The 144,179-nt window shown below is 41.0% G+C and overlaps 1 protein-coding gene across 1 annotated transcript; it reads right to left on the reverse strand.

Annotated features, from left to right (window-relative positions):
- Positions 1-4,856: 4,856 nt before the first annotated feature.
- PRICKLE1 (prickle planar cell polarity protein 1) lies at positions 4,857-63,236 on the reverse strand. The gene is made up of 8 exons (XM_063446926.1): positions 63,090-63,236; positions 12,675-12,851; positions 11,251-11,364; positions 10,171-10,308; positions 9,371-9,574; positions 8,352-8,538; positions 7,332-8,195; positions 4,857-6,727 (listed from the first exon to the last, which is right to left on the reverse strand). Exons 2-8 carry the CDS (start codon positions 12,792-12,794, stop codon positions 5,874-5,876), a joined length of 2,481 nt encoding a protein of 826 aa, XP_063302996.1. The 5' UTR covers positions 12,795-12,851; positions 63,090-63,236; the 3' UTR covers positions 4,857-5,873.
- Positions 63,237-144,179: the final 80,943 nt, after the last annotated feature.

Here is a 144,179-nt window from a genome sequence, read left to right on the forward strand (position 1 = left end):
TTGATATATCAGAGAGTATAACAGAGCTCCACAGCAATAATACTCTAAAGGTCTTTACAATAAATGTGTTTAGCAATCAGTCGGTGTAAATATGATACATTGTTCTTGTTAATTACATTTTGTTGCATAAATTAGTAAGTCACCTACAATTTCTAAGAAAAGCCCGCCCCAGAAATTAAAGTGTCCCTCTTTGTCCAGTTGAAATGTTGGGAGGTATGCAACAGGTCATCTCCATATATCTCACCTGATACACAGCATTCTATATTACTATACATCTGAAACGCATGCTCTCAGGAACAGACATTAAGGACAAAATAATATAATAGACAATCCGCTAGGATACTGTAAGCTGGTTGGGGAACTTGAACAAAAACTAAAATTGCCAAATCCAGGGGGCTGAAGATGTTACTTTAAATTCATGATTTATCTGTATTATCAAAGATATTATAATACAGTCCTCAGGGAAAACCAACAGTATGCAATATCATTATATCCCAGTACTCTAGCATTACTGACCAAACAGACTGCTGGTGGGCCTTGAGGACTTGTCGGGAACCACTGCTCTAGAACAAAAATGTCCATTTTGGTATCCTTGTTTCTAGGTTGTTCGATATGCATGTTTTTGTTTTAAACAGAACAAAACTTATAAACACTGCTCAAAAAAATAAAGGGAACACAAAAATAACATCCTAGATCTGAATGAATTAAATATTCTTCTGAAATACTTTGTTCTTTCCATAGTTGAATGTGCTGACAACAAAATCACACAAAAATTAAAAAATGGAAATCAAATTTTTCAACCCACGGAGGTCTGGATTTGGAGTCACACTCAAAATTAAAGTGGAAAAACACACTACAGGCTGATCCAACTTTGATGTAATGTCCTTAAAACAAGTCAAAATGAGGTTCAGTAGTGTGTGTGTGTGTGGCCTCCACGTGCCTGTATGACCTTCCTACAACGCCTGTGCATGCTCCTGATGAGGTGGTGGATGGTCTCCTGAGGGATCTCCTCCCAGAACTGGACTAAAGCATCTGCCAACTCCTGGACAGTCTGTGGTGCAATGTGACGTTGGTGGATGGAGCGAGACATGATGTCCCAGATGTGCTCAATTGGATTCAGGTCTGGGGAACGGACGGGCCAGTCCACAGCATCAATGCCTTCGTCTTGCAGGAACTGCTGACACACTCCAGCCACATGAGGTCTAGCATTGTCTTGCATGAGGAACCCAGGGGCAACCGCACCAGCATATGGTCTCACAAGGGGTCTGAGGATCTCATCTCAGTACCTAATGGCAGTCAGCCTATCTCTGGCGAGCACATGGAGGGCTGTGCGGCCCCCGAAAGAAATGCCACCCCACACCATTACTGACCCACTGCCAAACCGGTCATGCTGGAGGATGTTGCAGGCAGCAGAACATTCTCCATGGCGTCTCCAGACTCTGTCACGTCTGTCACATGTGCTCAGTGTGAACCTGCTTTTATCTGTGAAGAGCACAGGGCACCAGTGGCGAATTTGCCAATCTTCGTGTTCTCTGGCAAATGCTGGGTTGTTGGGCTGTAAGCACAACCCCCACCTGTGGATGTGGGACCCTCATGGAGTCTGTTTCTGACCGTTTGAGCAGACACATGCACATTTGTGGCCTGCTGGAGGTCATTTTGCATGGCTCTGGCAGTGCTCTCTTGTTCCTCCTTGCACAAAGATGGAAGTAGCGGTCCTGCTGCTGGGTTGTTGCCCTCCTACGGCCTCCTCCACATTTCCTGATGTACTGGCCTGTCTCCTGGTAGCACCTCCATGCTCTGGACACTACGCTGACAGACACAGCAAACCTTCTTGCCACAGCTCGCATTAATGTGCCATCCTGGATGAGCTGTACTACCTGAGCCACTTGTGTGGGTTGTAGACTCCGTCTCATGTTACCACTAGAGTGAAAGCACCGCCAGCATTCAAAAGTGACCAAAACATCAGCCAGGAAGCATAGGAACTGAGAAGTGGTCTGTGGTCACCACCTGCAGAACCACTCCTTTATTGGGGGTGTCTTGCTAATTGCCTATAATTTCCACCTGTTGTCTATCCCATTTGCACAACAGCAATGTGAAATTGATGGTGACTCAGTGTTGCTTTTTAAGTGGACAGTTTGATTTCACAGAAGTGTGATTGACTTGGAGTTACATTGTGTTGTTTAAGTGTTCCCTTTTTTTTTTTTTTTTTGAGCAGTGTATTTGGTGTCAAGGTTACATTATCAAAAACAATCTTGTAAGGCAAATTTGTGAATAAAAAAAAATGTAAATGGTTCCAAACACATATTGTTCCCTTAAAGCCTGTCTCTCTGTGTTTACACGTGCCCAAGTTGGGGGGAATTTTTTCGGGAGTTGATTTATTTATAAAACATTACGTTATCAAACACCTTTACAGTTGTAAAAGATGAATATATCTGTAATTAGATATAACAAGGATAAAGAAATGTACAGACTGAAGGCATCAAGAACTCCTCATTCAGTCTTGTTTTACTTGACCTCTTGACCTACTGAGACAACCTCTTCGGATCTATAGAATGGAGCTCTCTTCTCCCCCCCCCCTCCCCCTCCGTCAGGTTTCTTTCTTTTATGACGTGGTAAGTAGTTTAGAGTTAAATAGACACCCTTCCTCCTTTACGGTTATAGGAGGGGATGATTCCAAACGAACTGCATAATCAATACTTGTGAACTTAAAGTGCTTTAAATATCATGACACACATAGTAGGAAACAAAAAGTGGGTGACTTGATTTAATATGTGCCAATGTATCCTGCAGCTCTGATCAATGTGTAAAATAGATTGCACACATTCCTTATTCTCTAGGACACAGTCAACATTAATGCAATTCCTTTGGAATTATACCAACGAAAGCCATAGTGTCCCTTGAGCCATCTGGTTTAGTTTGTATCATTACAGTGTTTATTATGGGGCATGCAGATTTTAACAAATCTCTGCAGTTTATATGAACCGAGTACAGGGAGATAATGACCGTATTTATCATTAACATGATTTGCTACATTATATTTTTCCTTTATTGCATTTAAACATAAGAGGTTACAAATGTTATTTTCTTAAATACAATCTTAGGAAAGTGGTGTTGAACTTGGAAGAGATTCAGTGTTTTAATCAAAAAGGCAAGGATTAGAAAAGATTGTGCAATCTAACTGGCTTTATTCACCCACACTGATCACCTTTAAAAGAAGCTTCACTGAATTAATGACCTGTCAAACAAAGTTTCGGTAAATGTTTTGAACTTCAATCTGGCTCCATAGTTACATTTAAATCATGGCTACTAAACAAAGAATTGGGGTTAATTTGCCATCTCACAATTCTCCACTCCCTTTACATTGTAGGGTCACAAAATATGGTCTTTCCTTAGCCTGTTTTGTACATCTGCACAATTATAGAATCTCCAACATGAAGGTTAGGTGTTCTTATTCAGCACCAAAGCAAGGCCAGATCTTCGATTGGGTCATAAATGCAATGTATGTAATCCAGAACAGCTCTTGAGGTTGGACATAGGTGCCAAGCCTGTGTATGTCCTAATTTTGTCCTAATTATGTGTCAATTGAAAATTTGACATTTATTTTAAGATTTTTCTACTCTTTGATATACAACTACAGTACCTTCACTCGCTTAGCAAAGTTTGTGAATTCTCATCACTTTATTATTGGAAACTGAACACCTAGATTGTAATTTGGACTCCCTCTACAAAGATCATAAAAATGTTTTAGCACAGAGGAAACAGGGACCCGATTATTGAACACAGATATTTAATAAACCCCAGATAACCCTTTCAAAAACATCTAACTAGTTTACACAATACAAACTTTTCTTTATGATGATGTCATTCCAACTATTCTACTCTGAGCCCCTAAAATGGTTATAAGCATATTAAACAAACAAACCACTTACACAGTTTTTGGTCAGCCAGCATTAGAACACCTCTATAGGAAGAGGTTTTAGCAGTAGAAAGAGGGACGTGCTCATGCCATTGTACAGAACACTGCTGAGACCTCACTTGGAGTATTGTACGCAGTACTGGAGACCGTATCTCCAGAAGGATGTTGATACTTTGTAGAGAGTTTAGAGAAGGGCTACTAAACTGGTTCATGGATTGCAGGATAAAACTTACCAGGAAAGGTTAAAGGATCTTAACATGTATAGCTTGGAGGAAAGATGAGATGGGAGGGGGGAGGGGGGGGGGGGGGGTAGAAACATTTAAATACATAAAGGGAATCAACACAGTAAAGGAGGAGACTATATTTAAAAGAAGAAAAAACTACCACAAGAGGACATAGTCTTAAATAAGAGGGGCAAAGGTTTAAAACTAACATCAGGAAGTATTACTTTACTGAGAGGGTAGTGGATGCATGGAATAGCTTTCCAGCTGAAGTGGTAGAGGTTAACACAGTAAAGGAGTTTAAGCATGCGTGGGATATGCATAAGGCTATCCTAACTATAAGATAAGTCCTGACTCAAAATTTTACTACAAAGTAATTCAAAATAGTTCAGATTAGGGATGTGTGCAAGAACAATTTAAACCAACCCCGCAAAATAAACCCCAAAGGACATTGGCTGTTAAAACTTCCCATCATATGTCTGATGTTGTTTAGGATAGTTTTGTTATTTTACATTTGCCAGAGTAGGTGCAAGTTATCACCTTAACTTGTGGATCCATGTAGGACTAATAGGAAAATGTTAATAACCTATATGTTATGTTTTTGTCATGCTTTATACCTGGATAGCGATGAAGTGAACGAAATAAACTGCGCTATAGACAATATAAGAATGCAATAAAAAAATGACAACAAAAAAGATAAATCAAACCAGTAAGGCAAATTGTTTATATTTTAATCCACAGAAAGTGAGTCAATCTTTCAAAAATACCAAACAAACTTAGCAATTATTGCAAACAAAGGTTTAAGAGAAGCAAACTATTGTGGTGGTTGTTCCAGTAAACTTTGAAAAAATGTTTTTTGTTTTTTTTTGTTCAACAGCAAAGGGAACTTGGACAACAAAATTCTTCTGCATCATTAAAAGTCCCGTCACGATTTGACTTATTACAAGTCCTCCAAGAACGTTAAAAAATATCAACAGTAATGCTTCTCTCAAAGTCCATATTAATGATATCTTGAGGGATATAAAAAATATCAGTTTCTGGATTTAACATATACAATATATACATTATTTGAACAGTTAAATTAGGGCTAAATTTGTTTAAAATGCTACATTATAAATAATTTGCAGCTAAATATTCTACACTTAGCAAAGGCTTAAAATATTTTCAGAACTTAATATCCTTCAACAATACTGGCTAAACAAAAAAGTACAAAATGAAACTAGTTCACTTTAAAATGTCCATGTGCATATCTTTTTAACTGCAATATAAAAGAACACAAAAAAAATATTAATTGCATCCTTGGTAACTAGAATGCCAGTACGGAAAACGAAGATAAAGTGTAAAATATGAAATCACGAAAAGTACGGAGTTTTCAAAGAATATGTATCCTTGAATCATCAGAGTGCCGTGGACTGAAATGTCCAAAGACATGAGAGCATCTCACTTATATAAATGGAAAAAGGGAAGTCTTTGTACATCAGAGTGTGAAGCGTAATCCTAGGTTTTATTATAAACAGCATTATTGGATAAAATGCAAAATAACGTCAAACCTGAAATGGTTCATCCAGGTCTGCTACTAAACCTGATCCGGGGGAAATAAGAATTGTAAACACCAGCCATCCTCTTTATATTACACATTAGCAAAGAAAAAAAAAAGTAGCAACCATAATAAGTCTCTAGTTTAAAAATGTGTGTATTTTTCTTCACAGGAATGAAATTAGGGAACCAACAACTCTCTAAGAAATAATACAATTTTTGCCTTTGTGTCCCTTTTTCTTTTTGGATTTAGTGGTCCTTTGGCCAAAATGAGAGCTGGGTAGTGCAGTTGATGGACTAGACAAGTCTGTGTAATATTGAAACCTTTGTTGTAATGGCTGAGGGATAGGTTGTCCAAGAAAATAGCCCTCTTCTTCTGAATCTGAAGAGGAGGATGAACAGGTTGAACACCAGGAATCATCGTCCTCCCCATATAGCCCCAGGAATTTATCCATAAATTGGCCTTGCAGTCCATATCCAGAAGCAGCATTTGTGTACTGTCCACGAAGTTCAGCATTCTGAAGGTATGACGGCAACTCATGAGGTGCTTTATTTTGAAACATTCGCTCATAATCCTCAGAAGTGTAAAATCTCAATTTCTCTTTTCCAGATGGTTTATCTGCAGCAAGATGAAGTGCGTTTTCAGATCGGGATTTACGACTTTTTCTGCGACGATGATGGTGAGGTCTTTGACTGCGTTCCTCAAAATTATAAACCCTACGCCTACTTCTCTCACTCATTGGCGGCTGCCGCAATTCAATGTTGCTATAGTCACCATTGTCAATTACATCATCAGAAAACTTGACTTGAGGTCTTGTTTGAGACTTTGACCTTCTCAGCGCAGATATTTGCACTGGTTTTTCTTCTGGAAGTGGCTTTTCCTGGCAAATCTCAGAACTTAAACTTTTCAAAGACTCTGTGCTTCTATTGAGCATGGACGAATTAAGAGTTCCCATATTGCTCATTTTTTCACAATCCCTTCCATCAATATCTGGAAAATTTTGAAAGGAAAACTGGGAGGGTCTTGCAGTACCTTCTCCATCTACTGATGCTCCTAAGAAAAAATAAAAATACCACTTAATTATTAAAGATACATGTACACACTGAATTATTGTATGGATACATTTGACAAGCATATAACCATAAGGAACGGGTCAAAAGACCACACAAACACACTTTTACAATGAACATTTTCCAAACAAAAGTGTAAGCTCAACACTTAAAGTACATCTATGAACATTAGCCATTTTAAATTGCACTAGATATCATATACTTTTGATTCATATCCTGGTTGGACACACCTGCCTTCATCAGATGAAACATTCAGAGCATAAACCTTCAGGAAGGCTAAGGGCCATAGAAAGCTATTTGAAGACTTAAAAAAAAAAAAAAAAAAGAGGCCCAGCTGCAAATCTAGCTATTCTAGTGTTGATGGCCAATGGCCACATATATGCTCTTTGATAAAACAAACCATTTCACTGCCCTACCAACAATTATTCAACATCTGTTATAGAAATAAGAAAAGAACAAAGAATTTGGGAAAATAAAATACAAAATGTGATCATCAAACCTTGATATTTAGCCTACATCAAACTAAATAATAGTCAAGATGATAAAAAGCAATAAATAGGAACAAGGGATACAAATCAAGACTCTACCTGTTATATTTGACAATGCCAATGAATCCATGGAATCACAAATGTTTGTATTTTGTGGTTTCAGAACATCAGATAAACACTCCAATGAGCCTTTATACCATGGCGTTGTGTCATGTTTGTAACCAGAGGCTCCATGTTCGATATCCAGTTCTTGTATTTTTCTGCTGCTTGCTGGCCCTGGGTGGCTGCCGTAAGCAGAATCTCCCAAACCATCCTGTGATTGGGTCCAGTACATATCCGCCTGATATTTTTTACTTGCCAAACTTTGACTGTGACCATTTCTTTTTAAATCATTATTGCTTTGGATATTTTCTGACATCCAGTGCTCACTAGATCGACTGTCATCGGCCGGCTGCTGAAAGAGTCCTTTTTCTCCAAACTTTAAAAGCAACTGAGTCATGTAGTCATCATGCTCAGCCCATTCTTCGTGATCCTCTGGAGTATCTTGTTCATCGCGTCCTTTCCAATAATCATTATCAAATCCGGCTCCTTGCCTTGATAAATTCAAATCATCCATCTTGCGTGACAAAGTATCATCGGCATTACCAGATAGTCCAGGAAACTTGTAATTTAATGCTGGAGACAGCAAAAGTGATTGTCTGCACTGATCTGTAGATCGGCTGCTTTTCCCCATACGTATACTTCTTCTAGATTCTCTTGACCTTGCAGACTGGAACGCAGAGTCTGAAGAATCAGAAGCGTGAACATCTTCTCCAAGGCTGCAGGTTTTTGAACAATAAATTCGACCCTTTTTGGGAAGAAACGGACACCCCAGAAGAGAAACTTTACACTGGGCACATGAGAAGCAGGTCTCTGTAGCATGCCAATGCTGTCCATCATAGGTCATTTGTGCATGGTCAACACCTATTAAAATAAAATAAAAAAGGTTTTGTTACAATGACAATAGTGGACAAATTATTGCTAGGAAAACAATGAAAAAAAGGTTCACATTTCTATTCAACAGTTATTTTTATGCAATCACTTAAAAACAAAACAAACCAAAAAAAAAGCATATAATACCTATATGTTCTCCACAGGATTCACAATACTCTGCGTAGTGAGATTCAAAGCAGCCACAGCAAAAAGGGCGACCATCTTTCATGATGTATCTCTGTCCCCCGAGTACGGTTTCACACTCATAGCAGCAAAAATGCTTCATGTGCCAATGCCGTCCTTCAGCCTCCGTGCATTCATCAGCAAATATAATCTGCAAAAATATATATTTTTCACCATTATAAATGCCGCTAGTTAGAATAAATAGAAAAACAAATAAAATAGAAGAAATTAATTTTAATTAGTTCTTAATAGGATGCCTACCATCATTATCTCTGATACTTCCCTTCAACTGGAAAAGGCCACTTTAAAGTAATTTTTTTATCGTTTCACATTTACCCCGGGTGTACAGCCTACAGCCCCTCTATCCCTAATGTGGTAGTTCCCCTCCGCAATTAATATTACCCAATTTTTCCAATAAAGTACCAGGGGGCACCTAGCACCATATCCCCGTAACCTGTTCAGTGGGTTGTAGTAATTATGTGTTTGAAGTCCACTTTTAAAAAGGAAAGAAAGGGATCCCCCACCCACAGACTTTCCCAAATAAAACAACTCAACTGCCATACAAAAACGTTCAGCGTTCATTGCATAACACTGTAGCAACATAGCAAAAACATCATGTTTTGACTTTTTAAGTTGTGATACATTGTGTATACTGGGATTGTACTCAAACTGCCACATGGGAATTCCGGACCTAAATAGCAAACTTCCGAGAGTGAATGCTAGGAAGTCTTGTCATGGAGAGTTTCTCTATTGTAATTATTTCTATCCTTTTCAAACTACTACACTACATGCACGCCTTACTGTAATCCTTTCAACAAGAGCCAAGACTTAACAAAACCTTTGTTCTTTTTATCCCCCAGGGTAAAGGTCAATGATGTTGACTTTGGTTACTTTTACATCAGGATTTGCAAGATTTGAAAGTGATCATAAGAGTTCAGGGCAAATCAAAAAGGATAAGAGGACGGTGGTGTGCAAGTGTGTACCTCATCGCAGGCGGAACATCTTGGCTTAAGTAGTTCTGCATGGTGTCTACCGCAATGTATTTTTCCATCTTGATAGAAGTAGATCAGATCAACAAGCAGCTCGTTGCAAGTTGAACATGCAAAACATGACGGATGCCAACAGACCCCTGGTCCAGCTCGTGACACAAAAATTGCAATCTCACCTCCATTAATTTTCCCTCCGCACTAGAAGAATTAAAGAAAAATAGAAAAAAAAAAAAATCAATTAGAACAAGTCTAGCATTATTCCATGTTGATGGATTGTTGGCACATTCGTTACCATTCAAATTAAAAGAAAAAATACTACTTGTGACATAAAACCAACCATGGAATTTAAACACCCCTTTAAAAACCCAAAATGGAGCAAAGTCTAATAATCTCCTGCCGTAAACTGATTCTAAACCAAGAAAAATATTGCTGATGTATGTTAAGTAGATACTTAGGGAACCACTTAGCCTGGGATTCATTATTAGAATGTGTTTTTAATAAAACGTTAGCCATCTGGGTACAATTTGACACTTTTCCAATGCAGAAAACTCTTTATGCTCACGTCTGTACGAGCATGAGCTCAAGCTCAGAATTCGCAAGTGTATACAGAATAACACGGAAATCAAAAGGATCAGCTGCCCTTGGGAACCAGACAGTGAATTTTAATAGATAGTTCAAATTAATATATTACACACATACAGTACATTGACAATTTACAACCGTTCAGTTGAATATTTGAAATGTATTCAGAATCCTCAAATGCCAAGTGACAATAAAACAGAATAATAAGTTACCTGTTCGCACACCGCATGCATCACAGCCCTTGACAATAATTTAATATTGCCTCTTCCAAGGGCCTCCTTTTTGCGCTGGGTACTAAACATTTGCAATTCCTTCTTCTCCTCCTCACTTAATGACTGGCAATATCGCACCTACATAAATAGGACATTAAAAGCAACGGTAAGCATTTCTAGGCTTGTGGCTTATTTTGACACTTGACTGGCAAATTCAACAGAAGGGCAAATACACTATGGCTACTTAATGGCCCTGCAAATAATGAGTTATTTGGCATTACAATTTGTACAATGAGATTGTAATAAGTAAACATTATAAAAGTATGTTTGCTGTCTGAAAACATTCACAGTACAATGTATCTTGGAATTCAAACAGCCCTGGAAGGTGGAATCGAAAAGCAAACACTATAAAAAGCTCAGTCTGTGTAGAAATTCTTAAAATAAACTTGACTAGTCACTGAAACATATGGGGAGGGGGAAACTGCAATGTGGCAACCTAGCCGGGTTATTTACTATAGTGGGAATTCAAAGTGAATTTTACATTTAGGCCCAAATAGCAAAATTGGAAGAAGTCAGCTACTTTTTTTTTTTGGGGGGGGGGGGGATATTGTGGCCTCAAATCTGAAACGCACTTAATTCCTGACAATTCTCCCTTTAAATAAATGTAAAAGCAGTAAATTATATTAAAAAAAAAAAAAAAAAAAAATTATATATATATATATATATATATATATATCTCAACTGGCTTTTTACTCCAGTGATTGTTCAATTGCCAACTACAGCAGCAGTCGGAACAAAACAGGGATATCCGAATTTAATAAAAATAGGGGTAATAGAGGGGACCTCCCACTGGTTTAAATACCTACAGTAAGAGGGGACAACTCCTTTCAGGAAGTACTTTTAGATGCAATACAAAAAAAATTAAGAAGTAAAAAAAAAAACAAGCCAACAACAACCCACAAACGAAAAGCTATGCTGTAACAAAGCAGCAAATTTCTGAGCAGGATATTCAGCCAGACCTGTGTATTGCACACTCTTCTTAAGTGGTTGAATCAGTGGATTAAGAAATCTTAATATTACCTCATTATCGTGTGGAGGAAGCTGATACAGAAGCTGTTTGATCCTATACTTTTCTCCCACGCTGTTAACGTACGGGACCTTTTCCTCCGGCAGACAAGCAAAGTATAACTGGACCTGCGTTTTGGAATAGAGAAACAGAAGATATTTTGAATTATTTTATCCTACGTAAGCAACTGGTGGGAGATATTGACCTAAGAGATAGGAGGTTGGGACACTAAAAAAACACAAATGCTCTATTATATCTGTGTCAGCTTTGAGCGTCTACTCTAACGAGCTCCAGATGACCTAACTCCGCACAACTAGATAGATAGTTTGCTTGCACCCAGCTGTTGGATTGCTCCTATGGAATGTAGCTTGCAGTGACCATTAGGTGGTATCATAAATTATACACTTTTAATGCTGCCATTATGTCCACCTCCTCGAGGACCAGTCAACAACTCAGTGGACATTACAACATATCTATCTACAATTAGGAGAAATATTTGCATATTAACCTAGCTAGAAAACCAGCCCCTATAAACAGGTTTAATTGGTTTCTTGCATTTTACACAACAGTGAGACAAAAGCTTGTCTGTATCTCCTCCAGGCCGGATCTCTCATATCATCAGTTTTCATTGTTTCCATGTGAGTTTTTTTTTTCTCCTCCAAGGGACCCGCAGTCTGCTACATGGGAAGGGTAAATCTCAACATGTTTTAACCAGATGCAGCTTTTTTTTCCTTTGAAGAGGTATGGCTTATCTGCAGACCTCATAGCAATCACTATGCCAGACACACCTTTTAGTTTTTAAATCAGGAACACCCAAAAAGCAGTCTTTTTAAATCTCCAAAAAAAAAAAAAATCTGCATGTGTTATCATTAGAAGACCTTTCAATTATTGTTGCATGTTGCAATTCGGTAGGGAAACCTATCCAATCTAGTCATTTCACTTATCTTTAGGATCCAAAACTCTCTCCCTCTACTCTATCCCAGAGTCCCTCTTTTCGAGGACATCACAATTCACGTTACCACCTTCGCCGTGTTTGTTTGCACCTCTAATCAGAATGTGTCATGTGTCTGTGCAAATATAAACTCAATAACACAGACAGTAACGAGTCTCAAAACCTAGTAAATATTTGGAATATTTATTGCGGTCTTTAAATAATAATGAAAAAAGGAATATAAGTAGCTTTCTTTAGGTTACAAAGTACATAACATGTTCTTTAGATTGTAAGCTCCTTTGGGTAGGACCCTCTTAACATACTGTCCCCATATGTTTTGTTAGAGTTAAATGTTTGTCTACTTTAGATATTGTACAGCTCGGTGCTATATAAAAAATGGAAAAACCATTTGCACTCCCTAAAACCAGTTGAATTATTTGATAGCAGGTTAATTACACTTTGTATATAACGGAGATGATCAGCAAGACAATGGCCAATTCACCATACCTGTTCAGGTCGAAGGCCAGGAGGAACCCAAGTGTATTCTTCCATTGCACATCCAGAGTCGTCATCCGATGTGGAACTTCTTTGACACCCATACGTGAGCTTACTGACTTTTTGCTCCATTTCCACGGGCAAATATCAAGTTTTTATTTAACGTTTTGTTCCAGCTCATCAACTTTTCTGTGGGGATAAAAAAAAATAAAAAATGAATAATGTTCAAATGGAGTCTAAAGTTGTGGTGAACCATATCCCCACAAAATGTACAATACATATATTGCTGGCATTTGGGACAAGCCTTGAAATGAATAGAATTTATTGTGTTCAGCCATAAATGCTCGCTACTCTGTCACCTCTGTACACTGGAGGTCCATGGTCTGCAAAGTTCATTTAAAACATCAATGATTCATTTTGGTTTGTGAGTGGGAAACAGATCAAATCTTCCACCCTTTGATGTCTTGTAATAAGAGACGAGTGTAAATTCTTGGGAAACAGAAAAACTATATAAAATGTAACGGTCACAATTGTCAGTAGAAGTCCTGTGGGTTGTATGTGTGAAAGACAAGAGTCCTCTTAGATATTCAGAGAGGGAATGTTTTTACAAAACTCTCTGTATAAAACATTTGGCTGAACATCATATGGACCAACGTCTCTTTGGACTAAAATTCCCAGAAACATCAGTAGCTGGAATCTGTTCCAGGGAGATGGGACACGTTGCACTGGTAAAAAAAAAAAAAAACTAAAAAAAAAAACACAACTCCTAGAACTTAGTTCAACTATAAACTAAAAAAAAAAAAAAAAAAAAAACTAAAAAAAAAAATTATATATATATATATATATATATATATATATATATATATATATATATATATATATATATATATATATATATATATATATATATATATGAAAAAAAAATCCAGATGTAAAAGCATTTGGGCCATTTAAAAATTTTTTTTTTTTTTTATAAACGGTGTAAATCTGAATTCTGGGGGATCCTACGGTAAAGACATCACCTTGGCAAAAGGCAGTAAAGCCAGACTGTGAACCATTCTTAGGTTTGGAAGTAGTCACAAAGAGCGTCTTATACATGTGAAACATGACGGCTTAACCAGACTGTTACATTAGCATCTGCATACAGTACAGACACTGTGATGCATATATAATGGTGGAGTTGTCTCCATAGCTGCTCACTAGCAGGTCAAGACACACATTGCTCAATGGATACATTTCTGTAGGCTGTACCATACAATCCTAAACTGAAAGTATTTGAGATATATTTATATATATATATATATAAATATAAATATAAATATAAATATAAATATAAACTTTCTAAAATCTAGAAGTCCAAGAAAAAGAAAAAAAGATTTAAAAAGTAAAAAAAATAAAATATATATATATATATATATATATATATATATATATATATATATATATATTATTATGAATGTAATACCTTTTAAATCAAACACAGGTAAATAAAAATGAGCCAGTTTATATCTCAGGCATTGTATTAACACACTCATGCCAGTGTATGGGGCTAATCATGAACCTACATTGCTTGGATATTATGATTTGTGTAGACCATGTTCCTGACAGACTGCATGTTACTCCTTCTCAGACATTCTCCACCTCCAAGGGGCAACAGAACTCGTGAAAACCGAGGGCAGTCCTCGGAACTTCCTAAAGCTATGCTTTGTAATTAACCAACGCGGCAGTAAAAAACGTGCACCGGAAAGGATTTGTTGTTACTAGTGCAGTGCTGAGCTCTAAATGTGTGGGGCCTTCATTTTACAGGAGCTAAAAAAAGGTGTTGGGTTTACACGAACCACCACCAATCTAGTAACAGAAGGTCGTAAGTGTGAATGTGGGGTATTGAAAAGTCTTAAAATAGTCCTTTTTACAACAATCTCTTTTTTTAAGCTTCATTTTTACATGAGTTGTTTTAATCAATTAAAAAACAAAAAACAAAAAAAAAAAACAACTGGGCCTCAATGTTAAAAACGACACACTGGGCCTATTAAAGACCATCGTGTGTATTAAACGCAGTTCCATTATAATTCTTTGCACTTCTTACTTACAGGTAGAAAAATATTGACTAAACAAACCTGCTGAAAAAATAACAAAAAGTGTGTATCAGGAATGAAGTCTGCTGGAAGCCAGGCCACTGAATGCTTTTACAGTTGCACAAATTCTTCAAAGGAAGTGGTAAACAGCCAGCCATGTCAGTAGCAGTCAGCATGCAGAAACCAACTGAGCAGCTGTAAAAACTGAACGGGTGGAAAGCCACTTAAAGGGGGGTATAGCTTCCAGCTGAATAGAAAATACAACTACTTACCCACCCAGGACTGGAGAATTTAAATGGAGTTTTCCCAATTAAAGAAATGTATTAGGCTGCTACTTTTGTATCAACTATTCTGATCAAGGAATTACAGAGTATTGGTAGAACAATGTTTTACTGGTTTAGAAAACACCAAAAGATTGGGGTGGGCGGAGGGGGGAGGAAGGCCAGGGTGGTTGTAAATCAGTAAATATAAAGCTACTTTCCTGGCATTCTGTTAATGATTTATTAACCAATACCCTGAGTTAGATCATTACGACACAATTAGTTAACAGGACACAAAGTGGAAGTTTTAAGCCTGAGCTCATCACAAAGTAAACCTGTTCTATGGAATTTCTGAGCATCCGAACCACGTGGAGTACACACAGGATAAAAACAAAAAAATAAAAAAATAAAAACTTCAGTGAAAAGTGAACGGAATACACACTGATGTAGGAACCACATAATAATAATAATAATAATAATAATCCCAGTCCCACATATGATTTTAAAGGCTACACCTCCACCCCCCCCTCCCGGTTCCTATACCCATGGTAACACAATTTAGCTAGAGATCACAAGTATGTATTAAATACACACTGTCAAAATGTGTATAGTAAAGGTTTGGATGGGCCCAAAATATTGCTCATAATGCTTTACTAGAATTACAAAATTATAGCAAAGGCCGAATAATAAAGTTTTTTCTATGAAAAACAAAACAAAAATCCCACAAAAACAGATTATAGATGCATTATAGTAATCCAGTGTAAAGTAGAAAGTCTGTTGGAATTAATGGCCTCTAGCAATGGGAGGTTAAAACGTTAACTTTATTATTATTATTTTTTTTTTTTTTTTTTTTTTTAGCCTCAATAGCAATGAAATCTAAAGTGGATAAGGCAAGCATCCAAAATAAAAACAGAAGCGATAGCACAACTTACACTCAGCCAAAATTCACTGTTTGGATTGGCCTTCTGTGCAATATATCAAATCGAGACAAGTATCAGGCCAATAATCTAGAGCGCTTGGATCTAATGGAGCCACCATTTCTGCTTTAAACCCCATGTCTTGCATTTCAGCTCTAAAACGAAGGGCTGTAGCAAATGATCCTTAACTTTTCACACAGTCACCTGTTAAATTGGGAACAACACTCCTTTTGTCATTTTTTACAAGACCCAATTGAAACCAGTTTCCAGAAAAAACACCTCCCCACAAACCGTTTTAAATACACACAATTGTGACTGAGAATTCCATTCTTAACCACAAAGTTACACAAAACTACCTTAATTAGCCAATTATACAACACATACATAAAACAACAATATGTAACAAAGACAATAAATGCAAACCCACTCTTGGCTAGAATTTACATTTAATATAGACTTTTGAAAACTAAGAAAGTAAATTAATAAACGTGTCTATTAATAATTTTTAAGTCCTTATGGTAAGAAAAGCAGCAGTCACAATTAAAAGACTTAAAACACACACACAAACCCAAACGCTAAAACACTGAAAATGAAAAATGGCAGTCATTCAAAACTGAAATGTAATCCTACCTAGACCACCTGCATATCAGACAGGCCCTGTGTCTAAACCATCTGACAACAAAGGTACACATGCAAAGTACCAATGCTGGGTTTGTTTCATATAAAGGGATCACAAGTGAGGCCATCTTGTGTGTCACACAGAACAGAGGCACAGTTCAGGGGCTGTTATACCTGGCTCTCTCAGTCTGTAGCCCTGCAGTTCATCCATCTACATCCAATTAACCTCACTTACAGAAAGCCTGAAGATTAAGTGACTGCAGTGAACTGCGGGTAATTCTAATTATAGTAAGCCATTTACAAAAAGGAAATCAAAAATAAATACAATAATAGACTATGTTCTCTGCAAAATTGTATCATTCATTTTTTTTTTTTTAAATAGCAAACATTCTAAATAAATAAAAACAAAATCCAAACTATGTATATAAAATAAAAAAAAAATACATTTTAGAAAGTATGTTTGCATGGATAAGGATAAAAACAAAAAACAAATAAATCATGCAGAAAGGTCACCCAGAATAAAAAGTATAATACCTAAATGAGCACTTACCTGACTGGCTTTGATAGAATCTTAAAATGGTAATTTAGAATCCTTGGCAAAGTATCTCTACAAAGCAGCTGCAAACATCTCTGGGATTCAACTTAGTCCACAGACTTTCCTTTCTGTTTCCCAAATGAGCAGTTCAGACCATATCCCCTACCTGTACTTCTAAGAGTCCACCCCTCTACTTATTCACAATGTCACAGGCCCAGCCCATCCATTCATGATCTTGCATACAAAAATTCCAACAACAGTGAACTGGGATGGACTTCAACCAGCTCCCTCCACTTCCTACAGACTAGATCCCATACAGATGGAACTTGCCCACTCCCATGTGCATCAAAAGGAAACCTCCATTCATTGGTCTTCTAAACACAACAGGAGGCTACATAAATAGCCCATGCATGTGGACAAGACATTCCTTGACAATCAGGAAACAATTCCCAGTACTGTACAAAACCTGCTCCAAATCACATCTGATAGTAATTGCTAGACAGAGATACAGCACACACACTGCAAAATCAATTCACAAGATAATTCACTTTTGTGTCTATGAGACTTAAAACTCCAGATTAAATTTACAGATATCGTTCAAGTTAATTCCCTAAAAACCAGCATTGTTTTAAGTACAATGAATTAATCGGCTAAAGTTAATCATATCCAATCATCATTTAAGGTCATCAAGCAATTATTTAAAAGCTGTGACAGTGAGATCCAATGGAATTAGATTTTATAGATTACACAAATTGGGCACAAGTCCGTTTTTGGAATCCATGGCACCGGTACCTCTGTCTGCAACCAGTTTTTTTTTATATTTTATTGTTTGGGATACATGTCACAGAGTAGGACATGAAGAAGGACTGGAACAGAGCCATTATCTTGGGTGTCAAACAGCACCCCCTAGCTGCTGTTATAGGATCTAGCAAGGCAGTATGTGAGATCTGGTCCAACAACTACTGTAAAGGCTGTCATTTGAGGCTTCTGGACCCAAAAGTATTTTATTTATCCATTTTGAACAGGAAAGGGGGATTCATTTATGCACATGTGTCTGAACACTCCATACAATAAGCCACATTGTTATCAGGGCTACAGTTTAGTGTATGTAAACAAATGGCTGTTTGTACTTCCTAAAGGCAAACTATTAAATGACCCACTAAAACCGAAACCATTCATATTACAACTCAACAAATCGGCACATGAATTTTTTTTTTTTTTTTAACTAGGCTAAAACAGCCATCTTTGAGAATAAAAAAAAAAAAAATACAAAAAAAAAAAGTTTAAAATAGAAGGGTACGACTGGGCAGACACTCTTGTCATTTAAAAGTTAAGGCTTGGTTTCTTTGAAATTTCCTATCCTCCAGGCATTAAATTTGCAAATGGTTACAAGCAGTTGTCCTCAACACAGTTTTTGAAGTCGCACACTGGCTTCTTCATACCACTGGGATGCAGAGCCCAGACGACGGGGCAGACGTGTCCAAGATGTGCGAATGTATTCCTTGGGCAACGCTTTAATTTTACATATACATGCGTTACAAAATTAAACACACACACCCTCACTTACTTATACATGTATTTACACTACACACACGCAGATCTAACATTTACGAACAGCTGCTGCACCTGCAAGAAAACACGACCAAGATTCTTGACATTTTACCATCCGCAATTAGCAATGCACATCATGTATTACATGATAAAGTAGTCACTTTCCCCTGCAGCAAGGTATTTATTGAAACACATTAACCCAGTCACCTCTTTACTTTAGCTCTCAACTCTCCCCCCACCCCCCTTCCCCACCCCCGTTTACAGATTTAATTAAATTTTCTGCTTGATGAATATTTCTCCCTATAAAAAGGGAACATGATCAGCTTTTGATTCATTTTACCATCGAAGTACGAGATCAAGGACATCAGTAGAGAACGTTATTCAATAAATGCGTTTCCATGGAAATGCCACAGCATAAGCAAAATTATTATTTTTTTATATGTTTCATTACAAATGTGTTTTTAGTGTTAAATTTCCATTTTATATGCAAGATAATATTCCCTTATGATAGGTATTGGGAACCAAAAATACAAGTAATTGTAGCAGCCTGGAGCAGGGGTATCCTATACACAGCGTTCTAACTACTATAATTTTCTGATGGCTATAATTACAGCATGCTGGCTGCTGGTAGATTATTGGCTTTAGTTTGGAAGCATCCCAAGAGTCACAGGTTGCTACTAAAACAACATCCTAAGCTTGGATGCACCTTCGGGCCAATACACACTAAATCACATAGTATTATAAACACCCAATAGATTGTATACTAATTTTATCAGCTTTAGAATTATGATGATCAGTTCATCACCTCCACAGGGATACAAAGCAAAGCTGTGTCCTTGTGTACAAATCGCAACCCAATGCGCATGCACAAATCAATGCTTTCCTATGGGGATTTGCAAGATGCTGGGGATGCAAAGCATGAAAAGGTCCAGCATCGTGCCACAGAGTTAAACTCTGTGAAACTGCAGAAAGAACCTCTGGTGGCCGTCTGTGAGACAGCCACAAGAGAGTATTTACCCTGAAAGATAAGCATTGCGTTTTCTCTAAAACTAATATTTTCATTGCAGGGTTAAGGGGACAGAGGCACTGAACCATGACCACTTCAACAAGATGTCCCTTTAAACAAGAAGAATTTAGGTAACCTATTATAAAGAGAATGAAAAGTAAACCATTTATATTCTACTATATATATATATATATAATTTTATTTTTTTATTTTTTTTTATTCTGTGAGGAAATCTTTTTTTTTAAAAAAAAGGTAAAATAAAATAGCTGACTGGTTTTGTACAGGATTCTTTAAAATCTTCCCAGAAATACAGTCCTTATGGGACTTGGGAAATGTGCATCGCTCGGATCTGTGAAATCACTTAAAGGTGAGGCACACTTCTTTGCCAAAAACACAATTACATTGCCATGTACGGCTGAAAATCACCTAAATCACTGTATGCGAGAAAAAAAAAAAAATACATTTCTCTTCCTTTCTAGCATCCAGAATTAAGATTCATTTGAGAAGTTATAGTACTCTGGTAATGGTTTATAATGCCAGAAAATCATAGCTTTCTCAATTGCCAATACCTAGCACCCACAGATGATAAAACTGTAAATGCTTAAACATTGCAAAACGGCAAAGAGAATATGCATCTTGATAAATCCCAGTCCAACGGGGAGTCTGTAAAAATAGCAGAAATTGGCCATTGGTTGCCGTGACGACAGCTCCACATATAGAACTTTGCCCCAGAATTACTCTTTACACAACACCCACACATAATTTAAGATTATAAATCTTTAAACCAACAGAAGATCACATTCTGCACATTGTGGAGACATGTGGACAATAAGTGACACTATTCAAATAATTTTAGTCAATCCTAAGTATGTCATTATGTTGTAAAATGCGTGATTTAGTGTACGGTTGGAGGACAGACCAACAGCTCTGACTCAGACACAGTATAGATAGGATGCTGGAGTCGTAGCTTTTTAATCATTACCTACGCATTAAAAAAAAATAAACAATTACTAGTAGACTTTATGTCCGATATTTAAACTGTGACAGAGTCCCTTTGTAAGAAAATTGCTCCTTTACGTTACTATGGTCATGGTCTGTAGACGAAATTAGTACATATCGATTTATTGACATACACAATTACATTTTCTGTCAAATGATAAAATAAGAGGTTAAAATAATGGTGGGAATTGGAGAAACAGATGAGGGATTTGGGGAATGATTATTGGATGTAAAGTAAATATGCTCAGAGCATTCTGTCTAAACAAATAAAAAGAGGTCAACAATGCTTCACACCTGGAGCTGATCTACATCATTCCGAATCACTAGGCTAACCTGAACGAGTATTCCCATTTGGCTCATAGGTAATAAACCTGTTGGAACGTTTTCAATGACAGACAACCTCAGACATATGGTCTTTTCCGTAACCAAGTTCCAAACAAATTGTGAAAACTGGTAATGAGTGTTCAGATGTGATCAATTTAAAATTTTTTTTTAAAAAAATACAAGTATATAAACAGGATTTATATTGGGCCTTATTTTATATAAATTATTATTTCATATAGAGAGATATTTTCTATTATATCTCTATTTTGTCCTACTTTCTCTTTCTTTCTCTATTTTGCTTTTGGGGTTATGCCCCGTAGTATCCGACAACCACTACGACTCTGGTGGAGCGGTCTGTTCCACTCCTAACCATTGCTGCATCTCTTTCATCTATTATTTCATATAGATAATTTCTCAAATATAGAATGTTTTAAACAGCTTTTTAGGACAAAGTATGTTAATTTCTAAACAACATTGTTTGCAGTTAAATCTTGAAATCGCATGATGTATTAAAGAACAATGGAGACTTTATTTTATTTTTATTTAAATAAACATGATTAGTGAAATATGGGGAATGATTTTAAACGTGTATTTGCGCAGTGTGCAACAAAGTTAAAGGTTTCAATTCACACCTCTTTATCCTACAGCTGGGTGCATCTATCTTCACTCCCTGTCAATCATTGTTATAAACTCAGTCCTTTACACCTGGCAGTCAGTGCAGGGAAAGCAGACAGATAACAGGAGGAATGAATAGGTTTCTAGAAGCTCCTCTTCATTTGCAAAATTTGCCCTGACTTGCAATTGTAAATTATTTTTTTCTTCTTAAATTTTTATCAAAATAAACCCCAAAAACAAAATATTCCGGCAGTAATTTTATGTTTTAACATAATACGTGCTTAGTTTCTGATATGCTCCTTTGCCCCTCAGTTTATGATGGTTGCCACGCTATAGGTATGTGTGTAATCCACCCAGTCACCTTTATTCAACGAGTGTCCCGTTATAAAGATCTATCCATCCCGTGTGCCCTACGCAACCCAGGAATTTACTACCAAGGAAGCCACTACCTCATCCCACAAGTCAAGCAGTTTTCAGGTGTCCTAGAAATCAATAACGAAATTAAAAATTGGAGTGTGCACATTTTTTATGCGCTTACAATACAGGGCATAACTTCCTGTCTATGGATAACTTGTTACACGGTCGTAATTTTTCGTTTTAGATCTAGGTTTATAATGTGACACGGTGGGCACATTGTACGCAGGTTCATAAGTTGACCTGTAAATGCAAATGGGATAGGAGTTTGTGGTAGATACAAGGCAAGTTTGTGCTTTTATACTAAATAATTGCAAAGCGAAAAAGCACAACGATTCAGGGCAAAATATCAGACCATTTTATAGACAAAAAGGGTGAGGAGTGATTAGAGTGACAATTTAAAATCTGGCGCAAGTCATGTGATCTACATATCTCGGAATGTTAAGACAGACATTCTATAATAGATTCCACAGCTAAATATCCTCTTCTCCAAATGTGAGACAATAATCACCTGTGCTCACTTGTGATAAAGGCTTTTGTGGGGTTTTGAAGGAAGAGAACAAGAAATGACAAACCAAAAACAAATAGGCCTGAATGCTTTTGGAAGGAACTACATAGCTCCAGGCATTTTCCAGCCAGGTGTTAAAATGCCAAGGGCCACACAAACATCTGATACGATGAAAACCATAAAAAGTGCTAGTATGCCACATACTGCAATTACCTCGAAGGTCTCTCATTTGACTGGGGTGAACTCGTCTATATTAGTCAACTCTTGATGTGGACAGACAAAGGCTTAACCACAACCTAGTCACTGTCCGTGTATTGTAATTCAAAAAACTTTGAACCTCCATAACTCCAAAAATAATGGTGTTCTGAAAGATTTATAGACACAACTAGTAGTAGAGCTGACTAATAGAAGCATTACTTGAAATTATACCGTATTTAAACTTAACCACTTAATGCTAGGGCAGGCATTAGTCTGTCCACAAATCACATTATTTAAAGGAGGGTTTGGGGAATAAAGTCAAGGAGACAGCTCCTGATGTGTCCTTCCATTCTGGGGAAAAGCTCAAGAACACAATTTCTGCAAACGAGCGGGGAATGGTTAACGTTACGGACACTGAATATGTAAATTTTGCTAAAAACTCAAGTCTTTTCTGGGTCAGAAGATCAAACCAATATTTATTTCTGTATACTTTCTTATTCCTATCTGTTCAAACAAACAAATAAATACTACTCCATGATGCATGTTGCCATTTTGTTTGGTCCTTTTTTTTTTTATAAACTAACATTTTAACGATTTAAAATTAACTTATTTTAGGTAGGTTTTTCAAAAATGAAATTCAGAAGTTCTAGCTCGGTTAGAGATTTTTCGTTCACTTTATAAAGAGTTTCTCCACACTCAAGCATGTTGAACGGATGTCAGATGTCTGCAATGTGCAGACACCATAACAACTTAACATCAATGAAGTTATAATAGCTGAAGTGACTAGGCGCCACCTTACCTTCATGGGTTAAAACAGTTTTATTAACTCTTTCACCCCAAAGTTGACCCTGCCCCACCCCAAGAACCCATCCACACTATCTCTTTTCTCCTCCTCCGACTGCGGCAGTTCACCCCCATTAGAACTTTATTGAGATTAAGTTATTACGGGGTGGGAATGTTCATATAATGATGATGTTCACAATGTTCCATTACAGAATGAGGCCAATATATTAAAATCTTAAGCATGGTATATCTTTTTTTTTTTTTAGGTTCTTGATATTATTACCAGGCCTAACAGTTTCTGTGTTATGGAGAAGAACGCAAGTTGGCTTTGACACAAGTCAAGTCTTATGTCCCTCTTTTGATCTTTATTCTTCAACAATAAAAGAGCAATAGTCCACAAGTATCAACCTACACTATCTCCAGTTCGAAACCAAAAAGTCTGGTCAGAGATCCTACAGAAACCACGGATTTTATCCGTATCTCCTCAATGGATGTTAAGGGAAGGCAATTTAATCTTTATACATGTAGCAATATGCTACAAGCCCAAATTTTAAAAGATGTATGCAGTAATGCAGTGAAGGTACTGCCTTTTTTATTACAATTTCAATAAATAGCCCATTGGTTTTTTGTTGACATAATAATAGAGGATTTTCTTAATACGGAATGGGTCACTAAATAAATACAGCAATAGGGCTCATCTTCTTTTCAAATACCTTACATACTTTGTTAAACAATCCTTGTATATGGACCTAGAGGCAGAATTCAACAACTCATTTAAAAGATGGAATTGTGACGATTAATATTCATAGGTTGTAAAGTTATACCAATCAGCGAGGAGTATATTTTAGGCAGCAGGCATGTGTGCCCTACCCCATGGGCAATATACCACACATGGAATCCCTGACTGTCGGGTAACATCACAGAGAGGATTTACTAAACAAAATGTCAGCATTTATGGCATAGTGCAGATCTATACTCTGTTGGGAGTTTGTTTGTTTGTTTTACTTAACAGTTTAGGATTGAAGTAGCAGATTGTTCTAACATGTTAATGCACGCACAGCCTCTAATGAATAGACAGACCAGGTCCCAAAATCAGTAAATGTGCTTAGATACAATAGAGTGGTATCTGGATGCATAATGCAATCACCACAAACCGAATCAGCTCTCACTGATTGGCCTTCTGATGGGAAGTCTCTATTACAAAGCCCAGCCTGGATAAGGGATTGTTTGCAAGTTGACTGATAAACCATCTTGTAGAGAAAGATGCTCTCAGTTTACATATTCTGGACAGCCATTGTGTTTATATTATCTTATCAAAGTGATTACAAGGTCTATTGGTATAAGTGTTCGTATCTGCAAAGAAAATCTACAATATACAGAAATAAACTAAATTAAACCTTGTCTTTCATTCCACGTCAGGGACATGTCATGGCTTGTATCCCTCATATAAAGCTTATGCCACTTAATCTCATCGAAGTGGACTGGGTGCAGTGTCCCTGTTCCCTTAGATTTGCAATGTAAACATTGCAGTTGGACAACCTCTAGATTTACACTGCATTTAACTCCATGAAACGAGGCTGGACGTCCTCACGCTTTGAATGAGGATGTCAGCATCTTCAAAATTCAAATAGTAAGGCATTCATTTCTTTCCTATGGGGAAGGCCTAATACGCGCTTATAAGTGAAGAAGATTTTTCGCTAATTACCCAATGGCCATAATTATAACTAACAAATTGGATAATTGCAGCAGTCTTGAATGCTCTATTACCAGATAAGTCCGGACAAACCAAGTTCATCCTTAGGATATTCTGGTCTTCCATCAATGAAAGATTGATAACCTGTCTTGTGAAGGTGCAGCATCTCATTATTTGTGCACAGGTGGTCCAGTAGGTCACCTGTACCCTCAATAATCACAAATGTTGGTGTAAGATTCAGCACCAATTCATTACAGGATTAAGGAGATTAACTGACACACTGCACTGCTTGCGTTTAGAAAGTAGCAAATAGCAAATAGCAAAATCTGACACTGGTCTACTAGGCCCCCCACCACTACGCGCCATTCTAGAACGACAGAATCTGCTGTCACTTTTCATAAAACAGACCAATGTTGCCACAGAGAAGTCACATCCCTAAAAACAAAACACTATACACACACACACACACACACATACATATATTTCAAAATGTCCAATTTCCATTTGTAAGTGAAGATTTAGCAGTGGAAAGTAGAAATTCACCCCTAGTGAAAATAACGTAATATTTGGCAAGTAGCATATGACAAAAATTTTAAGCCACAGAGAATTAGAGACAAATACAGATTCTCTCTTCTCCCCCCCACCCCTCTCCATTTCCTTGAGTAAGTAAACTGAATAGTCTTGATAAGACATGAGTGGTGGGAGAAAATAAAAGGAGTTAATGTACATGGACTTCCTTCCTCAGCATTATCACACCTGCACAATAGATGCATGTAGTTGAGGTATTGTACAGGGACAGCAGTAAGATGTGAAGTCATTCAGTAAAATGGGAAATTGCTACTCCGGAATCTTTATCCAATCTGTGGGAGTGATTTCCATTGGAAACAGGTGGATGTGATACTTCGGGGATGTGGTTATCAGCTCATTTTGAAAGTTCCTTACATTTCTATACAAAGGTGTTACTGTCAACTAGCATAACAATAGCTCAGTCATCAAGCACAGACAGCACAGGTTACTGCTTTCTTCCACTCAAGCCCACCCTACACAAGAAAACAAAACACACAAAAAAAACCCACAAACTTTGTCTCAACATGTTCACTGGTCTGATCGTTGTAGGGTAGATACAGAGACGATTCTTACTAATGGATGTAGAGATGGGGGAAAAAAATAGTGTTTTTTTTTTTTAATATTCCTGAATTTTAATTTTAACGTTTAAAACCAAGTTTTAAAGGACTGTACACTTATCCCAATGGTAATATCCCTTATAGGGAGGAAAAATGGCACTAAATAAAGTAAACACCTCAACGCTCACAATTTCATGCAGGAAGGAACTGCAAATCTCCAATTTCAGCCAAGAATTCTATAAGCAACCATATCAGTCGCTTACTCCCACCAAAACTGTATCAGAAACACCGGTCTCTCTCTGTTAAAGATTATGTAAAGCAATGTGCAGAATATTTGGGTGATATTGTATGTGTGAAAATCCAATACAATTAGCAGAACCCATATAATGCCTGTTTTTTAAATTTTATTTTAGTATTAACTGCGCACACTAAACAATGTACACATTTCGTGAAAGTGTCAGAATATCGTTACTGTTCACTGATCCATTTCTCAGAGTGATTTCACTCCTTTACATTGTCCTCGTAATGCAGCTGGTCACACAAACCTCAGTTACACTTTGTCTAAAGCATTTCAGTCTGAGCGGTTAAAGTCCCATTTGTTGTCTGGCCAAATTAACTAGGTGGCAATTTGCCATGTGAGTAAATAAAATTGATTTAGAGCAGACTTTACAAAGGTATGCTTCTTTGCAGGGGTAATTAAAGGGGGGAAAAAAAACCCTCCCTATTTTAGGCCGAAGAATGTTATCTCTGTATAGAACATATAGCGAATTCTGCTGGTCTCGGGGTAACCGCTATTCAAAAGAGGGTGAAGGCATTCTTGTCATTTGTATCTTTAACCAGAGCAGACAACAAACAAAGCCTCTGTATTTGAAAGGTGTTACTAACATCCAGTGTTTGCATGAACTTCAGTTTAAAACCACAGCTACACTAAACGAAACTAGGGGGAAAAAAAAAAAAAAAGACACTCATTTTTAATTAAAGGGACACTGTAGGCACCCTGACCACTTCAGCCCATTAAAGTGGTCTGGGTGCCAACTCCCATCACCCTTAACCCTGCAAGTGTAATAACTGCAGTTTAATGAACTGCAATAATTACATTGCAGGGTTTAGTCCTCCTCTAGCGGCTGTCTTCCAGACAGCCATTAGGGGGACTTCTGGCTTCTTATACTACTTTTAGTTGTCTAAACGATGCTAGCGTCACCGGAATCCCTATTAAGAAAGCATTGCTTCCCTATGGGGAGGTCTGATGCGTGCATGTGCATTAGGTCTCCCCTGCCAGCTGATGTCAGCAGGGGTGGAGCCTGACCTAGTGCCAAGGGACATCGGCGCTGGATTCAGGTAAGTAACTGAAGAGGTTTAACCCCTTCAGCAACGTGGGGCGGGGGGGCGCACAAAAGGATTCTAACAATGCCAGACTAGAAAATTAACTAAATAGACTGGTACATATTTATATGGGCATTTTAAGAGATCTGACAGCAGAAAAGTTAAAAGCCTACCCATACGATAGTCAAGGTATTTTATCAGATTTTGAAGTCAACAGCAATTCTGCATTTTTTGCAAAAGTGAGTCATTGATCCTGGTGTTGTAGTGCTGGTTTAAGGTCATAAAGACTATCATGCTTATTATGATTTAATATAGCAACAACTTATTCCGCAGCACTTTACAGGGTTATAAAAAGGGGGACACTTAACAATAAATTAGACAATAAAATATTACAGGAATAATAGATTGATGAGGACCCTGTTCAAACAAGCTTACCATCTATAAATATTTGCTGTGCTTGAGGATGCCAGATAGGAATACATTCAAAAAGTTAAGGTCTTAAAGGGACACTATAGTCACCTGAACAACTTCAGCTTAATGAAGCAGTTTTGGTGTATAGAACATGACCCTGCAGCCTCACTGCTCAATCCTCTGCCATTTAGGAGTTAAATCCCTTTGTTTATGAACCCTAGTCACACCTCCCTGCATGTGACCTGCACAGCCTTCCCTAAACACTTCCTGTAAAGAGAGCCCTATTTAGGCTTTCTGTATTGCAAGTTCTGTTTAATTAAGATTTTCTTATCCCCTGCTATGTTAATAGCTTGCTAGACCCTGCAAGAGCCTCCTGTATGTGATTAAAGTTCAATTTAGAGATTGAGATACAATTATTTAAGGTAAATTACATCTGATTGAAAGTGAAACCAGTTTTTTTTTTCATGCAGGCTCTGTCAATCATAGCCAGGGGAGGTGTGGCTAGGGCTGCAAAAACAGAAACAGTGATCTAACTCCTAAATGACAGTGAATTGAGCAGTGAAATTGCAGGGGAATGATTTATACACTAAAACTGCTTTATTTAGCTAAAGTAATTTAGGTGACTATAGTGTTCCTTTAAGGGAGAAGTGCCTGTCTAAATCGAAGTCGTCTTAACATTACGTTAAGATATATTAGTTTTAATAATTCGTGTGTCCTTAACCCCTTAAGGACACATGACGTGTGTGACATGTCATTATTCCCTTTTATTCCAGAAGTTTGGTCCTTAAGGGGTTAATGTGCCAAACAGGCCATTAAAATGGAAACCCAAATACTCGTTCTACGCACAAAGGTAGGCGAGAATTGATGACGGAACTAACCAGGTCTCCAGTGGATGTAGATACAGCAGAATCTGGCGAAGGTTTATTTAAATGAAAAGGGAGCACATAGGGTTTTATATAAAGTTATTGGCTACTGTAGCTGACATCCTATAGTGTTGTTGACAACCATTTAGTGTTAATATTCCAGTAATGCTAAGGGATTCTTGTACTCAACACAAAATTGGATAGAAAACCATTAGTATTACTGTAACAGTTTGATTAATATTCTCCTAACCCTTTGTTCTTGAATGTCGACACGTGTTTTGACAATAATTACGCCCATGTTTTGTTAGCCAACTACACATTGCAAATATGCTTTATTCACTAAACTGGGAATTTTTTAAGACTTCACCGGGGATTTCTGGTTTTAGGCCAAAACAGTCTAATTAGATAAGTTTGAGACCTTATTTTTTTGACCTGGTCGATTTCAGACTAATCCCAGTTTAATTAATAGCTCTGCGTGTCTCCTACCCTTGGCTATATTTATTTTATCTAACATGTAGGGAGGAGATTACCACCATAAAAACATTGCTGTAATTTGGACAATTGCAAGGAAACCTTAATCGAGTATGGCACATGCCATACAAGTATTTGTACAGCTGGGGGCTTCTCTCCATGACATATTCAAGTTAGGGGATGGGCTTATAGCTGCAGGGATCTATGCTAATTATTGCAATTAAAATCCACAGACGAAAGGCAGACAGGGGAGAGTCTTGCTAATGTTCCTGATTGTAAGTTGAACTAGCTTGAAGTAAAGCCATTGTAAACTAGGAGTAAGTTTATCCCTACAACTCATTTGTCTACTTTACATATTACCATGCTTTTAGGTTGTTTTTGTGAATAGATTATATAGGACTGGAACCTAGATGCGGTTTTGGAATATTGTAATGTTGACAGGATTTCGAAAGGAAAGTCTGACATCACTGACAATTTACTTGAGCAATCGAGTCAAACTGGGTCTCTTTCCTTAATTAGGCTACTATTTAAAAAAAATGCTATTAAATAGGCATATAGTAAAGTCCAAAGCTACGTATCTTTTTATACATTCTTACCAAAAGCTACATGCCTCTCCCTCAATCTATGAGGAAAGAAACAGATTTTAGAACAGTTATTGTAACTTCACTAGAGCGCTATAAACAAGCCCCATGCAATCCGGTTTAGAGCACATGGAAACATTTTTGTAAAATTGCACCCAAATAAACATCTGCTGTAAAATGTAACAATTCTAGCTCTTCAAAAGGGCAGATACTTTGCCTCTACTTTTATTTGTAATTAAATGTTCCACAGGAAATATTTACAGCAACTTTAATTATCCAATAAAATAGGGCGGTCCCTGCGGTATGTTACATGTACAGAGCACTTTCAAAGTAAAATTGTAACAGGGTGTTCATTTAGGAAGCAATTCCATATAGGGGTGAATAAGGTCACCCCTAGATCATTTAAAAAAAAACGCTTACCAATTTGGCCAGTTATCCAACAGTAATTCTGTGGACGTCATATGCCATATAATATTGCTGTGGACAAGGTATAAATTGGTGTTTGCACTTTACAGCAATATTTCTATAGAATTCTATTATATTTAAATAAAATACAATTTCTGATTTTAATCCTTTTCACAGTATGCACAAAATATGCATTTAACAAATTTTGTTTATTAGAAACAAAAAAACTAAAACAAACCAAATAATATGACTAAAGTATAAAAAACTGAGGCTAAAGAAGCGGCTAATACAATTCCCAACACGCTACACACCTTCTGCTTATGGGCAGGGGAGAGCTAGTACACAATGGGCAAAAAGTTAAAAAAAATATATGGGTGGTATTCTGTCCCTTTAAAAACCAAACATTTTGTATGGGTTGTGGTTACATATTTTGTTTAGAAATACTTTTATGGTTAATTATGAATTACCTTATACAGATTTATACTAGGATCATTAGCAAATGAAAATATATTATATATATATATATATATATATATATATATATATATATATATATAAAAATACCAGCACTCCAAGGATTTTCAATACGAAATCTTCTTTATTCAGAGAGAAAACATCAACGTTTCAGCTTCCCTAAGGGAGTTTTCATCAGGACACGTGTCCTGATGAAAGCTCCTTAGGGAAGCTGAAACGTTGATGTTTTCTCTCTGAAGAAAGAAGATTTCGTATTGAAAATCCTTGGAGTGCCGGTATTTTTTTCAGTTTATATCATTGAGCAACCAGAGCACCGGGTTTTTTTTAAATTTTTGGTTGGAGGGCAGGGAATATTATATATATATTTTATTTTTTTATTTTTTAAAGAAGCAATGTTTCTCTTAGCTCATGCTAACAATACCTATTATACAATCATTTTAACCCCATTTTCCATAAAATTAATAAGTATTTGATTCTACCACAGTTTTGTTAGATCAATAACATTTGTTTTTCCTGCACCTTTAAAAAGTCCCCTAGTTTTAGGACACAGCGCCCTCTACTGATTAGCTCACATAATGCAGCTATTGCTCAGTCTATCAGGCTATTGCTAATTCATCCAAGCTGTGAACACAGCTTTGCAAATTGAAATTCATACATCATCTAGTGTATCCTGTAAAACGGATAGAACATACAGCGAACTCAATACATTCCATGTTCAACTTGATTAAACAAATCTTAAACCATGAAATGCAGACTCTACACAGTCCATAAATCAAATAGTGATGTATCTATACATGTATTCGTTTTTAAGATTATGGCCATGGCCAAGGGGAGGGGGATCTTCTAGAATTGATAATAGACCCATTAATCTTTTTTATTAACTTAGACTGGCTCTAGAGCTCTTGGAGTCTATGGTGCCATTGGTTTTCAGTCACCACTAAAAATGTAACTCACTGAACAACACATCGTCATGACCTATTCAATAAGAGGCTTGTTGAGCGTCAGAGGATTTTTTCCCTGCTCGGCAGCCACAAATAAAAATGAAATCTCCTGAGCATAACCAACTCATTATTTCGCAACAAAGCAAGCTGTAGTTTTGCATTAACTGCTCTTTTGCATGTTCTAGAGACCAAGTCTACAAACATGCCCCCCTATGTTAAGGAGTAGGAACACCCCAAATTAAGTTAGTACAGATTTTCTATTTTAAACTCACAAATCTCCATGTAGTTTTAAATTATAGAAGATTAAAAATGAATAAATAAAAATATTACATTTTAAAAAACATTACAGTTTGATAGAAGAGGCAAAATAAATCATCATAATATCCTCTTCATTTTAGGCAATATGCAAGCACTTCAAAATGTGCTTTTTTTTTTTGTACAAAAAAAAGTTTCAATACTTTTTGCATTTATATTCCCTCCTGGTCGATATTATGTATCCATCCTGGAGTGTTGCTTTAATTTAACAGATTCTGATACTGGATATAAAACGGCAAGTTATGGCAAAGATGGCTTAGCCCCACTTCAAATAGAATAATATTTCATGATAATGTGTTAGCCAAATTGCCATCAGATGCAGAGATTAAAACATTCTTGGATCTATACATTATTTGATCTTCTTTGCCATCACATTTTACCATCAGCGTAGCAGTGAAGTCTGCTAGCGTGGCATTTCAAATGTGCGTGCAGCAAGCCTACCTTCAACCACTTTTCAGACATTCAAGAACTCCTAGAATGTTAAGAAATCCAGAATTCAGATCACTTTTGACTTCAGCTAAGATGGACACACGCATTCTTTCCGTTTCATAAATCCACTTCCAAAACTATGGAAATGAACATTTTAAAGTTATGGCTCATATTGAATATTACTGTAAACAGATTAATTTTTGAGATCCTGAAAAACTTTTATCAAACCAACTTTTAGAAGAAGGCCGGCAAACTTGGCCGCTGACCTTATCCAATAAAATCCAGCTCAAGCTTCAAAATATTCTCACCTTCTGCACTGCATTGTAATTTTGTGGTAGATTTTATTTTTTTCTGATGTGTGATTGACAAATTTTGCATTTAAATCTCTCTTAAAAGTTTGCAATGACATCCAAATTGGCATGGAACAAGGAGACTTAACTGGCGCTATTTTCCTTGATTTTGCCAAGGCCTTTGACACAGTAGACCATGGCATTCTTTTGCAAAAATGTAAAAACTCAGGCATTGGTGATCGTCCGCTAACCTGGTTTCGATCACATGTTTCAGACCGATTGCAATAGGTGACCATTTCTAATAGCGCTTCCCTCCCTCTTCCAATCACGTGTGGTGTTCCCCAAGGCTCCATACTCGGCCCCCTGCTATTCACATTTATAAATGATCTGCCTAACGTCTGCAAATCCTCAACTGTACACATGTATGCAGACAACACTAATCTACGCTAGTAAACCCAATCTACCGCAGCTTAAGACTGTGCCCCAAAACCGATTCACAGAGGTATAAAAGTGGATAGTGGATAACAAGCTCTTCCTAAAGACTGACAAAACTGTTACAATGATCTTTGGAACTGTACCTAAATTACGTAAATGACAAAATCAACAACTTTGTATCAGAACAAATTCAAATAGCACACTGACAGCAGTCTGCTCTTTTAAATATTTAGGTATGTTGCTAGACCTCAATCTATCCTTTGGCCTTCACATTGAAAAACAAACTCTTCAAAACTTTACCGAAAACTAGGTGCCCTGTACAGAAACAAATCCTGCCCAAGCCATACAGTAAGGAAACAGATAGTGCAACAAATGCCAATGCAGGTCATTGATTATGGGGCTGTAGTGTACGCACCCGCACAGCTAACCCACCTTAATAAACTTAATACGTTATACAATTTATTCTACCGCTTTGTACTATAATGTAATTACTTTACCCACCACTGTGACATGCTAAAAGAGCTAGACTGGCTGTCGCTGGAATCCCGACGCACGCTTCATCTTTCCAGCCTTGTGCATAAGAGCATTTCAGGACAGCTCCCACCCTACCTGAGTAGAATGCTCTCCCCGGCTGTTCCCACCTCCTATAACCTCCGATCCAGTACTAGCACGATATTTAGCATACCGCAATACTATAATAAAGAGGCTCGATCCTCCTTTTCCTACAGAGCACCGCAATTATGAAATAACCTCAGGGACACAGTCAAACCTTCATTCAATCTAAAATCTTTTAAGAGATATATAAGAGATATACTATAATATAATATCAATATACCTCAGCACAGAATGCATCTGTCATGGTTGAATATATTTATTACCCGATATCTATCTAGATCTATCTATAATTTTTGTAATATTGTAACAATGCAATGTTGTGGACCCAGGACATACTTGAAAATGAGAGAAATCTCAATGTATCCATACTGGTAAAATATTTTATAAATAAATAAATATTGGCAAACAATATTTTTGTGGTGTTTTCCCTTCTGTTCGTGCTCTTGTGTTTATATTTTGTTCATTAATCTTGAAGTTTGCCGATAAGCCTCTAGAGGGAGCTGGTGGTTTTAGAGATGGGCCTCAAAAATCTCTGAAACTGGGGCAAAAATCAGATTTGTACACATTCCCATGCAAATCCACACAAAACAGGATCCTACAGAGAAATCCACTTGACAACAGGAACCACATTTGATCTTGCGCATGTTCGATGCAATGTTACAAGCGTCAGTTGTACATTGTAAGAGAAGATGAGCTTTTGGGAAATGGAAAGCGGATTATAGATCCAATCTTTTGGCCTACCGGCCGCTACCATATTGGAGGAGACAAACCAAGTGGACATACCACAAAAGAAGGCGGCCCCAGAGTGAGTGGTCCCACATAATTTGGTCAAGTGACACTCTCCCAACCCTTGCATGTATATAAGCACCCTGAACAGTCCCAAAATGCTGTTGATGCCTTCGTTAATTTTTCTTTACCTTCATTTTTTTTTTTTTTTAATTTTTCCAGTTCGTTTACCTTCTGCTAACATGGCTATGAGTGTTTAGTTTTAGGCCTAGGGGTACGCGACCTACTAACATATATAACCCATAGATAAGCAGCCTGGTCAGCTGACCGCCTGCAGTGTAGGACAAGTCATAAACTGACTAGTGACCTTAAACCTATAGTGCCTCTATCAATAATATTTCATTTTCACACTCCTTTTTTTATGATTTTGTTTGTGGAACCATGCCTAGCCTTAAAGTATTCCTCAATAGTTTATTCATTACATATATTGACACAGATGTCTACTATGTGTGTAACTAATAAAATATAAATAAAAAAATAAAAAATAAAAAAAATCCATCTTTTACCAAAAATTTGGCATTTTTAAAGACAAAGGTTTTAATTCCAATGCAACATATGGTTTTTTTCCAAAACCACCAACTTAAAAGTAACTTTTTAAAATACGTCTCAACTGCCATATAACCAACACGTTTCTTGTTTAGTTTTGTAGAACCCTATACCCAGCACATTTCTGCCTGTGTTCTAGAATGTCCTTCCCAGGCTTTGATTTGTTCTGCCACTTCCTTGTCTTAATTTTTGTCTGGACTGGCCATCAGTTCCCTGGTTCTGGATACGGCAATGTGGCATTCAGGCCCATGGTTACCTACTCCAACTGCCAGGTCTGGCAAGGTCTTCTGCTGAAAACTCAACCCGCAGTGGTGAAGGTCTATCATGACGGACACACGTGATCACTTGGTAATTCGTGCTCGAAGACTTGTTTAATAGCAAGATGGCAGGGTCAAGAAACAAAATAGCCAAGAGCTTCCCCAGAAATTTTTTTAAAATAATCCACTCCTGTTCAACAACTATTTTTATGTTACTTCGCTTACAAAAACCAGGTCAAATCTATGAAATATAGTGATAACACAACCTGAATCTGGGGCAGATTTGTAACTTCCATCTTAGATGTGTCCAGTTCAACCAAATGTCTATGGAAAATGGATACATCCGAAGACATACGAGGATAAAACAAAATCTATGATAAGTATTTATGCAAATACTGTATCATCTCAAAAAGATCGGTCTATAAAAACTATTTGAAAGTAGCATGGAGTATGCGTAAAAATAAAAATGTTTTAAACACTACATCCAAAATGAACATTTTAAAATTATGGTTCGTATGAAAAATAATTGGAAACAGATGTTTCAATAAAATGTTTTCATGAGCTCAAAAAATGTAGACTTTCAGATATATAGGCAGTGGCACACATGCATACAATAAAATTGTTTTTAAAAAATAAATAAAAATGGAACAAACAAAATAACCCCCACCCCAAACTTTAGTTTGTTACAGGTTGCTTTAAAAAAAAAAATTTTGTATTTTTTTTTTAAGTTAAATAACAATGTAAAACAAAATATATATCATAACAAAAATACAAAATTACATGAAATGAGTAAATGACAAGTTTTCTATATTCTGCCTCACTCTAACCAAAAGAAACAAAGAAAAAAAAATGCTTAGAATGTTTACACATGTTCAGGAATTGTACACTCAGCTCTTGCACAGAGAAGGATGAATGGCCCTGCGCCCTTAGTTCAGCATCTGGTTAATTGCAATCATTTACTTTCTTTCAAAATAGAAAACATCTGCTTAATGATAAAGCCCCAGTATAATTATAAGTTTTTTGGGGGGGGGAGGAGAGAATGCAACACAGTAACCATAAAGAACTTGGGGGAAGGAAGTCAGATAAAACTAAAACCATATAAAAAAAATAAAATAAAAACTAAATATATATTTTATATAAACAAGTATACGCTTTGATAAATACACAGTTAGCAATAGTTACAGAGGCCTGATGAAGCTCTTAAGAGTAATCAATATCTTAATTTAACTACTCAAGGAAACATGACATAATTATTCCGTCATGATTCCCTTTTACTGCAGAAGCGGTTTTCTTAAGGGGGATAAGCTCGATCAGCAACAATTAAGCACCAAACTTAATGATGGTGGTAGCACTGTGCTTTCTTTTCACTCAACAATACTTGGCAAGACATTTTTGCCTTTTGAGAAAAGGAGTATTTGGAACAAGCTTCCTCTTTGAACTGGCCATATCAGCATGCTTTCAGCGATAGCAATAATCAAGGCTGTAAGCAAATGTCAGAGGTCACAGATAAATAGACAGCTTTTGTTTAACTCCAGGACTGTTGTTGGCGGTTGGTGAGGAAGTGTATATGAGCATATCTCCTCTGTCTGGCACTGTAAATATTGACTTCTTCAGAATGGATAGGAGCTCATAACTTTCAGCTATGTACGTACAGATTGCATACTTTGTACTGGCCATTTTTTTTTTTTTCCCCCATTTTTTAAATTGGGTCATAACAAAAACATTAATAGACTGTTGGTGGATTCACGTGAAACCTTGTATGAAACGTTCCTTTCACTCCGGATGATGGAACATAGGGCTGTATATTTTTCGTACACCGTATCAAAAATAAGTTCTTTACGTGTACATAAGAGTAATTCGCTTTTTTGGGGAGGTGGGGTTTAAGTTGTCCTTGTTGACTTTAAAATGACTTCAAAGGGCACTCCTTTGTGGAAGTTTGTCTGAGCCGAGATAGGAATCCAGTTAATGCCAGCTGATCTCCATGAAGGGCTCTGGCTGTGACTTGTCAGAAGGCAGGTTTGACAGTGAAATTTAACTAAACCCTTTACTACACGTGACAGTTCCACTCAAATTATAAAAAGGGCTGCAGGCATTTATTTGTTTTGCACAAAAGAAGTCATTTCTGGCGTTCTGTAGATCTGTACATTTCCTAGTCTAATCCCAGCGGTGCCAATAAATAACAGACATCGGGATCTTTCAGTAGCTTTGCTCACAAGATGCATAGAGGGTCCACCTAGCCGTTCCTCAAACATTACAAAAAGAAACGGATGCATACCAAGAACACAAATTGCAAAAAAAAAGTGAACAAATAGAGGAAACCCATAAACGTGAAACTTAAATTATTGGAAATAAAACAGAATATAAAAAAAAAAATCAGTTACACAAAGATGTATCTAGATTCAATATCCATTGTTAAATACTGGATTCCAATTGGCTGAGAATGCTTTCTTTGGATCCCCGGGTTGGGAAGTAAACTGTACAGCAATACTGGGATGGCTTATTCAGTGTAAAAAAAAATAATTAAAAACAAATTGTGGAGGCACCACAAATTGGGATCGAAACGGCCAGAATGTAAACCATGGACATTAATTCCCCTCCCCCACTCCCATTTTACATTAGCAAAATGTACAAATTCCCAGTCAATTTAAAACATCTACCAGTTTTGTAAGCAAATCCCAGATACATTAGACATACACTGTACTGTGCTGGAAAAATGTGACTTTTTTTTTTTAAGTTTCTAGTTTATTTTGACAATTTCCCCACCTGGACTTTATAAGCAATGCACAGAACACAAAAAAAAAAAAAATGGTCTCTAAAGGTTAGAGGTTACACCAAGCACCATAACCACAAGTATGCTGGCGTTGTTATCTGGTTATGGGGAATATTGGTCTCCTTGCAGGTCTGGTCAGAGCTACATAAGCCTGGTTGAGTGCATCAGTTGACCGCTCTCCAGCAACAAATGACTTAAGATCCAGGCTGGCTAATGATGCACCATTGACTCTGCCGGAGGTGGGGTTACACTCCCGACAGCAAAGGGGTTAAACTCTGTGCATCGCTTCAGAGCAATGGATGCAGACACCATAACAACTTCAAATCACTGAAGTGGTCATGGTGTTTGGATTAACCTTTTAATATTGCTGCATGTACATTTCCCGTTCTTATTCTACTGGTTAATATTTCATGGTTTTTATTTATGACCCAAGCCCACTGTAATAACATGGTCAAGACGAACGAAGAAAAAAAAATATATATATATATATATATATTTTAATTCTACAGATTGTTGCGTCGTTCAAAGTAGCAGCTGTTTTGGCAAGTAGAACTTCACATTTTTACATAACATGAAATTGTTGTGTGTGTGTGCGCGTGGGTGGTGGTGAAAAACCAGGACCCTCTCAAACACACAAAATCTACTTTAAGATCAAAGTGAATCTTGTCTCGCTGAACCATTTTGTCCAATTGAACTTCCAGCTTTTCCCTTTAACTTATCAGGAAATCAACACATTCCCAGATGATTCCTTTCACAAAGCATTCTACTGGCAAATAGTTTATAAAACCACACAAATTACTTTATCTCCTTTGTTTTAAAAAGACAGTTTTGTATGTAATCTATAACTCTGCAAAAAGCATTTAATATACAGGACTGTATTAGACCACCCATGATAATTATACGGAAAATGTTTAATTTGGAATTAAACATTTGAGCGGAAAATCTATATAAAAAGTTAGAATATAAATATTAAATGCATTTAAAAGTAATAGGAATCTCCTGTTTCTTCCAAGAAGCGAATATTTTATTATGGCATGTTTGAACATGGAGTGGTTTTCCAAAAACGCTCCTTAAAGAGTCATAACCCTAGTCATTTGTTCATTCGCCATATTTTTTTGTGAAATAGGATACAATAAATTTGTGCAATTGTATCATGAAGTATGATGACGTATGATGAAGATCTGTGCAGACATCATTTCTGATAAGTAATAAGGTTAAACAAACAGTCATGCACTCTTCCCCCTCCCCCCGTCCCTTTTTAAATGGAAAATCCACACACCTTAATTACAGCAGCATTTGTAGTGGTTGTGGTGCTGGGAAGCTGGCCCTGAAAACTTACCTTTTTAAATCAATAGGTTGTTTTTTTTTGTTAGATCTCTGGCACCCAAGTCCTACACTTCTTCTCACGTATTTAAATCACCTGCTCACACTGTGCTCAGTTGTTTCAATTTGCAGGACCTGTGAGGAGTATGCACATACATACCTTTCAACAGTCCAAAATTAAGAGTCCTGTCCCCGAAGTTGGGGAGACCAGAGACCAAGACCCCATAAAGCTTATGGGCAGAACACTTTAACAGCACTCTCCACATGTACTGTACTCAGGGGCACACACCCACGACAGGTTGACATGCTCCTTTGGGCATCAGCCAAGTCATTAGCATGCCCCCTATTGTCATGCCCCCCCCTCCCCACCCCCCCCCCCCGCCCCCCCCCAATGTCCTGGATGCATTCCTCCCATAGTTGGGATTGTATGCACATATATGCTCGGATGACAGTAGAAGAAGCTGTAATGGTTCTGGAGTTTGGGTGTCCCTTTACATTTTTGTAATCAGTCAGGTATTGAGCAATTTAAAGGTTGAACATGCAGTGGAAGCTGCCTGATTCCAATTAACATTCACTATATTCACATAAAGATCAGAATCTAATGACATACTTGTCCAGAATCTGGCAGCATCATACAGCCCAACGTGCACCGCTGGGCTGTCTTAAATCATCTTAACAAAATGATCTCATATGACATTGTGGAGCTATGAAACTATTTTGGCAACAACAACAAGATAGCAGTGCCCCAGCATGGAGAGACGCACAATCCTATAAGGGAAAGAGTCCAATTTGTCAGATAACTTGTGGAGAAGCAAGAAGATGCTCTTCACCACCTAAATTACTTTAACTAAAACAGACACAGTTCTCTTGACATGTGCTGCATTCCAGCCAACAGTGAAGGAGATGTGTAGTGGTGGGAAATCAATGGAATTTGAAATGATGAGAAAGAAAAACAAGTATATTGCCCACCAGAAACCCCCCCCCCCCCCCAAAAAAAAAAAACACTTAAAACAAACAAGAATGGTCTTAATAATAAGCAAAACATGCTTAAAATGAACATGTGCAAAGTGCACACACAAACAAAACATTAAAGGGACAATATGGACACTTTAGTGGTTATGGTACTACTTTTAATGCCCCCAGACCACTTCATCTCAATGATAGGTGGAGAAGCTATGGCGAGACCAGCATAGTAAGGGAAGAAAGGCAAGTAATATTCAGCTTTTAAACCCTTGTGGGTGGGGGAAGTGATAATACCTTGGTTGGAGAACACTATAGCGTTAGGAATCCGTGTTCCTTTAACCCCTTAAGGACACATGACATGTCATGATTCCCTTTTATTACAGAAGTTTGGTCCTTAAGGGGTTAAGTGAACTTTAGAAAATAATTCTCTCTGGATCCTGGAAACAAAATGTTATATATTAAAAAAAAAAAAAAAAAAAAAAAAAAGCACTAAAATGGAAATGGTTGGAGTTCATAATATTTTTTGTTAATCGGCAAGAGGTGAAGTATATACCAGTGCAGCATGGCATTGTAAAATTTGTTTTAATCATGTTTTGGCAACGAAGTCCCTTGTCAAACAAGAGTATACAAAGCTCGCCAAGTCTTCCTCCTGGAAACCTGCCTGTTTCCATCTTCCCTTGGGGTCTGGATCATCTCATGTGGAGGTAGATTAAAAGGATAATGGTATCAGAGAATTTAACACAAAATGGTGCCCAGACACAGATCTGCTACAGCTCCAGGGGGAAAGGGAAGGGGTAAAACCGCGAGACAGATGCTCTGCTTCCATAATATAAAAGTGATTCCCACTTCTGATCTCAGCTCCGAGATAACCCTTTAAATGACAGTGAGGCATGAGACACCGGAATCATGAGTAGTATATGTTGCTCACCGAAATCATGAGTAGTATGTTGCTCACCGGATCAGATGATGCACAGTGTCAGTAGCATATGCCCTGGCTTGTATGTTTAATGCCAAAGTTGCAATTTAATTGTTAGCCCACTTTGTTCCTTGTGCAACATCCACCCTATGCCAAGAACAGGCTTGCAGGACAATTATGCAATTTTTGGAGGAAAGACCCAGACGTTTTTAGCACTGCTAAGCCAATATCGGCACTGAGGCTTTCCATTATCAAAACACACACAGTGTGGGCATGTACACAGGACAGCTGGCGGGCAAAATATATCTCCAAGGTCATTGCCCCATAAATTGTTCATCAGAAATAATTCTCATGGTCTCCTATAATTTAAAATGATTATCTTGTAGGGGTTTAAACAAACGGTCATTAAATACTGCCTCAATTGGTTATATACTTGTTCAAATAGAGAAAAAGTCTACTTGTTGTCCGCTTCCCCTTAAAATGGGGCAAACCGGACGGTTATGTGTCTAGAGAGTGTGAAGTCCATTATTTTGTTTCACTGCTCAATCATTTCAAAGAGCTCAGAGCCCCACTCTGCTTTGTCTTAGTGGGTTAATTTAACAAACTACTGTTGGGTAGTATAGCTTTCAGCAACCAATCAAATTCCTTAGGTAGGCATCGTTTTTTTAACAAAGAAGGGGGGGAAATGGCAGATTTAATCTACGATGGCGTTCGTAAAGGGCAATGCACAAACATGCAATATTTGATGGATTTGTTAAAGTGACAACATGACACATTACGTCGAGTCTAGGCTCGCCTCAAAGTGTCTCAGTACGTAGATGGAATATAGACCATTACTAGACTGCGCTTTCACTATTTTATTAGTAGTTTTAAGGATTTATTACGCAAGTTTTGGTAACCAGTATTTCCATGCCACAAGTTAACTGCGAGAACAGCAAAGAGGGAAGTGAAATGGCAAACGCTGGAAAGCGTTTTATGGGGGATAATGAGAGAAGTGGCCAAAGTGAGGGCATAACACCCAAAAACTGGGCACGTCAGCCCCAAGAAAACATTATCTCAAGGATAATAAGCAGTGCCACCGCCCATCCACCAGTGCTGCTCATGTACAGAGCACTGTACAATCACGCTCTCAAGGGCAGTAATGCTCTTCACATTAAACAGTTGTATTTATAGATGGACAGGCACGGGATTCCGAAAATCAGGACTATCCCATCAGAACTAGGACTGGTGGAAGGTATACACATGATGCAATCCATTTAGAATGATTATCTTCAGTAGGTCACCAAACTGGATGCAGATGCATGCATGTTACTTATTTTGAGGGTTGATTGAGAACCAAAATTGCAAATAAGCAACTAAAAAAAAACCCCACATAAATATGTCAGCCTGTCTGCCTTCCATGCGGTTTGTAATATTGGAAATACTAATAGAAGTGCTTAATGCAGTAATACCCCCAGACAGATAACAATGTGATAAGCAGACCAGATTATGTAAGGGAAGTGAGTTCAGAGTTATTCTTTATCAAAACAACATGCTTTGAATGCCTATCAGTAACAGGAGACTGCTCTGTTAAGGAGACAGACTAGTTTGCTGAACTGTGAAGTTGGAGGCCTAGACACAATCTTATAGAAATCCGACTTCTGCTCACTCAGGGGAATGAGGGGGGAGCAGGGAGAGAAGATTTTGTTGCACATAACAGTGTATCTTTCCATGCAGTGGTTTATCACAAACCCAAAAAAATACATAAATAAATACATTAAAAAAAAAAATGATTATAGATTGGTTTCTGCAGTGCTGGGACGCATTTCAAAAAAATTACACTTAAAGAATAACTTGATTACTATTGTCTATCTGGCAAATGCTATGTTGTAAGACACACAGCCATAATCTTACCATTACATGCAAACAATAGTTTTCAGCTGGTCTGCAAATAGCTTTTTGGCATTGCACTGCAAACATGCATTATTTGACAATTAAAGGCTAAGCGTTAAAAAGAAAAGACGGATAAAAAAAAATAAAAAAATGTTGCAGATTATCTTGGCAACGAACTCTGTTTAATTCATCCAAATAGCTAACTTTCCATATTATCTCCTGCGTTTTATCTTTCGTTTAAATTTTTTTTTTTTTTTTAAGGTAATCCAATTAACGGGAACTGCTGTGTCTAGTTTTGGATGACTGCTCGGTATGGAAGGAATATAATTCATACAGACATTTAAATACCGCTGGCTTCCAGCAGGAGACAGTTTTCCACTCCATAACCAGATAGAAGAATATTGAAATACAGTACGGGTTTGGGCTTTTTATTTGTGTCTAGGCTATACAAAAAAAAAGAAAAAAATTAAAAAAAAAAAATTGGGACTTATTTCTCATAAGGACAACCACTAGAGGCTCTTCTGCAGTAAAACTGGGTCACGTGCTCTTGAAGTGCCCATAGGAAAGCATGGATTTGATGGATAGTACTAGCAGTGCATGCTCATTAGGTGCCCAATGCTTTTCTATGAGAAGCATTGGATTGTGCCATCATGGAGGAGGCCATGCTATACCTTCTCCATGACGTTGCAAGAGGCGGAGATGGAGCCTCCGTTAAAATCTTAATTTTATAATTTGTTGTTTGCACACGAGTGGGAGATGGGAGTTTCTTCTCTAGAGAACAGGATTGTATTCCGAACACTTTAGTACTCCCCTATATAACCAGGGTTACAATTTTAGTTCAGTCTGGATAAAATGCAACTATGTAGGGAACGCCTAGATTGTGATCGCTGGTGGTAGGAGACGCTGGTGGTAGGAGACGCTTTGAGCCCATAGCTCCGTCTGTTTGAGATATGGTTTTAACTTAATAAAAATAAAGATTAAGCACGTTTAACATGAAACACGGCATTGGATTATTGCTGTAGATTACAGCTTTTTACTTTGAATCGAATAAGCAAAAAAAGACAAATGCGGAGGTGGGGGGGGGGGGGAGTAGTATGTTTGAGCAATATTACACCAAATTCACAGATTCAGTCCCAATCAAAGCACTGAATATTAGCTAAGTGGCAATCAATTGGAATACCCAGTGGGGCAATTATTTGTGAAAAAACAAATATCTTGCAACATTCGCTCATTTATAGATGCCAGTAAGTCAGCAAAAAAAAATAAAATATATATATATATATATATATTTTTTAAAAGACGTACCAACATAACTTTTCTCTCTCACTTTCAGGTTTGTGTGTGTAGGATATGCATTTTATGGTGGAGCTTAAACCATTGCTCTGCTTGATACTTTTAATGAGGCACTGCAATCCCACCCCCTATTTACTGCCCAAGTTAAAAAAAAAAAAAAAAAAAAAGGCAAACTAAAATCCATAGAGGCCCCATTCTGAGCACACATCATTATAGTTTCATCATCCGTGACGGTTAGGGAAATGGCTTTTAGTTCGGAGAAGTCACACATAGAATAAGAGTTAACAACATGTTTAAGGGCATTAAATGAAGAAAGCTGTAATTTATTATCCTCCGTTGAACTATGTAATTAAAATGTGCCCCCCAAAGCCTACCTCATGCGGACTACTTTACAGACTGACCTCACCCTAATCTTAGATGGATAGATAAACAGAGGAGGAAAAGGCACACTAGCTTGCTGGATATTCCTCTTAATGTTCAAGCTCAGGATTAATTACTTTTCACTGGAAATCAATAGCCCTGGAATGTTAAGTATAAAAGTATTGATAAAACAATCATGCCCAAGCAATTTAACACAAAAGGCTCTAAAGAATATGATCATTTTAAGTTTTTAATTAACATAATTGTAATGGGTTGGGTGTGAGGGAGAGTGCGGAGTTGTGTAAAGTTAAGGTAGAATGTTTAGAACGCTTTCACATGGCTCAAAACTAAGAAACAGAGTTTCCGAGCAGATAAAATCCCATTCATGCCATCTGGTTATAACAATTTTGTCCCTAAAAGTCCCTAAAAGAACAGGCTGTACTTTGTTGTGTGCTCAGGACAATACAACTCATCTATTGTATTAGTCTCTACCACCTACGTTGGAATGGTATTCTATGCAACTACAAGTCTCTGTGACATTAAAATAAATATATATAACACCATTACTGTCCATTTTTGTCAACCTAATTTTTAGCTACCGCCAGAAGAAAACAGCAACAAAAATAAATAGATTTATAAAAACATGTCTGTCTACATGTTGTGTTATCTAAAAATGCTAATGTAAAATAAATACATTTTAAAAATATGTTGTTCCCCATGGGAATAGGGCCCTATGTTCCACCCGTATTAGTTTGTCAAATTGTGTATTGTCTCGTAGTTATATTGTACGGTGTATTTTCACTTCTACCATTGTACCCATAGATGGCGCTGTGGAATGTGACCGCGCTTTATAAAATATAAGAAGATTAATAAAATGTCTATGCTGTAAGTACTTTGGACATTCATGCAAACCACTTTGTTTTTGGGCAGTCATAGAACATGTTAGTTAATGTACTATGTGAACTGTTCTTGAAAGGTTTGATGGCCAACCTTCTCAAAACAAGGGATCACAGTCTGTGACTTGTAGTCTTTGGCTTCCCCAAACTCCGGCCCTCCAGATGTTGCTGAACTACAACTCCCATGATTCTATGAATGAAATAGGCTGAGAATCATGGGAGTTGTAGTTCAGCAAAATCTGGAGGGCCGGAGTTTGGGGAAGCCTGCCTTGGGGGAAATAAAAAATAAAAAAAAAAATGATTGCTGAATACCCTAATTTTCTGCCATTGGTGTCTGATGCTTCATCCAAACTTCACTACTTCCTCTTATTCTCCAAAGAACTCACTCCTGGTCCGTTCCCCACTACTACATTCAACCTCATTGTCAACTTGATCTCATTGAGAACTTTCCTTAATATCGATACTATTTAACAATTGCAAAATATTACACTGAAATCTTCCTGTACAGTAGACAAAATGGTCGTTGCCATCAACATCATACTCTTAATTAAAGCATCATTTTTAGGTTTACAAGAACAGCTGTGAACATTTTCTTTCAAAATTAGAGAGAAGTTAACACAATTATATATATGAAAAAAAAATATATATATATATATATATATATATATATATGTTAAGGTGGAGCCTGTAGATGTGGGAGGGGTTAACCGGCCTATTTATACTCAGACCTACCCCTAATCAGGGCCGAGATCGACCCAGATTCCACTGCGTCCAAGTTCTGCTCAACCATCACTCCCATCAGTAACAGCCAAATCAAGGAAATAAATAAATAAATAATGAATAGTATTCAACCACAAACATATACTCTAGTAGGAAGGAAGAAAGGAAGGCAGGGAGGGAGCAGGAATGGTATTTAAAGGGACACAAAAAACAAACAAAAAAAAAACAACAATTCCCATACTTGTATTTTAGGCAAACCCTAACAAAGGATATCAAATCATTTCGTACCGCATCAATACATAGGTAAGTAAAAGAAGAATCTTGTCAATGAAAGATCAATATCCCACTCGCATATTCACTCTAATCTTTAATCTCCACAACGACGCATAATCCGCAAACTGCAACTCGTACCCACCGGACAAGTTACGCGCAGGTAATACATTCCCACACGGCACTCTTACGTACGTCAAATAAATAAATAATAATAAAAAAAATAAAAATTTATTACATAGATTTTAACTGTCCCTCTTAATAGGTCTCTAAGCCATCTCAGGCAACCACGTGATATAACAGTCTGGAAACATTAATACCATCCAGTAATTCAAGGCTTGTGCACAACTCGCTAAACCACAAGTAAGTATCCGGTTTCTTTTTCCCCATCTATCCCCCTCCCCCCCCCCCCCATTAAGTTAGCACCCTGTCAGACACGCACCTGACAGACCAACAGCTTAAAAAAGGCCACACAAAGGCCCATTCAATCACGTTCCCTAATCACGTCCATATTCAGTGGTTAAATCCATCACTCACCACCGAGGCACGACACCTCAACTTCGTTTCATATATTTCACCCCAGGCCGCACGTCGTCATGCTCATCCGACCTCATAAACTAAGTTCGCTTCGCCCAACGACACGACGGGCAAACTCACCATAGACACGTACGCACGCCCCAATCACTCCTTCACGTCAAGGAAAATCACTCCCCCCCCAAAAAGTTTTACAACTTTTCTAATAATATTCATCCCCCAAGCAAATCAATGTCCCCCAACAAATGTACTTATTCACGTTATAGTATGTCACACGCTTCTGACATAGCCGAGGATATCTCCCGCCCAACTAGACCAAGTACCCCAGTGTATAATGTAGAGACGGCTAGTCCAGCGTCCCTACGCTCCTGGACCATACCCAAGATCGCAGCAGAACTCAGGAGACGAGGCATACCATACCCGGCCACGGCCCGCAAAGCGGAACTATACCGCCTCCTGAACGCTAACCCTGACACCCCGCAGGCTATCGACGGAAGCACACCTGGACTTGACTGGAGACTGGAGAAACTTGAAAATCAAGTGGCCATTATCACCCCAGCTGCTATCCCATCCGCGCTAACACAGACTTTGCCTACCCGGGTAACAGCTCAAACCCCAACCCAGCACCTACACACATCATCACGCCTGCCCACTTAGTGCCCCAGGCTATTAAAACAGACATCTTAGAAGGTAAAGATGTCAACCTGGTATCACTCCTCATAGCATCCCAAGACCTGGTAGGCGTATTGCTATGGGGAGGTATCGGTTGTACTCAAAGCTAGGGACCCCAGGCTTAACAAAAAACTGGTCATCCCTGATTTTGTGATAGCATTTGGCTTATACAGGGACGTCATCTGTTCAGTCTTCCCTCAACGCAGAGAGGAGCTGGATCTTTACCTCCACAAATTGGTGGACCTAGGCAACAAGTACGGAGGCTATTCACTCTATGATTATCATAGGTCATTCTCGGCGAAGGCAGCACTGATTCAGTTTAACATACGCTCAGACTGGAGCCAACTGGACACGGAACTGTTCTGCCGCCACTTCGCCGGCCTCAAGCCTCTGTCTTGTGCCATTTGCACTTCAACTGCACACCAATTTGTGCCCCGCCAAACAGAGCCAACCCTCCACCAGCCACGCAGAACCCACCCGCAAGTCAGACAGGATGATCAAGGACAAATTAGGCAGACCCATTGTCTTCCTCGGCAAAGCACAGATATGCAATAACTTCAATGCGGGAGGCTGTAGCTTCAGCGCTTGTCATTTATTGCATGTCTGTTCCCTATGCTTTAGGGCACACACAAAGACCATGTGCCCTAATAGGCTTTTCCCTAGACAATGACTCACGGAAATTAATGTTAGCAACCTCACCTATTATCTCTCCAACCACCCCTCCTCTCACTTGGTCGAGTTCCTCACCACAGGGTTCACGGTAGGTTTCCACACGGGGTTAGTGGCAACCCCAGGGGGCACCCTAGTATGCAGGAACCTGCAATCAGCTACACTAGACACTGTCACCACCGACGCTCTGCTCACAGCAGAAATCAACAACGGGTTCATGATAGGCCCATTTACACAACCACCATACGCTAGTTTCAGAACTAACCCAATTGGCATTGCAACTGGGAAATTTAACAATAAAAAACGTTTGATCATTGACCTATCAGCGCCTCATTCATCTGTGGTTCCTAGCATTAACTCGTTAATACCATCCAGTGAATTTTCACTACAGTATGCCACAGTGGACAACGCTATGGGGGTGATCTTGAAAGCAGGTAGAGGCGCCTGGCTAGGAAAAACCGATATCACTAACGCTTTCAAGTTGCTACCCATACATCCGTCCCTGTGGCATTTACACAGAGTCAAATGGAAGGGCCAGTACTACTTCGCCACGCGTCTGACGTTTGGGGCCAAAAGCATTTATATTCAGACCTACCCCTAATCAGGGCCGAGATCGACCCAGACTCCCCACCCACCAACACCCCTTAGCAAATACTATTTAGGTGGGCCCTCATTATTTCAGGCCTACCCGGTCGTCGGTTCAGGCACACCACAACCGACTAGCAATCATCAACTACTGCTCCAGATACGGCTTAATATCCCTGACTACAAATGTGTATGTGATGAGTTGATAACTTAAAGGGACACTATAGTCACCTGAACAACTTCAGCTTAATGAGGTTGTTCAGGTGAGAACTATAGCTCCCTGCAGCCTCTCATGTAAACACTATTTTCTGAGAAAATATAGTGTTTACATTGAACGGTAGGAACACCTCCAGTTGCAGTCACTCAGAGTGAACCAGAGGGACTTCACTGTGCACATCATCCTGTGATTCAGTATCTCCTCCTTCTGCATGCAGGCACTGAACTTTCCTCATAGAGATTCATTGATTCAATACATCTCTATGAGGAGATGCTGATTGGCCAGAGCTGTGTTTGAATCATGCTGGCTCTGCGCCTGATTGCCTCTTTGTCAGTCTCAGCCAATCCTAAGGGGAAGCACTGTGATTGGATCAGGCTACCACATGTCAGCACACTGCTTGTTTTTCTGAGTCTAACAGCATGCAGATTTACAGCTTCAGGCTTGAATACAGTAAGATTTTTACTATATTTATGGATGCATGAGGGACCCGGGGGGGGGGGGGGGGGGGGACAGATGGTGGTGTTAACACTATAGGGTCAGGAATACAATTTTTTTGCTGAATGCGGGCGGCCCTGGATTTAGGGCGGCCTGGGAGAGCAATTGCCTCCCTGTCCACCGTCGCCAAGTGAGGGATAGGCTGATCAAAACTGGATTGACACAAAACCAATGTCAGGGCAAACTGTCATATTTACTGCAGCAAACGTTAGATTTAAATCAGACTTCTAGTTTTATTCAGCAAAGCTGGTAGATGAGCACCATCAGGAATCAAACATTCAATCTGTGTATGCTTAATGTCCTAGCCTCATGTAGCTTTCACTGTGTCAAATCATGCAATTCTATTATTATGCATGAAAAAATTCTTGATAAGCGGTATAGAAAGCTACGCTATGGAGAAATATATGACTTCTCAGCACACACACTGACATCAAATATAACCAGCTACATTTTTTAGGCTTATTTGACCTAACAAGGCTGCCATTCATAGCAATACAATCTTTGAAAGGCGATAAACATGTACAGCCTGGAGTTAATTCATGTTCAATTACATTAATGCCACTGCTATTTATATGCTATTTAGATTATGCATTGAAAAGCTTTGAGCTGCCAGAGACAAACTAGGAACGGTCAAGGAGGAAAAAAAAAAAAAAAAGCCAATAAGCTATGTTAATGGGCTTGTTCAAACTTTACATAGTTACTGTTTATACTCGATCTGTGAAATTATGCATTCTGAAATAGCACAGAAAACAAGAAGACGCTAACAGTTGTATTGTGTTAAGGAAAACAAAGTCTCATTTTTGACTGTTTTCTTTATGTTCTTTGAGCTATGAAGCCTGCATTCCTTCAGGGACGGTAATTTTAGGCCATTATAGAATGACTAAAGGCTGTGCAGCTGTTACAGTGAATCACACAATCCGTGTAATCAAAATATGTCTGGCTATCTAATGACGAAACCACATTCATACAACGTAGTAAGCCGTGGCCCTTGAAATTTACCCTTGTAGAATGCTTTAAACAGACACAGTGTATCTCAAGAAGGTCAAGGGTCAACTCGGTTTGGCAACCCTGTAGTTAACTAGTTTTGCTCAGCGAATAAAAATAAAAACGCACCCTCCCGTCAATTGCATTTCAAGACAAATTGCTTCTTTACAGTAGAGCCACTGCACACTGGACTCTCAAAGAAAAAAAAAACACTAATATCTTGAGTTTCCCAACAAGATTTAAGCATAAAAAAAATAAAAAAATATCTATTACTCTTGATGATTCGAGGAAGCAGAAAAACTGAGAATATGTTTGTTCTGTATGACTTTTGTTCGTTACGGTGAAGAAAGTACCACATTCAATATCGGACTGAAAAATATCATCCCCGGCTTAATGAGAGCCTTTTATTTATTTATTTTCTGAGGCGGTTTTGAGAGATCTGTGAATTTTAAACAAAGGGAAAGAAAAGAAAATGGGGGTAAAGGGAAGAAATGAACTAAATCACAAGTAGGATGGCCAAACTATTCTTTGGAATATGGTGGGATTTTATAAATGATGTATAGGCTATGGTCAAACAGGTTATGGACTAACAAAAAAGACCCCTGGGGCCACATTGGGAGTTTAACATCCATCCTATACTTCAGACATAGATTAATCTAGTTTAGGAAATGTTGGCAATAGCGATAAATGTTTAACTACTCAAATCAAACTTTACAGCATAATTAACAATGGCACACTCTAAACTGTTCTAAAAAGTAAACTATGGACAAAGAAAGGCATAAAAAAATTTTTTTTTTTTTTTTTTTTTTAAAAACACACACACACACACACACACACACACCACACAAACAATACAAAACAAAACACCCAACACGAGTATAAAAACAAACTACAACAAATGATTCTGGAATCTACTAATTAAGTCAGAATTAATAGACTATAAAGCAAGAAACAAACCAGAGAATCGAATTTCAGTAAATAACTTTGTACAAATGAAAATATTGTGAAAGACAGACACAGGGACACTATTTCTGACGAGCATGATAATCCTTTACTAACACTTCAAGTAAATAAAAGTAGTGACTGGCCATTTGCTCTCCCCATTGGGAGGGGGGATAATAGTATATTTAGCCATTCCTCACACCATTTGCTAGTATTTGAACTGGAAGGAGTGTTATCCTTTCTGTTTCCCTAAGAACATAACTGCCATTAGCCTCAAGTTACATCAAATCCTTGCATTGGATAGAGTCTAGACTAATGCTTTAACCTCACTCTTTAGGTCAAGATTTCAACATATGATAAGGTACACTGTAGTGACAGATTATTTAAAAAAAGGATTTCTTGAGAGAGGATTTGGATCAGACAATGTGCGAAATACACAAAAATGTGTATTTTCAGAAGGTTTATAAAAAGGGTACACAAAAAAATAAATGTGTACATACTGCATTCATTATGCAACTTAATAAACATTCTAACCAATTTGTGACAAAAAAAAAAATGTGTCATGGGATCAACAATGACTTGAGGTGGTTGAATTTAAAATGGGCACCACCGGAATTTGAGAACAAGAGAACTATATATTTTGTGTGCATTTTGTGTTCTGGAGTGGTAGTTTTGCTGTATGCCCCCTCCGTGACGTCTAAACACTATTGACCCTGCTACAGGCATGACAGAATAATTGCTTTTAAGTAGATCAAGAACACACATATTTCTAGAATACACAGTAATACCACCTGGGAATCCCTGAACAGTATAAAACATATCTATTTTTCATTATATGATTAATCCTGCCATCTTGGTTAACCCGGTCACAGACCATTTGTAGCATTGTTAATAGGGCCCTACTATGACCAATTAAGACAAAATAACACACAATAGAACAGTAAAACCGCTAGCACCCAGACCACTTTAGCTCATTGAAGTGGTCTGGGTGCATAGTCCCCAGTCCCTTAATCCTGCAAATCTAGTTATTGCAGTTTTTAATAAACGGCAACAATTACCTTTGAGGGTTACTCCATCTCTAGTGGCTGTCTCCCAGACAACCACTAGAGGGACTTCTGGATCAGAAGGTGACTTTTGTCACCTGACGCTGGATGTCCTCACGCTCTGCATGAGGCCATCCAGTGTCACCCAAAACATCGTAGAAATGCCTTATACAATGCGAGTGTGTCCATTGCCGTGCATGCACATTAGGTCTTCCCTACCAGATGACGTTGGTGGGGGAGGAGTCTGAACCAGGCTTTTTTAAAACCCCTTCTGCACCATGGGTAGAGAGGGGAGCAACAGAGGGGGGCATTATAGGGAGCTATAGTTCCAGGAAAACAACTTTGTTTCCCTTTAAACATCGGACCTTGCTTGTTATCTTTGTAAGAATAAAAGCAGATACGTAGGCTCTACCTAAAATGATTTCATAATTGGGATTTTGACAGGACAGACAAGCACTACAAAAAGAAAAGATGGAATATGAAACAAAGACAACATCAGAAGAGGTATACAGACTTTATTAAAAATAAAATTACAATCTGCCTGACTGCGAACACTTGGAACTGCTTTTTCTGGCGTGGAACTGTCTGTTGCTGCCAATAATCTGTGTAACTGGAAACATTTCAAACAGAATCGTTGCTGATGTCAAATGAACTTAATTGCAATCCACAGGATCTAAAATTCAGATAAGAGACAACTAAAAAGGAAAACCCATCAGTAAAAACAAACAAATAAAAAGAATCTGCTGCTAAAAATAAAATAAAAAATAGTATGTTTCTAGGAAGTGTTTTTCCACATCTTCCATATTTTTATCAACATGTTATATATACACAGATATAAATAATCAAATGTATAAATAATGAGAGAGTACACTCACTGGGCTTGTTAAGATATGCCCAAGCATTTTTATATTATTTTTAGTCCAACAAACTGGACTTTCATGAGGATAAAATTTGATTCAAATATCCCCAGCAAACAAAAACAAGGTGAAACATTGGTTCTTCATATGGTATGAAACTGGCACTAAAACCCCATCACCATAGAAACCACCACCGTGTACAATGAGGCGCAGGTGGAACACATTCAGGTAATGTATTGAGTAATAAACAGATTCATATAGCAACCACCCATACTAAGCTGTGAACAATGAAACATACAGGTGAGTTCTAAAAACATTTAGAAAAAGTGCCAGTGATACATTGTAAACATAACAAAATGTTACAAAGGCTGGTTACTACCACAGATGATAAAGAGTTTGAAAATCTACACATGTTCACTTAATTAAATACCATCAGAGGGAACACATCTCATATAGGGGTAAGCCACCTAAACAATACGATCCTTTACCAGAGTGAGCTTATTGCACCCATAATAATCAAACAAAACAAAGATATGAACAACACAATAAATAATTCATCCTTTGGGTAAGAAACAATGGGGGGGAATTTCTCTCATTAAGGCCTTTCCGAAACACAGTGTCCAACGTAAAGATCCAACCAGTATGCTTTCTTCTTAAGCAATTTGATGTCCCTGTCTCCGCCCGTACATGGAATCTGGACATGGTCAATCCCTGTAATCCCAACTAATGGCCCATGGCTCTACGAAAGGTCTCCTTAATGTCTTTATATGCATTCCGAATGGATGACTTGTGGTTCGCAAAACGTTCCCCAAGACTATTTTTAGTTTTTCCAACTTATGCCAATCCACAAGAGCATAAAATGCTGTAGGTGACAAATTCAGTCACGCATTTAATCCGATGATTAATTTTGTAACCTTAGCCCGAATGGGGGCAACGAAATGACCTACCTGGAATCACATGGCTGCATGTAGTGTAGCCCAAATTATTATAAATCTTTATTTTCAGGCATTGGTAGAACTAGTCAGTGTGTACTATGTCCCTGAGGTGAGTACCCCTCTTATAACTGACCAATGGGGGACTGAAGAGGATTTCAGGCAACTGATCATCCGCTTCAAAAATCTGCCAATTTATTTTGACTGCCCTGGCTATGAGGTGGGATTTAGAGTTGAAAATTTGGGGAAATAAAATTCAGTCCATTTGTTTAGTAGCTGTCACAAGTTGTTGCGCCTTATATTCTCTAGCTCTGCCTAATGCCCATTCCAGAATATCACCCTTTCGCCCCCCAAAAAAACATTTTTAACATTAACTTCAACTTGATCTGATGTTCACATAACCAGTGTCGAAATTGTTCTGCATCACTCACAGAAATTGAGAGACGGGAAGAGACTGGTTAAGTCTCCAAGGATGGCTACTGGTGGTAGAGAGGACAATTGATGCTTGACGCCAAAACGTTGTATATCTGTTGTGTTCCGGTTTCTAATAAATCTAGTTTGAAGTTTCCATCCGGTTAAACCTGTGGATTTTCTACTTTTAATTGTCTATTTGAAGACTGTGGTGCTAGAGTTTGCCATTTCTATTCCCTTGAGAGCCACACCAGACTACTATTGTGTCTATATACACATACACAAATCCTGGACACGTGTTGAACGTCAAAACCTCAAGGCAGTAGTTCGAATACTTTTAATATAAAGTGCACTTTCACTTTCTTTTGGCCGTGCGCATGAGGAAATACTTCCCAGCATGCAACTGTTCTCCCCCCTTGGAATGTTCTATGTGCTGCTGTGTTGTAGATAGCAGCAATGCCCACAGCATTATAACTTACACAGCAGACAGAAGTTTATTTTATTTATTTTTTATTCTTTTATGGGATACATTTGCTGTGATTTCCCCCCACACCCACAAGATTTAATAATCTTGTTGTTTCACTGGCAGTAGATGAATCCAAACTTGATAGCCAACTGTATTGTAAGAAAATGAAGAAAAACCTGGCAGTCAGGTTTCTCATTGGATTAAATTGCGGTAAAAAAACATGCATATTATTAACTATTACAACCCTGCCCTGCACATCTCCTTTCCCCCCAAAAAATGCATCTACATTTCACCATGGCCCAGAAGAGTTCATGTAACCCAGAATTCTAGGATCTGAAGTTTCTAGTTTAGAAGCCACACACATCTAGTGGCCTTGAAATTTAACAGGAGCTATTGATCCAGTGCTAAAAAGGAACCTTGTTAAATTGACGGAAGTCATCTTAGGGAAAGGCCAACACTTTGAAACGACAACTGAAAAAACAATCACATCTGATCTGAAAACTGTTGAGTGATCATGGTGTGTGTGAAAGAGAGACGGTGTGGATTTTAAAGGAGAGATTTAAATGTGTTTTGAGTTTTGCAAAAATGTGTCATTTAAAATTAAAGATCTGCAATTCTTCAATCAATCACCTATTTTAACCAACTGTGAGTTGCCAACATTTTACGTTCTGGATCCAATTTTAATGCGGTGCCTGCCAACGTTTCAAATAGCCAAAAGAATGTTTTCATTTTTATGGTGTGGCTAGAGTTGTGTCCATGGGAATCTTCTCTTCATAGTCATTTTAAGGGAACTTTCTAACCTACTGATAATCATGTATGCTACCAAAATGTCATTTATGCCATATATCGCAAATAAACATATATGTTATCTTTACTGTAATTTAAAGACTCATTACTGTTCGTTTTGTTGCTGTGAAAGCCCTGTAACACACAGACACCCCTACACACCAAAGATTTGAAACCCCTAACAAAGAAGGACATTATGAGAGTGAGGGGGAAAAAGGAATCTGAGCCCAAAAGAGGGACTACCTCTCTTAAAGAGGGACTACCTCTCTTAAAGAGGGACTACCTCTCTTAAAGAGGGACTACCTCTCTTAAAGAGGGACTACCTCTCTTAAAGAGGGACTACCTCTCTTAAAGAGGGACACTTGGAAGGAATGGATCTGAGATTACAAAAATTATGTCTGCGTAAAAACCTAACTCAAATGGTATAAAATATCCGGTATACTGCAAGTACCTACATGAACACACTTTATAATTTTATTTAAAAAAATAAAAAAATAAATCTAATTTCAAAAATCCAATCCAAACTAAAGATTTCAACTGGGTGTTTTTAAGCATTAATTATGCAATCAGGTTAAGTTAAGGAGGAACGGTCTTTATGATTAAAGCATGCTAAAACACAGAACTTGTTTCAATGGGCCTTGAAAGGAGAGAGGACTATGCAATTATTTAACAATAATTACAGATCTCTTCAAAATGATAACAGCATTGGGAAAAGAAAAAAAAAAAAAAAACAGGATTAGTCAGGTAATTTACAGTGTGTGAGCCACAGCAAAGCTTGATATTTCGAGTCCCCCATTTCAGTAACACAGTCATTTTACTTTGAAGTGTGACAAAGAAATGTATACTGTCCTGTGACACTTTCTGCACAGTATAAGATTATGTAAAAATTACAGGGAAGAGGGGGAAAAAAAAACACACCCAAAATACAAAAATTTATACCGCACTCAACATGAAGAAAATATAAAGATTTATTAGCAGAACATTCCCATATACCTCCTGAATACAACTCCAATTTCTATATCACGAGAGTGAAGATATATAATCTTAAAGTGACATGTGCTTAATATCTGCTTAAAGTGCTAATATTGATAAAAAATACGGTCCTATATGTACAAATCAGTGTACAGCACTAACAAGATAGTAAGTGATTATTCATATGGAAATCTCCTCCAGTATACAGTAATTCCTGCAGGGAAATAATCTTATTTGTAGTTCACTTGTTGCTTCGTGTATAGTAAAAAAACCAAAAAAAAAAAAAACCCTCACAGATTTAGAGTTTTGAAGGATATCAATATTTAACTCGGGAAATATACAAACATACATATATAATGCATTAGACTATACACCGCATGCATATGTAGTATCCAGAAAGAGCAGAGTTGTGTGCATGCACAGATTAGCAGCTAGCTGCACGTAGCTCTGCGGGGTTTATGGTAGAAGAGTCTCTTCCTGATGTGTTCTATCTGTGCATGGAGGACACTTTAGAGGGACTACACTTTAAAACAACTTCATCTCAATGATTTTTTGAAGGCTAGAAGTCTTACCTTAAAGGGACACATTAAAGCACCCAGGCCACGTCATCTCATTAAAAAGTGTTCGGGTTGACGTGTCCTTGCCCCTTTTAGAGAACCTGCAATATTTACTTCGCAGGGTTTAGATTGTGTCTAGTGGCTGTCTGGAAGACCGCCATTAGAGGCACTTCCTGCAGTATTACGGCGTTTAACTCTGTGAGACGACGCTGGATGTCCTCACGCTTTGCATGGGAACCTCTAGCGTTTTAAAAAAAATAATCATAAAGTGTTGAATGAATGCTTTCCATCGTTAAGGCCTAACGTGTGAGTGGCACTCACGCATTCGGTTTCCAGATCACCATGACGTCGTCAGAGGAGGAGTCCGATCCAGCACCGAAGGACATCAGTGCTGAAATCAGATTAGTGAAAAAAGTATTTCTCCCCCCCCCCCCCCCCCCCCGTGCTTCCTAAACTGCATTGAAGAAACCAGATTTCGCCAGGCAAAGGGAAATCTGGGGCAGGTAAAAAAGCCTCAGGGACCTCTAAGCACTATAACAACTTAATTTTGATTATGTTGTCATGGTGCCCATGCAATTCCTTTAAATAAATAGGAACCATTCATCACCATAATCTGAAATACTACAACGTTCCAGACTTGCCATATTGCTTTTTCTTATAAAATACAAAACGATCAGGGATCCAGCTTGTACCACTATGGAAACATGAAATACAACATAGTGTAATAAAGTTACAACTTGGAACACTCGCTTCACTATGTTGTATTTCAAGTTTCCATTTTAGTGGTACAAGCTGGATCCCTGATCGTTTTGTATATAGTTACCATATTAGGAGGTAACTTAAGAGAAACAAGTACCCAAAAGCTAAGTCAATATTTTATTTTGTTTTCCACGGGTGTTGAGGTGGAAGTTGTTTACTATATTGCTTTTTCTAGCAGACTGTAGATGAGTAATCACGTTTTGCAATATACGTTCTTGAAACGTCTTCTATAAAACATGTTTTCGTGATGTCAATCTGAGCTTGGCTTACACATCACTTGAAACATATATAATACATTATACACTTTTTATATTTATATGTGAAATAACTACGCCCTGTCTGGGAAATACTCATTCTCTTTATTTGGATTCTGACTACGAAGGCAGATGTTTTACATAGCACACATATTCAAATGGGTCCCAAAAAATATTTACCACAAAAGGGCTGATAAAGATCTTTCAGCTAATACAGGTCAATACATTGACATTTTCAATAGAGTTTTCTTATTTTTTACATATGCCAAGAAGGCCTGGGGTCATGAACTAACGAGATTCAATGATGCCCCCCTTTCAGCCCTTATATGGCTTCAACCATTAAACTCGTCTGTTGAGAAATGACAAGACAGTCGGGCCAAAATAGCCGAACTGCAACATTAGCTGTTAGTTTATCCTACAAACTACAACTCCTGGTTAAATCTGAGATCATTCCCAGTGTAATGAATAACCCAAATAATAGGGTTTAAAAAAAAAAAAAAATGTAAAAAAATTAGACTCACTGCTTTCTTTCCAACATACATTTGCCTCTAATTTTAATAGTTAAACCATTAATTTTGAGTGGAGGGGGTGGGGAGAGAAAAGATAAAGACCCCCTCCTCAGCAGATTTTTTTTATTTTTTATTATTAAGTGGTCATTTATAACTGGTCCTATTATAAAGCAGACAAACGGCAACTCCTTACACTCAGATGATAAAACATGATAAACTGTTTTGTCTCTGCCTTTTGTGGCTGCGCTGATTGAATCTGTCACTTCAGCTATATTAATTGCTTTTCTTGTTAAACGAAAACCTTGAATTGCCACTATATTCACTCACAATCACAGACACTGAAAAAGAAAGCGAAAAAAAAAAATGAAATAATTCAGTGTGCCCAAGATTGTTACTCTCTTAGCCAGAGAGAGAATGTTAATATCTATAGAACACCATGTGACATTATCAAAATATTTTCTAGAGAGGCCATTCCATTCTAGATAAACATTCACTTCTGTCTCTCCATGTATACACTATTCCTCAGGCAAAGAAAATGTGAATGGCTAGCCGCCATATTTTACATCAGATTTTTTTTTTTATCCTCCTTGATCCCAGAAAAGACCCCCAGCTGAAACCCCCTGTGTCTCAAGTTGATTGTAGAGAGTGTCTCTTTTTGCAATCAGCTACATCCTCTCTCTTCAGACCCCCAGTGGAGGAAGAATTACAGATTACGCTCCTCAAGGCCAAGGCTCTATTATAAGCAGAGATCACACTGGCAATAGACTAAATAGACGAATTTAGAGAGACAGATTGATAGATAGCCACTGTTTAATATCTCCACCCAACTATATATTCCATTCTCATTCGAAATTGGAACCTTCCAAAAACACGTCACAAAAGCAAAAACATTTAGCTGAATCAGGAATTTCATTTGGCATAAATATCTCATAACAGAAAGAGACGCAAGCATTTTTGTTTGTAGAATATATATATATATATATATATATATATATTTTTTTTTTAAATTACACTTTTGGTAGATGCCAGAGCATTATCGACACCACGGCAAACATAAATAGGGGATCGGAAAGTCATTGGAAAAAGACCAGTTGTCATCCAAGTGACAGGGAACAGCTGTCACATCTGGAGTCTGAAACTCACACCCTCTTATAATCTCGGCCTGTTAAAAAGACAGATGGGCAGGCTTTCTGTGGGGCTGCATGTGTGCATTAAAAATATATGAAGTAATGTGCACAGACATAAAAAATTAAACAAATATACATCTCTGAAAACTCAAACCTTTTGTCTAAACAAGAGGGAAAAACAAGAGGGGTGGGAGAGATTTGGGTTAAACATGGTCCCATTTAAGAAGTATTCATTAACATAGCATTGGAATGTGATTAATTAATTTCAAAATATTTCCAGAATTCTGAATAGTCACTCACTGCTGTCACAAACCAACAATTTGTGTGTTTGTCTAGGGGGGAAAAATGTAACCATTTCAGGGTCATGCTATCTAGTACATTGCATTTGGAATAAAAGGTAAATAAGCAAAATTCACATTCTGTTTATAACAGCACAGCCCCACACATTGCTAATTGCATGCAAGTTCCACAACACAAGAGTAACACAAAAGATACTCCCCGAATCATTGAACATCCACAGTATACAGACAAGAAGAGGATATTTCTCTGCAATCCATAATATGTATACACACACACACACACACACACCTCTATCAGTACTGTAACAGATGCAGGCAACAAACATCAAATCTATAAGGCATTCACTGCATATATTAAAGTAACTGGATATAGGAGGGGGAAAAAAGCAGAGGGGACCACAGTTTACAGACATTTTGTGTTGCTCACTAGCAGCTAAGTGAAAATAATAAAAATAGATCAAACAAATAACCAATGCAGAAGAAAACCTTATTCCAGTCACAACGCTTTGTTTATCCAACACCTTCAAATTTATGTTTTATTGGGAGTTTTGGATGACATTACAAAAAAAATAAAATAAAAACATGCAATAAAAAAAAAAAACCATAAAGTTACTAGTTATGTCCTTATTTGACAAAAACTGAATTTTATTGGTCTGTCTTCCACACACGGAGATGCATCAACTGGCATATTTAGTGCTAAGGGTTTGGCAAACTGAAACTCTGCTGGATGCCAACCCTCAAATGCAAGAGCCTTGATCCACAGAACAATCCCCCTTTGGTTGCTTAAATAGGCATGTGAGCAATTTAAAACCCCCAGAAATAACATTGCATTGCCAGCTTAAACAGAATCATAGACACAGGCTGTGCAGCCTTTCTAGCTATGCTGAAAGTAATGGGGTTGTGCAGATCTGAATCATGCCATTCTCTTTACACAGATACAAGTGCTACAATCTTGTATTTCTAAAACCTTGAAATCTGCTTTATGACCCCTTTATAGAATTATATTTCCAAGCAAAATAAATGTTTCCAGATCATCCCTTCTGACAGAGTTTGATACATGGCATTACATGTGAAAGCAATACTGAGAGTCTTCAGACACACAGACAATATACACACATACACATACACATACACATACACACACACACACAAGCACCCAGCCCTGAACAGCTTGTAAAGCAATCAGGAAGACAGGGGGCGCTGTGCTCTTTAACCTCTACTTCCATTTAAGTAATATACGATTTAACCAACAGACTTTATCCTCCCCCAAACTCCCAGGGGAAATGCAATTTATTTTCGACTTTTGTTTTCAATAAGCTCAACAAGTCCATTATAGTTAACACGCCTGGCGCCAGATGAAGCTGTGAACTCAGGGGAGTAGAGTTTAAGTATTTGGCCATGCCAAAACAGAAATCAGCTGGTTAATAAAACAACAACAACAAAAAAAACCTTCTAAAGCCAGCTTTACATGCCTCAAGTAACCTTTGTGATGACATGCCACAACAAGAAGAAGTATACAATCTATTTTAAACATACAAATACATACATATGAACACTTTAAAATATTAAATAAAATAAATATTGAAGCAACACTTTTTAAATCGCAATGCAGCCACACGGTCGGCAGAGGGAGGTAGAGAGCAAGGTACAGGAGGACTCTTTGGAGTGAAGGGTTAATTAAGCAACTGGTGCCCAAACTAAAAGCAGACTGTGAGCCTCTTTCACACTTAGCCTCCTGGTCCCGTTAAACTAATTAAGTCTCCCAAGTATTTCTAGGGTGACAGAGAGACCTGGGTGGCAGACATTCCTCTCTGCTACCCCCCCCCCCCCTCCCCCTAAACAGAAATCCAGAAAAGGGGAGCCAGGCTGCATGACTGATCCTGCAAACATACATGTAACAAAAAAGGTTAACCAGAGAGAAATCCAGAAAAGGGGAGCCAGGCTGCATGACTGATCCTGCAAACATACATGTAACATACATCCCCAACCAGAGAGAAATCCAGATAAAGGGAGCACGGCTGCATGACTGTTCATACAAACATACATGTAACATACATGAACATAGTGCTAGTCAGCATCAAGTCTCAACACAGCACAATCTAAAGAACTTGGGGCAGATAAGGAGGTAAGAAAACAGTTCAAGCTGAATAATGGAATATGGTGCATAAATAAAAAAGCAGAAAAGGGACAGAATGCAGAATATTAAACTCACCGTTGCAGCTGTGTGTGTCAGTGAGAATGTGAGCAGTTATTCCTGTGTCGGTTGGTTGCTGAGAGAAGCTGGGAAGTCAAGCCTGGCTGGGCAGGCAGCGCATTGCACTCAGGGAAGCCGGCTGCTGCAGCCTCTAGGTGAGACTTAGTGACTGTTCTATTCCTAATGCGCTGCTGGCTTCCCAGCCTGCTTACATGACAAGTCTTTCCCCGACTGCTGATTGGATAGGGCATGGGATAGGCAGCCAATCGGCAGCGGGCAAGCTCTCAACGTTCCATTGCTTGCAGCTTTCTGGATACATTCTATCCAGGTCTGCTGGTCTGTGCAGGGGGGAGTCCAGTCAGTACATTCACCCACTAACAGCAGGCTGGATTCAGGGGGTGTTTCAGTCAGTACATTCCCCCACTGACAGCAGGCTGGATTCAGTGGGTGTTTCAGTCAGTACATTCACCCACTGACAGCAGGCTGGATTCAGGGGGTGTTTCAGTCAGTACATTCCCCCACTGACAGCAGACTGGATTCAGGGGGTGTTTCAGTCAGTACATTCCCCCACTGATAGCAGACTGGATTCAGGGGGTGTTTCAGTCAGTACATTCCCCCACTGATAGCAGACTGGATTCAGGGGGTGTTTCAGTCAGTACATCCCCCCACTGACAGCAGACTGGATTCAGGGGGTGTTTCAGTCAGTACATTCCCCCACTGACAGCAGACTGGATTCAGGGGGTGTTTCAGTCAGTACATTCCCCCACTGATAGCAGACTGGATTCAGGGGGTGTTTCAGTCAGTACATTCCCCCACTGACAGCAGACTGGATTCAGGGGGTGTTTCAGTCAGTACATTCCCCCACTGATAGCGGACTGTATTCAGGGGGTGTTTCATTCAGTACATTCCCCCACTGACAGCAGGCTGGATTCAGGGGGTGTTTCAGTCAGTACATTCCCCCACTGACAGCAGACTGGATTCAGGGGGTGTTTCAGTCAGTACATTCCCCCACTGATAGCAGACTGGATTCAGGGGGGAGTTCAGTCAGTACATTCCCCCACTGACAGCAGGCTGGATTCAGGGGGTGTTTCAGTCAGTACATTCCCCCCACTGATAGCAGACTGGATTCAGTGGGTGTTTCAGTCAGTACATTCCCCCACTTACAGCAGTCTGGATTCAGGGGGTGTTTCAGTCAGTACAATTCCCCACTGACAGCAGGCTGGATTCAGGGGGTGTTTCAGTCAGTACATTCCCCCACTGATAGCGGACTGGATTCAGGGGGGAGTTCAGTCAGTACATTCCCCCACTGACAGCAGACCGGATTCAGGGGGTGTTTCAGTCAGTACATTCCCCCACTGACAGCAGACTGGATTCAGGGGGGAGTTCAGTCAGTACATTCCCCCACTGACAGCAGGCTGGATTCAGGGGGTGTTTCAGTCAGTACATTCCCCCACTGATAGCAGACTGGATTCAGTGGGTGTTTCAGTCAGTACATTCCCCCACTTACAGCAGTCTGGATTCAGGGGGTGTTTCAGTCAGTACATTCCCCCACTGATAGCGGACTGGATTCAGGGGGGAGTTCAGTCAGTACATTCCCCCACTGACAGCAGGCTGGATTCAGGGGGTGTTTCAGTCAGTACATTCCCCCACTGACAGCAGGCTGGATTCAGGGGGTGTTTCAGTCAGTACATTCCCCCACTGATAGCAGACTGGATTCAGTGGGTGTTTCAGTCAGTACATTCCCCCACTTACAGCAGTCTGGATTCAGGGGGTGTTTTAGTCAGTACATTCCCCCACTGATAGCGGACTGGATTCAGGGGGGAGTTCAGTCAGTACATTCCCCCACTGACAGCAGGCTGGATTCAGGGGGTGTTTCAGTCAGTACATTCCCCCACTGACAGCAGACTGGATTCAGGGGGTGTTTCACTCAGTACATTCCCCCACTGATAGCGGACTGGATTCAGGGGGGAGTTCAGTCAGTACAATCCCCCACTGACAGCAGACTGGATTCAGGGGGTGTTTCAGTCAGTACATTCCTCCACTGACAGCAGACTGGATTCAGGGGGTGTTTCAGTCAGTACATTCCCCCACTGATAGCGGACTGGATTCAGGGGGTGTTTCAGTCAGTACATTCACCCACTGATAGCAGACTGGATTCAGGGGGTGTTTCAGTCAGTACATTCCCCCACTGACAGCAGACTGGATTCAGTGGGTGTTTCAGTCAGTACATTCCCCCACTGACAGCAGACTGGATTCAGGGGGTGTTTCAGTCAGTACATTCCCCCACTGACAGCAGGCTGGATTCAGGGGGTGTTTCAGTCAGTACATTCCCCCACTGATAGCAGACTGGATTCAGGGGGTGTTTCAGTCAGTACATTCCCCCACTGACAGCAGACTGGATTCAGTGGGTGTTTCAGTCAGTACATTCCCCCACTGACAGCAGGCTGGATTCAGGGGGTGTTTCAGTCAGTACATTCCCCCACTGATAGCAGACTGGATTCAGGGGGTGTTTCAGTCAGTACATTCCCCCACTGACAGCAGACTGGATTCAGTGGGTGTTTCAGTCAGTACATTCCCCCACTGACAGCAGGCTGGATTCAGGGGGTGTTTCAGTCAGTACATTCCCCCACTGACAGCAGACTGGATTCAGGGGGTGTTTCAGTCAGTACATTCCCCCACTGATAGCGGACTGGATTCAGGGGGGAGTTCAGTCAGTACTGACAGCAGGCTGGATTCAGGGGGTGTTTCAGTCAGTACATTCCCCCACTGATAGCAGACTGGATTCAGGGGGTGTTTGATTCAGTACATTTCCCCACTGATAGCTGGCTGGATTCAGTGGGTGTTTTAGTCAGTACATTCCCCCACTGACAGCAGGCTGAATTCAGGGGGTGTTTCAGTCAGTACATCCCCCCACTGATAGCAGACTGGATTCAGGGGGTGTTTCAGTCAGTACATTCCCCCCCCCCCCCCACTGATAGCAGACTGGATTCAGGGGGTGTTTCAGTCAGTACATTCCCCCCCACTGATAGCAGACTGGATTCAGGGGGTGTTTCAGTCAGTACATCCCCCCACTGATAGCAGACTGGATTCTGGGGGTTATTCAGTCAGTACATTCCCCCCCCCACTGATAGCAGACTGGATTCAGGGGGTGTTTCAGTCAGTACATTCCCCCCCACTGACAGCAGGCTGGATTCAGGGGGTGTTTCAATCAGTACATTCCCCCACTGATAGCGGATTGGATTCAGTGGGTGTTTCAGTCAGTACATTCACCCACTGATAGCAGACTGGATTCAGGGTTTTTTTCAGCCAGTACATTCCCCCACTGATAGCAGACTGGATTCAGTGGGTGTTCCAGTCAGTACATTCCCCCACTGATAGCAGACTGGATCCAGGGGGTGTTTCAGTCAGTACATTCCCCCACTGATAGCAGACTGGATCCAGGGGGTGTTTCAGTCAGTACATTCCCCCACTGACAGCAGACTGGATCCAGGGGGTGTTTCAGTCAGTACATTCCCCCACTGATAGCAGACTGGATTTAGTGGGTGTTTCAATCAGTACATTCCCCCACTGACAGTAGACTCGATCCAGGGGGTGTTTCAGGCAGTAGATTCACCCACTGGTGGCAGGCCGGATTGCTGTTTCATGCAGTCAGGATACTAAAGGAGGGGGTTATCTATATCTAAAGTGCAATGAGGCAAAACACAGGATCTAAATGACTCGTAGTTGCAGACCCTTTTATTTTTTGTAAGTATAGGGGGATAGATTGACATTTTCCTAATTTCCTCAGGATCAAACACACCAATAAAACCGTTTCCTTTGGAAAATTGTTGGGATGGAGCAATGCTGCAGGGCAATCTTTGACTAGCACATATATCTGCCTGAAGATTTGTGGTGTTATAAAAGGAAAATAAATAAATATATAATCAATAGGGACATGGCCGATTACACACATAAGGGGACACATTCCTACCTATGCAACCTGTTTATTTTAATAGATAAAATAAATGGTAACAATAAACATTGCATTGTGAGAGTTCTAGAGCCACCATAGCTGGTGGACCTACCTTTTGGGCTCCCCTGAGTTACATTTGGTTTTATCAGAAATGGCTGTTAATGGCATTTGTAACTGGTATCAGTGACAGGCAATGGGGCAAGTACATTAAAAATGTTTGCCTCTGGCAAGCATAACCAATACCCTTCAATACTGGCAGATTAAAACTCTGGGCAGGAGTTCGGTTAATCGTGAATACCGCCACAGAGACCCAATCCAAGAAGGCAGGACAGGACCCCAAAACCATGATGTTTGTTTATTTAACTGATCACATCATCCACAAAACAGTAATATTTACATTTGACGAATTCAATATTTAAAGGGGGATGGTCACTACTCAGGATTTATAATATTTTGTTTATTTGTCCCCATATGTTTAGCAAATATGTTTTTGTGAGAAAACACAATTTTGTGAAAAATAAATAATACAATTAATAATAGTAAATAATACAATTATTATAAATGTTGCTCTTTTCTGTCATTTTAGCATAAGCGGAGGAAGATTAGAAACTAAAACAACAATCATAGATAGTGGGAAACGAAAACCTAATGGAAGAAGATATACCAAAACAATGTTTCTGTTCTCCTCAAAGGTGGAACTACCACAGGTGTGGCCATACCAGGGCCTGCAAGCTGCAGGAGGCGATTCAGTCAGAGACACCTGATGGGCATCTCTAGTCGGATACCGCTGCATTTTAAATTGCCAGCCCTGGGATGAATTGAGTACGGGTCACTTCCTCCCAGGTAACAGCGAGAGCCGCGCAGACTAGGAGGAGACAGAGAGAACAGGGGAGTGGAATGGAAGCCTCTACTAGCTCCAGACTCTCAGCATCCAGATGCACAGAACCACCCTCCTGCACCCAAAAAGTATAGAAACTGGAAGGTGGCTACAGATATGTAAATTATAACTTCGATATGTGTGTCAGTATGCATGTGTAGCTGTGTGTCAGTGTGTATCTGTATGTGCATATATGTTTGTGTATACCTGTTTGTGTCAGCATGAATGTGTATTTGTTTGTGTGGCTGTGTATGTGTGTGTATCTGTGTTTGTGTGGCGGTGTGGTTGTATCTGTGTGTGTATATATATATATATATATATATCTCAGTTCATTCAAATGCCAACATTACACAAAAACACACGTCTGCATTCTAAATGCCAGAACAGCATGCTAATACACCAGTGGAATAAAACGGTAAAACACACACACAAGCACACCTACATTCAAACACCGACACTACATTCAAAACTGCATACAAACACAAACTGCATTCAGACACCAACAGTACAAACAAATACACACCTACATTCACACACACTTACTCCATACAAAAACATGCTTACATTTAAATACACACACAGACACTGCTCCCAATTACAGCCCTACAAGGATGGGCTAAAGCTAAATCCCCAGCTGGGAAAGCATAGTGCGAGCTGTATGACACTTGAGGATCTACCTTTTGGCTTGCCCTGCGTTACAGGGGTGCCCTAAAACCACCTTGTACCGCAACCCTCTCTGTGTAAGTTCTACCACTGGTTCTTCCCATTTGCATTGCGTGCCCTGGCTGTGCCTGGGCTGAACTGTGATGTTTATCACTAAAGTAAGTAATTGGTTGGAATTCAAAGTTAATGCAAACATAATTTGAAAATTTAGGCCAAAATAGATAATTTAGAAAAATTATCCCATCAATTCAGTCAGTTTGGCTATTTTGGCCTTACATTCTAAATTCCAACTTTTGCAACATGCACAGACAGTCTACACTTCTACCCTCTTCATTAACACACAACCCATCTATCTATCCACATCTGCATCCACACACAGACGTACCGTGTATTTATACCCATACATTCATACACCACAGAAATATACTTGCTTTGGGAAAGGGTCATTATTTATTTCATTTAGCGGTTACTCCAACCACCATGACCACTACAGCATTTAAAAGGGGTCATGGTGGAACAAGTCTATATGTGCAGCTTTTAGTAGCCACAAGGGTGTGACTGAAAGCTAAAATTTTAGCCGCAGCATTTTAAAGGGCCACTATAGTGCCAGGAAAACAAACTTGTTTTCCTGGCACTATAGTGTCATGAGGGTGCCCCCACCCTCAGGGTCCCATTCCTGCCGGGCTGAAGGGGGTTAAACACTCACCTTTCTCCAGCGCCGGCGCTGGGGAATCTCCTCCTTCTTCTGCCGTCATCGACTGAATGCGCATGCGCGGCAAGAGACGTGTGCGCATTTAGCCAGTCCATAGGAAAGCATTCACAATGCTTTCCTATGGACGCTGGCGTCTTCTCACTGTGAAAATCACAGTGAGAAGCGCGGAAGCGCCTCTAGCGGCTGTCAGTGAGACAGCCACTAGAGGCTGGATTAACCCATATGTAAACACAGCAGTTTCTCTGAAACTGCTATGTTTACAGCAGGCAGGGTTAATCCTAGATGGACCTGGCACCCAGACCACTTCATTGAGCTAATTGAATGTCCTAATGCTATTAGAGGGTTAAGGTTTCAAATGACTGCATTTCTTGGACAGGTTTGTTAAAGGACCACTCTAGGCACCCAGACCACTTCAGCTTAATGAAGTGGTCTGGGTGCCAGGTCCAGCTAGGGTTAACCCATTTTTTTTATAAACATAGCAGTTTCAGAGAAACTGCTATGTTTATAAATTGGTTAAGCCTTCCCCCTAATCCTCTAGTGGCTGTCTCATTGACTGCCGCTAGAGCAGGGGAGGGCTGGCAGCCTCAGGCCTGGGGGGCAAATCCAGTCAAGTGGCCCATTGCACCCCTGAATTAGCTCACCATCCATGGCCACCTTTTCCTGGTTTTATAACGGATATTGATATTATGCTAATTAGTAGCTCTTTGCCATACCCACTCCTTTGCGGCTCCGACTTTCAATGTTGTTAGAGCGCAGGCTGAGAATCTCTGAGCCTGTGCCCTGACTCACTAACTGAGCACCGGAACCACAAGGGATATGATCTGACTGCACCTACTGCTGGTGCGCACCAATGGACCACCAGGGAATCGTTTAAATTAAATATGCTGGTGTCCAAAACTTGTGAGCTGTGTTGGCCGCCGGGCGCCTCTGTTGTTATTGCGCCCTACATGACCCCACAGCTTGCATACCTCAAAGGCTGGCCCTGCTGACAGACACACTGGCCCTCACTCTCAATAACATACACACACAAACCCTGAAAAACACTCACTGACAGGCAGACACATACACACACACACTGACAGGCAGACACACACACACATTCACTGACAGACACTTACTTGACAGACACACTTGCTGACACACACACACACACACACTGACAGACACCAGTGCCATCTTAACAACATTATGGGTCCCCGGGCAAAGCAGTGCACTGGGGCCCTGCCTACACAACTTACAGGAATAAAAATGTAAATTATAGATACAACGAAGATTATATTTAGAAGTACCTCCAACAAATGCAATGCATACATTCAATACATACACACAGACTGCCGAATGCAGTCACACACCGACTGCTGAATGCATACACACGACTGGCTGCAGGCTATCTCCTGTCCTACTGCGCGCAGAATGCTGTGTGGAGCATTGCAATGGTAATGCGCTGTAACGCTCCACACAGCCTGCTTGCGGGAGGAACGATCTGCCTTACAGGTCGGCCTCTCCTGCAGCCCTGGGTCCTAGGCAGCTTCCTCTCTCCCCGATTGAATTGAGATCTCCCTCATCGGCACAAGGCCAGAAAACAAGGCCACCTCTCCGTTGGCTGGCAGGGGAGATCAAAGGATCTCCCCTGTCGGCCAGGCATGCTGGGCAGCGCGGTAGGGCCCCATGCGGAAAGACGTCCCTGACAGACATACACAAACACTTCCAGACACACACACACTTCCAGACACACACACACTTCCACACACACACACTTCCAGACACACACACACTTCCACACACACACACACACACACACTTCCAGACACACACACTTCCACACACACACACACACACACACTTCCAGACACACACACACACACTTCCAGACACACACACACACACTTCCAGACACACACACACTTCCAGACACACACACACACACTTCCAGACACACACACACACATTTCCAGACACACACACACTTCCAGAGACACACACACTTCCAGACACACACACACACATACTTACACTTCCTGACACACACACTTCCAGACACACACACACACACTTCCAGACACACACACACGCACACACACTTCCAGACACACACACACACTTCCAGACACACGCACACACTTCCAGACACACGCACACTTCCAGACACACACACACACACACACTTACACTTCCTGACACACACACTTCCAGACACACACACACACTTACACACACACACACACTTCCAGACACACACACACGCACACACACGACCACTTCCAGACACACACACACTTCCAGACACACACACACATGCACACACACACACTTCCAGACACACACACACACTCAGACACACACACACACTCAGACACACACACACACACTCTTACACTTCCTGACACACACACACACACTTACAGACACACACACACTTCCAGACACACACACACTTCCTGACACACACACTTCCAGACACACACACACACACACTTACACTTCCTGACACACACACTTCCAGACACACACACACACACACACTTACACACACACACACACACACACACTTACACACACACACACACACTTCCAGACACACACACACACACACGCACACACACTTCCAGACACACACACACACACTTCCAGACACACACACACACACTTCCAGACACACACACACACACACGCACACTTCCAGACACACACACACACACTTACACTTCCTGACACACACACTTCCAGACACACACACACACACACACTTACACACACACACACACGCACACACACGCACACTTCCAGACACACACACACTTCCAGACACACGCACACACGCGCACACTTCCAGACACACACACACTTCCAGACACACACACACACACACACTTACACTTCCTGACACACACACACACACTTACAGACACACACACACACACTTACAGACACACACACACACACACTTACAGACACACACACACACACAAATTTATTTTATTTCTTGTTGCTCCTACCTTTAGGAGTGCTCTGGGTCCTTTCCCCGGGGTCCAGTGACTTCCTCCGTGATATTCCTGCTCCTCTCTGCTCCCTCGCGCAGTTTAGTGATGCGGGGCCGGAATGACGTCATATTCCGGCTCCCGACATCAACAGAGAGGGCGCGCGAGGGAGCAGGAAGATCATCAGCAGAGCTCCCTCGCTGCTGCATGCCTCCTTCCTCACCCGGCCGGTATATTGCTGCAGAGTAGGCACCTGCCATCTGGGACAAGCAGGTGCCTACTCTGCCTTGCTACTGGGGCACCGTAAGTGGCCAGCTGGCCACCTGCTGGGCTCCTTGTGACAGGCTATCAGCCTGCTCCGCGCGGCACCCCCTCCTCCTGGCGCCCTGCAGTGGCCATTTTTCTAATTACTTAGGGCGGCCTGGGGGGCAATTGCCTCCCTGCCCCCCGGCCCAGCCCGCCCCTGCGCTAGAGGCGCTTGCGTGATTCTCACTGTGAAAATCATAATTGTAAATGCTTTCCTATGCGACCGGCTGAATGCGCGCGCAGCTCTTGCCGCGCATGCGCATTCAGCCGATGGGGCGGAGAGGAGGCGGAGAGGAGGAGGAGAGCTCCCCGCCCAGCGCTGGAAAAAGGTAAGTTTTACCCCTTTTCCCCTTTCCAGAGCCGGGCGGGAGTGGGACCCTGAGGGTGGGGGCAACCTCAGGGCACTCTAGTGCCAAGAAAACGAGTATGTTTTCCTGGCACTAGAGTGGTCCTTTAAAGGTCTTGGTTCATCACAGCTGTTCAAATGGAGCTCCTTATTATCTGAATAGTATTTCAAAGTCATGCTTAAGTGTAAAGAGGACAATCATTGGCTATGGGGAGGAGCCATGTTAACACCTCAGCTTACACTGATCTTTTATTGGCTCAGCTGAGTATGCGCTCAGAATCAGGAAGATATTTTGTGGGAAGAGGAGGCATGGCTAAGGGGGCTGGCTGCAGAAAAATGCAAAACATTGTTTAAAATTATTATTATTATTTTCAAAACTGATGAGAATTAAAGATGGAAGAAATCACATGAATATAAGGCCAAAATCTGTTAAATGCACTTAAGTTGTGTTAGTGCCCAGCATGCATCTTGAGTGTCTTTTAAGAGGGGCACCCCTTTCACACTGTAGATAACATCTGAACCTGTCAGCCACCAATTAAACTAGCCAGTCCAGACCAAACTGTCAAAAAGCAAATACATCCAGACCCAGAGCAATGCTTTCAATAAATAGTACATTTGTTATAAGGCTGCATTATCCCTTGAGGTTCCATTATTTGGAACACTGTCTTCTGTGGTAAAATGACTGTATTAAAAATTAGATTACAGAGCAGATAGGATACATAATTCACTGTATTTCATGATTGTATTTAGACGTTTATTTTGTTTATATTTATCTTATCGAATTCTTTCATTTTCCAATATAATTGTAATTTTTATATAATATAATCATTTACTAATTTTCCAACATAAATTATACGTTTTCCAATATATAAATACAGAATGTTTTAGAATTAAAACACAGATACTAACATTTTGACAAGCAGATTCTTGTTGCCTTTGCTCCGAGCACTTGGTATTTCACAGTTTACCAAAACTCTACGATGCTTGCTAATAATTAATAATGGATGGATTGAGCTCCATTCAGACACGATTCTCGGGTAGCCACAGATATGAAGCATTTGAATGGCAAACAAAAGCTTTTGTTCTGTCGGTGTTAAGGAGAATCTCACACCCAACCTCCAATTAATATGTCTAACATCGACAAACGATGCAGCAAACGGAGAAATGAAAATAAATGTAATTTTTAGTTTAAGTGAACAAACCCTTCAGAGTTCATATAAATAGTGAATTATGATAAGATTCACAAGTTGGGCCAAAAAAAAAATCGAAACTTGAAACTTTGACTCCGCTATGCATTAAGACATTTAATAATTATGTTAAATGTTCTCGCTGAGGTACTGAAATGCACGTTGCAAGCTCGATACTTATAACTTATAACCTAACACTGGAAAAGTAAAAGGGAGCTATGGTCCATGTGTACATATTTAAAGTTTGACTCCAAGCACCGTGATCACTAAAAGTGATTTGAAGTAGTCACGGTGTCTGGAGGCTGGACATGCAGCGTTTTGATTTAAAACGCTGCACATAAAGAGATTAACCCCTTCACTGCCGGATATGTAACTTCAACAGCATCCTTCGGCAGCATCATTAGCTAGCCCAGAAAAAAGTTCCAAGTTCCAATTCTGTGCAAAACTGGCATGGTTGCGCCAGAGAAACAATTGTGGCACACCCCGCCCTGCCCACCACACGTGTGCTGCCATGTCCTCCCTGTAGTATCTTCTCCTTGACATCCCTTGCTCTCCAAAAAAGATGGTCAGCTAATGAGGAGCTGGCTGCGAGAGAACTTGGACTCGCATGGGGAAAGAGATAAGTTTAACCCCTTAAGGACACATGACGTGTGTGACACGTCATGATTCCCTTTTATTCCAGAAGTTTGGTCCTTAAGGGGTTAAGCTTTTTTTAAAAACATTTTTTTTTTTTGGGGGTGTTTGGGGGGGAGCAGCACAGAACAGAATGGGTTACTACAAACAAAACCAGTGTTTTATGAAATGTCTCTGGGATCCCAATCACTTTACTAACCTTTCACCTTGACACATGGGTTGGGGGATGGGGAGGTAGCTTTTTTTCTAGTTGCTAGTTGGGATTCTCTTCCCCTTTACTAATTATTTACTAATTACTTTATTACACAGGATGAATAAAAAGCCAACAACGTTTGTTTTTCTGGTATTTTCAATGTGTGCAACAATATCTCTTACCTGATCCTTCAAGAACAAAAATGTTGATCAGTTGAGTCTAACAAAATGCAACTTTAAGTGGAATACATTACAAACGGCAATTTATTTACGCACTCTCTTTCTGTTGTTATAATTCTCTAGTTTATTGCTGGTTTGTTTTATTTTCTCAAAATGAAAACAATTCCTAGATTCTGCCAGTAAAATGTCTAACCACAGACTTTGTGAAGTTTCCAGTCCTCGAGATAACATACGACTTTTACTACTCAATATCAGAAAACTGGTATTTATGTTCTCATAAATCAGACTTCATTTTATTAAATCTCTGCATTCTAACATACTTGTTGTATTGGTTAACTACACACTGCGACTGTGAAAAGCAGACACCTGTTTATTTATGTTAGCGGGGTTAATCCCATGGTAAGTAACAACAGAATGAATGGGCAAACCTGTTTTTTTAATGGGTAAGGGATGTCTAAAGTTCCTCCATACAACAAAAACTTCTGTTCAATTAGCTGAATGCCTGATCAAACTCAAGCAAAAATATACACTGTGGGTTAATATGTTAGGATGGTAAAAGCAAATGCAGTCAATAAATTAACTAGCATCTGTCCCGACAGATTATTTTACCATATTTAGATTGCAAACAATGGGCATGTCTCCTAAAACATTCTGTGTCCAGGCCCAGATTTACATGTAGGCACAGAATTCAAAGGTGCCCATGTTCCCGGCTCCTCCCCCACCCAAATAAATAAACTGCAGATTAAGTAAATTAATTTTATTAACTAGACTCTACAGACATAAAAAAAATATTAAAACACATATAGATATTTGAAAAAAATTATATGTTTGTATGTATATATGTACATATTTCTGCTTGAAATGTGCTCTGTTTGAATCTGTGATTATAGTTAGTGTATGCAATGTGTAAATGCATGCAGGGGTAAAGATAATGACATTAGGGTAAAGGGATGTTTGAGGTTAGGGAAAGGTAATATCAGTTAGGTTTCATGTGTGTGTTTAGAGTATTAACAGCTTGAGAGGGTTTATTGTGTTTTGGGTTTACATTTTGTATTTGTGTGCATGGATTGTTTAAGGGGACACTATAGTCACCAGAACCACTGCAAATTAATGTAGTTGTTCTGGTGTCTATAGCCTGTCCCTGCAGGCTTTTCAATGTAAACACTGCCTTTTCAGAGAAAAGCCAGTGTTTACATTGCTGCCTAGTAACACCTCTAGTGGCAGTCACTCAGACGGCCACTAGAGGTGCTTCCTAGTCCTGTGCTGCACAACGCTCTGCATGGAGACACTGAACGTTTCCCATAGCGATACATTGATTCAAGAGATGTTGATTGGTGCCACCCGGCACCCGCACAATAGCCTCCCAATCCTTTCCTATGGAAAAGTGTGCTATAACATCGCAGGACGTCCTCACGCTATGTGAGGACCTCCAGCATCGCCGAAATCCCCATAGGAAAGCATTAAAAGAATTTTTCAATGCTTTCCTATGGGGAGGTCTAATGCGCATTAGGTCTCTCCCGCCGCCGGCCCCGAATAATGCGCAGTAGGTCTCCCCTGCCGGCTGACATCGGCGGGGGAGGAGTGTAGGCGGAGCCTGACCCAGCGCAGAGGGGCATCGGCACTGGATACAGGTAAGTCACTGAAGGGGTTTTAACCCCTTCAGCAACTTGGGATGGGGGGGGGTGGGAGGGAGAGGGGACCTGCAGTGCCAGGAAAACGGTTTGTTTTCCTGGCACTGGAGAGACCCTGGGTGTCTGCTTGACAGCTGGGACCTAACCATGGCAATTTATAAAAGTGCTGATATTTATTGAAACCTGCAGTTTTGTAAAGTAGACAAAGGGGACGTGCTTATAGCCACAAATGCATGATAAAGTGTTTGTTTAATGTCATAATATACATCTCATAAAACAGACACACTTTGGGGATTTGTGAAGTTTCAAGGAAAACAATCACTATTTTGTTGATGTGGTCAAATCTGTTTGAAGGGGCCCTCCTGGCCCCCACATGTTTATTGCAATATGTAAGTCAGATCCCAGCTGGTTGGGTACGTTAATCTCGATTTTTTTTATTGATAAAATACTAATCCGTAGTACTAGATGGTTTCGAGCAATAAGCCTAACGTTTCCTATTGTTCATGCAGAGTACATTTAAAAGTACAGGTATGTAATGATAGCCAGACAGAGTTAATGATTATTATAATAAAATGTAAACTATGATACTAATATGTAAATGATCGTTTGCTGAACTGGCTTCATTGCAACATATCAAAGAGAATTAAAAATGTACCTTTGCCAGGAGATTTTTCCATCCCACTCAAGTAACATGTGGTGTCCCCAAGGCTCCTAGTTATTTTATTATTTATAAATCAACAACCCATGGTTTGAAATATTTCATCTGTGCACCTGTATGTGCAGACAGCATATCAGAGCGTAATGCTGTGTGCTCGGGAGAATTGTCAGATAATTAAACCATGCCATAAAAGCATTCTTAAAGGGGTACTGTCATTTGTGTGACCATACCATTATTGCAATGATCCCCTCATGGAACAAAATAAACACAGAAGTCAAAACAATAAATAAAATAGTAAAAAGCAAATACCCGGAGTATAATAAGTACGTTAAAATCTATTACAAAATTAGAAACTCGTTTATTAAATCAAAAACGGGAAATAGCTTTAAAACACTTTTGTAATTTACATTATTAAGCAATTTGTCTGGTTACATGGAAGAACTAGGGGGAAGGAGATATAGTTATCTAAACCTCTACTTCCTCAGTGCCACCATTTTTAGCTTCACCTCCACGTTCAGTGCGAAATGGGACTCTGTAAAAGAATGAGAACGGCTGTGGCGACACAGACATCTACAGTGCAGCGCGTGAGAACTTAAAGGAATACTAGAGGCACTTTAACTTAATTAAGTCGTTTTGGTGCCCCATGCAGTCTCACTGCTTAATTCCCTGCCATTTAGGTGTTAAATCACTTTTGTTTCTGTCCATGCAGCCCTAGCCACACTTCCCCTGGCAGTGACTCCAACAGCATGAATTATTTTCAGTCTGGTATTTACATACTTGAGAAGTTTTAATCTTGTGTTCTGTAATTTGAACTTTAATCACACACAGGATGATCATGCAGGCTGTAGCAGAGACATTAAGAGAGTAGGAGATACGAAATTCTAAATTAAACAGACGTTGCAATAATGGAAATTTAAAGATTAGATTTCTCTTTACGTGGGCTGTGCAAGTCAAATGCAGAGGAGGTAGGACTAGGACTGCATAAAAAAGTGATATAACTCCTGAATGACATAGAATTGAGCAACACAACTGCAGGGGCATAATCTATACACCAAACCCACTTCATTAAGCTAAAGTTGTTTTGGTGCCTACATTGTCCCTTTAACTTATATCCAGCAGCTGTTGTGAGTTCTGATTACTGGGAAGTAGCAATATAAGCTACATTTGGCTACATTTGGCTACATTTTGCCAAAACTCATATATAGTTGAGATAAAGTAATCCCTACCTTGTCTCATATATATCTTGTGATTGCATTTGAATTTTTTGTTTAAACTCCAGTCCAGCCCATATGGGTTTTCTGTAAAATTTACCTCGATGAAATACTACATGACAGTTCTGCTTTAAATATTAACAAAATGGTTTCAATTATAAATGGAACAAACTACACATTACTTAAAAGGAGAGGAAAATAAAAAGGCTTACGTAATTTAATGACAGTACGAACACAAATGTTTATGATAATATGACATGTTTAACTGTCACATGTCAGATTTTTTTGTAAACACTGATTGCTATAAGTTGTGTATTATGTTTTTCTAAAACTTTGAGTGTTTTTTCATTTTTTAATTTACATGTTATGTTTGGTTGTCAAAGTATATAATGTAATTTAATCTACCCCCCTCAGTGTCATGTACATAAGGCTTTTCCTTGTTAGTACACACAGAGTATCATAGACAGTGGCGTACATACCAGGGTCGCAGGGGTCGCGGCTGCGACCGGGCCCGGCCCACCAGGGGGCCCGGCCGCCCCTGCGACCCGGTATGTACGCTCTGGGCCAGCCTCTTCTCCTGGGGGGCCCAGGAGCCGGCCACCTCCGGGCCCCCCGAGGCTGGCCCTGCTTACACCCGGTCAGGCTGGCTGGTGCGCGAGGGAGCACTGTCCCCTGGGTGCTCCCTCTTCAGCTCCCTCGCGCACCGCACTGATACCGGAGCCGGAAGATGATGTCATCTTCCGGCGCCGGTATCAGTACGCGGCGCGCGAGGGAGCTGAAGATGAAGCACTCAGGGGACAGTGCTCCCTCGCGCACCAGCCAGCCTGCCTGCCCGCCGGGTGACTGGCCCCCCAGGAGCCCAGCAGCACCACTGGACCCCAGGGAATCCCCTCAGCACTCCAAAAGGTAGGGAGGCTGGGGGGATTAAATAAAAAAAAAAACATGTGTAAGTGTCTGTGAGTGAGTGTGTGTGTGTGTGTGAGTGTTAGTGTGTGTGTGAGTGTTAGTGTGTGTGTGAGTGTTAGTGTGTGTGTGAGTGTGTGTGTGAGTGTTAGTGTGTGTGTGAGTGTTAGTGTGTGTGTGTGTGTGTGTGTGTGAGTGTTAGTGTGTGTGTGAGTGTTAGTGTTAGTGTGTGTGTGACTGTGAGTGTGAGTGTTAGTGTGTGTGTGAGTGTTAGTGTGTGTGTGAGTGTTAGTGTGTGAGTGTTAGTGTGTGTGAGTGTTAGTGTGTGAGTGTTAGTGTGTGTGAGTGTTAGTGAGTGTGAGTGTTAGTGAGTGTTAGTGAGTGTTAGTGAGTGTGTGTGTGAGTGTTAGTGTGTGTGTGAGTGTGTGTGTGAGTGTGTTAGTGTGTGTGTTACTGTGAGTGCTTGTGTTAGTGTGTGTGTCTGCTAGTGAGTGTCAGTGAGTGTGTTACTGTGTGTGTCTGTTACTGAGTGTGTTTGTGTGTGTGTGTTAGTGAGTCTGTTTGATGTCTGTTAGTGAGTGCGTGTTTGTCAGTGAGAGTGTATGTTTTGTAAGTGAGTGTGTATGTATGTCTGCCGCTGAGTGTGTCTTTGTCAGTAAATGTGTGTGTCTGTTAGCTAGTGTGTATGCATTTGTTCGTGAGAGTGTGTGTGTGTGTGTGTCTTCAGCACTTACCTTTCTCCAGCGCCAGACTCCCATGGCGCTGGGGATCCCTCCGCCTCTCAGCTCCGAATGCGCATGCACGGCAAGAGCCGCGCACGCATTCAAACCGCCCATAGGAAAGCATTACTCAATGCTTTCCTATGGACGTTCAGTGTCTTAAAATGGCGGAAGCGCCTCTAGCGGCTGTCAGTGAGACAGCCACTAGAGGCTGGATTAACCCTCAGTGAAACATAACAGTTTCTCTGAAACTGCTATGCTTTCAGCTGCAGGGTTAAAACTAGAGGGACCTGACACCCAGACCACTTCATTGAGCTGATGTGTTCTGGGTGTCTGTAGTGGTCCTTTAAGTGTGTGTGCATCTGCATGCAGTGGCGTACATACCGCGGTCGCAGTCCTGCAACCCCTGCGACCAGGTGCCCGCCGCCATGTGTTGCTGCCCCAGCCCGCGCAGAGTAAGCGCGAGGGGGGGCCCGCGGATCAATTTTCGCACCGGGGCCCCATGGGTCATGTGTACGCCACTGATCATAGAGTGATGATATTGTCTAGAAGAAGTGCTGTGGAGGTAAGTGCATTTCATACTTACCTCATCTCCACTATCCATCCCAGTAAGAACTTTAGTAGCATTACTAGATTGAGGATATATGGTACTGTGACTGCCAGAGAGTGATCATTCTGATTTAATATCCTAAACTGATACATAAAGAATTTACTGAAATATTTATTTGTAACTGAATACCTATAAAATATATAGGATCCAATAGTATAAAATCTTAGGGGCAAATATAAAATGTAAAATATGTAAGGAACCACTCACATTTTCTTGAGTTATAAACCTAGCTCAAGTGAGATCCACAGGTAGGTCCGTATAGGCGACCCTCCCCTTTTTTGTGCTGCGTCTTCTCTTTTGTCCTATATAGAGACTCAGACAGAGAAATATATGGTGCAATATTGTAGTATATATGTGACGAAAGGGATAAGTGGGTGAAATGGTACTCACAAGGATGGAGCCGTCATATTAGGCTCAGGTACAGCGCAATGTGTAGTTAAGGAGTACACTCCTATATAAGCAGGAACTGGATGCCAGAGGTGCATAGAAAGGATTGAAGAGGGGCAATTTCAATCTTAAATTAAGAAAAGAAGAAATGCAATGGATTTTTAAACTCAATACGGTCTTAAAGGGACACTCCAGGCACCCAGACCATTTCAGCTAATTGCTGACTCCTGCGACCATGTGCCTGCCCCGCGGTATAATTGCCGGGGCCGCACCTGAAAGGGCCCATCGGTTGGCCCATGCTGTTAGGGCCACCTGATGGAAATGAATATCATCATCAGAGCGTGCCCGGCAACAGCGCGACCGGTCATATGTCAGACGCTGGGAGGAAGTGACTGTCACTCCTCCCAGCAACTACCGAGAGCCGCGCGGGAGGAAGGAGAGGGAGTCAGAGTGGGAACTCTGACTTCCATCAGCCTGAGTCACTGGACCCCAGGGAAGTTACCCACCTGCACCCAAAAGGTAGGTAATAGGAGGGTGACTAAAATAATTTGTGAGTGTCTGTGTGTGTGTGTGTGTGTCTATGTATTTGGGTCTGTATGTATGTGTGTGTCTATGTATTTGGGTCTGTATGTATGTGTGTGTCTACGTATGTGTCTGTGTGTATGTGTCTGTGTGTGTGTGTCTATGTATGTGTGTCTGTATGTATGTGTGTGTCTGTATGTATGTGTGTGTGTCTGTATGTATGTGTCTCTGTATGTATGTATTTGTGTCTGCGTGTATTTCTGTGTGTGTTTGTATGGGGTGGAGGAGGGGTGGGTGCATGGATCAGTTTTGCACCGGGCCCCATGGATTTTGTGCACGCCACTGCGGCAGAAGTAATATGCAAACAAGGCTTGGAAGACAAACAGGGAAGTATAACGGATGATGTCACACGCGGAAGTGAGAACAGCGCTTTCAGAAGGAGCTTTGAAACGCAGGCGCCCCCGAAAGCAGTGAGGGTCAGCGTGTTTACATACCGGTACAACATTATCCATCATATATGATGGTATATAAAGCAGGACTTTTATCCACAGGACACTATCTACAGACTGCCCAGCTGAGGAAGCTGAGGAGGAACTTGGAGAAACGCATCCTGGGGACAGTTAAGAATTGTGGACTTTGCCATTGATCTGTTTTTATGTATTTATCTCTTTAGTTATATGAAGTTAAAAGTTTTTATTTTCTTTTGGGAAAGACCCCGTAATAAATAGTTATTTTTCTATACACCTCTGGCATCCAGTTCCTGCTTATATTGGAGTGTAGTCCTTAACTACACATTGCGCTGTACCTGAGCCTAATATGACGGCTCCATCCTTGTGAGTACCATTTCACCCACTTATCCCTTTTGTCGCATATATACTACAATATTGCACCATATATTTCTCTGTCTGAGTCTATATATAGGACGAAAGAGAAGACACAGCACAAAGAAGAGGAAGGTCGCCTATACGGACCTACCTGCAGGTCTCTCAGGAGCTAGGTTTATATCTTCATCTCTGTTCATTTATAGAGCTACCCCATACTGGAGATTTGCAAATTTGTTTTGTGTATTTGGAGAGACTACACTTGGTGTTTTAGCAGCTTTATTCTAAGAATTTTGTATTAGCACCTGCACTGTTACAAATATACTAAAATTAGCGCCTATATTCCTTTTCCTGAAATATTTATTTATTTAGCACTAAGATAGTTAAACCTAATTCTTGTTCTTCTGTTTTTTAAAATAAAGGAAGATACATTATTACAGATAATGATTCCTGTAGGCACAATGTGTAATGTTTTTACTCTTTTAATGAGGCAGGTTATAATAATTATTATTATTTATACAGCACCAATAATGAATGAACAAGTTGCCAAAGGCTGTTATGTTACTGGTTGATGAGGATAAAGAAGAGGGAAAGCACCTCTTGTACCCCCCTCCTCATCTCCAAAAAAGGTCCCCATTACTTTACAGCATTCTTGTCAAAATGGAACAGTTTATTACACCATTAACTACTCTAAAGAGCTTGCACTCTGTTTTATTAGATGGGATTCGTAACAAAAGTTCACGTGGGGTCACCTTGGAATTCAAGATGACTCTGGCACTGTAGAATTTCTTAACCCCTTAAGGACACATGACATGTGTGACATGTCATGATTCCCTTTTATTCCAGAAGTTTGGTCCTTAAGGGGTTAAACAAGATACCAAAAGGATCGCTTGTGAACACTAGCATCACTTTCCCTGGAACAATGGATATCCAACATATGGAAATCTGGGCAGACCTTTAAACTGGATGCTTTATTCGCTGGCTGAGTCGTGTAGATATGAGTAGTTTGCTGTTTTTCTTGCAATCACATTGATTAATCTGAACAAGAGGAATGCTGTCTAGGATTTCGGAGTTCAGCGATGCAGAGCATTAGCTCCTAAATTGCATATTTTTAATTTCTCTGCTTATTGTCGAGAGGAATTGCTATTACACGTGTAAAGTCAGAGGAAGGGAAAAGAAAAATCACATTTCCAATTTCCTTAGATCAAACGGTGTTTGGAACCAATTATAACAAATATACTCAATTTAGGAGAAAGCAAGTTAATTGACACTTTTTCCATTTACGTGAAGAGATAGCAAAGCCTATACCTGACTAATGGACATGAAAGTTCACAGGAGAGTCAGTGGGAGTGTCAGAATACAAGGTGTATGCAAGTTTATTAATGTACAAAAAAGGCCGCACTATGTAGGGTAACTCTGTCCAATGGGCAGTATGGGGGTTTTCAACAGGAGTCGGTGATCATGGAGTGAAGGAATGGGGGGGAACCTGAGATCTGCTGAGGAATAGAAATAGGGGACTTAACCCCTTAATTATCAATGACATTCTTTGTTGCCATTATGCCATAGCAATCTCACCTTTGCAGACCCTATGCCAATATCTATAGGTGCGCATGTGTAAGGTGTATAACAAAACTTTAAGGCAATAGAACTCCCACTAATGTGTCTTTACACTGTAATAAATGTGTGCAGCAATCAGTCTTTGTATAAAAAACAGGGATCTGTACTTGGACCCATTCTCTTTAATATTTGTATTAGTGATATTGCAGAAGGTCTTGATGGTAAGATATGTCTTTTTGCTGACGATTCTACGATTTGCAACAGGGTTGATGTTTCAGGAGGGATAAGCCAAATGGAAAATGATTTTGGTAAACTAGAAAAAATTAACACTATAGAGTCAGGAACAACCTTGGTGACACAATCAGAATTGCCATTTTTTAAGCCAATCCAATGCTTTCCCATGGGCAAATCGGCAAGGGGGCAAAGGCAGTGTTTGCATAAAAATGCCTGGAGGCAATGAATATACTCACCAGAACAACTACATTCAGCTGTAGTTGTTCTGGTGACTATAGTGTCCTTTTAATGTGGATAAGTGCAAGATAATGCATCTTGGTCGTAAAAACCCAAGGGCAGAGTATAGACTATTTGATACACTACTAACCTCAACATCTGAGGAAAGGGATTTAGGGGTGATTATTTCTGATGACTTAAAGGTAGGCAGACAATGTAATAGAGCAGCAGGAAATGCTAGCAGAATGCTTGGTTGTATATGGAGAGGTATTAGCAGTAGAAAGAGAGAAGTGCTCGTGCCATTGTACAGAACACTGGTGAGACATCACTTGGAGTATTATACGCAGTACTGGAGACCGTATCTCCAAAAGGATACTAATACTTTGGAAGGTGTTCAGAGAAGGGCTACTAAACTGGTTCAGGGATTGCAGGATAAAACTTACAAGGAAAGATTAAAGGATCTTAACATGTATAGCTTGGAGGAAAGATAGGGGGGATATGATATCATATAAAGGGAATATGATATAAAGGGATTCAACACAGTAAAGGAGGAGACTATATTTAAAAGAAGAAATACTGCCACAACAAGAGGACATAGTCTTATATTAAAGGGGCAAAGGTTTAAAAATTATTTCAGGAAGTATTACTTTACTGAGAGGGTAGTGGACGCATGGAATAGCCTTCCAGCTGAAGTGGTAGAGGTTAACACAGCGATAGAGTTGAAGCATGCGTGGGATAGGCATAAGGCTATCCTAGACTTAAGATAAGGTCAGGGACTAATGAAAGTATTTCAAAAATTGGGCAGACTAGGTGGGCCGAATCTGTCACGGGAGTCGTACGCCAACACGCAGGAAAGAGGAAACCACAAAAGGTGGATCCGAAAGACGTATTACCGAGCCTTAGAATGGCCGTACTTAACGTAACTATACAACAAAAAACAGGGTCAAGAATAAATCAAGGACAGGAATAACAGGAATACTCAGAGTCGATACAAAGCCGGGTCAGGATACCAGAAATCACAAGTCAAATACGAAGCCGGGTCAGGATACCCGAAATCACGAGTCAAATATGAAGCCGGGGTCAGGATATCAGAAATCACGAGTCAAATACGAAGCCGGGGTCAAACACAGAAAATCACAAGGTAATCACTAGGAGCACTAAACAAGGTTCTAAAAGAAACCATGATAGGGCAATGAATGGGTGCTAAAACAAGCCTTAAATAGGCTTACCTATGTTCTGATAGGTCCACGTCATCACTGTGACTTAAAATAGATTAGGATCGTAATGATAATGTGGTCACTTTAAGCGTGGGCGTGACATCATGTCCACATCTATACATAGACGTCCTGCCATGCGGCCGCGTAGTTCAGTCAGGACGCGCAGCAGGATGAGGTCTGCCAGGATCGAGGGTGGTGAGTGTCCCTCAGTGTACCGTGTGGTCGTGTGGAGCGGCTTGGTGAAGGTAAGTAATGCCACAGAATGGTTCTTACCTGCCGTCACATTCTATGTTTCTATGTTTTCTCTCCTTATTTCTTTACCTAATTTCACCGGAGGATGTTTCCTACCTTCCCTTCATCTGTCTGTCTGTATCTTTCTCGACTTTTTGCTATTTGATCCTGGTGCCCTACATATTTTTCCCCCTGACTGTCTGTCTCTCTTTAATTTTGGCTTCAGTGAACAAAGGACTTTATTTTGCGCTATGAAACAGGTATAATGATATTGTCTGCTTCCCAAACATACATCACAATGCCTTGATGCTAAATCTAATAGCACAAAATAAAATATACAGACAGGGTATCTTCCATACATCAAAATCACAGCATTGAGAGGTTTTAATTACAGTCATCCCATAACAAATATCAAACACTAGACTAGACAAAACAAACCACAAAGACAATTTGTCCCCAAGTTATTAACCTCAATAGAATAATAGCAACAGGAACCTGCCCTGCTAGTTACAGTTCACGGGAGAAAGAAGGTAACATAGCTTACCACCTCACAGCTCGAATCACGAAGATCTTGTGAACAGATTTTGTGAGTCAGCCACACCAAGAAATATTGGTTCACAAGTTCTCGATTCTGCAATCTTTCAAACTTTCATTAGAAGACAGCGGGTTAAAAAAATGTAGAGCGTCACTATAACAATGATATAAGAAAGCTTATAAGGTTTATAAGTGCAACATTGTTACAGCACAGTTTATAAAGACTCCCATCACTCGCATCAGGAGATCATAGTTCAGGGTACCCTGGAAGTACCCCCTAACCTTAGCACTGCAATTGCACAGCTGTTTTATGAATGCAGCGTTATTACAGCATGTCTATCGTGATGCTGTATTATTATAAAACTCGCTGTCACCTAATGTAAGTTTGAAAGAGTTGCCGGTACGCAATACTGGTGCTATAGAAGAACTGCTATATAAATAGATGGATTAAAAGGACTCTCCAGTGCCAGGAAAACAAACCGTTTTCCTGGCACTGCAGGTCCCCTCTCCCTCCCACCCCCCATCCCATGTTGCTGAAGGGGTTAAATCCCCTTCAGTGACTAACCTGTATCCAGTGCCGATGTCCCTCGGCGCTGGGTCAGGGTCCACCCACGCTCCTCCCCCGCCAACTTTATCCGGCGGGGGAGACCTATTGAGCATGCGCGGCCGTCGGGGGAGACCTAATGCGCATGCGCGGCAATGCTGCGCACGCGTATTAGACCTCCCCATAGGAAAGCATTGAATAATGCTTTCCTATGGGGATTCAGCGACGCTGGAGGTCCTCACATAGCATAGCCCTCTAGTGGCTGTCTAGTAGACAGCCACTAGAGGAGGACTTAACCCTGCAAGGTAATTATTGCAGTTTATGAAAGTGGGTAGTGGGAGTTGGCACCCAGACCACTTCAATGGGCAGAAGTGGTCTGGGTGCCTGGAGTGTCCCTTTTTTTTTTTTTTTTTTTTTTTTTTAATTCTTTATTTTTTCAGTGCATTAAGATATAACAATCGGGCATGTGGTACCCCAACGGCAGTCCTCATGCTTATCAAGAAACAGTTATAACATTAGGGTTTAGGTTAGTACTTGCACAATTTTTATATTATGAATGAATTTGCATAGGGAGCATTGCGTTCTCAGCTCATTTTTATATTCAAACAATGGTGAACAAGCTAAGTATATATATCTGACTTCAAATCATTCTTCATGTCTAAGACTTCGCTAAATATTAGTTATATAGGAACATACGATGTTGCTCTGTGCTTGGTACACGTTAAGAAATATACAATTTGTTAAATATCATAGCGTGGTCAAACTAGTGTGGTTTAGCTCAACTTAAATTTATAGTAATCTAGCTCAAGTATGTTGTGACATGGGTGTTAGAACAAGTAGTCCAAGCCGTGACCTGTCGTCCAACAAGCTGACCAGTGATGACTGATAGGCTATACCAGTGCTCATTTTCGTTGGGGGACATGAATTGTACACCTTTATGCTTAATTGCGGTACGACTATAGAAAACGACATCAGTTAACGAGGCATGCTTTTAGTATTATGGCTGGCGACACTGTGCTAGCATGGATACGTCTATGACAATGTAACAGTTTAAGCAGCCTAAAAAAGCCTAGGCAGGACATGTGTTAAGTACCATAAACGTAAAAAGTCATAAAATGTAAAGTCAACAGTGGTATAGTTTAACTAAAAAGGTGGTATCTAGGAAGCATCAGCGGCAAGTCAACAGGTTGGACCACGCTGATACACGCATATAACTGTAAGCTACCAGGGTGGCAAGCAATGACATCAGCATACACAGTGTGGTATACATTATAAGCAGATTAACTGTAATGCAACTTAATAAGGTGCACATTCTGGCTGCTTGGCTAGTCAGGATGATGCTACATAGTTAGCTGGTCTCGGTAGGCCTTAAGGTGACATGCTATGTGTCATGAGCGTTATATGCTTAGGTAGGTATTCCTTGCTGTCTAGATTATTGTAGTTGAATTTTGTCCTGAATAGGAGATTTTAGCTAAGATGAGTTTGAAAGTATAATAATACAATGAAGGAATAAGTCAGTACGTGCTCAGAATAATTGCTTGGCTGCCTGTAACACATATAGAGCATGCATATCATGGACTAGTGGTGACCCAGGAGCCGTCCCCAGTACTTAGGTGTTATAGTGTGGGGAAGTCCACTTTGCCTCCCGGGGTCAGCCAATGCTCATAGTGGCGATCTGCTGGTGTGGTGTGCTGTAATCCGTCGAGGCAGGAACCGTAGCAGTGTCCTTAGGCTTATGTGACAGCACCTCACCGATATATCCTCTGGGCTGCTGCGGTAGATCGGCACATGGGGTGGAGAGGTGGAGGGTTATGGCTGTTCCGTCGCGTCTTGGGCGCCTTGCTGTAGCAGGTCTGTGAGGAGTTCTCCGGAGTGTCTGGTAGGCCTTTGCTTGGGTCCTGCTGGGTGATCTCTTCGTTGCCGGCTGGCAGCGCCCTCTGTGCTGCTTGCCTGTCATAGCTGGTTTGGGCTGCTTGTGCGGGCGACCTTGTGGTCGGTGAGGTCTCCTCCGAGCCGCAGTCCCAGCGTTTGCCCGCTTCCACGGTGTTGTGGGTGCGTCCGGGTGACACAGCTGGCTGTGAGGGGGCGCAGGTTGTGGAGCCGCCGGTTTGGTCGGTGCCGGAGCAGGGAGTCTACTCTTCTCTTCCAGTCTCTCCCAGAATCGCCGGCATACGGCGTCAAATTTGGCCCGAAAGGTCGCTGCCCAGTTGCTTGTGTTGTGTTGCCCCTGGTGAGCTGCACAGCTGTCGGCCATCTTGGCTAGGCCATATGCGTCCCGTTGGTCGGAGCCGCTCTCTAGAGCGATCCATGGGTGAGTGCTCCCAGTAGGCAGGCGGACCGGGATGACCCCCGCCGGTCCATAGGGGGGGGACAAGGGCCCGTATGCTCCGAGGCTGTTGGTTGTGGCGGTGGGAGAGCGGCCGCCTCTCCTGCGCACGCCACATGGGTAGGCCTCGAGCGCTTGTCGGGTGAGTAGGTCTCGGATTTTCGCTTAAGGGGTGTCATTTTGCTCCGTTCGATGTCCCCTCACGTTTGCTGGCCTTTATGTCACAATTAGTCGTCGTTTGGGTCGTGTGAGACTGTTAGTTTTAGAGCTTGGTGCAGGAGCTCAGGAGGCTAACATCCTCTCGGCTCCGTGGTCAGGCCCCGCCCCCTCCTGGAGTGTCCCTTTAATTAATGAAACACCATTCAGTTATCCGTCAAATTACTCTTGACATGTTGAAATGTAATTAATGTTAATAACGACAGAGGTGCTTTAAACGGTTCCTGTAGCCGATTTCACTAATTTTAGTGAATTAAAAACCAAATTGCAACACTTGGGCTGAGATAGACTTGCTTTAACTATGGCTAAGTTAGAGAAATTTCAAAATATATTTGTTTAGAATTTTTATTTATTTGTTCATTTATTTTCAATTTACTACAATTTGGCGTTAAGCGAATTAACCCCTAGATATGAATTTCATGAAACATAAATAAACTAAAACAAAGAATTTTTTTTTTATTCTTTTGAATAATGTACAATGACTTATTATTTTTGTTTCTTTACTGCAGATTTGGAAACCTTGGCAGTAGTTAGGAGATGAATGATAACAGTTGTCCTGTGGGGCAATGTCTATTAAATTAGCAATTCTGCAATCAATCTGAATATGATGCTTGCAAGTTTCTCTGTTTTCAAAAGCATAAATTGTACATTATGCAAAAAACTGCAAGAGTTGGGTAAATGTATTAAAAAAGACTATGGAGAGAAATGAGGGAGATCTACAGTACAACATTTTAAAGTGGGAAAAATAAACTAAAAAGTTAAAGCAAGAGTGAAATCGATGGAAAACTTAAATAATAAAAAAAAACACTAATACCCTCCTGCCCCTACACTACTTGTAGAGGTCTGTGGCTAAAGTCACCCACAGTCCAGGTTTTTAGCCCTAAAGCTCCCCTGTCCAGCAACACTTATGGGCAAAAAAAGAGCTATTGCTGAGAAGTGAGTATAGTCTCTGAGGTTGTCAAATTGGGAAGAGAGTTAGACGTGCAAAGCATTCTGTCCCTTATGGTCATTAAACTAATGGGTAGGCCAAGGACGCACACGTACAGTACGCCCTTGTAAATGGCTGCTATGGTATACAATCAATGTAGTCACTTCTAAAAAATTTTCATGGTCGAATCTAAAATTTACCTTTCCGACTAGCTCAAAGGGTCCGTAGCACCTATGCCACTCAGACAAATCCACTTATTTTGTGATTTTTTTTATTTTTTATTGTTTTGGATAACCCCCTTTTTTGACCACCTAATTAAAAAAAAAAAAGCCTCTGTTCTTACTGGAGGTCTTGTTGGATTATGATAATAATAACAATCTGTTCTACACGCCATCTCCAAATTACTGTGATGTGCTGAGGGGTTCAGATGAGTAAATAATTTGGGAACCAGGTGCATGGATAGGGTCTAAAACTGGAGCATAGGATGAGGAATATAATACCGCCTGATTTCCTTAACCATTAACACAACTAAACACTGGGCAAAGGATCTCATGGATTTAGGACAATGATTTTTCTTAAACCTTTTCTAGGCAGTCTCCCAAATTACATATATGGCATTACATTGGCAACACAATCTTCAGTTATAAAATTAGCTCAATGAACCATTGTTCAAGAGTAGCACTAGCAATAGCAAAACACCTTCCTAAGATTATTTCCACTGTAGAAAGTGTCTCCAGTAGAGCTACTATAATAGCCAATCTACCTTGGGCAGTTGCCAGGGGTGTGATGAATACATGTATCTGTTTCAACTGATTGGGATCCATTTAAACAGTATGGTGCCTCAGGTTCAGAAACACTGGTTTAGGACAACCGGTTGTACTTGAGTAAACTGCAGCTGGGTTTGTCATTAGTGCATTAACTAGCATGTCACATGTTCAATGACAAATGTATCGTATTAAGATTCTGATGGTTCCGTTTAGTGAGGAGAGCAAAGCTGCAATTGTGTTTCACTTTATAGTCTAAATTAGCCACAATGAACCAGTATTTTAAAAATGCAATTAATAAGATAATTCAGTGGGCTAATGGATCAAAAGTAAAATCTATTCAACCCTTGGGGGTCCCAGGTTTAATTCTTGGCAGGGTTGACTCAGCCCGTCATCCTTCCGAGGTAGATAAAATAAGTACCTTTAAATTGGGTAATAGTAACATCCCCTGGATGCTGGGCTATGGTAACATCCACAGGAATGTCCTCAGAGAATATCTGAATGCACCTTTCCTGGTTAAACACGTTGTTATTATTATTTATATCGGTGGTGTTCTGCCTAAATACAGCTTAATTACTAATATCTAATAAGTCCAGTTTGCAACCTTATTTCACAGTCACATAATAAATCATTGGATTCATTCTGTTCAAGTTAAACCGCAGACTTAATGATGTAAGTGGTGCCAATAAAAAGATTGAAAATACCATCCACATCACATCATAAGCCACAAGACTGAGGATGTCACAGGAGCTTGTGATATTGTTTGTAGTTTTATTTGTGTCTTTCTTTGTTATAGTTATCTAGTTAAATCTCTGTTTGCCCTTCATTGACGATGCAACCATATACTATTAAGCACTGTATGGTCTGAGAAAACGCTTTATCAGTCACGGTCCAAAACTTTTAATATCGCCATATAAAAATCTATTTTAAGTTGTACAATTCACACATTTCTCCAGAGAGACAGTAAATGTTAAGGGTAAGTGAGACTTTCATAAAGGCAATATAAATAGTTTAAATAAAACAGCATATACCATGTCAGCAAAAAGTTAAAGTTTGGATTATGCAAGTAGGTTGTTTTGTAAAAGCACAGTTAATTCACAACATGGTTTAAACAAACAAATCTAAATGCTCTGCTTCAATTGTTTTGTAAAAAGTAAATAACAATTAAAAAAAAGTCTTACAAATCAAGTTTTTATAAATGCATAACACACACAAGTACACACATACACCCATGCTCACACATACACAACACTAATGCACACATGCACACACACACGATTGCACACACGCATACATTCATGCACACACGCACCCACATACATACACTCGGGCTCACACACAAACTCTCATTCTTGTTTTTTCTCTGTAACCACTTCTGTATATTCTGTCTATGAGTAAACCAGTAAATTACGAGCACACACTTAATACGGCATGCAGACAGGGGCAAGAAACAGAAGATGAGAATAATTATTTTATATTTGTTATAATTTATATTTTTATCTTTGTTAAATCCAGATTCCTGGAGAGACGCCACTATCCAGGAGATCTAAAGAGACAGCCCCTGATTATAACAAAAGGATAAGAAGGGAACGTGGCCTCTCTGAAAGGACACAGGCACAGAGCCAGCTATTGGGAGTGACCATTTATTTTATATTAGCAATCTGTATCTGATCCATTTATTATCTGTTGTACGTGTTTTGTACTGAAAACAGTGTCAGTTTTTAGGAGCAAACAGGGACTTCTTGTTGCCAAAGAGACTTGACTGAGACATATAGGGAGATATTAATTATGGCCTGTATCCTGTGACTGCACATTTTGATATCCCTTAAAATATATATATTTTTTTATAGCTTTGCTCTGTATACTATATTATCAAGAACAAGGACAGATTGCAGAATAATAAAGATTACAGGAGTAAAATGGTGATGGGGCACAGCAGCAACAGGTCAAACACTGATATTAAAGGGACATTCAGGATGCGTTTTGCCAAACGTTTTAATTCCTTCGATCTGTGTGCACACAGCAGTAAAGGAATATCTAAGTTTCCAACAGTTATAACTACTTTTTCTGTCTGACAAACAAAAAAAATATATAAGAAATAATGTAGCTACTTCAGCATGTGTGTCCCTCCCATTTGGTTTTATGGGAGAATTTCTGAGCATTTCTGCTTGTATGATGTCATATGTTCATGATGACATATGGTCACAAGCCTAGTACCGGGTTCCGTTCTTACGACCCGGTCATAAAACGAATTAGTCGGATAAGTGAGGATGTGCTAGCAGGAATGTGCAAGAGAGCAGATCTATGTTCGAGGGAATTTCCCCGAACATAGACCAGTTCACTAACACAGGGAATCCTGCAAATCTATGTTCGGGGAAACTATCCCGATCATAGATTAGCTCAAAAGCGCAGGAAATCGCTGCAATCTATGTTCGGGGAAAATTCTCTGAACATAGACCAACTTTCTAAGGTTTCAAAATGGCTTTATTCATACATAGACATTTCAGGGCGAGCCCTGATCGATGTACAGTGGCATGTAATTTTAGATTTAACAAGTAAACATAATATAATGGACACGCAGGTCCCAGTGAAGTATGCATGGACAACATTTGAACAATGGTACGTATTATACAGAAATGTTGTTTGATCATGTTTAACACGCTAGAGTAGTCATATGAGTGACCGAGTTGTGGCTTAAAGATAGGTATTCTTATAGTTTGTATGTTGTGTCAGCCTGTTGGTCGCTTTTAATATGTCCTTGCCGCCTTTGGGCCTCATCCCTGAAGAGATGGTTAAGGCTATCGGACCGACTTTAGTGATCATTTACTGTTTATGAGTGTTTCTTGTTCGTGTTTTGTGATGTCGTGATAGAGGTGTTTGCCTCCAGTCTGATGTGTGAGTGTGAGTGTGTGATGCATCCGTTAGTAATCTCGGGTTGAGGTGGGCTACATCTGTTATTTAAACAGTTTATGAATCGTTGTCGAAGAACTTAGAGGAAAAATGAGTGAGAGATAAGAGAAGGAGATGGGGGTGGGGGTGAGGGGAGTAAGAAGAAATAGCGGTTTGAAGGAAGGGTGGGGTGGGGGGGGGGGGTCCCATTGCCCGTGCCTATGGTATCTAACAGATTTCAGTCCCCATCCTGGGGGGGGGGGGGCGTGGGGTTCCTCGGGGTTGCAGACGGCCGTTCCTGTCTGTGCTTTGGTCTGCTATGTAAAGTAACCATGGGCGCCATCTCTCCACATTTTTGTCCTCGAGTCCCATAAGGGTGGCCTGCATCGATTCCGCTCTATATATCTCTTCTACGCGTTCCATCCATTGCCTTATTGTAGGGATAGTCATCTGTTTCCAGTATAGTGGAATCAGTGCTTTGGCTGCGTTTAGCAGGTGTCTACGAATGTTTTTCCTATATGCCCCTATGGGGTCTGGTGTGGAGTGTAGGAGGACCGCATCTGCGTTGATATTTCCTTCTGTCCCTAAAATTTCCCCTATTTTCTGCTGTACTTCTTCCCAGAATGGCTTAATGAGTGGGCAGTCCCACCATATGTGTAGTGGAGTACCTCGCTCATCTCCACATCTCCAGCATGTGTCAGGTATATTCGGGAAGATCCTGTGTAAGCTATCAGGTGTTCTGTACCAGAATGAAAGAAGTTTGTAGTTTGTTTCTTGATATTGGGAGCTCGACGAGCATTTATGGTGCAATATGAGGATCTTATCCCATTGGGCTGCGGTGACGGAGGTATCCAGCATGCGTTCCCAGCGTCTGCGGAATTGGTCGTTGTTGGTGAGGTGTTCCACTAGCATGTGTTGATACAGAAGGGATATGCCCTTATCTAGGGTAGTTTTGTTATCGCAGAGTGTTTCGAACCATGTTAAATCCCGATGTAGCGTTTCCTTGCCCGGGAGTGTCTGATAGTACGATCTGAGTTGCATATAACGGAAGGTTTGTAAGCTGGTGGGCTGGTTGCCCTCCAGTAGTTCCCTCAGGGGAGTCATGCCCGTGTTGTTTAGTACCCTATGTATGGGGAATGATTCTCCCTCTCCTAGGAAGGTCCATGCCATCGGCAGCAGCCCTCCCCCTGAGGATTATGTTGTATCTGAATCATCGGGCTTGGTGTTTGAGACACATGAGGAGCTCTCCTGATGGTATCCCACGCTTTCAGTGTCTGCGCTACAGTAGAGGTCGTTTCCAGAATCACCCGTGGCAACCTCTTCGAGTTCCATACTGATGTCAGGAAGGAGGGGCCTATATTGGTTTTGTCTAGGTCGATCCATTGTTTATGTGCCGGTTGGGTATGCCACTCCAGTACACACTGTAGGACTGTCGCATGATGGTATTTGTGTAGGTCAGGGAGCGCCAGTCCCCCCCATGCTCGAGGTAAGCATAGGACTTCCTGTCGGAGCCTTGCCTGTTTCCCATTCCAGACGAACTTCACCATCGCGGAACGAAGTTATGTGAAATATGCCGTTGGTAGGGCTTGCGGGATCATCTGATATAGATATAATAGCCGCGGTAGTATATTCGTCTTGAGAATTGCAATCCGGCCGAACAACAATATGTGGGGGTATGCCCATGTTTTCAGATCCTGTTGTATTTGTTGCAGCAGCGGTAAGAAGTTTGTTCGGTACATGTCACCCAGGTCTCTGGTTAGTGCTATACCTAGGTATCGCATGTGGTTTGCGCACCATCGGAATGGGAACTGGTTTTTCAATGCGTTTGCTTGGGCTGTCGGAACGTTGATGTTGAGTACTTCGCATTTATTCATGTTCAGTTTGAATCCTGAGATCTCTCCGTAGTTTGTGATCATGGTGACCAGGTGGGGCATCGTCGTTTCCGGGTCTGTGATAAAAAATAGAAGATCATCCGCGTATGCAGCTACCTTGTGTGCTGTATTACCGCTTTTGAAGCCCAGGATGTCATCTGAGTTGCGCACTGCCTCTAGGAACGGTTCAAGGGCCAGAGCAAAGAGCATGGGGGAGAGTGGGCATTCCTGTCTCGTCCCATTGTGAATCGGGAAGGAATCGGTAAGCGCTCCGTTCACTCTCACCTTTGCGTTGGGGCATCGGTATAGTGCATCAATCCATTTCATCATGTTCTCCCCGAAGCCCATTTCTTGAAGCGTGGCTATAAGGAACATCCAGTCAACCCGGTCGAATGCTTTTTCCGCATCCGTTGACAATAGTAGGAGCTTGTCATTTGACCTCTTCGCCAGGTGATGGATGGACTGTACTCTAAGGGTGCTATCCCTTGCCTCCCTTCTGGGGATGAACCCCGTCTGGTCTGAGTGGACCAGTTTTGGGAGTATGCCCCCAATTCTGGCGGATAGGATTTTGGTAAAAAGCTTCACATCTACATTCAGCAGTGAGATTGGTCTGTAGCTGCTGCATAGTTTGGGATCCTTCCCCGGCTTCGGGAGGTTATAGTTGCCGCCAGGGACTCGTGTCGGAACTGGGCGCCATTTACCAGAGCGTTAAACACGTTGGTGAGGTTCGGGAGCAATATGGTTCGGAATTTCTTATAGTAGTCCAAGGTAAAGCCGTCAGGGTCCAGTGCACGTCCCGTTTTGGCGGCCTTGATCACTCCCGCTACTTCTGCTTCCATGATCGGTGTATCTAAAATCTCTGACTCTCCTTGCCGCAGTCGTGTCCCCACGTGTGATTCAATGTAGCTCCTTATTCTGTCCCGTCTGACTGCCATCTCCTCCGGGAGTGTCGGTCTAGGGATGTTATACAGGGAGTGCAGAATTATTAGGCAAGTTGTATTTTTGAGGATTAATTTTATTATTGAACAACAACCATGTTCTCAATGAACCCAAAAAACTCATTAATATCAAAGCTGAATATTTTTGGAAGTAGTTTTTAGTTTGTTTTTAGTTATAGCTATTTTAGGGGGATATCTGTGTGTGCAGGTGACTATTACTGTGCATAATTATTAGGCAACTTAACAAAAAACAAATATATACCCATTTCAATTATTTATTTTTACCAGTGAAACCAATATAACATCTCAACATTCACAAATATACATTTCTGACATTCAAAAATATAACAAAAACAAATCAGTGACCAATATAGCCACCTTTCTTTGCAAGGACACTCAAAAGCCTGCCATCCATGGATTCTGTCAGTGTTTTGATCTGTTCACCATCAACATTGCGTGCAGCAGCAACCACAGCCTCCCAGACACTGTTCAGAGAGGTGTACTGTTTTCCCTCCTTGTAAATCTCACATTTGATGATGGACCACAGGTTCTCAATGGGGTTCAGATCAGGTGAACAAGGAGGACATGTCATTAAATTTTCTTCTTTTATACCCTTTCTTGCCAGCCACGCTGTGGAGTACTTGGACGCGTGTGATGGAGCATTGTCCTGCATGAAAATCATGTTTTTCTTGAAGGATGCAGACTTCTTCCTGTACCACTGCTTGAAGAAGGTGTCTTCCAAAAACTGGGAGTTGAGCTTGACTCCATCCTCAACCCGAAAAGGCCCCACAAGCTCATCTTTGATGATACCAGCCCAAACCAGTACTCCACCTCCACCTTGCTGGCGTCTGAGTCGGACTGGAGCTCTCTGCCGTTTACCAATCCATCCATCGGGCCGATCAAGACTCACTCTCATTTCATCAGTCCATAAAACCTTAGAAAAATCAGTCTTGAGATATTTCTTGGCCCAGTCTTGACGTTTCAGCTTGTGTGTCTTGTTCAGTGGTGGTCATCTTTCAGCCTTTCTTACCTTGGCAATGTCTCTGTGTATTGCACACCTTGTGCTTTCGGGCACTCCAGTGATGTTGCAGCTCTGAAATATGGCCAAACTGGTGGCAAGTGGCATCTTGGCAGCTGCACGCTTGACTTTTCTCAGTTCATGGGCAGTTATTTTGCGCCTTGGTTTCTCCACACGCTTCTTGCGACCCTGTTGACTATTTTGAATGAAACGCTTGATTGTTCGATGATCACGCTTCAGAAGCTTTGCAATTTTAAGAGTGCTGCATCCCTCTGCAAGATATCTCACTATTTTTAACTTTTCTGAGCCTGTCAAGTCCTTCTTTTGACCCATTTTGCCAAAGGAAAGGAGATTGCCTAATAATTATGCACACCTGATATAGGGTGTTGATGTCATTAGACCACACCCCTTCTCATTACAGAGATGCACATCACCTAATATGCTTAATTGGTAGTAGGCTTTCGAGCCTATACAGCTTGGAGTAAGACAACATGCATAAAGAGGATGATGTGGTCAAAATACTAATTTGCCTAATAATTCTGCACGCAGTGTATAGCGAGGCATAGTACGAGCGAAACTCGGACGCTATTTTATCCGGGAATTGCGTGGTCGTGCCATCTGATGTTCGTAGCTTATGGACCTGGGTCATGCTCTGGGGTCCTCTAAGCATTCTGGCCAACAGCCTCCCCCCCTTGTTGGCGTGTTGGTAGAAGAAGGCCTTCGAGCATTGTAGGGAGCTGTAGTATCGAGTTGTCATGTGGGTATGTAATGATCTTCGGGCTTCCAGTAATTCCTCGAGGTGGGAGCGTTTGTGTTGTAGTTCGAGGACATTTATGCGTGTCAATAATTCCGTCATATGTCTTCAGGATTCCCTTTTTTTTTAGAGGCTAAGTGCATCAGTGTACCTCTGAGCACACTTTTGTAGGCTTCCCATATCGTTGTCGCGGATAGTTCGTCTGCAGCGTTTAATGTGAAATAGGAAGTGAGTTCCTCAATGACCCGTTCCTTCACTGCTGGGTCTAAGAGCAGAGAGTCCTGAAGCCTCCATGTCCAAGTGGATGGGCGTACCCTAGGGGAGTCCATTTGTAGGGTCACAGGTCCATGATCCGACCAGCTTGCCGATCCAATTTCTACTTTTTGGATGGCGTCGAGGTGCTCCTATTGGAGAAAGATATAATCAATCCTCGCGTATCGCTTATGTATCACAGAGTAGTGGGTGTATTCCCTGTCCCCCGGGTGCATTGCGCGCCAGCAGTCCACTTGCCTGAGGTTCTTAAGTGATTTCTGTATACTCCGGAGGGCTCCTTGGGAGATGCAACTGTGTCCCGTGGATGAGTCTGTTAGGGGGATGAGGGGTACATTGAAGTCCCCGCCAACGATCAATGTGCCCTCTGTGAATAAGGAGAGTCTGGAGAGAGTTTTACGAATGTAGTGGTATTGGTTGGTATTCGTCAACTAGATCGTCGCAAATGTATACCTACGATCCTGTATATCACCCTTGAGGAACAGATATCTGCTGTTAGGGTCGACCATCCGTTCCGTTTCCCGGAACTGTAGTTTAGCATGGAGGAGGACCGCCACACCCGCCCTACGAGCGGTCGGATGATTGCTATAGGCCGCGTTGGGATAGTGTTTGCTTTTCAGCAGCGGAGCATGTCCTTCCTTAAAATGTGTTTCCTGTAGGAAAGCAATCGAAATGTGTCTAGAGGATAGTTCCCGAAGAAGCTGTGATCTGCGCTCCGGGATATTTAGGCCTCTGCAGTTCATGGTCGTAACGCGTAAAGGATCTGGTTCGTAGGCCATTTGTGGTGTGCGTGAGGGGTTCGCTATGGCCTTCTACGGTTTGTTCGCACTTCCAGGCGAAGTCTGCTACCGAGTTGTACCCCGTCCCCGTGGGAGTTCCGCAGGCACTATGGCAATGGGAGGGGGAGAGTAATCGCGGGGAGGCTGGGGAGGCTGGGTCAGAATCGTAAGGAGGATGATGCAGGGGATAGAGAGGGGGTTGAGTTGGAGTAGGAAGAGGCCCCTGTCTGCACGACTGCGCAGGCGGGGGGTGTGAAGGTGAAGAGGTAGGTGTCGATAGTCCCTCCTGGGAGGGCTGGATCACGTGACCACGGCAGCAGCCGGTAGTCGGGCCTGTCAGGCAGTGTCCAACGACCTCCAACTATCGACTCCCCGTGGTTTGGGTTTTTTCACGCGAACTTGTCGGGGGTTAGTGGTTGTGTCCTTGTTTTATCACCAAATTAGGATGTGTTTTCTAGATGTCGTTTTAGGTACATGAGTCCGAGATTACCCAACGGGTGTGCCACCACCGTTGAATGTCTTTTGCCCATGTTAGTGTAAGCATTGGGCCCTATATTGGGCCACCAGCGGCTATCAGTATTGTCGTTATTTGCAGCTAATCAGGGGGATATCATGTGGGTGTATGCAAATAGGATAGGGGACAATCTGCTAAATACAAATAAAACAAAACAGCATAGCGTATAACTGTGTGGAGACTGGCACTGTTATGTATTCATAATTGGTCACTCACAAATTTGTGGAGATAAAACAGCCTTGAGTGATATATTTTTCCTTCAGTGTCCAGAATGTTGTCCCTCCTCACAGTTTCATCAATCCATAGATGTATATATCTCAAGAGAGGGAAAATATATACAAAAAATGTAGTGCACTTCCAGAGTATGAATAAAAAAGTATTTAATAACTTACATTCAAGTTTAAAACAAACAGCATGTCACCATAAAGCGTCCTACGCGTTTCGTCCTTAGCTTGGACTTCCTCAGGGACTTGGTGTCAATAAAGTGCAATAAAATACAATAGCAGCAATAAAATATATCCCTCCCACAGTCCTTTTATACATCCCCATTCAGTGTTAAAGTTCTTTCAGCTGGTGTTCGATTTTCTTTTTCGCGGCATGGGGCCGGATGACGTCATCACGTACGTTGCGTACGTTCCACTTGCGTTTCACGGGACCGGATGACGTCATCGCGTGCGTTGCGTGCGTTCCACTTTGCGTTTCACAGACCCGGAAGTGGGTCGTGATCGTTGGTCACTCGTTCTATTACACTGACTCAAAGTATATACAAGTGGGTGGACAAAACGGGGAGGGGGAAAGGGAAACAGTTAAGAGAGTTCTCTGGAAGGCACTATCTTTACAAGGCAGATGTAAAATAAAAAAACGAAGAAAACATATATTTACATTACAATCTGAGTTTGTAAATCTCTTAGTATGTAACCCATTTTCACAATTGAAGAGTGCAAATCTATATAAAGATATATGTTTTTCCTTGTTTTACATCTATGTACAATTTATATAACTCATACCCAGAAATATATATTTTTGTATACCTAAGACTATATAAAGGAATCTTTAACTAGACATCTCATACAATGACAGTGTAATATGCATTATACATATGATGTACAGATGATACTGTAGTTGGTGAAACCCATTTTCATTGCACCTTTGTCTCATTCTTCTTATAGAAAAGAGATATATTATCTCTGAATCAAAAAAGGGGAATATATTAAAAATGTTAGGTTGTATGAATAAAAATAAGAATAAAAATGCAAATAAAAATAAAAATAAAAATAAAAATAAAAATAAAAATAAAAAAATAAAAATAAAAATAAAATAAAATAAAAATAAAATTACAAAAATAAAATGAAAATGAAAATGCATAAAAATAAAATTAAATGTGAAAATAAAATAAAATAAAAATAAAGATAAAAATAAAGATAAAAATAAAGATAAAAATAAAAATAAATATAAAAATAAAAAATATAAAAATAAAAATAAAAATAAAAATAAAAATAAAAATGAAAATGAATAAAAATAAAAATAAGATTAAAAGTAAAAATAAAAATAAAAATGAAAATAAGAATAATAATAAAAAAAAAAATAAAAAAAAAAAAAAAAATAAAAAAAAAAAATAAAAAAATAAAAAAATAAAAATAAAAATAAAAATAAAAATAAAAATAAAAATAAAAAAATATAGAATATATAGAAAATGAAAAAATAAAGATGAAAATTAAGTTAAATTAGAAATGAGAATAAAATGAAAAAATGTATATACATAATAATAATTTTTAATTTTTGAATGAGAGAAAAGTGCAATGATTCCCAAACATTCCACAGAAACAGAATATGAAATAGATGGTGCATTTAGTCTTCAAAAAAACTCCATAAATCTATATCTAAATTTAGACCAAGGGGTTGGAGTGTTTTTAATTTATTGATCCAAAAAGTCTCTCTTTGAGAGAGCTTTTTGGTCAAATCCCCTCCTCTCCAATATGGGTCCACATGTTCTATACCCAAAAAACTGAAACTCCGCCAATCAAATTTATTGCAAGTATTGCAATGTAGTGGTACTATATGTTTCGTTGAATTTTTCCTGATATTATTTTGATGTTCTAATATCCTCTCTTTTAGTTTTCTGCATGTTCTCCCCACGTACTGTTTCCCGCAAGGGCATTGTAGCATGTATACCACATTTTTCGTATTACAATTTATATTCGATTTTATTTTAAATCTCTCTTTTGTAGTAAAGCTTATAAATTCTTTTTTTTGGGTAAATTTTTGGTTTTTGCATGCTTTGCAAGAATTGCAGGGGTTAAAACCACTGATGTTTAGAGTCGTACTTTTGCGTGGAATTTTTAGAGCATAACTTGGTGCCAATAGATTTTTTAAGTTTTTTGTTCTCCTGAAAATGACTGGTGTTTTTTTTGGGAGCACTTTCCCCAAAATGGGATCCTGACGTAAGATATCCCAATGTTTGTTGAGAATCTTTTTTATTTTCCAATGTTGTGTGTTATATTGGGTCGAAAAAGAAAAATTATAGTTGTCCTTAGAATGTTTTTTGGGATTAGATACTATTAAGTCTCTTCTGTTCTTTTCTCCTATTTCCTTAATTTCTTTGTCTAGCAAAGTTGTTTCATATTTTTTTGCCACAAATTTATTTTTTAAATGTTTGGCTTGTTCCCTAAAGTCTGAATTCTTTGTACAATTCCTTCTCACTCGTATTAGCTGGCTTCTTGGTATGGTCTCCAGCCATTTATCTTTGTGACAACTTTTTCTGTGAATAAAGCTATTACCCTCCGTTTTTTTAAAAAAACATTTTGATTGAATCTGATTATCTTCTATAAAGAGATTTAGATCCAGAAAGTTGATGCTAGTGATATTGGTTTCATGTGTAAATTTTAAACCATAGTCATTTTGATGGATGTAGTGTATAAATGATGACAAATCTTCGTGTGAGCCTCGCCAGATTAGTATTATGTCATCAATAAAACGTTTCCATAGGACCAGGTTCGCTACCCAGCCATGCCCACTCCATATGTGGTTGGATTCCCAATCCCTCATATATATGTTTGCATAGCTGGGGGCGAACCTGGTCCCCATGGCTGTGCCGGTGGTTTGAAGGTAAAATGAATCATCGAAGAAAAAATAATTATGTTTAAGAATATAGTGGATACTATTTAAAATGAAATTTCGAAAGTTTGGTGGTATATTTTCATCTTTTTCCATAATACGTTCCACTGCAACTATACCTTTGTTGTGTTTTATTATTGTGTATAGTGACGTGACATCTATGGTCACCCAGACATAATCGGGTTCCCAAATTACATTCTCCAAAATTCTTAAAACATGGGCAGTGTCTTTTAAGTAAGAAGGTGCTTCTTGTGCGTATTTCTGAAGGTGGTGATCTACAAATTCTGATAGATGGGCAGATACGGAGTTAATGCCACTGATAATTGGCCTACCTGGGGGGGTTTTGGGGTTCTTGTGTAGTTTGGGGAGAAAATAAAAAATGGGTATTATTGGAAAATTATTGAAGAGATATTCCTTATTGTTTTTAGAAATTATATCATTTTTATATGCTTGTTCCAATAAAGATCCCAAGATGGTGTTAAATCTTTTTGTTGGATCTCCTGTGAGTTTAATGTAAGTTTCTATATCTCCCAAAATTCTATGTGCCTCATTCATATAGTAATCTCTGGTCATGATGACTATAGCCCCCCCTTTGTCAGCTTCCTTTATTACTATGGTGTCCATTTTTTGTAATTTAGTTATGCTTGCTGATTCTTCTTTACTCATGTTGTATTTATTCACTCCTAAGTTTTTTTCTTTTTCCAATTTTTCTAGGTCATGGCATACCATATTATTGAATGTTTCTAGAAAGGGGCCTCTGTCCCCTACTGGATAGAAATGTGATTTCTTTTTGAATTGTTTCTGTTCTGTGGTGATTTCTTTTGTACTTTCTTCTATCTCTCTTTTTAGAAAAAATCTTTTTAGTGTCATTTTACGAATGTATTTTTGGACATCAATATATGTATTAAAGAAATTCATTTTTTGGTTAGGGGCAAATTTTAGGGGCAAAGAATATAGTGGATACTATTTAAAATGAAATTTCGAAAGTTTGGTGGTATATTTTCATCTTTTTCCATAATACGTTCCACTGCAACTATACCTTTGTTGTGTTTTATTATTGTGTATAGTGACGTGACATCTATGGTCACCCAGACATAATCGGGTTCCCAAATTACATTCTCCAAAATTCTTAAAACATGGGCAGTGTCTTTTAAGTAAGAAGGTGCTTCTTGTTCCCCTTTTTTGATTCAGAGATAATATATCTCTTTTCTATAAGAAGAATGAGACAAAGGTGCAATGAAAATGGGTTTCACCAACTACAGTATCATCTGTACATCATATGTATAATGCATATTACACTGTCATTGTATGAGATGTCTAGTTAAAGATTCCTTTATATAGTCTTAGGTATACAAAAATATATATTTCTGGGTATGAGTTATATAAATTGTACATAGATGTAAAACAAGGAAAAACATATATCTTTATATAGATTTGCACTCTTCAATTGTGAAAATGGGTTACATACTAAGAGATTTACAAACTCAGATTGTAATGTAAATATATGTTTTCTTCGTTTTTTTATTTTACATCTGCCTTGTAAAGATAGTGCCTTCCAGAGAACTCTCTTAACTGTTTCCCTTTCCCCCTCCCCGTTTTGTCCACCCACTTGTATATACTTTGAGTCAGTGTAATAGAACGAGTGACCAACGATCACGACCCACTTCCGGGTCTGTGAAACGCAAAGTGGAACGCACGCAACGCACGCGATGACGTCATCCGGTCCCGTGAAACGCAAGTGGAACGTACGCAACGTACGTGATGACGTCATCCGGCCCCATGCCGCGAAAAAGAAAATCGAACACCAGCTGAAAGAACTTTAACACTGAATGGGGATGTATAAAAGGACTGTGGGAGGGATATATTTTATTGCTGCTATTGTATTTTATTGCACTTTATTGACACCAAGTCCCTGAGGAAGTCCAAGCTAAGGACGAAACGCGTAGGACGCTTTATGGTGACATGCTGTTTGTTTTAAACTTGAATGTAAGTTATTAAATACTTTTTTATTCATACTCTGGAAGTGCACTACATTTTTTGTATATATTTTCCCTCTCTTGAGATATATACATCTATGGATTGATGAAACTGTGAGGAGGGACAACATTCTGGACACTGAAGGAAAAATATATCACTCAAGGCTGTTTTATCTCCACAAATTTGTGAGTGACCAATTATGAATACATAACAGTGCCAGTCTCCACACAGTTATACGCTATGCTGTTTTGTTTTATTTGTATTTAGCAGATTGTCCCCTATCCTATTTGCATATACCTATTGAAGACAAGAGGAAGTCTTCGGGGATCTACCTGGATACTCCACCTATGATATAGGGGAAGTCCTGGTTTGCTTTCATTTATATTTTCTTTTCACTGGGTTGTGTTCACACATCTTGTTGTTTTTGTTTGTATATTATCATCCTCACTATTGTGACACAACCGTAATGGCAACTTATTCATTTGCAAATATACAAAGGGGTAGAAATGTTAGATTTGAAAAAATGTTTCACCAAAATATAGACAATATCCCTTTAAGAGATTCTGATAATTATTACTTTACCAAATTAGAACGCTTAATGGTAAAAGAAACAAAAAAATGGTGGGAAGTGTCCTATCTGGAAAGCTACCTTAAAGAGGGATTAATCCCTAGGGGATTGAGAGTGGAAAAAATCCCTGCATGTGGTATAGATAATGAGGAATTCCTAAAAAAATGGGACTTAATCTTAGACACATGCTCACAAAACCTTATGAAATTAATAATTGAATTTGAAAAGCAAGGCAGAGAACAAATAGAGACAGATATCAAAACCTTAGAATCTGAGGGAAGTAAGAATATAGAGCCCAATAAATATAAAGAAAAGGAACAAGAAATCTGTAATGTAATTAACAATCTGGAAGAAAGAATATCAGAAACTAAAAATAATAAAATGAAGAGAGATAGAAGAGATAAAACTTTCAACACTTTTTCCACTAGTAACAAAATTAAGAATAAACACAAACGAAATTTTGATAGAGACACCAGAAACTTTGAGGGATCACAGAAAAATACCTCCTTTAGAAGACAAGATACATATAAAAGAAACATTTCACCCACTCGAATAAGAAATCCTTTAATTAACCAGACACAAAATTCACCCTTTAAAATTAGAAGGTATTCTAATAATTACACACGAAGCCCACCTGTCACGAGACGCAAAACATTTACCACAAACAATGTCTCACAGACCCAAAATTCCTCTAAACAAAGGGGAAGGAGGGAATCAATTTCCCCAAATCGACGCGACTCCCCCCCAAAGAGATCTTATGCCCAGGCAACAAGAACTAATCTGGAACATACAGATGAGAGTGAAAACCTTTTTTTAGAGGGAGGATCCCATCACAGGGATGGGAGAATAACTCAATTCTTCAAACCACGTTACAATCACCAGGGAATTACATCAGACATCCACTCAATTTCCCCGAAAAGAAAAAGAGTAGAGGAGAATCCACGAAGAGAGGACTCTCTAAGACAAAGACAATAGAGAAGCAATACGGAATTTATAATTTAACTGATATAGAGCTGAGTGATACTGATTTAAAAGCTTTAAGCAAAGGCTTAAAATTTGCCCCTAACCAAAAAATGAATTTCTTTAATACATATATTGATGTCCAAAAATACATTCGTAAAATGACACTAAAAAGATTTTTTCTAAAAAGAGAGATAGAAGAAAGTACAAAAGAAATCACCACAGAACAGAAACAATTCAAAAAGAAATCACATTTCTATCCAGTAGGGGACAGAGGCCCCTTTCTAGAAACATTCAATAATATGGTATGCCATGACCTAGAAAAATTGGAAAAAGAAAAAAACTTAGGAGTGAATAAATACAACATGAGTAAAGAAGAATCAGCAAGCATAACTAAATTACAAAAAATGGACACCATAGTAATAAAGGAAGCTGACAAAGGGGGGGCTATAGTCATCATGACCAGAGATTACTATATGAATGAGGCACATAGAATTTTGGGAGATATAGAAACTTACATTAAACTCACAGGAGATCCAACAAAAAGATTTAACACCATCTTGGGATCTTTATTGGAACAAGCATATAAAAATGATATAATTTCTAAAAACAATAAGGAATATCTCTTCAATAATTTTCCAATAATACCCATTTTTTATTTTCTCCCCAAACTACACAAGAACCCCAAAACCCCCCCAGGTAGGCCAATTATCAGTGGCATTAACTCCGTATCTGCCCATCTATCAGAATTTGTAGATCACCACCTTCAGAAATACGCACAAGAAGCACCTTCTTACTTAAAAGACACTGCCCATGTTTTAAGAATTTTGGAGAATGTAATTTGGGAACCCGATTATGTCTGGGTGACCATAGATGTCACGTCACTATACACAATAATAAAACACAACAAAGGTATAGTTGCAGTGGAACGTATTATGGAAAAAGATGAAAATATACCACCAAACTTTCGAAATTTCATTTTAAATAGTATCCACTATATTCTTAAACATAATTATTTTTTCTTCGATGATTCATTTTACCTTCAAACCACCGGCACAGCCATGGGGACCAGGTTCGCCCCCAGCTATGCAAACATATATATGAGGGATTGGGAATCCAACCACATATGGAGTGGGCATGGCTGGGTAGCGAACCTGGTCCTATGGAAACGTTTTATTGATGACATAATACTAATCTGGCGAGGCTCACACGAAGATTTGTCATCATTTATACACTACATCCATCAAAATGACTATGGTTTAAAATTTACACATGAAACCAATATCACTAGCATCAACTTTCTGGATCTAAATCTCTTTATAGAAGATAATCAGATTCAATCAAAATGTTTTTTTAAAAAAACGGAGGGTAATAGCTTTATTCACAGAAAAAGTTGTCACAAAGATAAATGGCTGGAGACCATACCAAGAAGCCAGCTAATACGAGTGAGAAGGAATTGTACAAAGAATTCAGACTTTAGGGAACAAGCCAAACATTTAAAAAATAAATTTGTGGCAAAAAAATATGAAACAACTTTGCTAGACAAAGAAATTAAGGAAATAGGAGAAAAGAACAGAAGAGACTTAATAGTATCTAATCCCAAAAAACATTCTAAGGACAACTATAATTTTTCTTTTTCGACCCAATATAACACACAACATTGGAAAATAAAAAAGATTCTCAACAAACATTGGGATATCTTACGTCAGGATCCCATTTTGGGGAAAGTGCTCCCAAAAAAAACACCAGTCATTTTCAGGAGAACAAAAAACTTAAAAAATCTATTGGCACCAAGTTATGCTCTAAAAATTCCACGCAAAAGTACGACTCTAAACATCAGTGGTTTTAACCCCTGCAATTCTTGCAAAGCATGCAAAAACCAAAAATTTACCCAAAAAAAAGAATTTATAAGCTTTACTACAAAAGAGAGATTTAAAATAAAATCGAATATAAATTGTAATACGAAAAATGTGGTATACATGCTACAATGCCCTTGCGGGAAACAGTACGTGGGGAGAACATGCAGAAAACTAAAAGAGAGGATATTAGAACATCAAAATAATATCAGGAAAAATTCAACGAAACATATAGTACCACTACATTGCAATACTTGCAATAAATTTGATTGGCGGAGTTTCAGTTTTTTGGGTATAGAACATGTGGACCCATATTGGAGAGGAGGGGATTTGACCAAAAAGCTCTCTCAAAGAGAGACTTTTTGGATCAATAAATTAAAAACACTCCAACCCCTTGGTCTAAATTTAGATATAGATTTATGGAGTTTTTTTGAAGACTAAATGCACCATCTATTTCATATTCTGTTTCTGTGGAATGTTTGGGAATCATTGCACTTTTCTCTCATTCAAAAATTAAAAATTATTATTATGTATATACATTTTTTCATTTTATTCTCATTTCTAATTTAACTTAATTTTCATCTTTATTTTTTCATTTTCTATATATTCTATATTTTTTTATTTTTATTTTTATTTTTATTTTTATTTTTATTTTTTTATTTTTTTATTTTTTTTTTTTATTTTTATTTTTATTTTTATTTTTATTTTTATTATTATTCTTATTTTCATTTTTATTTTTATTTTTACTTTTAATCTTATTTTTATTTTTATTCATTTTCATTTTTATTTTTATTTTTATTTTTATTTTTATTTTTATATTTTTTATTTTTATATTTATTTTTATTTTTATCTTTATTTTTATCTTTATTTTTATCTTTATTTTTATTTTATTTTATTTTCACATTTAATTTTATTTTTATGCATTTTCATTTTCATTTTATTTTTGTAATTTTATTTTTATTTTATTTTATTTTTATTTTTATTTTTTTATTTTTATTTTTATTTTTATTTTTATTTTTATTTGCATTTTTATTCTTATTTTTATTCATACAACCTAACATTTTTAATATATTCCCCTTTTTTGATTCAGAGATAATATATCTCTTTTCTATAAGAAGAATGAGACAAAGGTGCAATGAAAATGGGTTTCACCAACTACAGTATCATCTGTACATCATATGTATAATGCATATTACACTGTCATTGTATGAGATGTCTAGTTAAAGATTCCTTTATATAGTCTTAGGTATACAAAAATATATATTTCTGGGTATGAGTTATATAAATTGTACATAGATGTAAAACAAGGAAAAACATATATCTTTATATAGATTTGCACTCTTCAATTGTGAAAATGGGTTACATACTAAGAGATTTACAAACTCAGATTGTAATGTAAATATATGTTTTCTTCGTTTTTTTATTTTACATCTGCCTTGTAAAGATAGTGCCTTCCAGAGAACTCTCTTAACTGTTTCCCTTTCCCCCTCCCCGTTTTGTCCACCCACTTGTATATACTTTGAGTCAGTGTAATAGAACGAGTGACCAACGATCACGACCCACTTCCGGGTCTGTGAAACGCAAAGTGGAACGCACGCAACGCACGCGATGACGTCATCCGGTCCCGTGAAACGCAAGTGGAACGTACGCAACGTACGTGATGACGTCATCCGGCCCCATGCCGCGAAAAAGAAAATCGAACACCAGCTGAAAGAACTTTAACACTGAATGGGGATGTATAAAAGGACTGTGGGAGGGATATATTTTATTGCTGCTATTGTATTTTATTGCACTTTATTGACACCAAGTCCCTGAGGAAGTCCAAGCTAAGGACGAAACGCGTAGGACGCTTTATGGTGACATGCTGTTTGTTTTAAACTTGAATGTAAGTTATTAAATACTTTTTTATTCATACTCTGGAAGTGCACTACATTTTTTGTATATATTTTCCCTCTCTTGAGATATATACATCTATGGATTGATGAAACTGTGAGGAGGGACAACATTCTGGACACTGAAGGAAAAATATATCACTCAAGGCTGTTTTATCTCCACAAATTTGTGAGTGACCAATTATGAATACATAACAGTGCCAGTCTCCACACAGTTATACGCTATGCTGTTTTGTTTTATTTGTATTTAGCAGATTGTCCCCTATCCTATTTGCATATACCTATTGAAGACAAGAGGAAGTCTTCGGGGATCTACCTGGATACTCCACCTATGATATAGGGGAAGTCCTGGTTTGCTTTCATTTATATTTTCTTTTCACTGGGTTGTGTTCACACATCTTGTTGTTTTTGTTTGGATATCATGTGGGGGCAGAGGCGGGTGTCCCACTCCGTTATATCCCTCATTTGCCCTCCTCCCCTGGGGTAATATGGTGTGGATGACCGCGTGATGATGTGGGTCGATTTACGATCATGGAATTGAGTGTTGTTGGCCAGAAGATTTGGCTAACATAGGGCATCTAAGCAAAGTAGTGGTCGGGGGTGTCATGTTCAGTTTCGGTCGGGGAGTGGCGGCCGGAACCAATAACTACTTTGTGTCGAGTCTAGGTCTGGGGTCGGGAGCGTGGGCAGGGTGGTGCCTCGGTGTGCCGTGCGTGTCGTGCAGTCCACAGGGTACAGGGCAGGGCCTGGGGGGAGGCGGGTTCATTACCAGTCGTCTCAGTGGAGGTGCCGTTATGGCTGGTGCCTTGGCGATCTATACAGAATGCATATCACACATTGCATTACATTCGCTCCCCACTTGGATCACAGAATAGAACATACATACAGTGAGTGCAGCATTGAGTCCCCCTCACGTTCCCCTTACCTCCTGTTCTACTTATGCGCCTCCCCCTTATCCCACCTCAGTGTACCTTTTTTGTAGCCTCACTTAGACTTGAGGGGTATGGGGTGGTATCGCTCACGCTAACCTCCAGCTACTCCCCCTGTACCTATGCTCCAGCTTCGCCAGGCGACTATCAGATGGGTCCCAAATCCCCCCCTTGCACCTGGTCCCTCCCCCATCTTCCCAACTCAGAGTTGCTGGTCTAGGAACTCGGCTTCTTGGGACCCGCTGGCTCTATGGTACCCCCATGCACATTTATACATTCTTGTGTGTTTCGCCCTCCCGCCCGCCCCCCTCACAAGCCCATAATGCTTTGTCTACCTATTGTTCACAGTCCCCCCTGCACCTGTTGGTACGAGTCCTCCCGCTTGAGATGTCTCTGTCAACACGGGTGCGTATCACCGGATCAGTCTTCTGAGCTGGCATAGTGGAGGTATGGTAGCAGGTTGAGCCAAGTGAACCGGCCCTTGATTCTTCAGCCCCGTAGGGCTTCCCATGTAGCTATCACAAGCTTTCCCACCTCCCAAAAGAGTCCTACATTGGTGCCACCCCCGTGGGCCATAGGCTGTGAAAAGGTGGTATAGGGTGGGAGAAAGCACGGCCAGGCAGGCCTTTCAAATCAGTGACTATCAGTTCCATCCCCTGTGGTCAATAACATGTTACGTCCCTCCTGGTCCCCACCCAAAACGTGGAGGCCACAGGGCGTGTGTTCACTCCAAAAAAAACTCAGGTGAAATGTTCGCCTTGAATCAGGGAGTTGTGAGCAGTGGAGAAATGCTGTGGGTAACTATGTGTATCCATACCATCTTGTGCGACCAGTTCTAGAGCAGCATAGTAGAGCTGAGGCCAGTATCATCGGGGTACGGCTATTCCTCAGGGTTGGATGGGTGTGGGGGCGCATCATGCATTCGGTTCTCTCAGGGGCCCCTCCACGGGTTCCGTGGTTGTCTCTGGGGTCAGGGTTCCCGGTCTAGTGGTTCCAGTACCCAGTCCGGAACTGCTATGGGCGGGAGGTCCAGCCTTTGGAGAAAACGTGGTATTTCGTCCGGCCAGCGTGCAGCGACCCATTCATTATGGTGTCTCACTTGGATGCTAAACGGGAAGCCCCATTTGTATGGAATATTGCGTTCCCTCAGTGCTGTAGTGATAGGTCTGAGAGCACGTCTAGCTTCCAACGTGGTAGGGGAGAGGTCATTGTACAGGGAGACCTCTGCCTCTTGATATCGCCACGTGGGCCGGGTCCTGGCCCGCTGCATTATGCATTCTTTAAGGGGAAATGAGTGCAAGCAGCAGATAATGTCTCTGGGGTCCCCATCCCTGATCCTGGGTCTCAGGGCCCTGTGTGCCCGCTCGAAGCATATGTCTGGCGGTGCGTTTGTCCCCAGAATTTGGAGGAAGAGCGCAGTGAGCAGCTCCTCCACATTTTCCGTCCCCTCACTCTCTGGCACCCCTCTTACCCGGATGTTTGAGCGGCGGCTCCGGTTATCCAGGTCCTCCACTTGTCTGCACAGTGCCAGTAGTATGTTGCCCTGCCTTGTTGGGGCTGTGTCTGTGGCTGATGTTTGGCGCTGTGCTTCTTGGGCCTGGGTTTCTAAGGCCTGGATGCGGCCTCCCTGTGCCTCCATGTCAGTGCGCAGTGCAGTGACCGCGGACATGAGGGAAGCCGTGAGGGTGGCTGTCAGGGATTGTAGGTCAGACTTGGTGACTATATTGGCTGCCAGTCTCCTGATCTCTGCCCCAATATCAGCCAGCGTAGGCTGTTCGGGCTCCGAGCAGGAGGAAGCTGGGGAGACGGGCGCCATCTTGGATCCGTGCACCTCGCGGCTCGGTCCCTGCGGGGTTTGAAAGAACCCGTCCATCGGTCCCGATGGTGGTGCTGGCGGTGCTGCCCTGGGGGTCTGCTGGCTCTCCAGTCTCTTCGTGCGTCCCATTGAGGTATGCTGGCGGGCTGGAGACAGCTAATGCTGGCTTGGTGGCAAGGAGCTCGGGACTCACACGTCCATGCTGGTCGGACTTCAGGCCACGCCCCCAGACCAACTTTCTAAAGTGGGGAATCCACTTTACGCTAGAGAGCTGGCCGTAAGTGAGAGCCATCGTATGAGCTGATTTTCTCATACAAAATGCAGCAAAGGTGTAACCAGGATCCTGTTGGCTTGATAGCTGGCATGGGGATACTAGTCACTTGCCCAGGTGGTTCCAATTCATCTTTATCAAGAGAATGGGAAGCCATTTATACAATAAGCCAACCCCAATTATTATAATTATGGGTAAACGATGCACATAAGTATGCATGCTTTCTGCTATGTGTCTTTAGAATTGCTTCTGTTATAATACTGTTTGTTATTATAAACTATGAAAATATGTGTATGATTTGTATTTATATATTTTTACATTTATAGTTGTGGAGTGTCCCAAAGGGGCTAGTGATAATCAACTCCGAGAAGTACACAACACACATTGCCAATTTATTAAAATGTTTTAGGTATACAAAATTTAAAGGAATAGTGTCATTTAACATTCATATAACATCTTTACATTCATATAATTCCTATTCATATCCTAGCAATACTCCCTCAATAAAAGTTTGTTCTCCATTTACTTTCTATAAATCGTATACTTTTATTGTATAAACGAGCAACACAGTTTAAGTTACCTTATACCTTAAATTACCCTTCACTCCTAAATAATTTGCCAAAATATTTTTGGCAACTACAATGGTCATGAGTGTTTAAATTGTGACCTGATACATGATCCATATTGGAACCGTTTCACAATCAAATCCAATGTAGAGCATATTAGGTAATACGACAGCAATATTTCAGCAAAAGCTGACTTTGGCAAAAAAAACTATGCTAAGAAATTGAGTACAACATTAAACTCTTCGAGACTACATATCATCCTGTACTCAGTGAAGAAGACAAACTTAGAACTTAGCAGCAATCCTTTCAAAACTAAATGTTTGCCAGAATAGGAAAGAGTTGGTCAATACACAAGCAAAGAAGATGTAGTTTTAATGCTATCTACAAGTTTTCCCATATTTCTATAGATTTTACTGGAAGAAGAGGATATACTTCAATATCAGAAACAGATGTATGCCTAGAGTGTGGTTTAAAAAATAAAGAAATGAAATATAAATGTAGAACATCAAATGTGAAACCCATAGTCGAAGTTTAAATGAATAATGAAATAATAATGGACTGGATAAAAATGTTCTATAAATCATATTTTTGAAAATTGAGCATCGTTATTTCATCATTGATTGATATTTTTTGGAACGAAGATCTCTTTAGAAAATGATAACATCACCGGTTAAGTACAGAGGAGACAGAAATCGCAGTAAATCTTGTTTGGGAGGTTCCGATAGCGTTTTTTTTTTTTTTTTTTTTTTACTGTGTTTTTTAGTTTAATATTTTTTACTTTCAATCTGGAACCTTAGAGAGGGTGAATATAAGTAAACAGAATTATTTAAATATCAAAAAATAAATACATCTATATATTTGATAAAATGAGTAACATTGATTTGAACATAATAACATTTGTATTTTAAGACTTACATAATAACTAAAAAAGCAAAACGTAACTATCCCCCATTTTACAGTGTACCCCCCATCCCGCCAGAGCAGGCACCTACTTTCTGGCACATTGATCGTGGGGGTACCTGCTTGCAATTGTTTGAGATGGTTTCAGCTATCACTTTTCACTGATTTCCCAGCTGTACTCGTGTACTTGTGTGCTCTGTACTGTTGGTGGAGTTTTGATATTCCGTTATCCAACCCCTGTCAACAGTATAGAGCAGCGTGGAGCTGGGAATTCAGTGCAGAGAGACTGATCTCAGCAGTACCCCACTGGATCCCAAGGATGAGGTTCCACTCCAGCTCTCCCTGTCAAGTTAAGAACAATGGGGTTGGGTGGACCTCACTGTAAAAACAAACAAACAAACAAACAAACAAATAAACAAACATACAACAAACAAATATACTATTTTATTGTTTATTAAAATAAAAATTAAGTGTGTGCATGGATGTAACTGTGAGTGTGTATATGAATGTCTGTGTGTGTGTATGAATTTGTGTGTGTATAAGACTGTGTGTACATGTGTTTGTGTGTGAGAGTGTATGAGTCTGTATGTGTATGAGTCTAGGTGTCAGTGTAAGAGTCAGTATGGGTTTATGAGTCTGTGTGTGTGGAGGCTGTATTTACCTACCACTGATCCTTGTATATAAGTGTGTGTATACAACCAGCCGGTTCCCTCGTTGTGTTTTGTATATTCTTGTGTGTGTGTGTATGAATGAGTGCCTGTATGTGTGACGGGGTGTGTTTGTGTCCATGTGTGTTTGTGTGTGAGTGTAAGGGTCAGTCTGTGTTTATGAGTCTGTGTGTGTGTGTGTATGAATAAATGCGTGTATGTATGACGGGGTGTGTTTGTGTCCATGTGTGTATCAATGTCTGTGTATATGGATGTATGTTGTACATGAATGTAAGTATGTGTGAATATGAATGTGTACATGAATGTTCGTGTGTGTGTAATATTCCTAACAAACAGGGAATTGGGGGTGATGCAGAGGGAGACCCACATTTCTTTTTACATTGTGTGGGTTGGGAAGAGCCAAAATATCCCAATTCCATGTAACCTAGGTACAGCCCTTGCTAAATCTTTTTTTTTTTCCTCCTCTGTAGCTTCCTAACCATAATTTTCTAATTTACATTCCATTTTTTTTGGCAATCCAATGGGTTTATCAATCTTTCTGCCACTTTATGCGCCAGAATTTTTTTCTGTTTTATTTTTCTTTTTTCTACCAATCTAATTTTGGCGGTATTTTCTGAAATTTATATTTTTGTGAAAAAATGCTGTACTACCGGCAGAGAATTTTTGGAACAATTTAATCAATCCAAACAGAATAGAGGCCAATAATAAAAGACACTTTCCAGGACTCTTTGAAAAATCTCCTGCACAGTGTCTGCCTCTGGTCTGATGTTTTAAAAAAAAACAAAAAACATTATGTAAGGCTCCATCCTCATTCACATTTTACAAGCTAGAATACACTAATTTATTGCAATCCATTGATTATTCATCAGATAATTATAGCACATTATGGAATCATTTATTTGCCATTAGTTTACATTACAAATAAAATAAACCGCAATGATAATATGGCTTTCAACCATCATAATTTCTCTGCACATTAGAATCTTGACAATTAAGTCCAAATTGAAATTAAAATCTCAGTAGCGGAGATAATGAGCGAAGAGTTTCCAGAGCGTGCAATTCTCTCCAGTCCATTAACATGCGACAGTGTGGACATTGTATTTATTGTCTGCTGCAGAGTTCCTCTTTTATCCTCCCTTGAGAACACACTGATATTATGATTAAAGACTATTGTCTCCACTGTAATCATGTGAATATACAATTGATTTGCAATAATAATAAACAAAAAACTACATAATACAACTGCCACATGCACTTGCTGTAAATGTGTACTCTGTAACGTCCTGTCTGTCTCACACACTCGCGCACACATGCATGCACACACACACACACACACGCATACACACACACTCACATACTGTTAATTTGAGCACATCAATTCAGAGAAATCATATTTCAGGCATTGTGTTTAAGACTTCATCCTGCATTTTTGCTAGCGTAAGTGTTAGGGTAGTGTAGAGTTTAGGGGTTATAGTTAGTGTAAGTGTAAGGGTAGTGTAGGAGTTAAAGTTAGTGTTGGGGTAGTGCATAGTTTAAGGGTTAGTGTAAGTATAAGGGTAGTTTGGGAATTAAAGTTAGTGTTAGGGTAAGGGTAGTGTAGGAGTTAAAGTTAGTGTTAGGGTAGTGTAGAGTTTAGGGGTTATTGTTAGTGTAAGTGTAAGGGTAGTGTAGGAGTTAAAGTTAGTGTTGGGGTAGTGTATAGTTTAAGGGTTAGTGTAAGTATAAGCGTAGTGTGGGAATTAAAGTTAGTGTAAGTATAAGGGTAGTGTGGGGATTCAAGTTAGTGTTAGGGTAAGGGTAGTGTAGTTGGTAATGGATAGTGTTAGTATGATGGAGTGCAGACCGAGTTCAGGGAGAGTTACAGCCATGTGTGACAGTATTTTCAGCTGCTCCATAGTGTTACCCGCACTATAAGGTCTTTTGAGAACTTCTGATTAACACACACACACACACACACACACACACACACACACACACACACACACACTGCTAATACATTGCAGTTTCTAGGTTTTCATTTCTCCTTGGCATGTGTAGTCAAAAGACATCTGGCTGATGGGCTTCTTTGTTATCTAAAAATCCTTCTGTCTGTTATTGAGAAAGACCCTTTAGTGTCCTGGATTTGGTTTCCTGTTAAAGTCGCTGGTGATTCCTTGAAATAGTTTTAAGCACAACACCTGGGGAATAAAGTCATTTTTGTTTGACAAGTTAACTCAGGTCTGATCTTGGTAAGTTTTATCACAGTTTCGTTGGATCAGGGGGTCTATACATTTACTAATCATATCAATAACATTGTTAAGTAGTGGTTTCACGATGGGCATTGTAACCATACAAAAATATGGGTGTATGATTTTCTGTAAGTTGAGGTAATATAATTACACATCTTTTTGCGTGGTTTATTAGTCATCATATGTGTCTCGTTATAGGGTTATCCTGGCTTTCTTCAAAGGTATATTGTACTGGAAAAATATTTTATTTGTGGTTTTAAATTATGTAAAGAATTGATGACTTACTAGTAGCATTATTCACTAAAGAGTGGATTGTCAGGAATTCAAAGTAAATTCATTTTCAAGTTTTCGGCAAAATAAGCAAACTGAAAACATAACTGGACAAGGAATTTATTTTCCTGTTTGGCTTTTTTGACAAAAAATGTGTAACCTCTCCCTCGCCCCCTCCTTCCTCCCCCTCCCCCCGCAAAATAATCACATTTTAGTGAATAATCTTGTAAGTTCTACATCATTTATTAAATGAAATGGAATAAAAAGAATACTGTCAGATTAAATAGAATTTTGAACAGAATTTTTGAATGCCTGTTGTGTGGATAATGAGGATAAGTCAGAGTAGTATCCATGAAGGACTACGGCCATATCCGTGGGCAAGAGTTTCAGTCTGTTATGTTTGTCTCTGATTTTGGGTATGTATGCGTTTGCTAGCCTTTTGGCTGTCATTCGGGCCAGTAAGGACCCGCATTTGTCTGCGTTAACAAAGAAGAATGTTTTCGTTTCTGTGACCATTTTCTGGTAGGAGTGATTGAGCAGTGTCGAGAGTTCTCTACGTAAGGTCGTCAGTTTGCGCCAGTAGTCTGGTCGCCCCGTCTGTTTATGGGTCCCTTCAACTTGATGGATTTCCTGTAAAAGGTGTGTTAGACGTGCCTTTCGTTCTCTTTTAATCGCGGAGCCTTTTGCTATTAGTGCCCCTCTTCTTCTCTATCGTTTTCCTCAAAGTATGTCGTGAGGGAGGTACGAATCTCTTGGAGAGTCAGTGGATCTGTTAGGAGGGATTTATTGAGTCTCCAGTTCATCGTTGGGGGCCTATACAGTGGGGATGACAGGGTCATCACTAGAGGGGCATGGTCGGACCACGTTGTGGTGCCTATGCGGATGGTCTGTAAGTCTGTTAGATAAAAGTGGGGGAGGAAGAAATAATCTAGGTGGGAGTATGATTGGTTAGGGGTTGAGAAGAAAGTATAGTCCCTGTCTTCTGGATGAGTGGCCCTCCAGCAGTCCACTAGTCTGTGGTCTCGCAGGGAATTGTTTATGGTTTGTAGGATGTGTGCGGGTACTGCGGAGGTTCCTGTGGATGTGTCTAGTCGTGGGTGTAGAGCAACATTAAGATCCCCCCCAACTATGAGGCACCCTTCAGTGAATCCCTCAATCGCTCGCAGGGTTGATTTTATAAATCGGGCTTGTTTGGTGTTGGGTACATATAAGTTGAGCAGTGTGTAAGGCTTGGTCAGCACTGTTCCCTTAACACATACATATCTCCCTCCTTTATCTACCAGAGTTTCTTTAAGTTGGAATTGGAGAGATTTATGTAGCAGGATGGCAGTGCCCTTGGATTTCCCGTCTGGGTTGTTACTCGTGAAGCATTGTGTGTAGCGGTTATTCGTCAATTTGGGAGCGTGTCCTTCCCAGAAGTGTGTCTCTTGGATGAACACTATGTGTGATTTAAGGCTATGGAAGTAGTTTAGGGCTTGGGATCTTTTTTCGGGTTTATTAAGGCCTTTAGCGTTTATGGATAGGAGATTGATGGGTGCCATTCAGTAGGTCTGGGTAGTCGTAATTTTGCCGTTGTAACTAGTAGCGTTAGTTGTGCGTGAGGTGAGGGCAGATAGACTTCAGTGTCGTTGCGGGAGAGAGCGTCTTATGGGGGAGGGAGCAGGGGTGTTAAAGGCTTGTATTGGAGCCTGAGTGTGGGCATGGAAATTGGGTTGGGTAAATCTGTTAGGTCCCCGCGCAGGGAGGGCCCAGTCTCCACCGAGTGGAGTGCGAGCCGCATGAACCAGTGTTTGGTAAGGTAACGGGCGTCTGAGGGGTTCCGGTCTGGCGTCCGCTCCAGTCGGGAACCAGGGGCCGCCCCCTCGCTATAGTGACACCTCAACCAATGGGGTACCACGGCCAAGTGGCGGTTACATGTAGGTTAGAAAACAACAGTGTATAATTGGAGAACAATAACAATTACGTTAAGACAAACAGAAAAAATTCAATACACAGCAAACAATCCCCTCTCCCCGTTTTGCTTATTTTATCCTAAGCCGGTTTACAATGTGCGAACAGTGCAATCTATGTAACCATTAGAAAAAACAAACAAACACACAGGGAAGAAGATACAGAGGGCGTATGACTATTGGTACGTGAGTAGTGAAGGGTAGTGGGCAGGTCTCCCGTGTCTAGATCCCTCCCCTACCGACCCCCCGTTGTCTCTGTATGTATAATTCGTCCAGTCTTATGTTATTCAGGGCTGTCCCCTTCATTTGCGTGCACCTGTGGGTTGGTTCCAACTTATAATTCAGGTGTAGTGGGTTTGTCACACTTGTCCCCTTCTATATGTGTCGTCTGGTTATTATTTTACATTATCATTTTAGGGGGTCCCAGGTTGTCTTAAGGTGTGTCATAGTAAGAGTACCGGTTGCGTGTATGTGTGTCGGGACAAAATATAGTGACAGAGCATGCTTAGGACATCATACTTGTAAAGTTCGTCCCCCTCCCACCATAGTGCAGGTTATATTACCACCCGGAGATTCGGGGCGAGGACCCTCGTTAGAGTTCATTGTCCTTTTGGGGATCTGTATTCTCGCTGTTTGCACGGTCAGCGTGAGGTGCCTGCTGGTCTTGTGGATTCTTGTCTGGATCTGATCCTTCGCTGTGCGTGTGCCAGATCAATCTGGGGAGGTGGAGGTGGTTTATAAAAGTCCAGCGGATCAGGCCAGCGCATGTTGCTTGGTGGGAGTTGCAGAAGGTTAGAGATCTCTATGTAGTCTCGATGTCCCCGTATCGGTCTAGGGCCTTCAGGTGTGAAGAGAAGTATGCCAGATGGGAAGATCCACCTGTATCGTATTTTCTGCGAGATCAAGACACGTGTCAGCGGTTTCAGCGCTCTCCTGTATCCTAGTGTGGCGGGACTGAGATCGGGGTACAGTTGAAGAGCATGTTGGTGAAATCTGATGTCTCTATTCTCGCGTGCCGCTTGCAAGATCTCCTCTTTCAGGGTATAGCTGGAGAGGCAGCAGATAACATCTCTGGGTGGGCTGTCAGGTGGTCCCTTCGGTAAATTCGATGACTGATCCCTCCGCTCTCTTCAAGATGCTGTTAAATATCGTGGCTAGTACCTCACGGAGGTGTTCTGGGGAGTCTTCTTGCTCTGGCAAGCCGCGCAGGCGAAGGTTTTGGCGACGTCCCCTGTTGTCCAGATCTTCTAGGTGTAGAGCCATCTGTTGTAGCTGTGTGGTCTGGCAGTCTAATGTGGCTGTTGTGGCTTCTTGAGCTGTCACTAGGTTGTCATGGTCAGCTTCCACCGTTGCCATGCAGTCAGTGAGGCCCTGTATGTCTGCCCTTATGAGCTGTAGGTCTGCTCTGATGGAGGATTGCAGAGCTGTGTTGTCAGACAGTAAATCTTCTTTTGTGGGCAGTGCTCTTAATAGGGCTCCCCAGTCAAGTGGAGGAGATGGAGGGATTTCCCCTCTGCTGGAGACTGGTGAGGTCGGTGTGGAGGGGTCCGACATGTTGCAGGCCTCAGATGCCACGTGGGAGGTCTGTGCTGTCGGTGTTGTCAGGTACTGCTGCATGGAGGCAGTTATTTGAGCCTGACGTGACCCTGATTGCCTGGGGGTGCTTGCCGCTCTGGAGTTCTTCCCCATGGTCGGCTTTGGCTGCTTTTAGAGGTGCTGGGGATGGTGAGTGATTGAGGAGCTCCGGTTTAACCCCTTAAGGACCAAACTTCTGGAATAAAAGGGAACACATGTCATGTGTCCTTAAGGGGTTAAGCCTCCATTGCTGTCGGCAGTTCGGCCACGCCCCAGAATATCATTTTTTTTATGGAATTTAATTTTCATTCTCAATCTTCATAGGCATGTTCTCTTTATACGCCAGTTGATTTCCAATTCAGGTTTTAAAGTGAATCAATAGAGTCCCAGGAGTGACAACATGCCTACAAGCCATTCTTTGAACATACTTCCATCATGCCACTAATCGTTTATCCAATTCTTGCTCCTGGAATTTGGTTTTTCAGATAGGAATGCAACAAAAAATGTGAAGTTACAATTTCCCCTTCTATCTCTTTTGCAGACCAGTCAGATTGATGATAGTATAGCTGAAGAGATATTTATACAGTGCTGTCCTATGATCAGGGCCGGCGCGTCCATAAGGCGGCACAGGCGGCCGCCTTAGGGCGCACCGGCTCCGGGGGCGCAAGATTTCAGTGACCGGTAGGAGGGAAGCTCTCCCTCCTGCCGGCCACCATCTCCGCCCCCAGTGCGGCAGGGCTGCGATCAGGCGCTGCGAGGGAGCTCTAACCTCTCTGCTCTGCTCCCTCGCGCGCTGTCTGCTGATGCCACGGGAGCCGGAATATGACGTCATATTCCGGCTCCCGCGGCATCAGCAGACAGCCCGCGAGGGAGCAGAGCAGAGAGGTTAGAGCTCCCTCGCAGCGCCTGATCGCAGCCCTGCCGCACGCCGCCCTGCAGCCCCACTGGACCCCAGGGAATGATCCACACCAGCTCTCCAGGTAGGGAGGCTGGGTGGATATTATTTATGTATTAAAATAATTTGTGAATGTATGTGATGTGTCTGTGTGTGAGAGTGTCTGTGTGTGAGAGTTTCTGTGTGTGAGAGTGTCTGTGTGTGTGAGAGTGTCTGTGTGTCTCTGTGTGAGTGAGTGTGTGAGTGAGTGTCTGTGTGTCTGAGTGTGTATGTGTCTCTGTGTGAGTGAGTGTCTGTGAGTGTGTGTCTGTGAGTGTGTGTCTGTGAGTGTGTGTCTGTGAGTGTGTGTATGTGAGTGTGTGTCTGTGTGTGAGTGTCTGTGTGTGAGTGTCAGTGTGTGTGTGTGAGTGAGTGTCTGTGAGTATGTGTCTGTGTGTGTGTGTGTGTGTGAGTGAGTGTATGTGAGTATGTGTCTGTGTGTGTGTGTGTGTGTGTGCGTGAGTGAGTGTATGTGTTACTGTGAGTGACTGTGTGTCTGTGAGTGACTGTGTGAGTGAGTGTCTGTGAGTGTGTATGTGTCTCTGTGTGAGTGAGTGTGTGAGTGAGTGTCTGTGTGTCTGAGTGTGTATGTGTCTCTGTGTGAGTGAGTGTCTGTGAGTGTGTGTGTGAGTGTCTGTGTGTGAGTGTCTGAGTGTATGTGTTACTGTGAGTGACTGTGTGTGAGTGTATGTGTGTCTGTGAGTGTGTGCGTGAGTGAGTGTATGTGTGTCTGTGAGTGTGTGCGTGAGTGTATGTGTGTCTGTGAGTGACTGTGAGTGTGTGCATGAGTGAGTGTATGTGTGTCTGTGAGTGTGTGCGTGAGTGAGTGTATGTGTCTGTGAGTGACTGTGAGTGTGTGCGTGAGTGAGTGTATGTGTGTCTGTGAGTGATTGTATGAGTGTTGCATGTGAGTGTGTCAGTGTATGTGTGTGTCTGTCAGTGTGTGTTTGTGAGTGTCTGTCAAATCAGTGAGAGTATCTTTGTCATTGAGTCTGTGTGTGACTATCAGTGTGTCTGTCAATGAGTGTCAATCAGTGTGTGTGTGTCAGATCAGTGAGTCTCTGTGTTTGTCATTGAGTGTGTGTGACTGTCAGAAGAACACTAAGGGACAGGGAAGGGAGGGGACCAATAATGGACGGGGAGAGGGGCTGGTTAAGAGGCACATAGGTGAAGATGTTATTTTTGAATGGGGGGGGCGGAAAAATACATCTTTGCCTATGTACCCAAAAATCCTTGCACCGGCCCTGCCTATGATATACAGTGTGTATCACTGAGAGATTCCCCTGCGCCTCCTCGCCCCATTTTTATTTTAACGGGTCACGTCCGACTATGCTATTGGTAGGCCATGAGGTGTGGTTATATGTATTCACTCTCTTGCAGGGTTTACTCACCCCGTAAGTATTAAGTATGCTATTAAGTATGCTATACCCTCGACTTGTCTTCGAGTTTGCTTAAGCATGGTTATATTTGGGGTTAGGAGGTTACTGTCATTCCACTGACTGCGGTCTCCCATTTGTATTTTGGCCAGCTGTCTTAAGGGGTGGGGGTAAGTTCTTGCCGCTTTCTATCGGCGAGTGGAGGGTGTGACGAGAGCAATCTCGCCACATTGCATTGGAGAAGCCTGGCTGCCCGCCTGCTGCCTTTGGACTATGGCCCTGGGAGATTGGGCCCTTTAAAAACAGTATTCGGCCATACCAGAGTGTATGTCACTCATTCTGGCACTTTAAATACAGTGGGGTCATTTGGTACTTGCCCTGTGTGAGCTGTGGTAACCCAGATAGCTATGCCATGGAGCCTATTCGTGTGATTAAAGACTTTGGCTCCATGGCGATTAAACTGTATTCGGTTGGTCTGAGTGCCATTCACCTAATAATGTGCACTCAGACCTGAGCTATCTGGGGATATGTGAAATGTCTGTGTGTTATGTGTAAAATGTGACTTTATGTATTTTAAAGTGTTTTATGTCGTTTTGCAACCATGTGGTTAATGGAGTCTGCCTCTAGGATTACTTCCCCCCATTGTCTCCAGGATAGAGGGCCCTGTAAAACCATGCTTCCAGAAGGTCAAATGCACATTTGTACTAACTTTTGAACCCCTGGTCCAATTCGTATGATTTTTGAGTATGTTGTTCCCCTGAATGGATTGATTGTGAATATGTATTTTTTTTTTTTTTTTAATTCTTTATTTTTGCAGTGCCTGGAATGGTTACAAGAGTGCGTATGGTACCCCAACGGCAATCCATACGTTAGAATTGAACATACATTGCAATGGGTATTAACAGTCAAAGCACTTTTTTTTTTTTTGAGTAAGTGTTGCATAGTGAAACAGGCTTCAGCGAAGGGTAGGAGTACAAAATACACGAGTATGTAAGACTAGTTGGCCTCGTTTACATGTCGCAATCTGCTGTGAGATGTGGCTAGCTGCGCGTATATTGATAAAATACATGAGATGAGTAAAGCCACTCTTTACAGCTGTAGTTTACATAAGAGTCTGCCAGGGTGCATATGAACGATAAACATGTGTAAAACAAAAACAAAAACAAAAAAACACAATACATATGAACAAGAGAGTGGTTTTAGGTTCTGAAATGTGTGGCTGTTGTTGCTCAGAGTAACTGTGCGAGCTCAGTGTGCTTAGTTGGAGGTGTGAGCTGGGTTCTCACTAGGTAAGTCTGAGATAGGGTAGCCTGGGCTATATCCCTCACTGTCCTCTCCGAGTGGGAAAATGAGGGGGTATGAGCCTTGTTCTGCTACTCAGGGCGGGCAGGTCAAGATAGGGGCTAGTGGTAAGTGTAGCTATCCCGCATACTAACCGCACCGGTCTGGGGCAGTCATGTTCTGTGTGGGTTTTAGCGGGTCCAAGATGTAATAAATGGCTGGGGGGGCATTAAGCCCGTGGTTGGGGCGCTTGGGCACTGTGTAAGCCCGGGAGGGACATTTTACCCCTGCTTGCCATGTATCTTGCTCTTAACGGTGGCTGACCGTGTTAGACTACCGTCTGGTTATGTACTGTGGTCGCGTAACCGTAGGGGCTAAAACATATAGTCAGCATAGAAGCTGATTGTAGTTGTGAGACGGTGACCGCGGAATAGTACTGCCTGTGTTGAGTGCCTTAATGTCGGCATTACTACGTCTATGTGGTAGTGTCCCCTTCTCATGCCCAGTGTATTGCCTGGGCGGTCTGGGGCATTCTGGCACAGTAGGAGGCCTGGGATAGATAGGTTGAAGGTCGAACAGGCTTGTAAATGGCGAGGCACAAGGTAGAGGTAGGCGGCTGTGAAAAAGCCCTGCGGGTGCAGTGATGTTAGCATGTCTACATAATCGGCCCGACCTCTAGGAGTATTTTAAAAGAGGTCAGTCATCCTTAAGAATGGCCGGGGAGTTTCCCTTACACATTAAACTTATGTGGCTTCGCATCTTGTGGTGTCTGAGTGAAATTATATAACTAAGCAAGTAACAATAAAAAACATTAGTGAAACAAAATTTAAGGAAGAGGGAGTTTAAGTCTCTGATTGTGTCAAAAGTAGAATTTCCACAAAGACGTTAGGAGTCCCACTCTGCGTTCAGGCGGTCAGTCTGGGTGTAGACCTCATACGCCGTTCAGCCGGTATTCCAGGTGCGTCTTATGGGGCGATCTTGAAGTCGTTCTCCGTGGCCCTTAGTCCTCATAGACCCAAGGACAACAACAAGAAGGTAAGTGAGGGGCTTCAAGTCCGCCTTTGGTTACAGCGAGAGTCTACCGCTTTTGTCATTTGGGTGATGTTTCTTGGGACAAATGTCTCGGAGGTGTCCGGGTTCCCCATGCGGGAGTTGGAGGGCCTACCAGACTGCTGAATGGCGTCCTGAGGGAGGCCCCATGCCGCCAAGTGCTTTTTCGCTTCTGGGAGGTCAGATATGAGATATGTGCCAGTCCCGTGGATTACTTGTAGTTTGCGGGGTGGGCGCCATTGGTATTGTATGCCATGTGCGCGGAGTAAGGTGGTAAGTGGTCTGAGGGCCGCGCGCCATTGCATAGTTCCCCTAGACAGATCCGAGTAAAAAAGGAGGGACATATCTTCAAAGGTATATGGCGTAATTCCCCTGGTGGCTGCCATTACTGCCATTTTGTCTTGGCGTTTATTGAATTTAACAATAATGTCCCTGGGTGCTGTCTGTGGCGCTGTTGCGGGTTTGGGTATTCTGAATACGCCGTCAATACTTATGCCCTTGGCCTGCTTTATTGGGAGGATTGTGCTTACCAGCCGCCGAATGAGATGAGGCACCTCGGCGTCCGAGACAGACTCCGCTACACCTCTGATCTTAAGGTTTGCGGCCCGTCGCGTGTCCTCCATTGCCGCCATTTTATGTTCCGCTTGGATGTGCTGCTGTTGTAGGGCGGCGAGGTCTCTCTGCAGAGTGGCAAGTTGCTTTGTATGGCTTGCTGTGTTTTGCTCGACGACATCCATGCGGACCGACAGGCCTTGGATGTCTCTCTTCATGTCCGCCATGTCGGCCTGGATGCCTCGTCGGAGCTCGGCCAACAGTTCCCTCATCTCCACCTTTGTGACCGGAGACGCGTCCATCTGTGCCTTAGGTGTTGTCGGCGGTTTTGAAGCGGGCAGGGCAATCTCCTCTTGGTCGGAGAATGGGTCGTCGGAATTATTGAAGTCGTCTACATAGCTCGTGTAATCCGCCATGTTGGGCTCCAGGGCCCCCTGCGCTCTCCGCCACAAGTCACCAATAGTTGCTCCCGGACGTGTGCCGTCCGATTTCAGTTTTTTGCTCCTCTTTCCCATGCTACCTAAGTTGTATAATTTGTAAGCTTGGTCGAGTGTTTTTTGGGGGATAATAGTTTGTATTTTTGCCGAAATAAGCTGGTCGTGAATATGTATTTTTATGCGAATGTGATGTATATTTTGGGAGTTATGAATGTTGTGTAAAAACTGTATTTTCCCTACCTATGATAATTGTATTTTCCTGTGTGTACAGATAATTAGTTTACAGGTAGAGGGGAGGGCTATGTGTGGGATGTAACTATTGTGTGATTGGTTAATGTACGTTACTGTGTGTGTCCCTCCCCTTCATGGGAGCACCTAATAAAAAGGGCTGCAAGCTAGCAGCCAGAGAGTTCTATTTTTACCCTCAACTTGAGTCCTGTCTCTTATTGGGGGAATCTGCTACAAGGGATTGCTATGCTAGGCATATTCCCTTGCTATAATCACTGAACTCTTGTAAGAGCTTGTTCCTGCTTCGTTCTGAAGGGAGATAGCTGCAGCCTGCGGTGCTTATGGTGTCTGGTGGAGTGCTTGGAGTCCTCTGGAAGCGCTAGGAGCATCCATTAACGGCTGTACCCAGTTGGGGTGCCAGGTGCGCTACAGAGGGTATGTAGACTATCTCTGTCTTATCTAAACAAAGTCTAGTGTCGACCCCTAACCTAATGGGGCCACAGGGGATGGGTTGTCGAGTCCTGTCCGGTGTATGTTGGACTAAGTGCCCGAACTGCTCTCGCAAATATAGTGAGGCGTAATAAGTGGGTCCCTGGTTACTTAAAGTCGTGGGTAACGAAAACAACAAAATAAAGCAAAAGTACAAATCAATATAAATATCGTGAACATAACTGTGGTTGACATATATGTGTTAGGTAAGGTGTTGATTGCTATGGCAATTGACCCCGGAGGCTCTGTAACAGTACTGTTCAGGTCACTGCAGCCTTCCTGGAGCTGTCTCTGGGAGTAAACAGTACCGATCTCTCTGGGTCCCATATGTGGCCTGTGGAGGTGGTAGGTGCCTCTTGAGCTCTGTTTTCTGATAGGAGTCCCAGCGCCTGCAAGAAAGCTGGAGCTTTTGAGATGGAGGTGAGCACCAGGGTCATGTCCTGGTGGGTCAATGCTAGGGCCCTTGGCATCTGCCAGCGGTAGTCCACTTTTGCTTGTTGATTTTGCGTGGTTATGGTGCTCAGTGATTTTCTCCATTGCAAGATATTCCTCATAATGTCTTGGAAAAAGGTGTGCTGGATGACTCAAAGTCGAGTGGGGGCTTGTCTTTGATTGCTGCGAGAATGCAACGTTTGTCTAACAAAGAGTTACAGTGGACAATGACATCTCGTGGGGCTGTAGCTGGCGCCTGTCTTGCTTTATTGATGTGGAAATGCCCTTCAAATTCAACCTTCTTGGCCTGGGTGTGGGACAACAGCGTTGCCAATAGCCTTCGTAGGTAGTGAAGCAATTCGGTCGGACCAACCAAGTCCGGTATTCCCCTGTTTTTTATGTTCGTCCACTGGTTGCGGTCCTCTAGTGTGTCTAATTTTAGCTGGAGCACTGAATTAGCGGCTTGCAGTTGGTGCAGGGTATCACTCACAGTTGTCAGTTCATGGCAAATGTCCATGACATCCTCCTCCGTGGCCTGGACTCTTTTAGACACAGCTTAAATTTCTGTGCGCGCCAGCAGCGATGTGAGGTAGGCCTGAGTGTTGCAGCTGGTTTTTCTGCCCTTTGGATTGTATAAGAAGGGCATGGGCTTGTAGCCCCTAGTGTCAGGGTGTTAGGGCACTTGATTGTGTTGGCTTGGGGCCTTCTGGGACCATGGATGCCCGTAGATTGTGCTTTGTCATTCGGGAGTACTGCAGGGTAGCATCCATGCAGTTCAGCGGTTCGGCTCCCCTCAACCACTTGTTTTAGAGACAATCCCAGTAGGGAGTTTAGAATATGTGTGCTCCTGGCACAAGCAGCTGTTTTGGTTTTCCAGTTCACATCAGGAAGATTAAAGTCACCCATGATGATAACTTCCCCCTTCATTGTCATTTTAGCTATTTCCTCAATTAGTAGATTATCCAACTCTTCTATTTGTCCAGGGGGCCTATAAATCACACCTACACGAGTTACTGTGTGATTACCAAATTGTAACGTAACCCAAACGGACTCTATGTTCACTTCACTAAATGTTATTAGGTCAGATTTTATGCTATCCTTCACATACAGGGCCGTCCCTACCCCTTCTTGCCTTCTCTGTCTTTTCTATATAAAGAGTACCCTGGTATTGCTATGTCCCAGTCATTTTTTTATTATACCATGTCTCAGTAACAGCCACTAAATCTACACTATCAGTTGCCATTATTGCCACAAGTTCATGGATCTTATTCCCTAAACTGCGAGCATTTGTAGACATGACTCTAAGCTTATCATTTTTTAACACACTCGCTACAGTTACTTTTTGTCCTTGTATTTAAACTAGGAGGGGGGGACAAAAGGGTGGTCAAACATCAATCCAATTGCCCCCCCTTCCTAGTTTAAATACTTCCTAGTAAAACCTGCTCGCAAAACCTGCTCGCTGCTGAGGACATTTGTTCCCTTTTGAGAAAGATGCAAACCATCTTTTTTGTACAGTTCATTTCTATTCCAAATAGAGCTACCATTAGAGACAAAGCATAATTCCATCACGGGACTATCCAAATAAATCATGTATATTTTTCTATTTTTTTTTTTTTTTTAACTGAGTGAAAACTGAATGAATAATAACCTTTTTTCACTAATTGTTTTTTATATTAAACAGATCCAATTTCATCTACCATACAATTATGAACTGTTGTGTTCTTTTGAGAAACAAAAATACAAAAAAAAAATAAAGTATCACAAAATGTTTTTGGTTTCATTTTTTTATATTAGAGTTTTTATTTTTTTTACTTGCATTCTGGCTAGTAATATATATGTAAGATCGTATCTTACAACAGCATTACTTGTGAATTTTTCATTTACTATTCCTGGCTAAGAATGAAGGCATTTTATTGATGCTTTTTGGGCATAATGATGGCTTGGTCCACAACTCATCCTTTTGCCGCCATCTAAATTTGTGCAAGTGATAAGAAAGTGAAATTCCTCATTATCTCTGTGGCATGTGGAGGGAGTGGACTTTGAGTGCACTCAAAAACAATTTGACAAAAACCAGAAGGACTGCACCTAAAAAATACAACCACTACAATAATAATATTTGGTATATTCCCACACTTTATTTTTTATATCTATCTATAATTCTTCTTCTTCTGGTAGAAAAATATGTCTAGATTAATAAAACAAAAATATAATCCTGAATATTTGGCAATATCTGAAAATAACTTTAAACTAGAATTAATTTTGAGATGAAAATAAAATGAAGGTGATTAAAATAAGGAAATCAATGTGGTTTAAAAGGACACTCACTTGTCCAAAAATAAATAAATAAATAATAGCGATCCCTGTTTAGTAGATATGCCCCATAAAATGTGCATGCATTTAATTTTTTTATTTCAATTGAGGGTATATCTAGAAAAAAATAGCTTGCAAAAGCTGCAGAACTTTTGTGTGCAGCATTTGCGAGCACTGCCTTTCTTACCCTGCCCAGAATTTCTATGGCTGTCCAATCACAGATTCCCCAATGCAGCTCAGTTAGAAGTCTTTGCAAGGCAGGCAGGGCCGGCCTTAGGCATTTTGACGCCCTGTGCGAAAAATCTTCACAGCGCTCCCCCTCCCCCCCGTCATCCATGTATGCTGTAATGTTTGTGTTGTCTGTGTATGTGATAGTAGGTGTGATGACTGTGTGTGATATGTATGCTATGTGTGATATTTGTAATGGGTGTATTAACAGTGTGTGATATGCGTGTATTGGTTGTATGTGACACACACACACACACAGAGTCAGACGGCCATACACACACACAGGAAGACATCCACACACACACACACACAGGCAGACAGTCATACACACACACACACAGACACACAAAGGCAGACAGTCTCACACACACACAGGCAGACAGTCAGTCATACACACAGACAGAGACAGTAATACACACAGACACACACAGAGGCAGACAGTAATACACACAGACACACACAGTCATACACACACACACGCAGACAGTCATACACACAGACAAACACGCAGACAGTCATACACACAGACACACACAGGCAGACAGCCATACACACAGACACACAGAGGCAGACAGCCATACACACAGAGGCAGACAGCCATACACACAGAGGCAGTCATACACACAATCACACACACAGAGGTAGACAGTCATACACACAGAGGCAGACAGTCATACACACAGAGGCAGACAGTCATACACACAGACACACACACAGAGGCAGACAGTAATACACACAGACACACAGTGGCAGACAGTCATATACACACACACACACACACACACAGGCAGACAGTCTCACACACACAGACACACACAGGCAGACAGTCAGTCATACACACAGACACAGACAGTAATACACACAGACACACACAGAGGCAGACAGTAATACACACAGACACACACAGAGGCAGACAGTCATACACACAGACACACACAGAGGCAGACAGTCATACACACACACACAGACACACACAGGCAGACAGTCATACACAGACACACACACACACACACAGGCAGACAGTCATACACACAGACACACACAGGCAGACAGTCATACACACACAGACAGTAATAAACACAGGCAGAGAGTCACACTCACCTGACAATCCCACAGTTACCTGTGGAGTTCATCGTGGAGGCAGTGCAGCTCCTGGTGACTGTTTAGTGGGGAAGCAGGGACTCCTTCCTGCTTTCCCTGCAGCAGTTTTCCGGCGCTTTTAGCTCCGCCCCCGCCGCACGGTAAGCTCCGCCCCCGCTGCAAATAAAAAAAAAAAAAAAAAAAAAATTATTTTTTTTTTAAAAATCCACGGCGCCCCCTGCTCCATGGCGCCCTGTGCGGCCGCACAGCTCGCACACCCCTAAGGCTGGCCCTGAAGGCAGGTGCCCTGAGAAATTGAGCTCTTGAGATGAGCTCCCTTGAGCTAACAAAAACAGGAAGTAACTGGACCGGTTATCTGATTGACAGCTAGGGGGGTGTAACACTGTTAAACTATAAAAGTGTCAATTTCTTTTGAAATCTGCACTTTTTATGAAATGAAAAAAGAGGATACACTTTTCACACAGAGAGCAATTCGGCAAGCTAAAGTACTTTAGTGGTCTGGAGTGTCCCTTCAAACTGAGTGGGTGTTTTTACTATGGTTACCTAAAGTACGTAAAAGTCATTGCTTAGCTGAAAAACTCATTTGCTTCAATATGAAATGTTTGTTGTGAAGACAGTAGTGAAATTAAGCAACAATACTTGTGTTCACTGCTCAGTGACAGTTGGTCAAAATCCAATTTACATACATACTGGTCATTTAAATTATTAATTGGTAGTGCCCAATAGGGCATTTTAAAAGGAAATCCCCCCAAAAGGGTTGAAGTAACCCTTTAATATGGACTTTGACATGATGCTCACTCGTAAAGAGTTAAGGTTTTAAGATGTAACTATAGAGGTTATAAGGAATGACCTTTATAAATGTCTTGTTCTGGTTCTCTGGTCACTTACTGTATTGGTACTTGTGCAGATCATCATACTCAGTCATCAAACTGCCAAACTGCAATATTAGTAGTTGGGAGTAAGGAGAGATACACAAGGAGTAAGGGAGTTTAAGAATAACACACGTGGTAATGAGGTTTAGGAAGCACACAAGGATTATGAAGGATGTTAAGAGACACACAATGGGGTAAAGTGGGTTTGGAAAGATGTACAAGAAGGCAATGGAGATTAAGAGAGACACTTAAGTGGATAAAGGAGGGGCCGTTAAGGGAGAGAGACAATAGTGGGTACCATGGATATGGAGAGACATACAAGTAGGCAACATAAATTAAGAGAGACACTTAGCTGGATAAATGAGGTTAAGCACACCTGCTATCGATCCCTTACATCCAGGGCCGGCGCCACCTGTAAGGCGACCTAGGCAGCTGCCTAGGGCGCAACTTACAAGGGGGCGCCGGATCCCTGTCACCGGTGCACCTCCTCATGCTGCGCCGCCTGAGCGCTTTAACAAGCCCCAGGCGGCGCAGCACTGCTGCATGGAGGGCGGCCGGGTTTCAGTGACCGGCAGGAGGGAAGCGCAGAGCGCTCCCTACTGCCGGTCTCTCCATGTAGCGTGGCCGGGCGGCGCGGAACCCGGGACAGGAACCTCTGTTTCCTGTACCCGGCCGCCGGCGGACTGAAGGGAAGCGCTCACTGAGTGAGCACTTCCTGTCAGTACGCCGGCGGCCGGGTACAGGAAACAGAGGTTCCTGTCCCGGGTTCCGCGCCGCCCGGCCACACTACATGGGCAGGAGGGGAGGGTAAGGACCACTATGGGAGTGGGGGGGGGGGGAATAACGGACCACTATGGGAGGGGGGGGTGGGGGGAATAACGGACCACTATGGGAGGGGGGGGAATAACGGACCACTATGGGATGGGGGGTGGGGAATAACGGACCACTAGGGGAGGGGGGGTGGGGGGGGGAATAACGGACCACTAGGGGAGGGGAGGGAATAACGGACCACTAGGGGAGGGAGGGTGGGGGGGTTGGATAAGGACCGGGGGGGGGGGTGGGGGTGGATAAGGACCATGAGGGGGGGAAAGGACCACTAGGGGAGGGGAGGGAGGTAAGGACCACTGGGGGTGGGTAAGGACCAGGGGGGGGGGGCTAAGGACCAGGGGGGTAAGGACCATGAGGGTGGGAAAGGACCACTAGGTGAGGGGAGGGAGGATAAGGACCACTAGGGGAGGGAGAGGGGGGATAAGGACCACTGGGGGGGGGTAAGGACCAGGGGGGGTAAGGACCACTAGGGGAGGGGAGCGAGGATAAGGACCACTAGGGGAGGGAGGGAGAGGGGGGGATAAGGACCACTGGGGGTGGGTAAGGACCAGGGGGGGTAAGGACCACTAGGGGGGTAAGGATCATGAGGGGGGGGGTAAGGACCACTAGGGGAGGGGAGGGAGGATAAGGACCACTAGGGGAGGGAGGGAGAGGGGGGGATAAGGACCACTAGGGGAGGGAGGGGGTGGATAAGGACCACTGGGGTGGGTAAGGACCACTGGGGGGGGGGTAAGGACCACTAGCGGAGGGGAGGGAGGATAAGAACCACTAGGGGAGGGAGGGAGAGGGGGGGATAAGACCACTAGGGGAGGGAGGGGGTGGATAAGGACCCCTGGGGGTGGGTAAGGACCAGGGGGGTAAGAACCACTGGGGGGGGGGGGGTAAGGACCACTAGGGGAGGGGAGAGTAAGGACCACTAGAGGAGGGGGAGGAAGGACCACTAGGGGAGGGGAGGGAGGGTAAGGACTACTACGGGAGGGGAGGAGGGAGGAAGGACCACTAGGGGAGGGTAAGGACCACTAGGGGAGGGGTGAGTCAGGACCACTGGGGGAGGGGGGTGAAGGAACACAGGGGGAACAGGGGTGGGAAGGTAAGGACCACTGAGGGAGGAGGAGGGGAGGTCCACTAGGTGTTTGGGAGAGGGAGGACCACTAAGGAGGGGAAGGACCACCAAAGAGGGGTAAGGAGGGAGGACTACTAAGGAGAGGGAAGGAGGGTAGGACCACTAAGGGGGGGGGGATTACCACTAAGGGGGTGGTGGGAGTAGGGGAAGGTCTACTAAGGGGTTTGAGAGAGGGAGGACCACTAAGGGGTTTGGGAGAGGGAGGACCACTAAGGGGGGGAGAGGGGAGTGAGAAGACCACCAAGGGGGGACTGCAGAGGGACAGGGGGCCAAGGGAGAGCACTAAGTGAGACACACACACACACAGAAACATACAATGCATTCCTACTCACACACAATACATCCCTTACGTTCTCTTACATAATTAATGCACCCCTTACAGACACACACTGCATTCAATTACATACACAGAAACAAACCTTGCACCCCTTACACACACACACACACACACACACACACACACACACACAGAAACATACAATGCATTCCTTACACGCAAACACACACTACATCCCATATAAACACACTACATCCCTTACACAAATTGCACACATAAAAAATCCCCAACTCATGGATGGGCCATGTAGGTGGATTTATGGGTGGGCATTGTAGGCGTATGCCCCCTGGGGGCCCAGACCTTGAGCTGTGTAAGGGGCCCTAAAAAATTGAGCTGCTTCCTGTTCGTTAATTGTTGTGAGCACTGTTAAAAACAGTCTCCAGAGAGCCTCTTCTACACCAGACCTGTGGAGCCAGACTGAGCCCATCATCAGCCTCTTGTCCTCATCTGGTGGTAAGTAGGCAATCCAATATATTATTAGTGGCACTAATCTCTAATTTACCGCACATTAAATGGATACTATAGTCACCAGAAGCACTACAGCATAATGTAGTGGTTCTGGTGTCTATAGCCTCTGCCTGTAGGCTTTTTAATGTAAACACACTGTCTTTTCAGATAAAAGACACTTTGTGAAGACTGGCGTTGGCCCATATGGCAGAGCATATGGGCGGGGCATTGTGATGTCACATGGTGGGCAGGACATATGGGGGGGGGCGGCAAAATAGTTTTTGCCTAGGGCGGCAAAAATCCTTGCACCGGCCCTGCTTACATCTCATGTCCCTCACTGGCCATCTCCACATATAACACTACCCTCACCTCTGCCTTGAACAATGCAGCCCCGCTCGAAACATGCACCTCAAGGAGGATACGCCCCCAACCCTGGCATACTGAATCAGCACGCTACCTGCAAAGATGTTCCCGTTGTGCTGAAATCTCCTGGAGGAAGTCTCACATCCAGGCAGACTATCTTTATTATAGATTCATATTGTGTTCATACAGCGCAGCCCTTGCCCTTGCCAAACAGTCATACTTTCCCTCTATCATTAGTTCATGCTCCGGCAATCCTGCTGTTGCAACCCCCCAAACTAACCTTACAGCCTAGTGCTTTGCATGCTACCTTACCGATAAGATTGAACAGCTAAGGAAGAATTCTACGAAGAAGCGAATAATGAATAGGGTAGATCCAATAATTCACATAGCTATATGCAAAACATTGAAAAGGACCCCATGCATTGCCTACCTCAAAGCTGCAAAGTAGGGGGTAACCCAGAGAAAATACACAGAAAAGGAGACCCTTGAAACAAGGGGATCCTGAGAAGCAACTTTGGACACGGAAAAGGCACTTGAATGCCCGGTAACAGGAAAGAGAGAGAGAGTAATAGGAGAGTGAACAGGTGAAAGATAATGAATCATAACCTGTACCCCCAACTTGCTTGATATATCATACTTGTACAAAATAATAGTAAAAATAGATAAATAGCCCCACACGAGGACTATAGAGGAGTAACAAACAAGAGAACCCCCAAAAATATCTCTCCAATAGCTGCCTAGTATAGTATGTGGATACAACCACCTTAACTAAGGCAAACACACTAAATGCCTGCTACCGCTGGCAAACCGAAAAGTCACCTAATAAAAAACTATAAAGTGCTACCTAAAAGTGTGAGACAAACATAAGAAAAATAAAGTGAAGGAAACGCTCGACGCGCGTTTCAGCGTGTATGCACGCCGTCGTCAGGAGCTAGTCAACCACTGTGTGCTCCCAGGCTTCTTAAGTATCTGACATATCGTGACCAGATGGCTTGCAGCTGATCGAGGCAAATTGAAAGTGTCGTTCTGTCCCACCTCCTATACCGCGTCATAGCCGAGTAGTGCCTATGCGTTGGTGGAAATGTGGGTCAATCATAAGGTGATCCCACGACGGATCCGCCTATCCTCATTGCTGCACACACTCGGCGGCGGTCATAGGTTCAACAGCATGTCCGTCAAGTGTGGGCGGACAAGGGGGAGGGGATGCAGTAACTAGCAATCCGATCGCCATGAATTCTTCAATGCTGGGCTGTCCAGCTAAGTGGGAGTGTGAAGCTCCGTCAAAGAGGCGGGGCTTCATGTCAATCACTCAAATCCGGTAAAAGAGGATTATTCACTAAACTAGCACATCGCACATACACCGATTATGGTGCTTAACGAGGGCTAATAGATAAATAAACCACTTGTGAGTGCCCACAATGGAAGATCAAATTACGACATCTAACCCAAGCTTAGAGGTAAAATGAATGCTGCAAGGCCAACTTTATAGCTCCACTATCTTAGAAGGTTATGCTAATGCATAATGTGGGTTAATACATCAAACCCATATGCTGCAAAGAGCTACAAAAAAAGAGAAAGAGAGAGGGGCCATTAGTTAAACTGCGTTAAATGACAGTCCCTCAATTAAAGGGATAGTACTATTAAGTCAGACAAAGAGCTAGTGATTACACACAATGTTGTTCCAAAGAACAGATGACAAAAAACAAAAAAACTTTATTATTTACATATATACACCATTGCGCAGTCAGCAATTTAAGGATTTAAAAATAGTTATGAGAGGGTGACTAGCCTATTAACCGTGGATGTTATAGTACCCTTTAAACTATAAAAATGGAGTAAATGAGAACCCCTCATTGAGTCCTTTAGGGGAGAGTGTTTTTAATTTATAAATCCAATAGGACTCCCTTTGTCTCAATTTGCGGTCCCAGTCACCTTTGCGTTGGGGCTGGGGTATAAGTTCTATACCCATAAAACGTAGTCTGCTAGATGAATTAGCATGATGTATCTTCAAATGTCTGGAGATAGGGGTTTCCAATCTCCTTCTGACAGAGTTCACATGTTCCCTGATGCGGAATTTAAAGGGGCGGAAGGTCTTCCCCACATACTTAATTCCACATGAACACGTCAGAAGGTAGATGACCCCCTCCGTACGACAGTTGAAGAAAGATTGTACATGATGGACATCGTGATTGGAACTATCTGAAAACATCTTAGTGTCTTTGGGTATAAATTGGCAGGCACTACAGTGTCCGCAACCATACGTGCCTTTAGGAAGATATGGTTTGGCTAAATTGCCAATTGGTCCAAAATGGCTAGGTACCAATAAATCCCTAAGGTTTTTCCCCCTCCGAGCTGTAACTGACGGAAAGGGGGAGATCACTGATTTTAGTTGTTCGTCTGCCGTCAGGATTGGCCAATATCTGCCAAGGATCGACAGCATGGTATGCCAACCTGCATCAAAGGTTCCGATACAACGGATTTGGTGACTAATAATTGGATTATTGTCTTTAAGAAGGTCACTTCTTTCGGACTTTAAGGCCCTTGAGTAAGCCCTTTTTAATACCCTGTTGGGGTACCCTTTATCTTTGAATGATTTTCTTAAGTTGGCTGCTTTGATTTTAAAATCATCCACCGTAGAACAGTTCCTGCGTAAACGCAGGTACTGTCCAGTCGGTATGCCAGCCTTTGAAGGGTAGGGATGATGACTCTGCCAGTTCAAAAAACTGTTTGTGGCAGTCTTTTTACGGAACAGGGTAGTGGATATGTATTCATCCTGCAGGGACAATGTAATGTCCAAAAAATTTAAATGTTTACCCCCAATTTCACTAGTAAAATGTAGATTTAAGTCATTATCGTTAAGCAGTTGTACGAACTTATTAAAGTCTTCTGTAGACCCCAGCCACACTACCAGCACGTCGTCAATGTAGCGTTTCCAACAATATACCTGAGTCATATATTGGGTCAGACGAACATCTATTGACAGACTATGCTCCCAAGTACCCAGGTATAAATTGGCATAAGATGGAGCCCAGGATGTGCCCATTGCTGTGCCAACGATTTGTACCTGGGTACTTGGGAGCATAGTCTGTCAATAGATGTTCGTCTGACCCAATATATGACTCAGGTATATTGTTGGAAACGCTACATTGACGACGTGCTGGTAGTGTGGCTGGGGTCTACAGAAGACTTTAATAAGTTCGTACAACTGCTTAACGATAATGACTTAAATCTACATTTTACTAGTGAAATTGGGGGTAAACATTTAAATTTTTTGGACATTACATTGTCCCTGCAGGATGAATACATATCCACTACCCTGTTCCGTAAAAAGACTGCCACAAACAGTTTTTTGAACTGGCAGAGTCATCATCCCTACCCTTCAAAGGCTGGCATACCGACTGGACAGTACCTGCGTTTACGCAGGAACTGTTCTACGGTGGATGATTTTAAAATCAAAGCAGCCAACTTGAGAAAATCATTCAAAGATAAAGGGTACCCCAACAGGGTATTAAAAAGGGCTTACTCAAGGGCCTTAAAGTCCGAAAGAAGTGACCTTCTTAAAGACAATAATCCAATTATTAGTCACCAAATCCGTTGTATCGGAACCTTTGATGCAGGTTGGCATACCATGCTGTCGATCCTTGGCAGATATTGGCCAATCCTGACGGCAGACGAACAACTAAAATCAGTGATCTCCCCCTTTCCGTCAGTTACAGCTCGGAGGGGGAAAAACCTTAGGGATTTATTGGTACCTAGCCATTTTGGACCAATTGGCAATTTAGCCAAACCATATCTTCCTAAAGGCACGTATGGTTGCGGACACTGTAGTGCCTGCCAATTTATACCCAAAGACACTAAGATGTTTTCAGATAGTTCCAATCACGATGTCCATCATGTACAATCTTTCTTCAACTGTCGTACGGAGGGGGTCATCTACCTTCTGACGTGTTCATGTGGAATTAAGTATGTGGGGAAGACCTTCCGCCCCTTTAAATTCCGCATCAGGGAACATGTGAACTCTGTCAGAAGGAGATTGGAAACCCCTATCTCCAGACATTTGAAGATACATCATGCTAATTCATCTAGCAGACTACGTTTTATGGGTATAGAACTTATACCCCAGCCCCAACGCAAAGGTGACTGGGACCGCAAATTGAGACAAAGGGAGTCCTATTGGATTTATAAATTAAAAACACTCTCCCCTAAAGGACTCAATGAGGGGTTCTCATTTACTCCATTTTTATAGTTTAAAGGGTACTATAACATCCACGGTTAATAGGCTAGTCACCCTCTCATAACTATTTTTAAATCCTTAAATTGCTGACTGCGCAATGGTGTATATATGTAAATAATAAAGTTTTTTTGTTTTTTGTCATCTGTTCTTTGGAACAACATTGTGTGTAATCACTAGCTCTTTGTCTGACTTAATAGTACTATCCCTTTAATTGAGGGACTGTCATTTAACGCAGTTTAACTAATGGCCCCTCTCTCTTTCTCTTTTTTTGTAGCTCTTTGCAGCATATGGGTTTGATGTATTAACCCACATTATGCATTAGCATAACCTTCTAAGATAGTGGAGCTATAAAGTTGGCCTAGCAGCATTCATTTTACCTCTAAGCTTGGGTTAGATGTCGTAATTTGATCTTCCATTGTGGGCACTCACAAGTGGTTTATTTATCTATTAGCCCTCGTTAAGCACCATAATCGGTGTATGTGCGATGTGCTAGTTTAGTGAATAATCCTCTTTTACCGGATTTGAGTGATTGACATGAAGCCCCGCCTCTTTGACGGAGCTTCACACTCCCACTTAGCTGGACAGCCCAGCATTGAAGAATTCATGGCGATCGGATTGCTAGTTACTGCATCCCCTCCCCCTTGTCCGCCCACACTTGACGGACATGCTGTTGAACCTATGACCGCCGCCGAGTGTGTGCAGCAATGAGGATAGGCGGATCCGTCGTGGGATCACCTTATGATTGACCCACATTTCCACCAACGCATAGGCACTACTCGGCTATGACGCGGTATAGGAGGTGGGACAGAACGACACTTTCAATTTGCCTCGATCAGCTGCAAGCCATCTGGTCACGATATGTCAGATACTTAAGAAGCCTGGGAGCACACAGTGGTTGACTAGCTCCTGACGACGGCGTGCATACACGCTGAAACGCGCGTCGAGCGTTTCCTTCACTTTATTTTTCTTATGTTTGTCTCACACTTTTAGGTAGCACTTTATAGTTTTTTATTAGGTGACTTTTCGGTTTGCCAGCGGTAGCAGGCATTTAGTGTGTTTGCCTTAGTTAAGGTGGTTGTATCCACATACTATACTAGGCAGCTATTGGAGAGATATTTTTGGGGGTTCTCTTGTTTGTTACTCCTCTATAGTCCTCGTGTGGGGCTATTTATCTATTTTTACTATTATTTTGTACAAGTATGATATATCAAGCAAGTTGGGGGTACAGGTTATGATTCATTATCTTTCACCTGTTCACTCTCCTATTACTCTCTCTCTCTTTCCTGTTACCGGGCATTCAAGTGCCTTTTCCGTGTCCAAAGTTGCTTCTCAGGATCCCCTTGTTTCAAGGGTCTCCTTTTCTGTGTAAGGAAGAATTCTCCCCACGTTGCCTTTCTGTTTCTAAACCACACATGCTCTCTCTCTTCTGGCATTGTCTCTGCTGACCTTAAACATGCCACTGTAGTACTGTTCCTGAAAAAAAAATCTCTTGACCCATCCTCCCCCTCTAACTATTGTCCCATATCCCTGCTCCGTTTTTCCTCAAAGCTTCTGGAAAGACTTGTCTTTACCCGTATGTCTCACTTCCTCAATTCCAACTCTCTCCTTGACCCTCTTCAATCTGGCTTTCGCCCTCTGCACTCTACTGATACTGCTCTAATCAAAGTTACTAACGAACTAATCGCAGCTAAATCCAAATGCCACTGACACCGTTGATCATGCTCTCCTTCTTTAAACTCTTCAATCACTTGGTCTCTGTGACTCTGTCCTCTCGTGGTTTTCCTCTTATCTTTCTCAATGCTCATTCAGTGCCTCCTTTTCTAATGATACCTCCTCCCCTCGTCCTGTCTCGGTTGGAGTCCCCCAAGGCTCTGTCCTTGGTCCCCTTCTATTTTCTTTTTATACTGCCTCTCTTGGAAAACTTATTACCTCATTTGGATTCCACTACCACCTGTACGCTGATGACACACAGATATATCTCTCCTCCCTGGACCTCTTTTATGCCTTCAATCATTCTAAAACTGAGCTCTTTGTCTTTCCTCCTCCTAATACTGATCCCCCTCTTTCACTCTCCCTTCAAGTTAGTGGTATCCACATAAGTCCATCCTTGCAAGCGCGCTGTCTTGGCGTCATTCTTGATTCTGGCCTCACCTTTGAGCCTCACATCCAGCATGTTGCCTTGTCCATGCTATAGTAATTTCCTGCATGGATTATTGTAACCCTCTCCTAATTGGTCTTCCCAAAAGCCATATTGCCCCGCTACAGTCTGTAATGAATGCTGCCGCCAGACTGATATTCCTCTTTAGTCAGTCCTCTCACACCCTCACCCCTCTGTCAGTCCTTACATTGGCTTCCTCTAACCTATAAGAGCCAATTCAAAGTGCTAACCCATACATATAAAACACTGAACAATTTTAGCCCATCTTATATCTCTTCACAGATCCATAGGTATGCCCCTTCTCAGTCTCTCCGCTCTGCTACAACCTTCTCCTGTCCGCTGCTTGCACCCGTACGGCCAACTCATGCTTGCAGGACTTCTCGCGGGCGGCTGCCTTCCTATGGAATAGCCTGCCTACCGCCATCATGCTCTACCCTAGTCTTCAATCATTTAAGAAGTGCCTTAAAACCCATCTCTGTAGGAAAGATTATGGCCTCCCAGAGTAACCTCTTCCTTACATACCTGTCTCTTGCTCTCTCCTATAGGGCAGTGCTTTACTCTCTCCTTCAGCTCTGCTTCACTCCCACCTTATTTGATTGCTATTTCCTGTCCTAATGTGTTTTATACCCCACCTCATATAGACTGTAAGCTCATTTGAGCAGGATCCTCTTCAACCTATTGTTCCTGTAGGTTTTCTTCTAATTGTCCTATTTATAGTTACATCCCCCCTCTCATAATATTGCAAAGCGCTACGGAATCTGTTGGCGCTAAATAAATGGCAATAATAAAATAATAATAATAATAATAATAAGCGATAAAAAGGTGTAATGATAGGTTGAGGGAGATACACTAGAAGGTAAGGGGGTTAAGAGTTACACACAAAGTGGCAGAGGGGTAGGAGATACACATAATGGGGTACCAAGAGACACAGAGGACTGGAGCAACAACCAAAAATTATTTCAACTCTGGCAGAAAATATCTGCAGATCAATTTGCCTTGAGTGTCAAATAATATAGTTCCTCGTCTGGGCGAAAAACAAAATAAGTGGTGGTTTGTTAGTGATTAATTGTATCCAGGAAATTAATGCTAGGAACATTATAAATTAATGTTGGCTCTTTCTAATTCAGAAAAAACCCAAAATCTTAAAACATCAATTTTACACGTGAGAAATACATTTCTACAGGAACACTACTTTGTCTAGAAAGTTTAAAAAAGCAATTTCTTCAATAGTAAAAAAAAAAAAAAAAAAAAAAAAAAGTTTTTTTATTCTGAAACATTTTTGGCATGTCAAAGTGCAACCCTGCAACTTCAACGATCACTCATTTCAAATGTACTGTTGCATTAAAAATGGTATTCCATTAGAGAGCTTATTACATTCTATACATTTGATCTCCCCTATCTGCAGGCTGATCTGTGCAGGATACAGTGCCTCACAGTAAGAGCACATTCTTCAGAGGATAAATTAACATATAGGCACCATTAAAAGAGATTTTGATAGGTA

Source organism: Pelobates fuscus, chromosome 3, assembly GCF_036172605.1.
Source record: "Pelobates fuscus isolate aPelFus1 chromosome 3, aPelFus1.pri, whole genome shotgun sequence".
NCBI lineage: Eukaryota > Metazoa > Chordata > Amphibia > Anura > Pelobatidae > Pelobates > Pelobates fuscus.

Excerpts from the sequence above, each read along its gene's own strand:
- PRICKLE1 (XM_063446926.1), bottom strand. The coding sequence starts at position 12,794 with ATGGAGCAAAAAGTCAGTAAGCTCACGTATGGGTGTCAAAGAAGTTCC. Across the intron at positions 11,365-12,674 it reads CTGGCCTTCGACCTGAACAG|GTCCAGTTATACTTTGCTTG; the intron begins GTATGGTGAATT and ends TCCAAAACGCAG. Across the intron at positions 10,309-11,250 it reads TTCCTCCACACGATAATGAG|GTGCGATATTGCCAGTCATT; the intron begins GTAATATTAAGA and ends CTATTTATGTAG.